General features: G+C 55.4%; 9 protein-coding genes across 16 annotated transcripts; 3 read left to right on the top strand and 6 right to left on the bottom strand.

Moving 5' to 3' along the window:
- The first annotated feature begins 3,376 nt into the window (after window positions 1–3,376).
- LOC119093669 (uncharacterized) lies at window positions 3,377–15,105 on the top strand. 4 transcript variants are annotated; one of them, XM_037216659.1, is made up of 11 exons: window positions 3,377–3,436; window positions 5,481–5,602; window positions 6,641–6,745; window positions 7,244–7,347; window positions 8,577–8,663; window positions 9,043–9,132; window positions 9,734–9,832; window positions 10,378–10,516; window positions 10,829–11,137; window positions 12,237–12,306; window positions 13,271–15,105. In XM_037216659.1, the coding sequence occupies exons 2-11, from the start codon at window positions 5,509–5,511 to the stop codon at window positions 14,880–14,882; spliced, it is 2,709 nt and encodes a 902-aa protein (XP_037072554.1). In that variant the 5' UTR covers window positions 3,377–3,436; window positions 5,481–5,508; the 3' UTR covers window positions 14,883–15,105. The 4 variants fall into 4 exon arrangements, with proteins under 4 accessions (XP_037072554.1, XP_037072553.1, XP_037072557.1 ...); XM_037216658.1 differs by lacking the exon at window positions 3,377–3,436 and adding an exon at window positions 3,632–3,680; XM_037216662.1 differs by lacking the exon at window positions 3,377–3,436 and adding an exon at window positions 3,697–3,766.
- Window positions 15,106–16,591: 1,486 nt separating this feature from the next.
- LOC119093667 (N-alpha-acetyltransferase 80) lies at window positions 16,592–25,300 on the top strand. Of its 5 annotated transcripts, none has more exons than XM_037216655.1 (6): window positions 16,592–16,645; window positions 18,406–18,659; window positions 19,097–19,236; window positions 19,895–19,970; window positions 20,901–21,018; window positions 21,948–25,300. In XM_037216655.1, exons 2-6 carry the CDS (start codon window positions 18,538–18,540, stop codon window positions 22,209–22,211), a joined length of 720 nt encoding a protein of 239 aa, XP_037072550.1. In that variant the 5' UTR covers window positions 16,592–16,645; window positions 18,406–18,537; the 3' UTR covers window positions 22,212–25,300. The 5 variants fall into 5 exon arrangements, with proteins under 5 accessions (XP_037072550.1, XP_037072549.1, XP_037072551.1 ...); XM_037216654.1 differs by having other exon boundaries at window positions 16,602–16,638; XM_037216656.1 differs by lacking the exon at window positions 16,592–16,645 and adding an exon at window positions 16,649–16,676.
- A 53-nt stretch (window positions 25,301–25,353) lies between these two features.
- On the bottom strand, window positions 25,354–47,523 carry LOC119094150 (lysosomal-trafficking regulator). Its single transcript, XM_037217226.1, has 28 exons — window positions 47,488–47,523; window positions 46,971–47,147; window positions 46,311–46,586; window positions 45,807–46,007; window positions 45,412–45,549; window positions 43,547–43,661; window positions 43,271–43,411; window positions 42,786–42,919; window positions 42,138–42,461; window positions 38,027–38,133; window positions 37,598–37,706; window positions 37,086–37,198; window positions 36,426–36,538; window positions 35,969–36,068; window positions 35,483–35,606; window positions 34,832–34,978; window positions 33,853–33,949; window positions 32,436–32,650; window positions 31,951–32,098; window positions 31,511–31,651; window positions 30,857–31,074; window positions 30,440–30,595; window positions 30,001–30,199; window positions 28,577–28,701; window positions 27,983–28,197; window positions 26,960–27,140; window positions 25,952–26,062; window positions 25,354–25,422 (listed from the first exon to the last, which is right to left on the bottom strand). Exons 2-28 carry the CDS (start codon window positions 47,103–47,105, stop codon window positions 25,354–25,356), a joined length of 4,152 nt encoding a protein of 1,383 aa, XP_037073121.1. The 5' UTR covers window positions 47,106–47,147; window positions 47,488–47,523.
- Window positions 47,524–47,534: 11 nt separating this feature from the next.
- Window positions 47,535–52,361, bottom strand: LOC119094149 (lysosomal-trafficking regulator). Its single transcript, XM_037217225.1, has 8 exons — window positions 52,272–52,361; window positions 51,693–51,866; window positions 50,355–50,509; window positions 49,369–49,513; window positions 48,524–48,696; window positions 48,109–48,312; window positions 47,702–47,737; window positions 47,535–47,544 (listed from the first exon to the last, which is right to left on the bottom strand). The coding sequence occupies exons 1-8, from the start codon at window positions 52,287–52,289 to the stop codon at window positions 47,535–47,537; spliced, it is 915 nt and encodes a 304-aa protein (XP_037073120.1). The 5' UTR covers window positions 52,290–52,361.
- Window positions 52,362–54,125: 1,764 nt separating this feature from the next.
- LOC119094148 (mucin-19) lies at window positions 54,126–64,559 on the bottom strand. Its single transcript, XM_037217224.1, has 14 exons — window positions 64,505–64,559; window positions 63,736–63,831; window positions 61,304–61,618; window positions 60,785–60,986; window positions 60,328–60,377; window positions 59,861–59,983; window positions 59,320–59,376; window positions 57,972–59,067; window positions 57,032–57,141; window positions 56,287–56,464; window positions 55,541–55,656; window positions 54,888–54,945; window positions 54,713–54,833; window positions 54,126–54,246 (listed from the first exon to the last, which is right to left on the bottom strand). Exons 2-14 carry the CDS (start codon window positions 63,751–63,753, stop codon window positions 54,126–54,128), a joined length of 2,565 nt encoding a protein of 854 aa, XP_037073119.1. The 5' UTR covers window positions 63,754–63,831; window positions 64,505–64,559.
- A 211-nt stretch (window positions 64,560–64,770) lies between these two features.
- Window positions 64,771–78,322, bottom strand: LOC119094147 (uncharacterized). The gene is made up of 8 exons (XM_037217223.1): window positions 78,090–78,322; window positions 77,466–77,534; window positions 69,097–69,185; window positions 68,024–68,198; window positions 66,379–66,628; window positions 65,729–65,892; window positions 65,172–65,350; window positions 64,771–64,774 (listed from the first exon to the last, which is right to left on the bottom strand). Exons 2-8 carry the CDS (start codon window positions 77,532–77,534, stop codon window positions 64,771–64,773), a joined length of 930 nt encoding a protein of 309 aa, XP_037073118.1. The 5' UTR covers window positions 78,090–78,322.
- Window positions 78,323–90,183: 11,861 nt separating this feature from the next.
- Window positions 90,184–91,582, bottom strand: LOC119093666 (failed axon connections homolog). Its single transcript, XM_037216652.1, has one exon. It carries the CDS (start codon window positions 91,487–91,489, stop codon window positions 90,527–90,529), a length of 963 nt encoding a protein of 320 aa, XP_037072547.1. The 5' UTR covers window positions 91,490–91,582; the 3' UTR covers window positions 90,184–90,526.
- LOC119094146 (transmembrane protein 33) lies at window positions 91,506–114,082 on the bottom strand. Its single transcript, XM_037217221.1, has 6 exons — window positions 113,953–114,082; window positions 109,651–109,848; window positions 96,758–97,007; window positions 96,273–96,406; window positions 93,349–93,499; window positions 91,506–91,562 (listed from the first exon to the last, which is right to left on the bottom strand). The coding sequence occupies exons 2-6, from the start codon at window positions 109,845–109,847 to the stop codon at window positions 91,506–91,508; spliced, it is 789 nt and encodes a 262-aa protein (XP_037073116.1). The 5' UTR covers window position 109,848; window positions 113,953–114,082.
- A 20,024-nt stretch (window positions 114,083–134,106) lies between these two features.
- On the top strand, window positions 134,107–138,142 carry LOC119094145 (uncharacterized). Its single transcript, XM_037217220.1, has 4 exons — window positions 134,107–134,195; window positions 135,980–137,155; window positions 137,291–137,648; window positions 138,092–138,142. Exons 2-4 carry the CDS (start codon window positions 136,056–136,058, stop codon window positions 138,140–138,142), a joined length of 1,509 nt encoding a protein of 502 aa, XP_037073115.1. The 5' UTR covers window positions 134,107–134,195; window positions 135,980–136,055.
- The last annotated feature ends 883 nt before the right edge of the window (window positions 138,143–139,025 follow it).

Below are 139,025 nucleotides of genomic sequence, written 5' to 3'. Positions count from 1 at the left end.
ATGAGACAACAAGAACGGCTTTTGGAAAAACTCATTTTACCTCTTTGTGTCAGGACAAAATAAAACCAGAAGGTGCAACAGATTGAGACTTGCTGCTTTCATCAGGAGCCATGTATTGATATCTGCAAGAGCACAAATCTTGCACCCACCAGACTAAGATGTCCAACAGCAAGCAGCCTGTGTTGCCACCTAGGTATATGATAAACCATGTATGGAAATGTGAAACATAAAGCGTGTGAATGTTGAATGGAATCGCCTTTGAACAAAACCGGGAAAGGAGAAAGGAGAACCAGAATCGCACCGGCCTGTAGATTAGCAAAGCTCTCACTTCCTATGCTCGCAGACCAACTCAAGTTTGGACATGACTAAACCTATCATTGACGACGAACCGCATTTATTCCCAAGGATGCAACGAACAATCAAAGAAAACTACAGGCCCAATCACCTACCACAGACGACCGCCTACTCACGCAGCACCATTGTGTGATTGCAATGCAAATAAGAGAATCACTCGCAATTCAGCGTTGGAAACGTCTCAACTATTCAGCGGCTTGTGCCCGCCTCCCAACTCAGGTTGGAGGTTGAACATAGCAATACTCTCCAATAAGTTTTAATGATTCTCCTCCTCGTGACCGATTTGTCAAGATCATAGATATTCTGCTCGCGCTCATGCCTTGAGCAGATTTGTAAAAATTTGGAAGGAAGCTGTTTAGAGATGGGCATCACGATTATGAAGACTGACTTATTTGTACTCATCTAGAACCGCCATATGGTTTAATTTTTGGCCACTTCCTGGTATTCGGAGTACAAAAATGTAATGGCAGCTGTGGAATTAAACCAACTTAAATTTGCTACTTAAGGGTATGAAATTAAAGCTGGCAACTCAGGCTCTACAAAAATGCCCTTTTAAGTCGAAAAACGTTGTTATAAATAGCCAAAAAACTGTTCGGAGACAGCCATCTCACTCCAGCAAAAACACCAGGACACCAGAGTAACATCAACCCATGGTTTTAGCCCGGCAAATCAAGGAGAAAGGTTTATTAGTACAAAAACACCTGTTAATCGCAACATAAATTGTCATATTTCGCAATGATATCGGTTAAAGCGCATCGAAATCCATAAATACCTTGCATTATCCGCCAGGGTCAGCGGAGTGACCGACTCCGATCCCTTTTGGCCGGCCTGTACGGGTCTGTCAGGCATTGTACTTGCGCTGGCTCGGTGAATCGGTTAAGAGTTAAGAGTAATCGGTAATCGGTACTGCCTGTCTCTATTGTTCCTATGGGACGCACAGAGCCTCGTGTGTTTACCGGGAGTTTGAAGGTGGAGGGCATGAATGTTTAGTTGTTTTTAAAGCCAGTTAGCTGGTGGAGCATGAGTAGCGTGACCGTGGTGGAGCGTGAGTAGCGTGATCGTGGTGGAGCATGAGTAGGAGGCCGTCTATGGCACGTTCATTTGCATTATTTGTGTACCATTTTTCTCTGGCTGTGCGTATCCTACCCACTTTCCATTTTGGAGGGTGTATAAGCCCGGTTTGTAGCCACCCGCCATTTTGGAGAGTGTATAAGCCCGATGGGTAGTTACTCCCTGTTCTGGACGGCGTATCCACAGAGCCTTTCATAAATTGCAAACCCATGTGTATGCACATGTGTTTCATAGTGAAGAGTATGAGACTGTGTTGTTTCAGTGGGTCATGTTTAATACTGATGTTTCCCTTCATTTAAGGTGTTTTTTACATGAATTGCTGCGCACGAAAAGTGGCATTTTTGTTGAGTACCACCCATTGTAGTGTTATCTCTCAAAGACAACCTAAATAAAACTCTAATGGCCCGCAGAACTTGGATAATTCTGTACTCCACTATAGAAAATTTGCACTCTGCTATCAGATTTTTTTTTGAATTTCCAACACTCCTCGTCGCACCCGCGCATCATGGTGCTGATGCGGGAGACCGGGACGCCTTGCTTGCTTGGTCAGATCCGGACATGGCATGTGACGCCCTGGTGGACCCAGGCACACAGCACCGGCGGAGGGGCAGACAAGAGAGTCGCCGCTGGATGGACAGCGTGGGCAACGGCTCACACTGTCGCCGCATAGAATGGGAAAATCTGTTTCTCTTCCCACCCTGCAATTCTAGGTGGGCCCTCGAGAGCGATCATATATTTGGCGTGCAATGTGCATCGTCATTGATCATTGTTAACAATAACTTAGGGGCTTGGAATGATCAGCAGCGCCATGCTGCAACAATCAGAAAAGGCCCAGATTCACTGTTATCTTAATGAACTTAGTCCTAAGATTTTGATTGAATTGATTAGTGTGATCAGAGTCCACGCTAAACACGGCTTGTTGCGTGAGTCATAACCACACCATCTGATTATGAGTTGCAATCCAGCGACATAATTTTGTGACGAAAGATCAATGCGTCGTAATGCTCAGCACGGTTCACCTGCCCTCTGACCTCATACGACCTTGCACGGCTGCTGCTACCGGTCGCAGACTATTTCAGCCAGAGGCAAGTAGCGAGCGCCAAGGCGACTCCACACCGAAGCCCTTTATGAAGGACGTGATCGTGATGCGATCGTAATGCGATGCGATGGTGGCAGGCCTTCGTCCACATTGGCAGCACCCCGCAGCCTGCTTTTTTGTCGTTTTGTTGTCTCATGTTAGCTGCCCGAAACATGTTTAGGGCAGGAGTTGCGTTCGAACTGAATCAGCACAGTGCTGGAGGCTAACCTCTTACTTCAACAACCTGTACACCGGTCAGGTTATGTTAGGGCCCAAATTTTGAACCGCGAAGCAATTTTTGTCGTACTCAATGCTGTTAAAATATTGTATATTTGCTCTGCTACGCATGGTTTTGTGCCTACCTTGTATACAACGCTTCCACCAGATGGGCGTGGTCGAGTCCCAGCTGGAGCCCAGCTCTTGCCCAGGCTTCACCAATGGCCTGATTTTTGCTGGACACGTGCCCAGCGGGTGCCCAGCTAGGCTGCAGGCAGACCGGATATGGCCAAGCCGCAGCCTATCATAAAATTTGCGAGGGCCATCTGGGACAGTGCTGGGCATCCTGCTACTGCCCATCCAGATTACCCATCTGGGGCCTCGCCGGGCCACGACAAAATGCTGGTTAGGAAGGGGGATGACCGAGCGTGACGTAAGTGTGACAAGGGAGGGAGGAAAGGCTCTGGCTACATCAAGCTAGGCCCAAGTGTGATTGCAAAGCATGCCAAAAATATTTTTCTGCCATCTAACCAGGTTAACAACCTGGTAACGCCGAGCCATATGCCTCAGTGACGTCAAGTCACGAGGTTTTCGAGAACTTGTTTTAGAGGTAACGATCGCAGAGCCTTGAACGTTACAGCAACAAACGGCCGACCTCAGGCACAGAAATTGAGATTAGATTAGGAGCATGAGCACCTCTGTTAAGTGCTTCACCTGGTAAGTGATGTTTCTTTCCGATATGTGTGGTTCATCACGCAAAACATTAATGGAAACTTGCCATAAACTTCCCATGCCTCTAACCGGCGAGTCGGCATTTAGAACTCAGAGTTTGCTGCGTTTCTGTGTTATTTTTTGCACACAATTATGGCGCAATTCGTGCATTGCAAATTGCGCGTAGGAACTACGAGGTACTGAAACGAGTGAAGGGGTTGTGGATGCGTTCCTGTGTAATGCCGTATTGGTATGACATGGCTGGAGAATTGCTGCTTACCCAGTTGTGTGCATTTGTGTCGATCTACGATTGTGGGGAAAGATTGATGTCAAATGGTTGGGAATGTTGCATCAAATTGTCCTGGAGTGGTGTCGCTTGCAGCAACAGTGCCTTGAATGGAAGATTTGCAAATTAGTGGGGTGACATTTGCACTGTTATGCATGTAAGAGCGGTTCATTCACCTAGCAATCAATGTCCATGCACCGATGTTAAACTAAAATTTTTGGTGTTTTGAATGCATTGGATCAATATATATTCTAGTTTTCTTATTCAGTTTCCAGCCTGCAAATTTCAATGACAAGACTGAAATGACTTAACCAACCATTACTTTACTCAACCAACCATAACCTTAAGATGGGGTTTTATTTGAAGTGCTCTTTTTCAATGTTAGTTAGATGTGGTGTGATTCACCATCCATAACAGACATCAAGACTCAAAAATGTGCATGCTGCTCTGAACATGCAAGGTTTGGTGGCTATGTCTGAGTAACAATTGTGTGGCATGCACATAAATCAGAGAGCCCATTGTTTAGAGTGCTTGCCACCAATTTCAGTGCATAGGTAGCCAATTTGTCAAGGAATCTTTGGATGCCTCTCTGATGTGGAATTTTATGGTATATCAAAGGTGGCTTCATAACAAATTCTGACATGTTTTTGAGCAAAAAATACATTACAATCAGCATAATTGGGCATGCTTTGAGTTTTGCATAGCATTGCTCCAAGTGCAGCACACCAGCTTGATATCAGTACTTTGTATAGCAGATGGCCTGTTTTGCAGGCTGGGTAGGTGTCAATGATGTTGCAAAGGGGGAGTTTTTGGGGTGATGCCCCCTTCTGAAAGTGGTGGTGACCACACTGGAGATGGAGGTCCTACAACTTTTTTTGCAGTTATATTTGCCTGTGGGCTTCTAAAGTATGAAAAACAAGCTGTGATACATGAGAAAATATGGAAGCTAACATGGCCTGTGGTCATGTAGGTGAAAAACAGGGCCCCTGTAGTGATAAAACAAAGGCCCATGGCTGAAGGAAAATGATGGGGATGAAGGAAAAGCTGCCTGCATGATGCATGGTGTTTGGTTGTCATTTATTCTCTCACTGTTGCATTTATCTTAATTTTACATTCTGGATGTAATAATGTGCATTGCACCAGCAATGTGAATCAATGAGGTAGATTGTTGGCATTGTGTATGGTGTTTTATGTTCATGTTACACATGTGACCAGTTCAAGCTTCTTTCCAATGTAGTGTGGAATTTTATTGGATGATATTAAATTTTTTACATGTTGATGATTTGATTATCTCCATTTGAGATGAGCATTATTCAATGCACTGCATTCTTGATGTACACATATATGTTTGTAACTGTAGGAAGGGTTACATTGGTTAACTTAAATGTTCTTTTGTAATCATGTTCTGGAATTTGGATCTGGTTTTCATAAACCTCAGTACCTGAAACCAAAATTCTGGCCATGTATGGAATGTTTTGGCAAGGGTAATCTTGTCATGATTTTTAATCTTGTTATCCTGTCATACCCTTATGTAATTAACAATATTGTGTAAGGATATGTTTACCCATGGTAGAGATGTACAGAGCTCTAATTGTGAATTGTGGAAGGTCAGGAGCATCAGGAGAATGGTGTGCCAAAGGGAATGTTTATGAGATTATGTGCCAAGGGAATTTTCACAAGATTGTGTGCCTAAAAGACAGTTTGTCCCTTAGAATGTCTGGTCTTATGGTTCATGCTGATTCTGTTTTCTCTTTTTGGTTCCAGCATGCTTCATCTTTGAAATATTGGAAGAATGATGGATGCTCCAAATCCATCACAGTCTGCAGCAGAGGGTAGTGAAACCATCAGAAAGTCATCAAGACTCAGTGTCAAGCCAAGAAGAAATGGTATGTCATTGGTATGACAATGGGTGCATAACATTCTAAGGCCATATTGGGATGCGTTTTGGATTTTTGTTTAGGAGCCCTGCACTGGTGGTAACAATTTTGCTCAGCTGTGGGATAAAGAGTGAAACATGTTGATTTTGAAACATGAAAAAACTCAAAAGCCATAACTTGTACAAATTATGAAGTGCAGTTTTACACCAAATGAGATACAGATTGTAGGTTTCATGTAAAATTATAGTTGTTAAAATTTCAGAGCCACTGTGACTTTTAACCTTTGAGCAGTGTTGCAAGGGTTCCAGAGAATGTTTTTGGCAGAATTTTTCTAAGTTTATTAAAGTCACTCGGAGGGTGGTTCTCCAACACTGATTGGAATGTAACTTTTTTGATATTCTTGATTTCTTCATCCCACTCACATATGGTATTAATGCATGCATTAGGTACCATTTTCTGTGGCTTTTGCTTGTTTTTGGAAAGGATTGTTGTTCTCATGAAGGTGTCAATTTCATGGGAGGTGCTTCAAGTCAGCAAATAAGTTCACTGTTGCATTGACAGTGAGTAGTTAGTGAAAGAGAACAGAAAGAGCTTTCACCATGCAAGGAGTTTTGAAAACAAGTTTCAAATGCTTTCCTAACTGTTGCAATACATCCTTCAAAACTTGCTACTTTGGCTCAAATTGGCTATGAGCTCTTGTTAAAGAAAATGTATTGAATCATTTTGAAGTGGGTGATAAATTACACACATATGGTCAAGCATGAACAACTCTTAAATATGAGTTCATGCATTTGATGTGCACAACTTGTTTTGTTGTGTGTCACAACTTTGTGTGGTGGGTGAGCAGGTCAATATCTGGCTATGTGAACCTAAGTGTATATATTTTAACTGACTGGTCCTTGTATGACTCTTATGCAACCATGACAATCTTGCATCAGCCCTTGGTATCACATTGTCATTGACTTTTTCTGTTTCATCTTTTTTACTGTATTTGTAACACATCTTTGGGAAATGGTTTGTTATAAGGCAGCTCTCTGCATGTTTCAGCTCGTCAGCTATGTAACCCAGTGATCCGATACAAGAAGGCTGACCTATTGAGCAAACCTGGAGGTCGGTCACGATCTGTAATGGCGTCCAAGTTATCGAAAGCAGGTAGATCTGGTGGTATGATAACTGTGGCCTTGGGCTGTGCATGGCATGCCAAACAGAAACCCAGTGAAATATGATAAGATCTGTAAATATATTAACACTGTCCCCAAAGGAATGCTAGGATGATTCACTAGCCTGACAGCTCAGATGTGCATGATATAAAATGCTGGCGTAAATAGCTGTGATGTTGGTATACATGTCCTTTTCAGGCTTGTATTAACATCATAGTGATTTGTTTACTAAACTGTTGATACCTGATTTAACTAGATCAGAATTTATTCCAGAATTGATGTGTATGTCCTTGAGTCAGCATCAGATATAACTCAGTTGCGCCATGCTGACTAGTGTGAGAGCTGGGAGTCACAATCAAATATGCCTGCTTTGTTTCTCATTGTGCAGGAGAAAGGCAAACGATTTGTTTACATTAAGTGCACTTGGTGCTTTTGGCCCGAACTGCAATCACATTTTCAGCCCTTAAACGTTATCCTGCTTCACTTTCAGGTGAAGCAAAGAAAGGTGTGAAGAAGCCAGCACCGCCCCACGTTCGGCAAGCTCAGACGAGAACAGTGTTGAATTCGGAAGGCGAAGTAGTGAAGCAGATCGTTGTAAGATCTTATTCAGCATGCATGGGGGTGTCTGTGGCGCTGTAGCTTTACTACGCGTCCAGGAGGAAGCAGAAGTACATTGTTTGCTTCCCTGTGGTGCCCACCCTTCCTGCCAGGATGAGGGGTGGGCAGCGCTATTGAGCATCAGCCATGAGTGCGTCGGGAAGCCCCAATGACGATGGCAGTATGCACGCGCCCTCTCACGGATGCTGGCGGAGGGCATCGCCACGAAGGCCATGCTGATCACAGATTTGTGTTAGGAATACGATGCCCCACTCCATGTTTGCAAACATCAAGTTTGGACCATTTCGACTCAACATCGATGATGGGGTCTAATGGTTTGGTCGTCGAAATGCTCGTTAACTACAATCGCATAAACGCATTTTCAGTTGCTGATATATCCTAATGATATGCTCTCGAAATGTGTCGCCCAGTGCTATAGGATTTTTGATGCAAACTGGCCACAGACGAGTTGGGAAAGCTAAAAGAAGACCGGGGTTGCGAGGTTCATCTTAAGAACAGCCGTGCCAGACAAGGTATCCCACAACGGACAAATGTGTACCCATTGCGGCTTCTTCTTTCAACATGCGAGGGGTGATTAATCTGTGGTTTCTAGATCTTGTAATTTTGTTGAACTGGAATCAGGGTCGTTTCAAAACTTTGCAACATGAATGGCATTGGGAACGAAACTGTTTGTTGGTGTGATACTGGGTTCCTGTCTATTTAAGCCGGTTACAACAGTACGAGCCGGTTTACAGTTTGATGGGGCGTGAACAATGCGAGGCGCCGATATACGTGCGCGCCATAGAACGACCAGGATCATTTTATTCCAAAATGATCATCCTTGTCTTCAGAAGCAAAGCAAAATTATCGTATCCACCTTGAGAAACGGAACGAATTTATCCCCCTCGTCTGTACGATGGAACCGATCAGCTATAGCAATTCCAGACTGGGACATCCCTAATAGCAAATGGATGAAGAAAGCTCAACTCCTTATGTCTGCTACAAATGAGTGCTCGTTTTGGACTCATTTCCTTTGCTGAAACCGTTTTAAGCGACAGTGATGACCAAAGATTGGTCTGTTGTAAGCTTTGAAAGTTTGCTTCCGGCAGTAGAATTCAACTTTGTGTTGAGAATGTACGACACCCAACAATTACAATAACCACGAAGTTTCTCAGTGGTGGCCAGCCTGTTCTTAGGTTTCTTATTCTTCATTTGTTATGTTTCAGGTTTATCTCTGCAAAGTCGAGGGGTGTAATTATTTCTCCAGGTCAGAGGAATTTGTGAAAAGCCACGAGAAGAAGCTGCACCCTCAAGTGAGTGTTCACTTATCTTGTCACCTGTCATAAGATAGATGTGTCATAGACCTTTCGGTGTTGTAATGGTTTTTGCACTTGATTTGACTGAATATTTCCACTGTGCAGCCATTGCGAGGTAATGCGTCATAAACAAACTGTTCGAGCTGTCCTTTCCTGTTCATGATTATTATGCTGTTCAAATAAGGTCTCCTATGTGTTAAAAAATTAATGGGATAGAATGTTGATTAAAGTGGACCAAATCGTCAGGAAACACACATTTGTGGGGAGGATAGATTATCGGGTTCCCTTCCCCCACCACCACCCTCAATCATGTAACGGAAGTGAACGCTACTACCTGGTGTGGCTGTAAGGTTTGATATTCTCCGTCTCTTTATAGAAAAGACGTTGCAAGGTGTGCCAGATATATTCGCACGATGAGAAGGCTCGGAAGGTTCATAGCAATAGCGTCCACCAGATGGAAACAACGGTGAGAATGAGGAAGTACACAATGAGTGCCACAAAAATGTAACAGCAGCAATAGTTTCTCGTTTGAGACGGTTAGTTTGTGATGCCTTTGAGTTAATTTGGAAACAGATGCGTTCCACTGAGCCCTTAGACTTGACTAGGCGGCGCAACTGAAGAATCAGCTAATGTAATCCATGTGCATGCCTTCGTGTGCACGTATTTGTGCACATGTCTGTTAGCCTCTTGATGTAAATATGGATCTTGATCTAGTTTCCAGCATTTAAATTTCTGTGGTAAAAACGGTTTGCCTTCATTATACCGGGGTAGGTACCGGTTACCGGACGATATCAAACGAATCTTCAAAATCACGGCACAGTCGTTGTCGTGTTGCAGTAGCGTACCTTAAAGATGGCTTGATATTTTGAAACTAGTATATCTGGGTTATTTAAGTTTGATTCTCTTGACCATAGAAGTAATCAGTGTTAATGCCTGTATCTGACGACAGGCCTGGAATCAGACATGTCGGTCTCGCACAATGACGTAAGCAGCTGCAGAGTTGCGGGTCACGAAGCGTGTGACCCTGCCGCCTATGAAACGGACGTTAACGCCGCCTTGCGTTGCAGGCGGTCAAGTGTCAGTCCTGTGAGTTCATCGCGCCAGACCAGAAGACGCTGGACGAGCACCGCGAACTCGAACATTACGAGGGCGCTCCCCGCAACGAGGTGGGCGTGCCGCACAGGGTGTGGACGTGGTACGGGACATTTCAGGGTGCACCGCGGAACAGGTCCGCTATGAGCAAGCGCGCGTCGGCCGTCGACCGGATGTGGACGCCCGCGGCCACGCTCGCACCACTGCACACTCATTGTTGTGGCCCCGCGAACTTGGTCGTGTTCTCGGTCGGCCCCCGTGCTGGCTGCAGTCGTGCTCCTGCGCTCGGCAGTGGCCGCAACCGTCCGCCTCGTCGGTTGCGTCCCGGTCCGCTCAGGCCGCGGCTGGCTGGCGGCGATGGTCGGTGACGTCATGTGGCCTTCGCCTCCGCTGTGCCACGTGTTCGGTGCCGGCCTTCGCATGAGGCGTCCATCTCCCTACGTCTCTGATGACTGTCAGTGGCTGCTGCCCCGGCCGCCCATGGCCCGAGGCCGCCCACCTTGCCGCGTATGGGTCAGCGGCGGCCGCCAGGGGGACCCCCCCCCCCCCCCCAGCCCTCGACGAGACATGCACTTTCCCGGCCCCGTTGACTGTGTGTCCTCCTCTTCCCGCTGGGCAGCACTGCCGTGAGATGGTGGACGGCGAGCAGTGCAAGGCGCGTTTTGGACGCGTGCGCGAGCTGCGTCAGCACCTGGCCGACGTGCACGGCCTGGCGGCGGCCCTGGACACCATCCGGGAGGAGTTCTCCACCAGGGAAGGTGCGTCCTGACAGGGGCCGCTGGGCGGAAGCCGAGCGATCCAGCGAACGTCTGCAGGCCACGCAGGGCGTCAGCGGCGTCGCGTATGACATTAGTATCGTTTTGAGTCTACCCCCGTAATGTCGTCTTCGAGGGTTGAAAATGATATGTTCGTGTGAGTGACAGGGCCGCCTAGCCAGTCACACTCGCGCTGCCGGCTGGTCCAGACGGCAGCGTTGCGCCGCGTCAGGCTCTGCGACCTGTTTCCGGTCTCCGGTGCCCACTGGAGGCCCTGGCCGGCTGCGGCCCCCTACTGACCGCATCCCACCGCAGAGTTCCTGCGCTGGAAGGCGAACTTCGAGCGGGAGACGGGCGCGGTGTACAAGATCGGCTACGGCCGGCGCCACGGCCTGCACCGCTACATGTGCTCGCGCTCCGGCCGCTACAAACCCGTGCCGGACGACCTGCGCCAGCGGCGCCGCAAGCAGTACGTCACCATCAAGATAGGCTTCAACTGCACCTCCACCATGGTCTGCAGCTTCCCTGAGGCGGGCGGCATCTCGGTGCTGGTGTACCCGTTCCATTACGGTCACACACTCGGCGACCTGCCGCTTCCCGGGATGAAGCCGGAGGGCGCGCCAGGTGAGTCGTGCAGCGTCCCCAGAGCCCCCGCCCCCGGTCGGTGATCGCGGAGCTCCCCTCACCTGTCGACCTCAGGTGAGAGGAGTGAGCCACTTTGTGTGGGTGATCCCAGCACCGCTCAGCACGCGGGCGGCTGTGTTTCGTATCTTCCGTGGGCGCTCTGGTTGATGTTAGAGCGGCGTGTGGCTGGGAGCGGACGGACAGCCGTCACTGTCTCGTATGGCTGGGGACGAACGGACAGCCGTCACTGGCTCGTATGGCTGGGAGCAAACTGACAGCCGTAACTGCCTCGTATGGCTGGGAGCAAACGGACAGCCGTCACTGCCTCGTATGGCTGGGAGCAAACGGACAGCCGTCACTGCCTCGTATGGCTGGGAGCAAACGGACAGCCGTCACTGCCTCGTATGGTTCAGGACGAACGGACAGCCGTCACTGCCTGGAAAGCGTGTATAAACGCGTGACACCATCTTAGCAACCAGGAATGTTACTGCGCTTCATACTGAGGTAAAGCATGTGCATGGAAGCTTAACAGTGCATTAGTTGGACATGGGCCGCGTCACATGGAGATGAAGGCAAAAGCATTGGTACTGGCTTCTGGGTACCATGTTCGGCACACCAAGTCATATATGACACTGCCCAGGTATATATGGTCATGAGTGCAGCAGATAAACATTCATACATTTGTGTATCGCACATAAACACATCTTCGTAAATGTTTCCTGCCTGACCAGTTCTTGGCATGCTCTGTAGGCGATTTTAGCTGGCAGTCATGAACTCCGAGAAGACATTTCATCCATTTGAGCAGCGTCAGCGCTGTGTCGGGGTGTATCATGGTGATGACGGTTTTACTGTATGCAGCTGAATAAATCAGGTGCATAGCTAAACCTTTGTTAAGTGTAGGCAAATCGCTTGGTACTCTAAATGGCCGTCATTTTTGGTATTGGCCCAGCCTTTATTTATTCTTGTTTCATATAGAACCGTTGTCAATGTCTGTGATGATGAGGAGACGTGATGTCTTCGATGTCTGTGATGGTGATGAGATGTGATGTCTTCGATGTCTGTGATGAGGCTGAGATGTGATGTCTTTGTCTATTTTCAGCCGACTGGATGCGAAGAGACACACGAAAAAGGCGCATGTTCAAAAAGACTCACGCTATCGAAGCAGACGGGTAATTATGCATCCTGATCCGTGGAGGATGTTCCACATTCGTGAATATTGGAGCAAGCATCAGATATCATGAATTATGGTCATTTATGGCTATTGGTATACTTTTAAGCGAAACGGACTGCTCTTGACCACACGATATCTCCACGTAGTGAATATGCTCCTAAATACGTCATTGTTTGATGGCATCATCATGCCTTGCTTAGCATTGATTGAGAGCTAATTGACGGCTATTATATCTGGAAATTATATTCGCGAACGCCAGATTTGAACGACTCGACAATTGCATTTTTAGGCTTGATCGTCACATGGCCAATGGAATGGCAGGACTTAACCATGGCGACGTTATCATGGCGTTGTGCATGCTCAAGTGACATTGAAATAATCTGCACGAAATACTTCACACATCTTTGCGGGCGCGTAGCTCAGAAACTAGAAGGGCTTAGGTCTTCAGAAGGACGGGGGCATGAACTGCACCGAATGATCTTCAAGATGACTATCTCAGTTGAAACCCCCACGCAGATGTGCAGCATCTCCTTTAGCATGTGTGGTCCGGTTGGAGCGCTTATACGCCATGTTCCAAACGCACATACTGCTACTTTTATGTATGAGTGTGGCCATATTGCAAACCTATGCACAAAGACATTGGCATTGCGCGCGTGCATACAATTTTGTTTTGCCATGGTGCCAACGCTCCCATGATTCTCCCGACAAACGGCACCAAACTATCTCTTCCTGAAGTTGTATGTTGCGATGTGGACGTGGTATTGCGTCACGTTCAGGATTTTCTTTCACGTTTATGCAAAATAACAGCTGATCACAATAAATGGCAGACGCGCTGGTGACGTACGCAAGCCAGGAGCTGTGCTCTCCCCGGCGAGCCCCATCGCCATCAGTGACCCGACATTAGTACAGAGCTGCGCGCCTGCGCTGCTGCCCGCCGGCTGAGTCTGCCCCCGTGCCCGCAGGAGCTCCGCGGCCACGGCCGGCGGCGACGTCTCCTCCCAGGCGCCTAGCTCCACGCTCGAGGGCCCGCAGTGGGAGGGCGACCAGCCCTCCTCACAGGAGGGCGGTCAGGAGGCCAGCGCGGCGGGCGACGAGGCGGGAGACGTCGCGGGTGATGAGGCGCCAGAGTCGTACTCCCTAGAGGATGGCGAGCCGGAGTCCGCTCCTGGCGACGGGGCGGCCTCTCCGGCTCCGCTGGAGTCCGAGTTCGAGTCCAAGCAGGCGGCTCGGCTGGCGAGCAAGCCGGCCCGCTTGCTGCGCCGTCTGAAGGAGCCAGACTCGCCGACGCTGTCCGAGCCGAAGCTGCCCAAGACGCCTCGGGCGGCCGCGCCACGCCGCAAGGATCTCATGTGGAACCAGATCGCGCCGAAGGGGCTCGTCAACGACGGCATGCCGACCCCCCAGCACGGCAAGGGTCTCGGCCGCTGGTACAAGAAGCTGCTGAAGCACACCAAGGTAGTGAAGCGACTGCAGGGCAAGCTGGCGCAGCAGGCGGCGGCGCTGGCGGTGGCGCGTCGCGAACACGAGCAGGCGGTGGGCGCCGAGGCGGCGGCCGAGGCCAGCCGCCGCCTCGTTATCTCGATCGACGAGGAGCAGGACGTGCTGCCGGTCAGCGAGCACCTGCCGCTGCTGGTGCTGCGCGCTGACCCGGGCGATGTAAACGCGGTGCCGGACGGCGTGTTCCCCGAGCTGCCAGTCATCACGGCGCCGCTTAATGTGCAGGAGGCCACCGACACCATCTTCGACTTGAAGCTCGAGGTGCTGTCGCTGCGCGCGCGTCTGGCGCGCCGCGCCGCCGTCGAGACGGCGCTGCGCGTGCAGATGGTGCAGCGCGACACGGCGCACGCGCTGTCCGAGAACGCGATGCTCGCCGACCTGGCGCAGACCAAGTCTGATGAAGCGGCGCGGGCCGGCGAGCTGCGCGCCGCGCTCCAGACAGTGTTCTCGCGCGCGCAGATAGCCGCCATTGAGAGGCCCGACCACCCGGTCCCGTGGGTCGAGGAGGACTACGAGAAGGCGGTGGAGTTGCGCTGGTTCTGCAGCCAGCGGGCCTACGACTACGTGCGCAACGGGCTGAACGTGCCGCTGCCGACGATGAACTCGATCCGCGCGCTGGTCAGCGACGGCTCGTACCCGGCCGTGGTGCAGCGCTTCCTGGATCTGGTGCGGAAGCGCGCCATGGAGGGCAGCACCGTCGGCGAGGATGAGGACGAGCCGGAGGACCTTCACGAGGAGGTGGTGAGCAGCGCTGCCGATTCCTCGCAGTCGGGCCACGCTGGCCAGCTGTTCCTCGTGGAGAACGCCGGCAGTCCGAAGCGCAAGGCGTCGCCACTCAAGGGTTCGCCCACGCGTCGCCTGAAGTTCCGCCGCGTGTCCGGCGAGGCGGACATGACGGTGACGGTGCGTTGGGACCAGAAAGCGGGCCCGGACTGGTGCCAGCCGGCCGGCGAGTACGGCAGTGCCGACGGCGAGGACGGCGTCATCTACCCGGCTAGCTTCGAGGAGACTGGCTCGCAAGAGGTCACGTTGAAGGACGATGGCATGAGGAAAATGAAAGTGAAGCGGAAGGTGTGACTTGGACTTGAAGCCGGAAGACGCATTGGAGGTGCGTGTTGTGTTCACAGTGCGTTTTCATCATCGTTCATAAGCTGCTTAGTATTGAAAGAGGCATCTGCACGAGCACGGTGAATCATTTGTACAGGTATGTCGAGGAAGGGTTGACTTCGGCTTCATCGCTGCTATTTGCCAGAATCTGTCCCATGTCTGTTGATGAAATATATCAAACACTGCATTCGTAGGGGGTCGGCTTGAGTTTCGTTCCCAAGCGAATGATACGATCCACTTGTTTTTCTCTGCGTTTGACGCGAAGTGGTCGATTTTCTTTGAGTGTGAAAACGCCAATAAAGGGCACACTAATTCATGCTTCCTTGCATTGCTCGAGTAACAAAACAGTTATATCAATCAGAATGGGACATTTGCAGTTGAGCAAAGTACCGAATGTCAGTGCTGACAAGGGTGCCAGATGCTGGTCAAATACGTGAAACGAGTTCTCAAGCCATGGAGCGTCATTCACTATCCACCGCCCACGTCTTTGTGGCCGCTCTGACCGCAGCGCTGGCGGCGACAGTGGCGTCGGTGCGCGTCACCTGCCGTCCCCAGGAGCCGCCGGTCCGTCCGCCTCTCCCCCCCCCCCCCCCCCGGCGTTCGTTTTCCATCGGTACCCGCACCGAGTCTCCGGGGGACCCAGACCCAGCGGCCGCGGCCCCGCGCGGGGGCGTCCGCGTGCGGCGGCCGGCCGCGACGCGAGGAACGTCGTACAAGCTCCAGAACTGGCGACCGGGCACCGACCGACGCCAGCGGCGACACAGGCTCACAGCTCGAACACGGGCCTCATATCCGCGCCTATCGCATACTAGTTTGTCTTTGGTGCGTCACAGGTGACCATTACAGTTCGCAGCATAACGAAGATCCCTTGCCGCCGCAACTACACGCAGTGCACTCATGGTATGCATCCGGATCTTCATCACCGCTCGCACATGGTCAAGAGATGTTGAGCGGGAGAAGCCGACGGACGAGAGCTCCACGATAATCCTCGCTGCTTCACGGTCCGTTACGCAGCTCAGTGCCCCGCCGAGGCCGGCAGATTCTGCTTGAGATAGCAGCCCTTGACTCAGCTCTATGTGACCGCCGACTCTGAGACCCGCGACGTGTCCCCTCACCTCGGCCGGCTCGAACCCCAAGTAACCTTTGGTCCAGGCGGAACCGACGCAGCTCCTGACGAGCTGGAACCCGAGAGTCGTGCAAGCGACGGCGCGACGCAACAGCCACATTTTCAGCTCTAGGGCGCAGACTTCAGCTGTGGCCAAGGCGGGCTGGGTGGTGCCATGAACAGCGCTAGCACGGCGAGGCATAGAGCTCAAGGCCGAATCCGCCTGTCCCTGCGGCAGAACCTCAAGAGGCGTGGGCGGTCTTCCACGGAAGATATACGCCAACGTCCCATATCGCAGTGTTCGATGAATGCGGGCATTCAACATCGACCCACCTAGAACAGGCACAGCATCTGGAGGCGCACCGGCTTGTGATGAGTTTCGGTATATTTCGGTTGCGTTTGTTGGGACGCAAACAAATGCGGATTATGGAATATAAACTTGAACTTCTTCGATCCTGTCAATGCGATGGTAAAAGTTCACTACCCTGTCAGATCCGGTAGCTCCGGAACGATACATTATCAGCGCATTTCTGACCATTTTCGAGCAGGAGAGCGAATTGGTATCAGGCCCGGTTCCCCGCGGTGCCCGCCCTTCCTGCCAGGGGACAGCCTTGTGCCAGGGTGAGGGGTAGGCGACGCTATGTAGCCTCAGCAGCTGAGTGCGTCGTAAAGCCCCAGTGACATGACACACGCATGGTATCAGGCAGGGCTTTACGTCTGTTCTAGGTCCTTGGTCTTTGCGTAGCGATTCTGGTGCGTGTCGTGGGGGTGTAGAGGAGTCTGTCAGCGTCTGTCAGCGTAAGCGTGTTAGCATTAGATGTTTGTGTCTGGTATTCATCTCCTGTATTTCTATGAACTCATTCCAAGTGCTCACAAGTGTTCCTGAATGGACAGATGGAGGATTGCCTGATCCGAGTTGGTTGCTCGCAGCCCTTGGCATTCTGTCTGAAAGTTTTTCGCATTCTGTATTGCAGAGATGCACAAATCAAAATAGCCTTGGCATACTCCAAGTGTAAATGTACCTCCCAAATATGTGGCTTGTAGACCACTTGCCATGGAGAGCTCTTCCACCAGGGGATCACTTATGCCTGGGTCACTGTCACTGTCCAGGTCTGTGACTATGTTGACACTAAAGTTGACACATTCCTGCAGTTATCTCAGCTGTATAACTTTGCAGCTTCCCTAAACATGGGTAGAGTATTTGTATGGGCCCACCAGTGTATCTGCCAGCATCTCCCTGGCCTTGTGGGGATTCTTCAAGTACTTCACCTTTTTTAGAAGAAGAAAAATCTCCACTGCAAGCACGTCATGTGCAGTGTGAAACGGGCACAATCAGCTTGAATTAGCAGAATTGCCGAACTTGGAAATCATACAACCCAAACAACTTTTCCTGGAATAATGCCTGTTGAACTGCCTAGACTGAAGTGGAACACCAGTGCAGTCCTCTTGGTGGAACACACTGGAAAATGTTTCATGTAATGCTGCCACCCCTGAGCACCCATGCACACTAGGATGCTTTGTTTTTTCCTCTGATCTTCTGTGTCTGGTTGGAATTTAAGGCCAGAGCTGGACCAAGGTGCATCTTAGCATACCCTCAGTGCTATCTAATGCAGCAAACTGGCTCTCAAGGCTGAATCAAAGCTTTTGTGTTGGCTGTAGTCAGCCCATTATTTCAGTATATGGCTGCTTGAGTGTCAGGGTGTCAACATTTTTACCAGATATGATATCCCTGTTTGTGGTGCACTGCCCATTGCTCCTCCTCTAGCCTAAAATTGGCCACTCAGCATCAAACTGAGCAGCGGTCAACCCGGCATCTCAGTGCTTGGGCTTGACGAATGGGCCCGGCAGGTTAGAAGTCTGGATTTGGTGTCGTTGGGTCTAAGGGGAGCATGCTAGCCAACAACATATTGTGTGCAAAGGCTGCCAGAGGGCCAGGATTTTGGTGGCATGAGTAAATTTACATCCCACACTGGATACATTTTGGAACACAAGGCCAACCCAGGCAGTTTTAGGTTTAGGAGAAGCTGGTATGGTTGAGAATATCCCAACTCCAGTGAGGCATTTGCAGGAAAGCTTTTAAGCACTTGGAAACAATTAGTCATGTGTGGGTCCCCATATTTAGTCATATATAGGGTCCCCCCTTATCAGCCATGCCTGGGTCCCAGTAAGTGGGTCAACAGTGTGCTCATTATTAAAGCAATGGTCTGGTGATTCTGCTACAATATGCAGAGGTGAGACATTAGCTGCACAAGCCATTCACATGTCTCGCTTTCTACAAGTGAGGTATGCATCAGGCAAGTCTGTTGGATTGTGTGGATCTGTGCTCTTTCTCATTTGTGCTGTTGTGGTAGGTGAGCTGCATCTTACTGTAATGTGCACTTGTTTCAGTTGAGGCATCAAAAAGTTGTTTGCTTATAAATGTGCGAGCGTAGATCCTCAGTATGCATTCATAAGTAAAATATATGACAAGGTAGAAGCTTTTGTTGATGCGTTTTACCCCGATGCAAGACAAATGAAGCAATGGGTTCTTCGGAAGATGAAAGAAAAGATTTTGCAATTTTTCCTGTGCATGAACGTGCAGATCTCATGGAGGGAATATGCAGCCTATTGAATGAAGAATGGCCCAGGAGTGTGACAGCTAGGTTTGTTGAAACCCACTTTTGTCCTTGGGTTGGGACTGATTGTCTGTTTCATCACAATAGCTTTGCTTCACCAAGCTACTGCTTTGAAATGTAAATGCTCCTTTGGTGTTTCTTTGGTGACTGGTGTATGTTATTCTTGCTTTGACTTTTATCTGTGTTGTTGTGAACAGTGATACAGTTGCACGACAAATTCTCAGAAGTGAAATCATTCTGAGCTCTGAGATGAGTAATGATTTGGGCAGGATGAAAAGACCAGGCAGCATCAGACAGCAGTACTCGAAGTAGCCTTGTGTTATGCATTCATTGATGCTTCATCCTGAATTGACAAATGGTGGATCGTTCGGCGCAACGTGGCGAACTGCCGTGCCTTTTTGTGTTTCTTGAGCTTTGTGCTGATGTTGCATCACTCTCCGCATATGGCATGTGTGGTGTTTCAGAATGCGAACGCTTCGTGCCTCCTGCTCGGAGTTTCCCACTTGTCTGGCGTTGGTCAAGCAATCGGAGCCTAGCACTGTGATTGGGCATGCCAAACTGTCTCGAGTACCAGACGAGGACGACGCTCTGTTTATTGAATCAGGTGATTGTTGCGGTGCAGAATATGCGTGCTATGGATGTGTTAACCATGTGAGCCTGACCACAATCAACAAAACATAAAAGAAAGAGCCCAGGCTCGAGACGCGGAGAAGAGCCCAAGTGGCTTTAGCCGAGGAAGTGCGTGTCTGTCACGAAGTTACTAACGAATATTCACTTGTTTTCACACATGCTCACTGCTAAATGTAGCAAAGCGAAGACCCGAGCCTGTCAGAGCATAGAACATATCACTGCGTGATGTTATAAACAAAAATACACTGAGAACGGGTCACGATGCGTAAACAAGCTGCGTGAATATGTAAGTGGATTGATGCGTGATGGGCTTCGCAAAAAGCAAAAAAAAAAAAGTTCATGTCGGCACTTAAAAATTGTATTTCAACTGTGTCCCGTTAACATTGTTGGCGAGGGCGGGATGGGACGTTCGTGGGTCACAAATGCTTTCAGGTCGTTTACGTTTGCGTTCCTTGTGGCCTGATGTAAAGCCAGCAGCGCCGCACATTTGTGTTCGGATTCGGCAACTGCGTGTTTGTTTGTGCATAATTAGTATGTCTCCGTCCCACTACGGTGTGGCCTGACTGCTGCACGATCGTCATTTGCTTACTATCGCGGCCTATACACCAATCATTGTCACTCGCTGTCCCCAGTGATTATATGTCCCAGAGTACGAGGTCAAGGACTTGGCAAACGTCTGATGCGCCTGGCAGAGGAATACGCAGCAAGGTGGGCACTCCAGGGCCGACCGCGCTGAGCGGGCTGGCTTTACGGACAAGCCCCTGGCCTCCTTGGCGCGTCTGGACTGCGTAACTAGCTGCGTGGCAAGGTTTGCCGGCGAAAGGTTTTGTAGTTGGTCAGCTGCAGGTAAACGTGATATTGGACCATTCATAAATCGACGGTACATTTGCTGAATAAATCAGCTATGCCACCGGTCACAAATGGAGCTTAATTCTGGATATCGCATGGCTGATCAGGGGAGTACGATAGAAGCAGGATAACGGCTAAGATTTCTGGAGTGTATGACACCTGACCAACCCATTTGGAAACTTGCCTGCATTGTGTCAGCCAGCAGTGCAGGAGGATTGTGTTACACATGGTTTTTCCAAGACATCAAAGCACATTTCAGCTGTGGATGCGATGAGGTAATCCAAAATTGCATTTCAACTGAGTATACGTTTCGTAATCTAGCATGTCAGGATCGGAAATGTCAGTGCCAGAAAACGGTTACCTTCTCTAGGTACATTTAGGACTGGTTTTACTGCGTATAGCAGCCAAACGCGTTCATTTTGGTGCTCGTAGTTACATTAAGCCGGGTTTGTTACCAGGTAGCTGCCGTGGTTTTGATACGTTTCCGTTCTCGTAGAGTTCTGTCGTGATCTGGCCGGAGAGTGCAGGTCGTGTGTACGGAGCCGATGTGATGTGTTGATGTTTGGCCTCCTTTTTCCTTATTTGTTGGCTGCACCAGGCCCATTTATCGACGACACCCCTTTTACATTTTTCTTCAGATCGCGTGATTGTTTGGTTCCTATGTCGACGGCATCATCTTCGCGGTCGCTGAGGTCACGATGCGTGCGAGTTGCATGGTGGGACCGCAGCAGTTCACTACCGCATCGGTCACGGGGCCACGCTGATGGCGGCCGTCGCGTGTCCCGGCAGCCGCGGGTGCCGCCAGCTGCTGCTCAGCACGCACGACAAGCAGACGTTCTACTCGCGGCTCGAATACATCCCTTGCCCGCCCGTTCAGACGTTCGGAGGTAGTCGCCGGCTGCTCCAGGTCAGCGGGGAGCGGGTCTCAAGGTCAGCAGGGAGCGGGTCTTCAGGTCGGCGGGAAGTGGGCCTCCAGGTCAGCGGGGAGCCGGTCTCCAGGTCAGCAGGGAGCGGATTTCCAGGCCAGCGGGGAGCGGGTCTCCACGTCAGCAGGGAGCGGGTTTCCAGGCCAGCGGGGAGCGGGTCTCCACGTCAGCGGGGAGCGGGTCTCCACGTCGGCAGGGGGCGAGTTTCCAGGCCAGCGGGGAGCGGGTCTTCAGGTCAGCGGGGAGCGGGTCTCCAGGTCAGCGGGGAGCGGGTCTCCAGGTCAGCGGGGAGAGGGTCTACAGGTCAGCGGGAGCGGGTCTCCAGGTCAGCGGGGAGAGGGACTCCAGGTCAGCGGGGAGCGGGTGTCCAGGTCAGCGGGGAGAGGGTCTCCAAGTATGTGCTGTTCGAAGCGTTGACAGCGTAATTTGGCATCACAAATGATTAAAATGAATGCTCTTATCATGTACCGACGGGGCTGCAGTGACACTACACGATGCTGTTATTAGACGTAACCAGTCCTGAGGTTTCACGTGTGTGTTTTTGAAATATGCCGCAAAGATGGGACACTCCTTTCAAAGGCGACTGAAGGGAGTGTCATGGGGAGTTTCATGGGGAGAGACGAGTTTCATACCATTGGTTCACGTGGTATGCCTCACGTATTCACGTCACCAATATCAATGGTACGAAATATGGCCTCACATGACATGGGGTGAAATGACGCTCGCTCTGCGCTCACTTATGGACGTGTGAGGACACCATTGAACGCAGCAGTCGTATCGTCCATAAGCCCGCTCATTATCGTCAGTCCAAGGACGCCCAGCGCATTGCAAGGACATTTTCTCCCATCCTAGAACCGGCCCTCCAGTGGGCACATGTTGGCAGTCACTCTGACCCACACACTGATTTCAGGCTACCGCCGGGATCTCGGACAGGGGACATCCGCCCGCCTCCGAGGGAGCCCCTGCCAAGCTCACACCCTCGCCAGCGGGCCCGCCGTGCGGCTACTCCCCGCCGCCCCCCAGTGGGGGTCCCGCGGAGCCGCCGCCGCTGCCCCCTCCTCCTCCACCGCCGCCGCCTCCGCCGGTGAACGGTGTCCTGCGGTCGGCGGCGCGGCCGGCGCTGCCGCCCAAGGTGTTCATGAAGAAGGTGCTCGTCGGTGGATCGGCCCGTTGAGAGGTCGTGCCGCGAGCTACTGCTCAACTTCGAGGCCACTACGCGCAGTGTTTGATCGATAGTCGAGGTCGATTTGTTGTAACTTACTCACGAATGAGCGCCATAACGTGTGTTCGCACATTTCGCGGGTGGAGATTTCTCCCCCGACCACGAGGGACAGGCCGTCCCCGGTTACGGCAGGATTAGCCGAAGCAACCTAGTCATGAACTTCCGAGCAAAAGGTGCTGTTTTCCAGACGTGCATGCGTCGCAGAAAGCTGAATCGTGAAAACCGGGATTATTACTGTTCGTTTGGTTTGTTTTTTGCCGCACGTTGCTCGGAAATGTCGGCTACAAAAGACAAACCTATTTGCTGTGGGCGGATGGAAGTATCGTGAGTTTTCTTTCAAACGTATCCCAAACCACCAAACCGTTGATTTCCGGATTAGAGAACGTGCTAAATGTAGCTAGTTTCATATCCCTGAGCTCAGCGTTCAATTAGCAATAAATCAGGGTATTATTATTGCTACTACAGTATTAGTAGTACTAAATCAGATTAATGCTTTTGCTATTCAACGGCTTATCTTCTCTCCGGCTTAGCCAGCGCCGCAGAAATCTGTTTCGCGCTTTGGTGGGGCGTGAACTGGGGTGGTATCCTGAGAGCCGTGTAGGCCCCCGTGCAGAGCAGCTTATGCTAACAGGCGCTGCCGAGCGCGTCTGAGGTGAGTGGGAGCGCTTCCCGAACTGTTACGCGTCTGCGGCGAGGGGAGCTCTTCCCGAACTGTTACGTGTCTGCGGTGAGGGGAAGCGCTTCCCGAACTGTTACGCCCGGAATTGTTACAAGTTGTTTACTCACCTGATGTGAAATGCGGCCTTGATATTGCCGTCGTGTGTTTCTAGTCTTCGGTCCGGCTGGTACTATCTGGTACGACAGTCAACCTGTTTTGTGTATACATTGGAAGGAAGCATTTTCTAGACTGTTACATCAGCATGTTTATAGTCTTCGACCTGGCTAGTGCTTATCAGCCACGTTGATCAGCGTGCTTTATGGTGACCGCAAATGCGTACTGTTGCTAACGTGTTTTGGACCGTTCCGAGTGATGACTTTATTAAAATCAGTTTGGAGCAACTTTTTGAGTACAAAATGATACGTAAAGCACGCAGGACGCCGGACTATCTGGCAGGTCGCCTCGCGAATCTTGTTATTGATATGTCAACCGTTTTGATGACTTCTTCGCCTTCGCCTGTCGTCCTTCCACAAATCTAACGGGACGGGCAACGTTGTCACATACATGATGCATCCGGCTGGATGCCCGTGATACATCCGGTTGAATACCCTTGGCGGGATGGTTGTGCAACCGTTAGGGTGAACCGGGCTTTCGAACAGAGCCGGAAGACGTTTGGGTGAACACTATATTGAACAGCCTCGCCGACGGACCTGCGCGTAACATGCATTGCAAATTGCACGCATAGCATGACACGTGCGCGAAAGCCAACCGAAAACGCCATCCCACCGGTCACCCGGAGGTTCCGTGACGTCAAGCAGCGAGTAAGGCCTACAAAATGTTGATATATGAACGCAAGCACTAAAAACACGAAGCATAGGCAATAGTAAAACAAATGTACAAAGTTCTCCCCGCGAGTCGAGCTCGTTCTTGCAGTCGTGCCAAGCGACCCGCACGGGCGAGGCCAAGCAGCGGACATCTGTGAGTCGGCGCACCATGGCATGACACTGGTCCTCACCGCTCCCAGCCGTCACAACCCTCCACGGGCTGCGTGGTACCGAGAGGAATATGGCTCGCCTCCTTTGCTGTGGCCTCACACGAACACCATGATATGAAATGTTTGTTCCCCCACACAGCTGGATTATTGCATGATGGATAACGTTCCGATGCGCACACCCCGAATAAATGAGCTACATCATGGTTAAAAAGACTGCGTAATCAGAGCAGTTGGAGCCGTGAGGCGTCTTGTGAACTCGAGAACGGCGAATATTCCAGTCGCATGTGTGACCAGATGATCAAAAGGATTTAACCCAATGCACGGACCCATCCTCAAGTAAATAAGTCATTTCCCAACATATTGCATTCTTTCTGCTGACCACGGCCCGATAAGCTCAGTACTTTGCACAACGAGCATTTTAAACGCTTCAGGAAGCTCTCCATATCGCAGCATAATGTGGTGCATACTTCTGTTTACCCCAGCGGGAACTTCGAGGGTCGGACAATCCAGTCCGCACACCTGGCGTCAAGCTCTCCGTCACACAAACGTACCAACTGCAGTCGGCTCCCCTCTGAGCTCCGGCAGCCCGAGCGGCGGCCGCGCGAGGCCAGAGTGGCAGCCGCGAGCCGCCGGCGGCCGGTCGTACCTCCCGCTGCGCGCGGGTAATGACCGGCCGCGCGCTCCCGCGCCGCACGCCTGGGTCGCTCCCGTGCGCAATTCAAGCTCGTAGGGCGGAGGGAGGACATCGAACATGCTCGGTGCGCTAGGCGAGTACAGAAAACCGGACGGCACATCCTTCCCAGGGTTGACTACCGGACCGTGTCATCAGAACAAGCAAGCAGCTAAAACGACGCCGCCGGCATTTCTGCGGCCCAACAACCCGAATGCACAGAGGAATGTACCGTATTCAGACCACAGCCACATATTACACCCACTCAGCATGTCCACGCCGGATGCACCAGCTACACAGGGCGTTACAGCACAGAGCGGTCGATCCGAGCGCAGGACTTGCTATTCGCCAGACTTTCGCCTCGCCCAGCCGGCGGGGCTACCCGAGCCGGCGGCCACCGCCGGAGGCTCGGCGAATGTTCCGTATGCCGCGCCGTTCACACCAGTTTTCAGAGGCATGTCTCCTCACGAAGAACGGCCAGCCTTCACTGCGAGATGTGATTTAGCGACAGGTTTTTTTTGGACGCCCTGGGGATGGCAGCTGGGCCATCGCTTTGGACAAACTCATACATAGCCAACCAGCGATTCGACAGGAAACCCTAAAAATCTGATCAAAACAGACCGCGCCCCGCGGGGACCCCAATACCACTCCCCTCTCCCACACGGACGGTCAGCTCCCGGCGGGGAGCGGGTCAGTCGTCCCCACCAGCGCGCCTCCCCTCCCCCCTGCGGCGTCGCCTCCCTCGGGCGCGGCGGCGCGTGGGTAGGGGCCCTCACTGCTCCGCGGCGCGGCAGCTCCAGGCGGGCAGGTGGCGCGGCCTCTCGGCAGCCAGGTCCAGCAGCTTGGTGGCACGCGCCGCCGGCTTGGCTCCGCCGCTGGTCCACAGCGCCAGCACCTGGCGGCCGCCGCCCGCGTGCAGCACGTGCAGCAGCCGGCCGCCGTGCGAGTAGCACAGGCTGCAGGTGACAGGTGACGATCAGCGGCGCCGGCCCGCGCGGCCCATCGCCGCATGGTGTGCGCACCATGGTCAGGCGCCGTCCTGCAGGCTGGCCCCGGCGTGCACAAAACACGCGGTGTACGGCCGCGTCGCAAAAAAGCTAGTCAAACGTTCGCATGAAGTATTAAGTTCTGCTCGGTTGGCAGGTTAGGCCGCCATGAAAGCACACCACACTTCGACGCGAAGACACCGCGACCAAGAGCACGCGTGATCCAACCCATCACCACAGACAGGGGACCTGTTGTTCCTCGGCGCGACAGCGACGAGCGACGGCGCCTCTTGGCGATCGGCAGCCGGGCGGCCTGAGGTGCACCGCTCACCTGGTGACGGGCAAGCCGGCGGCGGCCGGCGGCGGCTGCAGCGGCTCGCCCACCGGCCGCAGCAGCCACGTGTCCCACAGCGTGACGGTGCCGTCCTCGTGGCCGGCCGCCACCACGTTCACAGCGCGGCCCTCGGTCAGCGCAGACACTGTCACGCCCGTCACCTGAGGCAGCGGTCGACGTCACGCCCCTCCGCCGGAGACATAGCACCGTGCTCCGGCACGGCACGGGGCGGGGCAGCAGACAGAACACCGTGCTCCGGCACGGCACGGCACGGGGCTGGACCGGGCTTCCCGCGGCATACCGATTGCAAGGCTAACAATATGGGATTCTGCTTTCTGGAGAAGTGAAACGACTTCTGCGGGATACCGCGCAGATGTCCTCAGTCAGGAGAGACAACTGCTAAAACCATTAATCCGTCGGCATGATCATGCCATGGTCCAACACGAGCAAACAGGTTGTGGACACGACGCAAACAGAGGGAAACGGAACAGGCCTACTCTGGAGGTAAGAGCTTACGCAGTATTTCAGATGAAGGGGGCAGGACTAAAAATTCGCCATGGAAACCAGGTTCAGCGTGCTGCAGGAACACAATTTCTCGGGTGACGTGACGGGGAAGTCACATCACGGATGGAAAAGCATTGTTTGGACCGTCGTCACCGTCTGGTGCGTTAGTTGGCAAAACTACACACCACACGAAGACGATGGTCTGAAGAATTATTTCATCTGCGACACTAATATCTCGTCTCAATTTGTTCGTAAAACTGAAAGAGTCGCATGCTCTCGATATTATTTTTACGTACATACCTACAGTTTAAACTACCGACATGCAGTCATGTACAACTAATACAAAGCATGGAGCAGCACATGCCCCCAGGGGAGGAGGTTGCTACGTGCGTACGCCTCTGACTGACGACCCGCCGCAACATAATGGGGACAGACCAAAGACACAACATCCCAGCGGGCCGGCGTCTGACGGTACCGATCACCCGCCAAACCAGCACCGCTGACTGAGCCTCCCCGGAGGAGCGCCGGCCGGCCGGCCATGACCCCGTGCTCACCTTGACCGGGCAGCCGCGGTGGGCGGCGGTGCGTCCGTTGATGGTGATGAGTTCCAGCGTGCTGGCGGCGGCGGCCGGCCGGTCCCACTCGCCGTACGCCACCAGGATGTCGCCCGAGGTGGGGCTGGTGGCCAGCACGTGCACCGCGCCGGCCACGCACAGCCGCCGCACCAGCTCCAGGCTGCGACGGCCGACACGCGTCCGTCAGGAGGGCGGAGGACCACGTGACACACGGGAGGCGGCTGCGGTGGCGGCGGCAGCACCGGCAGGCAACGGTCGGTGCTGGAGGCATAACGGACCGTCGCGAGACCGCCGGACGCTCGTTAACAGCTCACAACTGACCATTGCGAGACCGCCGGACGCTCCGTGGGCCTAGCAAATCGATGGGCGCACCGGTCCCCCCCCCCACGTGGGCCAGTTAAAATATATGTAGCGCACGTGAGAAGCCTATCTTCGGGCAAAATAACGGACTTTTAGAAATCTTCGCCATTAACAAAAGTTTGAAAAAGCATACAAAGCTCGACACGGTGATTGCAAATGTCATGTAATAAGAGCGACACGCTCGGGGTGTTGTGCTGTATCGGACTTGCCAGTTGACGCAGCATCCTAATTTGAGTCAGTCAACCTTCCGCACCTGATTGCACTTTCGCATGTGAAGAGCACGGGTACACGCGCCTTCGTGAGATGACGGACGGGGCGAGAGAATATTCGGCGTGGCGTTGGCACAGGCTGAACCCCGCCAGGAGCTCCACGGAAAGTCCCATCACCAGCCTGGTCTGTCCACATCCCAGTGTCTTCCACTCCCACCAACGAATTGCGAGCCGGCGTGCGACGAATAAATGAAAACCCATTGACAGAGAAGTGGGCACTTAATGAGCACTGCAATCCACGCGCCCCTCTAACCATAAACACCACCCCATACCAACGAGACGTTCTCTCCCAGACCCTATCTGCGACATCCGCCGTGACCGCTGTCCACCGTCCACGTGCCGACGTGCCGACGTGTCCACGGTCTCCACTCACGTGTTGGTGTCCCAGATGGCCAGCTGGCCCAGCACGTCTGCCGCTACCATGACGGAGAAGTGCGGGTTGGGCTGCAGGGCGGCCAGCCGCGCTAGGCCAAGCCGTGCCAGGCGGCGGCCGCGTGCGCCCGCCGACGCCCGCGTTTCGTACACGTGTACGGCGCCCGAGCGTAGCGCCACCCACAGCCGGCCGGCGGCGAACGCGCACAGCTCCACCTGACGGCCGGCACGGACACCTTGACACAGCACTGCCCGTGACGGCAAGGGGAAGACGGAAACAGCTGGGAGAGCGTACCGGCTGCCCGGCTGGTGGGCCGGTGCTAACCGTCAGCCGCGGGATGTGTGAAAGACTGCGGGATATCCGTTGCACAAAACCCGCTCTGCTATTATTTGTCTTCACCTTCCCGCTCACCGCAAACCAGGCCGAGTATGACAAAGGCAGAGCAGCGCCACCTAACCCAGCCTGGTGCAAAAACATCTTAATACCGGCACAGTTCGTGAGCTATCTGAACGTTAAACCGATGTGTCGCGCCTTCAAACCCAGCCAGCGGACACCCGCGCAGGCGATGGCCGGGACTCCACCCATCAGCCTCACCTGGTCTCCGGGAGGCGGCGCCACAATCGGCTCCGTCAGCTGATCGCGGTGGCGGCGCACCAGCCCGTCCGCCTGACCCCAGTTGACCCAGCCGAGCTGGTCGGCCGCCGGCGCCGCGCCGAACACTGCAACACCACGGCCCTTCGTCACACGACTCACATAATGATCCCACACACGAGCTCCGCCCAGCCAGTGACCTCTGACTGACCGATCGACCCCTGACTCGGAAACGACGCGAGAAAACAGTCACCGATTGTTCGTTATCAGCTGCATCTGATACACCTACACACAGAGATCACAAACTTGTCACCGGAGATTTTTTCGCCGTCTGGTTCGGAACGCTTCTGCTTCGAGAGGTTTCCTGCCGCCTTGGAACGTGCCTGAGGCGGTGTGACGTCACAAAGCCACCAGCGGCCGGCCGGCACCGCGCGCGACAGCCTTTCACGCGGTCGAGAAGACTCCCATAGCCTCTAGACTATAGTTTCCGAGACCTTTTAGATTAAAGATCTGAAGCTTGCACAATGTTCTCAAAGAGTCATCGTACAATCATACATACGTTTGTGAAAATATAAGACGCCAGTCATGGGTGTTGATTGGTATTCCTTTGTGGGTACCCGGTCCCGCATAAACCACGCAGAGGACAATGTCAAACGGATACAAGTCTCATTTACTTTCTGGCTGTCAGAATAAAGTGGCTTACCCCGCTGAAAACGTACATTTGGAGGCTAGGACGTCGGATTATAAGGCTGCCCCCTGTCACATACAGAAATCGACGCCCTTGACTCGATTCGACACGAATCGCATCGACGCAGGCCGCCGCTAGGGGTTTTGTGGGTGGGTTCTGCGGGCTGGGAATTTCAGTCGGGCACCACTTTGCGGACCGCTCATAGCCATTTCCTTTCGTGATGTTTGCGGTTCTGACAACTGACTTGCCACCAAGGCGCCACAATTGATCAAATGACGTGACAGAATCAGAAAACGGTTCCAAAGGTCGCACTCTATTTGGGGACTTGCAAAGAAGCTTCAAAGACGAGCTTCATTAATTGCTCCACATCGGACCAGATGATTCCACGCGCCAGAACCACCCTCGACTGCAGCCCACTGTCAACAATCTGGCAAGCTTTCCTACAGGACACAAAACCTTCCAGTGAAAAAGGAAACTTGTCGAAACAAATACAACTTTTGAAGTTACCATTTTCGTCATCAGATAGGGTAGTAGTCACCAGAGCAGTGGTAGGTAACTCCCAACAGTCAGCGGCCCTGGCTGACTCGATGGCCGCACCAATCAAACAACACCAACGGTAACAGTCGCCAGGACATCTCTGACGTCCACACGTCTCGAGCCTCTCCCACACGACGCCGCTCCCAGGCCGGCCAGCGGCAGTGCGCGCCCAGCCGGCGGCCGGCGGCGGCGCGTCGCTCACCGTTGCGTCGCGTCTGGCGCCACTGTTGCGCGATGCAGGTGTGCGGCGGCACGGTCAGCACGGGCCCGGGCGGCGCCACCTCCAGCCGCCAGACGGCCGGCCCCAGCGGCCGCTGCCACACCACGCTGGGCGCCGCCAGCTCCGGCGAGCCGACGTACTCGCCCCAGCGAAGCCCGGTGACCGTCGGCAGAAGCGGCGGCTGCAGGTCCAGCTCGGGTCAGCGGCGGCGGGACACGAGCGGCGACACCGGCGGCGTGACACGAGCGGCGACACCGGCGGCGTGACACGAGCGGCGACACCGGCGGTGTGGCACGAGCGGCGGCGCCACTGCCGGACGGGACCGGCAGGTCACCTCTCACCCTGGCAGGTCAGGCGGGCACCGCGGGTACTCCTGGCAACACGGACGGTGCCGCAGAGCGGACCGCTGGCAGCCGCGTACCTGGACGGGCCGGCGCCCCTGGAGTCGGTCGGCGACGTGCGGGTGGGCAGAGCGGAACAGGCGACGCGGCATCTGGCCGTAGGTGCGCACCATCGTCAGACGCGCCTGGCGTGCCATCGCGTCCTCGTATCGGTCCACGTCGTAGCCCACGTACGTCTGTCGGCCGAAGACGTGGCGGCGTGAGGCGCGGCGGGCCCGGCCAGCCAAGGCGGGCGGAACGGCCACCATCGGAGGTCCGGTGGGCAGCGCGCCGGGACGAGGCGGCGCGCCATGGTGACGGCGCTGGCGTTACAACCCACGACCCAGCCTCACACTTCTGCGAGCTGCGCCGCCGGCGGCGCCTGGACAGGCCCGTAATCCGCCCAGCCCGCAGCCCGTCCCATCCGCCCACCGACACCGAGGCTGGCCGACACTCACAGCCGGGTGGAACACGTTGATGGCCTCCACGGCCGCTTGGCCGGTCTGCTTGAAGCCGAACACGAGGTCGAGCCAGTGCGGCAGGCCGTGGCGCACCGCCTCCGACTCGAGCGCCTGGCGCAGCACCAGCACGAACAGGCGCGCCGAGTGCTGGCACCAGGGCGGCAGCACCACCGAGTCCACCGGCTCGCCCGTCTGGCGGCGCCCGATGTGGAAACCTGCCGGTACCGGGGCAGGGCGTGGGCGCGTGCAGCCGGTGGCCGCCGCCGTCACGTAGCGGTAACAGCACAGAGCGTCTGGACGGTCAGTGCCCAGTGGTGGGAGCTCCGATCCACGCAAGGCCTCTAAGTGAGTCTGTTCCACGATCATCCCCGCACGCTGCGGGTAAAATCCAGCCGCATACCTGCCCGTATTCGCCGCGCCCTTCGGAGCACTGGTTAATGGAGCGGATGGCGACAATTCAAGGCGCGAGGGACCGGCGTCGTTCTGTCAGCAAAGCTCACACTTCAACAGGCAGCCAGGCACCGGCAGTTACCTTTCATGTGCCCATGCAACGCATCGCAGACACAGTGTGAGACATGGGGTCACTTGGGCTCCCACCACGGCAGCGTTTCGGGGCGGATCGAAGGGCGCCGCGCCACGCCGGTGACGCACCCTGACTGTTGGCGAAGAGCTCGTGCAGGAAGTAGAACTCGGGGATGAGCTCCTTGAAGTCGGTGTTGGACGCGGAGCTGGAGAGGTGCCACACCTGCTCCACCGAGTGGAACGTCCGGTCCGGCAGGTCAAAGTTGCCATCTGCCGCAACGGCGCGCGCGTGCCCTATGTCAGCATGCCGCCATCGCGCACGAAGCCATTCGATGACCGGCAGAACTTGGGGGCCCCCTGTATCGTGACACATGGCGCAATGAAGTCGAAGTAGAAGTGGACAAATCAACATGCAGCCGTCCACACAACCGTTTTTGTACCTGCGAATTGCTGGCACTTCCAACAGGCAAAACTTTATGGGAAAAGGTGGTTATTTCCAAGGAAAACATAACACGCATCGGGTTTAACGCATCGCGGACAGCGTCTTTAAGACGCGACCGGGCGCTCACCTTGGAACCTGAGGAAGAGTTTGGTGAAGGGTGGCAGACGCACTAGGAAGTGGAGCACTATGCCCGAGTTGGAGTAGTGGGTGCCGTAGTGGTACGGTCCGTCAATGCCCAGTTTCTCTGGCGAGCCGAACATCTCTGACTGCAGGTACTGGCGAGCAAGAGCGCAAGGTAAGCCGACGACTGGAGCGCCTCCCCCACCCCCACACACACGGTGCAATGATCAATCCATTGGGCTTTAAATCTCGGCAATGTCAATCGAGAAGCGCCAATCGACAGCAGCACGCGCCGACAACAATTACCCGCGACGCACGAGTCCGTTGTCATAAGTCATGTCCCCGTCATCAGGCACTGCTCCCAGCGGGCACTGCTGGCTATGAGCCAGCTCCCAGCTGCGCTGGCGGCTGGGAGTCCCAGCGGACACTGCTGGCTCCCGGCTGCGCTGGCGGCTGAGAGTCCCAGCAGGCACTGCTGGCCGGGCGGCTCACCTGGTACCGTTCGCGGTAGTAGGCCTCCCGCGTAGGGTCCTGCACGCCCATAGGTCGGCGCAGATCCCGGTAGACGGCCGGCTCCGCCAGATCCAGGCTGTCCGAACTGTAGTCGCGCACGACGAACGGGAACACCGGGTACTGCATCAGGTCGTTGAAGGTGCGTCCGGCCATCTTGTTCAACTGCATCAGGTATTCGAAGTTGGTGATGAGGCCTGTGACGCACAGAAGGCGGATCATGGCTCTCAAGCGTCGACTGCCAGGTGTCAGGTGTCAGGTGTCAGGTGCAGGTGTGGGTAGGGGCCAGAGCCGTCGATACAGTACGGCACGGTCAAGCACATCAAAAGAACGTGACGGTACGCTGTTGAAGAGCCCATCAACCCCCGTCCCCTCCCTCCTCCCCCAAGGCGGCCGGCCTTTCGCCGGGTGCTGCACTGTCCCAGCCCCCCCCCCCCCCCACACACACACACAACCACAGCCATACTTCGGGGCCCTACGTTATGCCGGCAGTGTCCATTCCGTGTCCGACGTCCATTCTGCCGACGGTCGACATAAGGTCAGAGCTTTGGTTTCTCTTCGGGATTTAGAGACACTAGGAAAATTTATTCTCAAATCTTACTGAGCGACAGAGATTTGTCTTGTTCCCAAATTCCTAAACAGTCAAGCTTGCGACACATACAACAAACCTGATTTCACTCAAGTTGTGATTCTTTATGATTGTTCGAGGTCACCAACTATCAACAGTCCTCAACGAAATCCATCTACTCAGTTATTACTGAGTATTGGTGTCACGTTTCTGAAGCTTCTGCCCGGGATTATTATTATTCATAAATTTGTAAATAAGGAGAATGTGGGATGCGTTTTGGTATAGAAATGGGTTGTACACGCATGGAAACTGTTGGGGTGTAGATGAGTGCTCTGTGGAGACTAGGTCATTTTGAGGATGTATGTCTGGTTGAGTTATGTGCAGATGACACAAGTCAAGAATTTCGGTTTGCTCTCAGCAGTGCTGAGAACAAAGGTGTGTCAGCGAACGCCCAGTCCGCACAATATGCAGTTTTGAAATTCATTCGCAAATGAAACTTTATTCTCATGGATGGAATATTTGTTCGAACTATCGTCCCCGTTTGTGTTAATACGGAAACAATAACACACAGACGAGGACGACAGTCCCAACAATTACTCCATACGTGGCAATACCTCGTCTCCATCCTTCCGTGAAATCACAACCCCATTCTCAATGTGCCTTCTTCACATGTGAATGCAGGTATGACGATACATGAATCCGCTGCCTCAACAGGTGGCCTCAAATGTGTGTGTTTATTCTGCGCCATCTCAGGTCTCGACACCGACACGCTTCTGTCGGGCAGCCAAGGCGAGCCCATGCCCGCCCGGCAGTGTGCTGGGGTGTGCCGACCTTCCCTCCAGCGTTGCGTGAGGTCGGCGAGCGCCTCGCCCTCCATCGGCTGCAGGCTGGGACAGCTGAACACCTCCGACAGGAACCGCTCGCGCACCTGACGGCACGCGGGAGCCAGACACTGTCAGGTCAGCCTGGCTGGAGCAGCTGAACACCTCCGACAGGAACCGCTCGCGCGCCTGACGGCACGCGGGAGCCAGACACTGTCAGGACAGCCGCCGCCACAGCACACGCAGACCAGACGGACAGCAAACGGAGGCGACGTGGACGGAAAACAGTCACCGGAAGAACCTCTCTCAGTTGTGGGCGCGACACACACCACTGCCTAAAACGTGCAGTGACTCGTGTGCCATCGCTTGCAAGCATAGCATATCATACGCATAAAGTAACGGGTGGAACAAAGGGACCATGGCTCGCATGTGAGGGAGCGGTACCGGATGGCGTCATGGCATGCCTTCAAAGCAGCCTCTGCCTGGACAGAAGAGCAATATCCAACGCTCTGGGCCGTATATGTCCTTACTAACACTAAGTCTGCTCACCGACCCCGCTGCAGCTGCAGTTTAACCCTTGCGCTAAATCCAATAAAATAGGAGGAAAACAGGCCGAACTATCACGCACAGTGACGCGCAGCTGATCGCGACGTAACAAATATTGTATAACGACTGTACATGTAAGTGCACTGCATGGTGGCCATGTGTACTATTCTCTCATATGCGACTCAGGGATTAAGAGCTGCTGTGATAGTGACTTAACCCCACAGTGCACAAAACAGATACACGCGCATGCGTGCATACATGTATACGAGCATACACACATACATACATGTATACATGTATGCATACACACATGCGTACATGCATCAATAGCAGACTTATCGGCAAGTACCAGCATCGGAGCAGCCACGGCTCGGCCGCACGCCAGCACACGCGGCCGCGCCGCGGAGCGAGCTGTCAGCGGCGGGTGGGCGGCGAGCACCCACCTCCTGCGAGGCGAACGTGATGAGGTGGGTGCTACCGGTCCGCATGAACAGCTCGACGGCACACTCGCGCAGCTCGTAGCGCCGCCGGTGCAGCTCGCACACGTCCTCGCACGGCCACCGCTGGTAGCCGGAGTCGGAGTCAACCACCTGGCGGCGGGAGCAGCGGTTGGTCCTCACGCTACCGCCGATGGCGGCCACACGGCCCGGCACTCATCGCACGACGGCAGAAAAGGCGACAGCGCTCCTGAAAATCGCCAGCTCCGTGCGGCAGCCATTGCATTATGTCCCGAGAGGCGTCGCTCCCCATCAGCACACGCGCGCATGACACCAGTCTGCTGCACTGCTCTGCAGTAGTCTGGCGGCGCCGGCTCGGCCGCGGCCGTCTGCGTCCTCCTCGGCGGCCGAGCCGGCCGAGGTCGAGACCCACCAGCCGAGCTGGCCGGGGTCGGGACCCACCAGCCGAGCTGGCCGGGGTCGGGACCCACCAGGCGAGCTGGCCGGGGTCGGGACCCACCAGCCGAGCTGGCCGGGGTCGGGACCCCAGCCGAGCTGGCCGAGGTCGGGACCCACCAGCCGAGCTGGCCGGGGTCGGGACCCACCAGCCGCGCCGACGGCTCCTCGGCGGCCGAATCGGCCGAGGTCGGGACCCACCAGCCGCGCCGACGGCTCCTTGGCGGCGCGTCGATCCACCACGAAGTAGAGGCTCGAGTCGCTGATGAGGATCTCGCCGGCCACGCCGCCGTCCAGCACGATCACCTCGCACGGGGTCATGTACCTGCGGCGGCAGCGGCGGCGGCGGCGGCGGCGAGGTTATGGACGTCTAATGGCGGAGCAGGTCGGGACGTGCGGGTCCGCAGCATACAATCGGGCAAGGCAACATGGCGGGACGGTTCGGCAGGGTCACAGCGTTTCAAATTCCTACAGGCTCCTACCGGACAAAAAGTAATAACTTGGGGGGGGGGGACGCAAGGACCCAACCTGATATCGCCCGTGAAAAGCCGTTGCGATGCCATGGCCATGACCTGACCTGACCTGACCTCAGCTGACATGATCTGACCCGTTCCCCACCTGTGCCCAATGACCTGAGCTGAGCTGACATGGTCTGACCCGTTCCCCTTCTGTACCCAGTGACCTGACCTGACGCGGTCCGTGTGCAGCTGCTCGATGTAGTGGGATGACACTTCGGCCGCGCTTCCCGACAGCAGGAACGACAGCGGCGCCGGCAGACGGTCGCTCTCTGTAACGGCGCGCCGCCGACCGGTCACGGTGGCCATCAGGCGTGCGCCGTCGCCTCGACGCGGCCCGCAGCCGGAAGCCACACACCCACAGCGATCGGGAGAATGTACGGTCCGAGTCACCGCGCCAGCTGCTCTGACGTATGCCAGCCCGGCGTCAGGTGCTTATAACGTGGAGAATGTTACACGTCATATCTACGTGCCATATGCCTGCACACATATGACGTCACGCATCGTCATACATATCTATATGGAAGATGCATATAATTCGGGAGCTGAAGGCCTAGCGCTGCGGTAAACGCAAGACGACCCGTATCGAACTGGGCCGGGCGCCGCTTCTACGAGAGCGGTGCTCTTACCCAGGCGGCGCGAGACGTCCGGCTTGAAGAAGCGGGATGCCAGGTTCAGCTTGGTCTTGCGGAGCCGGTTGCGCTGACGCAGGAACCCCTCGGTGGGGTCCAGCTCCCAGAAGCTGTGCAGAGGTCGCCACGCGGTCACACGACGAGCGGACGGGACGCACGGGGCTCGTAATGAGCCCAGGGATGTGCACACAGCCTACAAGTGCAAAATGCTGGCGGCATGTCTGGTCATGTATCTGCGTCAGCTAGGTCTATGCATGAATGAAACGTGACCATAAAAAATGGCAGGAAACTGCACATTGGTAAGCCCTGTAAGCCAGTTGGACACTGAATAATCATTCACGCGTCTGTAGCTCAGAACGGACACAGGCCAACGCCAACGATGTCGACAGGGAGAAAAGCGCTAAAGACAAGTCATACGCCGGTTCGCGGAAGAAAATGGCCACCCACAAGCGACGGCTCCACTGACGGTTTCACAGCGGTGCTGCCGGCCTGGCCGAAATCTGACAGAGCGGCGCCCCGCCCCCGCCCCGGCCCGGCCCGGCAGCCGGCGCCGGGGTAGCGCCACCGCTGACCTGTGCTCCGTCTCGGGCGGCGCCCCGCCCCCTCCCCGGCCCGCCCCTGCCCGGCAGCCGGCGCCGGGGTAGCGTTACCGCTGACCTGTGCTCCGCCTCGGGCGGCGCCCAGGGGGCTCCCTGGTCGGCCATCTGTCTGACCACCTGGCGCCAGGCGGCCTCCACGCGGGCCCTGGTCATGGCAGAGGCCTGCAGGATCTGGCGGAGGCGGGGCGGGTGTCACATATGCGGCTGCGATGCCGCACACCAGTCGGCGCCCCCTGCTGGCGCAGTATTCAGCCGCCGATGGTCAGCCTCGGCGGCGGCTGTGAAGCCAACGCTGAAGCTGACCACCGGTGTTGGAGCCAGCCTTCGCCAGCGGTGACGTCGCAAACTGACAACGCTTTACATGTGCCGTGCTAATAAAGACACAGGAGAGGTCATTGTCACGAGCCTTAAAGCAAGTTGGAGCGACTCCCCCCCCCCCCCACCCCCTCCCCCCGCCATTGCGGGGATCAGCACGGTTCGAGGCACAATGCTGTAGCGAGAGGGCTGAGTTTGGTCGCGGGACGGCCAGCCAGGCCCCAGTTCGGCCAGCGCCTGCCGTCAGCCGCCCACCTGCAGGTAGCCGCGGCGCGCCTCGTTCTGCCGCTCGCTGGTGACCTCGGTGGCTCGGTGGGCTGACTCGCACACCCGGTGGTAGTGCGTCTCGAAACACTGCGTCGCCCTGCAGGCGCAAAGACGGTGACGGCGCTCCGCCGGGCGGGTTCGCACGCCCCCGAAATCGGCCCCACGCCGCGGCGCGCAGCCATCACAAACGGCCAGTGTGTTCCACGACGACTCGACTGCCGCAAACATCTGCAAGGTACTCCAACAGGCATGACGTCACACTGACCGGCAGCACGTCAGAGACTGGCTAGGACCACCGCCATCAACGGCGTTAGTCACGTGCCGTACAGCCAGCCGGACAATGCTCTCCAGTCCCGTCCGCGAGCTCCTACACAGCGGCGCGCCGCCGCACGCGCGCCGCCGGCCCGCTCCACTGACTTTCGTTCGGCGGCGACGAGATTTTTGCGCCATTCCTTGTAGCGCGCGGCCCGGTCCTCGCGCCAGAGCCGGATGGTCTGGTCCACCACTGTCCAGCGGGCCCCCTTCTGCCAGCAGTGAGCGTCGCCTCAGGTCACGGCCCGCTCGGGCGCCACGTGACGACATGGCGGCGGAGCGACGCGTCCGCGGCGCGACGCCGGCCGCGCGTGGCGGGCGACGGCACCTGCGTCCAGCGTTCAGCCCTGTGCCGAAAATACTCCCGCGAACACCTGCGATTGACACACACGTCTTTCGAGCAGCAGCCGTCAAATTAGAGCCCACGCCGGACACTGCCAGAAGCCCCCAACGTAACGCGCTGGGGTAGAGAAGAAAGACAATAAAGAACATGAACGAGTGCTGGTAATGACCATGAAAGCATTCGGCCAAAATACCACGAGCTAAGACCCAAAAGGAGCAAAGTCCACACTACGTGAAAGTAACGCGAAACTATTTTTTATTGACGTGCCTGCACAGTCTGTGTCAGTACGGTCTGTACAGTCAGCTACATGTCGGCACAGCCAGCGATATGTCAGTATGGCCTGCACCGTCAGTCACATGTCAGGACGGTATGTACAATTAGCGATATGTCAGTACAATATGTGTACTCTGCAGTCTGTGTCAGTACGGTTTGTATAGTCAGCTGCATGTCGGTACGGTCTGTACAATTAGCGGCACGTCAGTGCAGTTTGCGTCACGACAGTCTGTACGGTACGTCAGCACGTCAGTCAGTACGGCCTGCCTGCAACGTCAGTACGGCCTGCATTGCGACAGCGACGCTATTTCAAGTGGCGCGGACGGCCAGAACACACTTGTTCACAAATTGTTTGGACGCGAGACACTGCCTGATGTGATCCAGGATGCGACAGAAGCTCGACAAGCCGAACAAAAATATATCAGCGGCTCGCCCTGTCAGCTGCTGTCGCAGCGGTGCTCGCTGGACCAAAGCCCGCCATACAGCTGGCAAAGGCCTTGGAGACAGGAACAGACGACGTTGTCATGACAACCAAGGTCAGTTACGGGGTAACATTTGTGTACTGTCGACTGGGAAGGCAGTAGCAAAAACACCAGTCTGGACATGAGTGCGGAGGTGCCGCCCACTCGCAGCGCTAGGACATCAGGCGGAGGTGGGAATGCACTGAAGTTAGTCAGCAGAAGTCGCGCATCACTTCACCCAGCAATGTGGCAGCGAGAGGCGGCGTGTGAGTTCCATCACTGATATCATCCATCGGGCCGCACACTAGGACCCGCTGTGTGTGAAAACGCTCCAGTAAGTGGCTGCTCCTTACTTCCCTTACATTCGACTATTTGTTACATAACGACTGAACTTCGCGCCCCGTACCCCTCCCCTTACAACCTTGGCTGCGGCCCCGGACCAGCGCCGCAGCTAGAACCAGAACCCCTCTGGTCTGTCAGAACTGGACAATGCAGATACCGGAGGCGTACAAACCCGACATTGCTGGTCCACTTCTCAGGTACATGTGCGTCGCATCCTTTGTCATCTTAAGGACTACATATCTGCCATTCAAGCCCCCTCGCTTCGGGCTAGCTGCAAACAGCTGAGACCCTTCCCAGCCCAACACTGACACTGGTTGGATGACATTTTTTAAATAGCATCATCAGAACTCTATGGATGAAACTTGCCTTTGACGTTGAAAGCTTACTATCAACTGTCGGACAACGTTCGGTGTACGACAAACTACGAACCGCTGCCCCAAGCTGCATGTGTGCATGAGTATGTGTAGACCTGCCTGTGTACATGAGTGCTGTACAAGGATGTTTGCATGTTTTGTGATGACTTGTGTTACTTATTTGTCACATTCAGTACAAATGTTAACAGTCATGTCCGAATACTAAGGCTTTGCTTGGAGAATTCCTCAATGATGAATGACACAAAAAGGTGGGCAGCAATTTTGGGCGAAAAAACATCTTTATCCATTGATAATGCCGTAACGTGAAGCTAGCGGCATAATGAGCATAGAGTTCGTATGCGGTGTTATCGAGATACTGGTTAAATGACGATACAGAGCACCCGTTCGTTGTCCTGCCCATGTTCGACATTTCAGGCAGTGCGTTTATTCCAGGTTTGCTAAACAACGTTGTTTAACAAGTATGTCTGGTATATTGAAGAGCGACAACTCGAAATAAGAGCTCCGAACTTATGATACCGAAAAAACAGGAATTGCTGGATTTCCCAGGTCCAATCAGGTGAAACGTTTGCCCTACTTTATTCTTCATTTACATGCTACAAGACGCTTAGGCATAATGGTTATATTGTCAACTAGAGCATGCATTTTACAATCACCTGAATGAAATGTTCACAACCACATGACGGGTCAACCAACACCTACGATTCGAGGCGATGGCGGAAGGTATAGGACATAATGCAATGCTGGACGTAATGACGTCGAAGTCAATTTTTACATGTCTAGTATAAAAAGGCCATTACCTCTCAACGGCATGGGAGTTTAAAGTAATTATATTTCGAGTTTCTGGAATGGCCTTTAATTATAAACATAAGTGTCCCTCAGCGCCTGTCGAGTAACCCAGCTGGCACATACTTTGGGTCTTCGATATCAGGTCAAGTCACAGAAGCATGACCTCACCACCAAAAGCCTCACGGCTATTTATGCTTCCCTACAAACGCATGCATTCGTATTCTCCTTTTTGCTTGACAATGTTGACGTAATCAATATCCACACGTTTGACTGCATGCCGCTCTGTGTCCGTCATATCAAACAAGTCAACACTAAGCTACACTACAGCTCACATCAGGTCAAAACATGTGTTGAGTCAACAGCACTCGTGCCACCCTTTGGGATAAGTCCGCGTAGCTCGTACATTTTCAAGCTACTGAAGCCCTAAGTTGAGAATAATCAACCTTCCTTATCCCAGGAGGAGCTGGTTAAGCGACGTCATTAAACAAACATTGGCTCTACCAAAATTTGACTTTCAAACACTGCTTTAGCTAAGAAATATTGACGTTTCGAAGACTTGCAGCACGGAGCCTCTCATTACGAGCGCGGCCAAAGACCAAGAGCCCTCGAAAAGTCCGCGAAAGGCCTGGCCCTTCATGTAGGGTTTCGACACGTTGCGTTTTTTTCCTTTTTTACCAATGTTTGCCTCAAAACTTCGTTTATCCAGAGCGGCCCGGTATATTGGCCATTTTAAAACTAAATCCTAACCCACAATGACGAGAAACTAGGTACTTAAAGTATTTCATGCTTATCTGAAACATAATTTGCATAGGTTCTCTGAAACGGTATAATACACAAATCCTGTGCGATGGGGTGACCCGACACCGGCCAGACGACACCTGGCCTCCACTCTCGACCTCAGCTAACATCATTGCCCAATTCTCAACCCCCAAAGCAGGGCACCTTACAGACGTCGAACCAAAAGCATTAATGCTGCCCTTGGGATTATTTATCCGTACAACTCGCAGATTTCTAAACAAACCACTCAAGGCAAGCCAGCTAATCTGAACTGATGTAAAATAACGTGTACCATTGTTGCGGGTGCTGATGAGCCAGGAATAAGGCATTGGCTGTCATAAAGCATTGGCGGTTGAGGTATTTTACTCAACTTGTGATGCCATTATTCCGTGACAGGCACTAGCCAACCGATTCCTGGCTGATACTGATCGGGGATCTAGATTTTGAAAATTTATCGGCAAATTATATTTTGAGAAAGCAAGAGCTCATTTTCTGCCGGCTCGGCGGTCGTGGCTGGCGCAATACCCCTGGCGGTACAGAGCTAAGCCCGCCCCACAAACTATAAGGCTGACACAAGCTGAATTCATGACTGCTAGGCACACGTATAAGCAATGATGCGCCCAAATGTAGTAGGGATGCAAAGCAATGGGTTCAAATCGGGCAGCACAGCAATGCTTGTAACGCAATGAGTTAGTATAATGCCCTGTCATATCGATTAGCCTGCCTTGCTTGAATCTTAGAGGAGACCGGGAAAGAGTACATTTTAGCGACAGAAAGCATCAGAGTACCATCTATAGGTTGCCGTAGTTCCCATGCGTACTAGGCCAGCTGCCGTAGCCGGCCGGTCGGCAGCGGCGTACCTGCGGCGGCGGCGGCGGCGGCGGTAGGCCGCTCCTCTCCAGCGCCTCGGCCACCACGCTGAGCGCCCCCTGTCGGCCCGACGTGGCCACCGAGCCGAGCCGGTCGGGCGTGCAGCCGCGTCGGTCCGACGGCGGGGTGTCCGCGGCAGAAGCGGGGGCGGCGGCGGGAGCGGCGGCGGGGCGCACATCGCCGCTGGATGCGTCCAAGTGGTCGCCCGGCAGCGAGTTGATGGAGCCGCTGTTGGAGCCGAGCGCCGAAGGCGGCTCCGAGCTCAGGTCGGACGAGTAGAGCAGCTCGTGGAAGAACAGGCTGAACTGGGACGCCTGAGGGAAGTGGGGGGGGGGGGGGGGGGGTAACCGGGTGGTTAGAGAAGAGCAAATGTTCCCAACCGTGAGTGAGAACAGACTGCACATACAACAATTCAAATAATCAGGACGTCCTTCCTCCTCGAGGAAGAACGCATATACCGACCCAAGTTCGCTGGACGCCCCAAAGTCGCACAGTAATTGTACGTCACTCGCATTTCATCAAGGGACATACGAGTCAGCCAAACCAAGACTAGTGTTTGCTGCAGCTGCGGATCGACACATCGCACACGACCCCGTCGTATTCAGACACCGGACCGCAGCACCGAGACCATGACGTACCTTGTTGCTAGCGCCGAGCAGCGCCGATTGCAGCACCGAGTCGACGTTCGTGTCCATCTGGGCCAGGAACACAGCCACGAACACGCGCACGTCCGACGGCCAGTCGGGAGAGCTCAGCGTCACCAGCAGCGTCCCTGCAACGCAGGCATGGCCGACTAAGCAGAAAGCAGAGCCGCGGTCGCCGCCGAACGCTCCATGTTGCGCTAGTAGGTCCCTGTTATCCGACTTGGCCTCATTCAGAGCCAAGGGCGCTCGAGGCCCGTCCGCGCGGTCTGCAGCCCGCCCACGTGCTGACTGTTCTCTCGGAGTTGTTGGCGGCAGCCCCCGGCGCCCTTCGCAAGTTGGCCCTGAGGCGGCCGTCGGCTTGGGCGCAGACGGCGTCGGCCATCGGCAGCAGCGTGCCAGCGACGCTCCAACAAAATCGCCCCGCTTGGGACACGCTGTGGGCGCGCCGGCGCGCACCAGCCCCGCGCGCGCCGCCTTACCGAGCGCCGTCTTGAGGCCGGGCCGCGGGTGTCGTGGGCCCTCTCCGCGCCCCTCCGCCGCCGGCGTCTGCATGCAGATGACCACCATGGGCAGCAGCCACTGCAGGAAGCGTACCGTATGCTCCGTAACGTTGGCCGGGTCTGCGGGGAGGAGACGCGGCGTCACGTGACGGCGGAGACGGACACGAGACGGGCGTGGCGGTTCGCGAGTCAGGGCCGTGTGGCCAACACCCGGCTCTGCTGGCCGCCGGGCCGGCCAGCGTCGGCGCCGCTCACCCAGGTAGGTAATGAGGTCGACGCCCAGCAGCAGGACGCGCCGGTGCCGCTCCCGCAGCTCCCAGTGCGACGGCGCGTGTGACGGCGTGTCACCGGCCGGCCGGCCCACCGCCTCCTGCCAGGGGTCAGAGGGGTCAGCCGTCGGTCCCGTCCGCACCGCGCAGCAGCCGCCTGTTCTGTACGCGTGCTGGCTGGCAGTGCACCAGCCAGGCTTTGTATGAGCTGTGGTCGCACGTATTGTCATACCTTTTAGTCAGAGTCTAAAAAGTTGCTGTATTCTTTGAACGGTCTTTAGAATAAGTTGGAGGTTCTTTGTCAAGAGAATGGTTTAAGCCTCCTACATGAGGTTAGCGCATCCGACATCCAATGCCAGTAAGTTGTGAGGACTTGACAGGCAAACCTCCTTGGCAGGGCCTAAAGCAGACACCTAATAATCTAAATAATAATCCTCTAAAGCTCCACACTGGCAGTCCCCCCCCGCCGCTCCACACTGGCAGTCCCCCCCCCCCGCCGCTCCACACTAGCAGCCCCCGCCACTCCACACTGGCAGCCCCCCCCCCCCGCCGCTCCACGCTAGCAGCCCCCCCCCCGCCGCTCCACACTGACAGTCCCCCCCGCCGCTCCACACTGGCAGTTCCCCCCCCCCGCCGCTCCACACTGGCAGTCCCCCGGCCGCTCCACACTAGCAGTCCCCCGGCCGCTCCACAACGGCAGTCCCCCCCCCCCGCCACTCCACACTGGCAGCCCCCCTCCCGCCGCTCCACACTGGCAGTCCCCCCGCCGCTCCACACTGGCAGTCCCCCCGCCGCTCCACACTAGCAGCCCCCCGCCGCCCCACACTAGCAGTCCCCCGCCGCTCCACACTAGCAGCCCCCCCCCCGCCGCTCCACACTGGCAGTCCCCCCCCACCGCTCCACACTGGCAGTCACCCCCCCACCGCTCCACACTGGCAGCCCCCCCACCGCTCCATGCTGGCAGTCCCCCCCCACCGCTCCACACTAGCAGCCCCCCCCCCCCCCCCGCCGCTCCACACTGGCAGTCCCCCCCCCCCACCGCTCCACACTGGCAGCCCCCCGCCGCTCCACACTGGCAGTCCCCCCGCCGATCCACACTAGCAGTCCCCCCCGCCGCTCCACACTGGCAGTCCCCCCCCGCCTGCTCCACACTAGCAGTCCCCCCCGCCGCTCCACACTGGCAGTCCTCCCCCCCGCCGCTCCACATTGGCAGTCCCTCCCCCCCCCCCCGCCGCTCCGCACTGGCGGCCCCCGCCCACCGCTCCACACTGGCAGTCCCCCCCCCCGCCGCTCCACACTGGCAGTCCCCCCCCCCACCGCTCCACACTGGCAGCCCCCCGCCGCTCCACGCTGGCAGTCCCCCCCCCGCCGCTCCACACTAGCAGCCCCCCCCCCCCCGCCGCTCCACACTGGCAGTCCCCCCCCCCACCGTTCCACACTGGCAGCCCCCCGCCGCTCCACACTGGCAGTCCCCCCACCGCTCCGCACTAGCAGTCCCCCCCCCGCCGCTCCACACTGGCAGTCCCCCCGCCGCTCCACACTAGCAGTCCCCCCCGCCGCTCCACACTGGCAGTCCCCCCCCCCGCCGCTCCACACTAGCAGTCCCCCCCGCCGCACGCTCCACACTGGCAGTCCTCCCCCCTGCCGTCCGTCCACATTGGCAGTCCCTCCCCCCCCCCCCGCGCCCTCCGCCTCCGCACTGGCGGCCCCCGCCCACACGCCTCCACACTGGCACGTCCTCCCCCGCCTGCTCCACCACTGGCGGCCCCCGCCCTGCCCCCAACCCCCCCCGCTCCCACACTGGCGGGCCCCCCGGCCCCGCTCCACACTGGCGGCCCCCGCCCGCCGCACCAGGACGGTGGAGAGCGCCGTCTCGATGACGTCAAACTGCAGCATGACGACGGTGACGGTGGGCGTAGAGCCTGCGCCGCACTGACGCATCTCCTCCTCGTACAGGTAGTTCAGCACGATCAGCAGGTCGTACAGTACCTGCGGCGGAGACCCGGCGGGTCAGGAGGGCGGTCACCGGCGCAGCCGACACTTGGTCTGATCTGATCTGATCTGATCTGATCTGATCTGACCTCATCTCATCTCATCTGCACATCCACCTGCAGATCGCCTATCGAAAGCTTCTGGTCGGCGGCGTTATTGCGTGGTGTTGCGCGGCGTATGATGGTTAACGGAACCACGCTGCCCAGCAGCCGTTCAGTCAGCGACCCCCACCCAACGAACATCCCGCCGGGCACCTGGAAGTGTTTCTGCTGGTTGGAGAGCACCAGCCGGCGGGTGAGTGACGTCATCAGCCGGGTAACGTCATCGTAGAGGATCTGCCGCTGGCTGGTGCCGAGGTCGGTTAGCTGGAGCGGCAGGTGGGCGAGCCGGAGCGTGGCGCCGCAAACAGACTCCACCAGGCCGTCATCCAACAGCGGGCCCACCCAGCGCTCCATCTGCCGGGCGGTACCGCAGGTCAGCCATGGCCGCCCGCCCGGACGGCGACCAGCGGTGCAGCGGTCACCGCTGAGGGCACCTGGTCTGCGGGCACCACCAGGGCGGCCGCCGCCTGCCACCGCGCCATCTGCTGGCTGCAAATGAATGGACGCGTCATTTATGACCGTCCGTTGTCGGGGCACTAATTGCCAGACAATTGCAAGAATCACAAATGATGTGCTCAACGTCCCAAAATCCTCACTCTTTCCGTTACCGGAGCCGTGGCCACCTGCCACCCCTCCCCTCCGCCAGCTGGCGCCCACCTTGGTGACGATGTGCGTCAGCGCGGTGATGATGTTGTGACAGAGGCTGATGTCGGCCGTGGCGGCCGGTAGCAGGGCCAGCAGCAGCGTCAGTGCGCCCGCCTCCTGCTCGGGCCTGGGCGCGCCGCCGCCAGACAGTAGCCGCCAGCTGGCCTCCAGCAGGGCGGCCGTGGCCGGGTGCGCGTGCAGCTGGTTGCCCAGCAGGTGGAAGCCGTTGTCGTGCGTGAAGCGCTGCAGCTCGGCGGTCGGCGCGCGCTGCCACCAGACGGTCAGCAGCTGTGGCCGGCGAGAGCGGCGTGAGTGACGCGGGTGCTGTTGCCGCGACGAACGCCGCGCCAACGGCCTCAGCGGGCGCGCGTCCAACATACCAGAGACGACTCGCAGCCATGAGAGCGACTGCTGGGCGCGTCGCGTCTCACAAACACAATGATATTATCAGACTCAGCTTTAAGAATTTTAGCAGACGACCCCCTGGCCCAAACCGCCATATCCTGAGTCACCCAAACCCTCGCTGGATGTCATTGGCGGCGATAACAAACATGAACAAGTCACACAACCCGCCTGCCCTCCCCCTACCCCGGCTGGCTCCACCTCTTCCCCACCCCGCGCCTGAGGGAGAGCGGGGCGCCTGTCCGAGCCGCGCGGCTCCTCCCGACCCACCTTCAGCACGGCGGTGCGCGCGGCCGGCTCGTCGTGGTTAGCAAGTACGCAGAGATGTTCGGAGCGCACCACGGCCCAGGCGGCCGGTACGTCGGTCTCGGGCAGCGCCGCCAGCGCCGCCGCCACCAGAGCCATCAGCCGGGCCGAGAACTGGCCGCACGAGACGCCGCTGTCCGCCTGCCGGCATGCCCACACCCAGCCGGGTCGGTGAGGGGGTGCCGCGGAGCGCAGGGCCGCCGGTGGCGCTCAGTACCCGGCCTGCCCCGCGGCCAGTGAAACCACAGCAGTCGGGCATCGTTGTTAGATGGGTTCGAAGAGGGCATGGAAGGGGCTCCACCATGTTTACGGGTATAAAATACAACCACGGGGGTTCAGCATGCTAGCACGCTACCCGTTGCCAGATCAGCACCCTCCACGCTTCAAACCGCCACCTCGCCACGCTACCGGCACGCCGGAATCGTTCCCACGCCACTGCAGGCCGTTATGGGCGGCGCAGCTTCGTCCTCGGCCGTCGCACCTGCGGCTCGGACGCCACCGACTGCTCTGACTCGGGCGTGCGCATCGTCAGGGCCAGCTGCAGCAGGGGTGAGCGGCAGCCGGCCGGCGCCGGCGGCGGCGAGGCCGGCGGCGAGGCGGCCGCCGCCGGCTCCGTACTCCCGTCCTGCGAGCTCCCGCTGGCCGAGCGGCGGCCGGAGGCGGCGACGGCGGCGGCAGCGGCTGCGCGCACCGGCTCCGGTGACACGGTGGAAGGCCGCGGCGGTGCGGGGCTGCAAGCACAGCCAGGTGCGTGGTGAGCGTCGCCGCCAGAGCCGACGCACAACGCCAGCGAGCGGTCGACCAACACCACCAGACGGTCAACACTGGTGGACGTCGTTTGAGAACTATAAAGAACGATTTCAGGGACGGCAAGATAAGCCACGTGGAGAACACAGTCATTTCTCTTGCGCTACGCCTCACCACCGCAACATACGCGTTAAGCAGAAACACAATGCCAGCCGAACATCCCGCATTCGACCAAAACACTAGCCCGAGACCAATGTCCGGCGACGCGGCGGCGTCACGGCCGGCGGCAGTGCTTCCCCTTCCCTTCCCTTTCCCGCGTCTGTTGCAGCGCGCGGCGCGCGGCGGACAGGGCTACCTCTGTGGTAGGCTGTCCAGGAACCGGCTGACCAGCTCCTGCTTGCCGTCGGCCAGATCGCCGGGCGAGGAGGGACGGGCGAGCGGGCGGCGCGCGGCCGCCGGCGGCCCCGTCGAGCCAGAGCCCACCGAAACACGGCTCGGCGCCGGCGCCCGCTCTCGCTTGTGGATCAGCGCCGAGTCCAGCAGGTAGTAGCACGAGGATCTGGTGGAGGGCAGGCGGCAGCTGCTCAGACCGAGCCCGTGCGGACGGTGCCGACGCTGTGCGAAGGATTCCTACCACGGCTCACACACCAGCTCCTATGGAACAGGACCTGAATCCCTCATCTGATAGCATACAACAGCAGCTCACCCACACCGCGTTTGATTGTTTAATGGCACATCAGACGCCGTAAGTGCCTCCACACGGCGCCCACCTGGTCTGACAGACGAACATGCAGCGGGTGGGGTGCAGCAGCAGCACGGTGCGCCACAGACTGGCCACCACGGCGACGTCTGGCGGCGAGCCGACGAAGCTCTGAATCAGCTGCAGCAGGCCGGCCACCATCGGCCCCGGCAGCGCGTCCCGCTCCTCGTCCGTGTAGTACGCCTGGCGGGCGGCCGAGAGCAGTGGCCGTTCAGGCGCCGCCCGGTACACACCGACCCCCCCCCCCCCCTCGGGCGCAGACGGAGGGAGTTCAGGCGCCCGACACTCTTGGTGGTCCACGCGTACGCAGAACGCTAGCAACATGACTCTAGTCGCGCTAGGTTACGATGTCTAGGTTGCGAGTTACTTCGTTCATGATGGCTTGAAAATTCGTGCACAAGTCGATTTTTGCCAGAACTACCTGATCAACACCCAGCAGCAAGCTTTAAACAAGTTGCAGCTGCGTTGCGCCAAAACGGCGGCACTAAGCAGCCTTAGAGCATGGTCAGTCATCATCTTAAGCCCGGCACTCTTACCTCGCTATCGATGCTGTCCCACCCCTATCGAAGTTCCAACAAGACACAGCTCCAGGGTGAGGTTTCGAGATTTACGTATGCCAGAGATTGCACCCACAACCTCGGCGAAGATAGCTGCCAACAAACCTCCCGTCGTACGCTATCGTTGGGTGGGATCACCACAGCCTCCCCCTCCCCTCGTGGCCCTCCGCCGCTCCGCCCGAGCGTCGGGCCTTCCCACCCTACCGTGCGTCCCGCGCCCTGTCCCGCGCTCACGCCACGCCCAGCGGCACACCGGCCGGCCCGGCCCGGCCCGGCCCGATCGCGTCCGAGGCCTCACCGTGACAAACTCCAGCAGCACGGGCAACAGGCGCTTCTCCCGCAGGGTGTGCATGTTGAAGGTGTAGTACCTCTGGCGCTCGCTCAGCACCGAGACCAGCAGGCGCACCGTCTCCGACAGAAGCCGGCAGGGATCGGTCGCCTCGCTGCCGAAGACCAGGCATACCGACATACAGTCGCGCAGGTCCTTGTCTGACTGACGAAAGATGCGCGTACCGTGCGCACTGCCACTTTACATACTCAGTGACCGGCCACTCAGTGACAGCTCGGCCAGCCACCGGTCGACCGACACTGGCCATCCACTAGCTATTAACAGCACGCCATGCCATTCCCAATCTATCTCCGGCAGCTCACCATCCCATCCCCAGCCACCCCCGACAGCTCACCATCCCATCCCCAGCCACCCCCGGCAGCTCATCATCCAATCCCCAGTCCATCCCTGGTAGCTCACCATCCCATATCCAGCCCATTCCTGGAACCTTGCCATCTCATCCCCAGCCCATCCCTGGAAGCTGCCTTTCCCCAAGGCCACTCCAGCCGCGGTCAGAGGTTTCCCCAGTCCCGTTCCCAGTGAGCCCGCCAATCATCCCCGGGCAGGCCAGCCCGGCGTGATCTCCCCCTGGAGGCCAGCCCCCCCCCCTCCCCTCCCTGTCTCAAGCGAGACTACCATCCGGTCCTGAACGGCGGCCACCTCAGACTCGTCGTCCGGAGCTGGGAGACCGCTTCTGTCCCGTCTGTCCACAGCGGCCACCCCAGGTAACCTCAGAATCGTCCTCAGGCAGACCGTTCCAGCCTCGCCCACGGAGCTCCCCAAAGGTCGCCCGGGTTGGCCCTAGGGAGGTCTCCCCGGCGTCACCCCGGTAGGGCCGACCCGGCCCTGTTCCTCAAAGATTGCCTCAGGCTGTGGCCGGCCAGCCGCGGCCCTCGTCCCCAGAGCACGTCCCAGCCCGGTCCCGGCGCCGCGACGGCAGTAGCGGCGGTACGCACCCGAGCTCCGGCTCCAGCCACACGCGCCAGTGTCGGAAGAGGCCGACCAGCAGGTGGGGGCTGCGCACCACCGGCTCGCGCAGACTGACGCCGGCCAGCGTGTCAGGCGGTCGCAGCAGCACCGTGGCGCCACCTATGCAGGCGCTCAGGTACGCCTGCGGGACGGAGGGCGGCCGGGTGAACAGACGGAACGTAGCCGGAGTGCCGACACACGGCAGGCGGAGGAGCCGGCTCGGCCGTGGGACGCCAAGCCAGAGCCTGGAGGCACCGCGACGACAAGGGAGGCGGCATGGCAGAACATAAAGCCAGGAGGGCGGGGCGGGGGAGGGGGGGGGGGGCAAGAGCCACGGGGCCGCGAGCGCCGGCGCCGGCTGTCTCACAAGAGGGGCAGCTAAAGGTGCGTCGCGAGGGTCATGCAGGGGTCGAGGTGGGTCGCGAGGGTCACGAAAAGGTAGAGGTGTGTCACAAGGGTCATGCAAAGGTCGAGGTGTGTCGTGAAGGTCACGGAGGGGTCGAAGCGTGTCGTGAGGGTCAGGCAGCGGTCGAGGTGGGTCGCGAGGGTCACGCAGAGGTTGAGATGTGTCACGAGGGTCATGCAGCGGTCGAGGGATGGTGAGGGTCACGCAGAGGTTGAGGTGTGTCGCGAGGGTTACGCAGAGGTTGAGGTGTGTCGCGAGGGTTACGCAGAGGTTTAGGTGTGTCGCGAGGGTCACGCAGAGGTTGAGGTGTGTCGCGAGGGTTACGCAGAGGTTGAGGTGTGTCGCGAGGGTCACGCAGAGGTTGGCGTGTGTCGCGAGGGTCATGCGCAGGTCGAGGGGTGACGAGGGTTACGCAGAGGTTGAGGTGTGTCGCGAGGGTCACGCAGAGGTTGACGTGTGTCGCGAGGGTCATGCGCAGGTCGAGGGGTGACGAGGATCACGTATAGGTCGGCTGACGTTGGGGGAAAGGCGACCCAGCGGCCAGCAGAGGCCAACTGAACGACCGTCCTGCTGTCAGCTGGCAGCCGATGAATACTGCATTCGACGTTAGACGAGTTTGGATCACATTGGGTATCACCTGCCAGAATCTACCTGCCAAGAAAGTACAAACGCCCTGAATGCATTCGCAGCAAATCATCGTTAAATAACCACCTGCCGGACACCGCAGGCTTCAGGATTGACTGAAACGCATGGCTTCGTCGCGGGCCATGTCAGTACATGATTACATTCCGGCAAATTGCATGCAATCGGATAAACTTTCGCATGTGGATGGCCGACCACCATGTGCTAAACACCGACCACCTAAACATGACGTAACGTAAACCTCCGGCCGGCAGACGGACGGCGGCGCCAGGCGTACCCGCAGCGTGTGGGCGCAGACGACAGCCTGCGGCGAGCCGAGCACTGCTGCCACCATGTGCGGCAGCAGCTCCTCGGCCTCGTCGCCGGTCCAGCGCCACTGGTGGGCGGCTGCCCGCAGCAGGACGTCGAGGGCGGTCGCCTGTGCCGGCCCGGTCGCCTCCAGCTCCACCACCTGGCGCACACGGGCTCAGGTCACGGGCGGGCCTGATCCGACGCGGGGCGGGTCACGACCCGATGCCATCTAACGAGGGCGCCGCCTCGCGATTCTTTAATGTCTCATCGAGGTCCAGGAGAAAAGCCAGCCTCCAGACATGTTACAGTGCACGAGTGGCCAGCGCACAGGTCAGACGGTCCGCTAACCCATCAGCAATGCCACAGGGAATAACTATCGAAACGGGCTGCTCCAACCGCACCTTACAGACGCATGCGTGGCAGGATCAGCTCTACTAAAACACCGGACACGTGAGCGGATCAGCACCGGGCAGCCAGCCAAAACACACGCTGACGCGGCGACCGACCGCAGCGGTGCCGTCGGCGCCGGCGGGCGGCGGGCGCGGACCAGCAGCGGCGCGCTCACCCTGGCGAACAGGTACATGAAGAACTTGAGTCCGCCCAGCTGCGTCACGGCCGTCAGCAGGCGCGGTGTGACGGCCGGCCGCGCCGCCCACCGCCAGCTGAGCGCCACCGACTCGGGCACGCCGCCGCCCTCTGGGTACGCCAGCGCCGCGCTCGGCTCGGCCGTGCTGAACGACAGGAGCACGGCCGACTGGCGCCGACGGCGGGCCCGGTCAGAGGGGGCCGGCACCGAGAGGCTCGCTCTGAACGGGTGCCACACCGGAGCAGCGTCCCGTGGGGAAGAATGCTGGGGAGGCCAGTGAGGGGGACCGAAGATGTTCCCGGTGGGGAGAAAGTGCTGGGGAGGCCAGTGAGGGGGTCCGGACCAGTACCCGGTGGGGGGAGAGAGCTGGGGAGGCCAGTGAGGGGGGACCGGAGCAGTACCCGGTGGGGAGAGAGAGCTGGGGAGGCCTGTGAGGGGGGACCGGAGCAGTACCCGGTGGGGGAAGAATGCTGGGGAGGCCAGTGTGGGGGGACCGGACCAGTACCCGGTGGGGGAGAGAGCTGGGGAGGCCTGTGAGGGGGGACCGGAGCAGTACCCGGTGGGGGAAGAATGCTGGGGAGGCCAGTGTGGGGGGACCGGACCAGTACCCGATGGGGGAGAGAGCTGGGGAGGCCAGTGAGGGGGACCGGAGCAGTACCCGGTGGGGGGAGAGAGCTGGGGAGGCCAGTGAGGGGGACCGGACCAGTACCCGGTGGGGGGAGAGAGCTGGGGAGGCCAGTGAGGGGGACCGGACCAGTACCCGGTGGGGGGAGAGAGCTGGGGGAGGCCTGTGAGGGGGACCGGACCAGACCCGGTGGGGGGAGAGAGCTGGGGAGGCCTGTGAGGGGGGACCGGAGCAGTACCCGATGGGGGGAGTGCTGGGGAGTCCCTGTGAGGGGGACCGGACCAGTACCCGGTGGGGGGAGAGAGCTGGGGAGGCCTGTGAGGGGGACCGGACCAGTACCCGGTGGGGGAGAGAGCTGGGGAGGCCTGTGAGGGGGGACCGGACCAGTACCCGGTGGGGGGAGAGAGCTGGGGAGGCCTGTGAGGGGGACCGGAGCAGTACCCGATGGGGGGAGTGCTGGGGAGTCCTGTGAGGGGGACCGGACCAGTACCCGGTGGGGGAGAGAGCTGGGGAGGCCTGTGAGGGGGACCGGACCAGTACCCGGTGGGGGGAGAGAGCTGGGGAGGCCTGTGAGGGGGACCGGAGGGTTGGGGGACTGCAATGCTCATCAACATTTCATAACACAACAATCGCAAGCTCTCCAGCATTGTTACGAATACAAAGAACGTGCGACAATGAACTGTGAGTACATATTACGTAGCAAGTTTGTTCCAAAAAGCTGTGGCAGAAAAAAACTTATATCACCGGCAGGCGCAGGTGCCCCCAGCACCAACAACACACATTAAAGAGTATGTTGTAGTGATACATGGACTTGCTAGTCACTTAAACCATAGACGAATCATAGCCGGACAGAAAATCAGAAATGTCAATGGGGGAGTGACGGGAAAAATTTACCCCTCGCACACGTGAACCGCTGAGCTCTGTCTAATGAAATGGCTGCAAGTTGTTCAGTGCATTAGCGAGGAACATTATTCACATAGATAAGACAGTAGTATTAGCCTTATTCTTCGGAGAAAGACAGCAGAGAGAAGATATAGTGGGGTTGATCTTTTGGCAACATGCCTTTAGTGAACACCCACTTCTATGTTTCGAAAAAGGCATGTTGCCGAAATATTAACCCCACTTTACCTCCATTCTCCTGGTTTTTCTCCGACGAATAAGGATAATACTACTGTCCTAACTACGTGAAATGGTTGCAAGCTTAACGTCTACTTTACCTCCAGTTTCTTGATCATGTCACTGAAGGAGGATGTTATTCTGGCGATGTTGACCTTCTTGAACACGGCAGACGTCAGGCTGTCGGAGATGCTGACTTGGAGGGGCGTGAACCTGCCGGAGAATCATACACATGCACATGGAGGCCGGCATACAACCGACATGCATGCAATTGGTAACTTGAAGAACCTACCATAATTTCTGACATGCTGGTTCATTAAGCGATGTTGAAGACAGTGTTTGGACTTATTCTGGGGAAATGAAGCAGACCACAACTGACCGGTAACTACTGGACAAGCGACTTCGGATCCGCTGCTGCATCTAGTAGCACGTGATTTATATTTATGTGGGCTGGATACTTATGATATCCGGTCCAAGTGGTTTCATAACCTCAAGCGGCAAACTGTTCCGTACACGACGTGGCCGCAAGCGCCACCTCTCGACCGTCTGGGTGCTGCCGACCCCGGCAGCAGCACTCCTCTGGCGCCGGTCCTCCCGTTCCCCACCACACGTCCAGGCGACAGCGCCCCACTCCCGCGCGCGCACCCCCTCCCCTCCCCCTGAGGCCCCGCCCACTCACGCGCAGGGCGTGAGGTCGGCGCAGTCGGGGCCGAGCAGGCGCAGGATGAAGGCCTGGTCCAGGTCCAGCACCGGCTCCGAGAACACCAGCACAGAGGCCAGCTCGCAGATGGCGCTGGTGTCTACGCCGCCGGCACCGGCGCCGTGACCCAGCAGCAGCACGGCCGGCCCCGAACACGTGGCCGAGCGCACGTCCAGGCTTTCGCTCACGCAGCCGTCCACGTGCACCGTCAGCTGTCGGCGCCGACAGAGGGCCGAAGCGGTCGAGGGTCAGAGGGTCAGACGAGCTCACGTGAGGTCGGGCCGGGGTCAGGTGGCGGCGAGACGCGCACAGGGCCGAGACGGCGCGCACTGCGCGGTGTTGAAAGAACGCAAAAACCCTATCTACCAATCAAGACGAAGCATTCGGTATCGGAAGCACTCTCCTGGCATGCTGCGGCCCGCCGACGGTGCGTCGGGCCCCGCAAATATCTCGCCCAGCCGACTTTCTTCTCACCCATTCACGACTTGTGATATATTGTTGGCTAACAACGAGGCAGCTGTGAGTCATCCCTTAGATTGATGTGCGCAAACGAAAAAGCACAATACAATTATGTCAACGAGCATCCGGACCCGTTCAACATTCAACACTTTCTTGATGATGGTTATTGGGGCTTCAGGGCGCGCCAACGGCCGAGATCATTTTCGCCCACTCGCCGCTTTCTTAAACCTGCACCCTTTGTCATCGAAACATCAGACTCAGTGCACGGCAAGCGTCCGCGTGCAAGCCCCGACGGCGGTGCCGGCGCCCGCCCGCCTCAGCCGACCGCCGCGGCGCCGGCCGCCGTACCGTCATGTCGGCGCCGCAGGGCACCAGGCGGAGCGCCACGTGCGTCCAGCGGCCCGGGGCCAGTCGAGCGGTCAGCCGCTGCTCGTCCAGCACGCGGCAGGTGAGCGGGGTGCTTTCTGTGCGCCGCACCAGCAGGCGACGCGCCGTCCGCTCCAGCCACAGCTCGGTCAGCTGGCCGGCCGCGCCCACCGACGCCAGGTGGCAGCACTCGCGCTCCGCCGGCGGGCTCTTGGCGTCGGCCGGTGCCGGCACCGGCGCCGGCCCCGGCTCCGGCCCGGCCGCTCGCGTCCGAAGCCAGAGTGACACCGCACAGCCGGCGAACGGGTCGACGGGCCGGCGCGCGCCGCCGAGCGGCACGGACGCCGCCGCCAGCGCCAGCGCTGAGCCCGAGCCCACGCCTGCGGCCGAGAGCGCCCGGGCGTCACGTAACGCCGGTCAACAGCAGACAACAGGCGCGGACACACGACCCTGAACGATTTCTATCTGCAGACTGCGGCGGGAAAGGTCCAAATTGGCAAACAGCTTCCGAGTGTTTCTCTCCAGTCGATCATTGTCCATTGTCATTGTCCCCAGTCGATCGCCCCAAAGTTTTATCATGGGAGCGGGCCACGCAAGGCGCGCTGTGCAAGGAAAGGCCGGCGCGTCTCACACTCGGCGTACCGCGACGTTCTTTGGGCGCGTGGACACCTGGACGAGCACGCCTGCTGACTCAGTAGGTGCCCCCACGGCCGGCCAGCGGCGCTCACGTTTGTCGTAGTGGAGTCGCTGCATCTTGAGCAGCTCGGTCCTGCCCTCTGTGTCGGACGTGTCCGCCGGGTCCGGCACCTCGGCCAGCTCGGTCGGCGGCCCAGCCGGGAACTGCAGCGCGTGGATCGGCGCCGGCGGCGACTCGAACAGGCGCGTCAGCGGCGACACCAGCGCCATCTGTGGCGCGGAGGCGAAACTTGAGGTTCATTCGACCTTTACTGAGCGGGCCGGTGCCCAACGTCGGATGTCAAAAACCACGTCCAGGAGACGTATGGTGTGGCGTGATCAACTATCACAACGATCCGTTCTCAAATGGACAGCAGTCGCCAAAGACATTGAACTGGCAGCCGGGGTCTAGTTCCCTATTCAGTTGGGGGCGGGGGGGGGGGGTTACGGCTCCCCTCCCCTGCTCAGCTTGGGCTCTACCCCGATCCCCAAGTTCAGGAAGAAAGTGGGCTAAATCCGTGGAAAATCCTTGGTTGTCGTATTTTCGTGGTAGGTTTCGTCATTTTGTATCGCTCAGCTCCCATCTGCCCCCCCCCCCCCCCCAACTTAATTGGCGAAACTGCGCACCTGCATCATACGTCATACGTGGAAAATAAAAATGAACAGATCACTACAGTACAGGGGAAACCCAAAGCAACACGAACACACGCACGAAACCAAAGCCCCAACACCGCCACTTCCTCACCACGGAACATCAGTCAGACGCGACACACCGCGGGAAAAGCGGGGCGTACTTACGACGGGCGGGTCGGGCGCGGTCAGGAAGCGGGCGTAGTCTCCCAGCACGTCAGCCGTGACCGAGCTGGCGTGGACGGCCCACGTCAGCTCTGCGCAGGCGCGCACCGCGGCTGAAACACGGCCGGCGCCGGGGGTAACGTCTGGTCGGCGCAGCGTTCTGACGCCGTGTCCGGGTGCAGTCGGGTCAAGCGAAGCCGGGCCGAGATAGCCCACCAAGGGCACGACTGAATCCACGCGTTCCAAATACAACTGGTACCACTACACGCTCCAAATACAACTGGTACCACCACCCGCTCCAGGCACATCCTGTGCCACCATGCGCTCCAGACATAACTGGTACCACTACGCGCTCCAGACATGACTGGTACCACCACGCGCTCCAGACATAACTGGTACCACCACGCGCTCCAAACAAAACTGGCATCAACACGTGCCCCAGACATAACTGGTACCACCACGCGCTCCAGACATAACTGGTACCACCACGTGCTCCAAACACAACTGGTACCACCGTGCGATCCAAACAAAACTGGCATCAACACGTGCTCCAGACACAACTGGTACCAGCACCGCTCGGCATGCCGTCGGAGGAGGGCCTGGGGGCGACTTAAGACAAAGCCCACCCGCCAGACACTCGGGGGCTAATACTGCATGCACTGAAGCGCAATCCAGCCAAGTGGGAGCCGGAAGGAAAGACTGTAGACGGCCGCTCACTGACATGTACACAGACACGCAGCGAAGTTCCAAACGCACGCTGGAAAAAGCGTGAATAGCCCATGAACCATCTGAGGGCCGTAAGCCGTGGGTTCCGCTAGTCGCCGTGAAAGGGGCGACTATGTTCAGCACGCCTGAACCGCGCCCCTCGCGTACAGCCTGTCCCCATGTTACAAGTGGGACTCCCCAGCTGCAGAGGGCACCCTCGCACTGTCCGTTGACTCACCGTCGGTGGCCGAGAGCCGGACGGTGAACAGCTCGGCCAGGCCATGCAGCAGGCGGCTCGGCAGCGCCATCTGCCGCAGCTGGGCGGCGTCGGTCTCGCTCTGGCCACAGACGGCCGCCAGCCGAGCGGCGGCGTGTTGCAGGCCGCCACAGAACTCCACCACCGCCGGCGGCGTCGTGTCCAGTGGCGGTGCCGCCTCCATGTCGGGTGGCCTGGCCACTACCGCCTCGGCTGGATGGACGGAGCCGGCGGCGGCGGCGGCGGCGGCGGCGGCGGCGGCGGCGGGCGGCTGGCAGCGATCCGGTTGGCCAGCACCGGCGGCCGCGGCCTGCGGACCGGCGTCCGGACTGGCTGGTGTAGTGGTGACGTTGCTCACGTCCTCGGCGATCGCCTGAGGTCGGGCAGAGCCGCCGCCTGGCGCGGTGTCCCCTGCCTCGTCCGTCACGGTCACGGCGCCGGCGGGCTCAGCCAAGACGGGCGGGACGACGTCCGGCTGTGCAGAACGGCCGGTCGGCGCGACGGCAGCACCGGCCGAATCTGCCGCTGCGACGGCAGCACCGGTCGACTCAGGCACCGCGACGGCAGCACAGGCCGACTCAGGCACCGCGACGGCAGCACCGGCCGACTCAACCGCTGCGACGGCAGCACCGGCCGACTCAGGCACCGCGACGGCAGCACCGGCCGACTCAGGCACCGCGACGGCAGCACCGACCGATTCAACCGCCGCCCCGCCGGGGAAGCCCGAGTCGCCGTCCTCCCGGTCGCCGCCAGACGTCTCCGACTCGGGCTGGGAGAGCACGGCCGGCGCGGACTCAGCCGCCTTCGGGACGGAGCCGCCGCTCGCCGAACGGCTCAGATCACAGTCGGCACCGGCCAGCCTGCAGTTGTCCACCAGCTCTTTGGCCTCAGCTGACGTGAGGGTGTTCTGGTGAGGAGCGCTCTGTTCTGCGATCTCCTTGAATTTGGCAGAGCCGAGCTCTCCTGGAGCTGGCGGTTGATTGAGGATGTCCTGATGATGAACTTCGACACTGACGTCAATTTGTCCATGGGCACGGGCTATCGAGCCTGCTGAGACGCACACCAGCTCTGAGGCAGCCTGCGATTGAACGGGGTGCTGACCCGCGACACCAGCTGACCATAGCGGAACTGGAGCCGCGACCCCGTCACCTGCGTCTCCCTGCGCATCATCTCGGCCTACGGGCGCAGCAGCGCCAGCGCCGCGTCCGCTCTCGTCCGCCACGCCCGCCTTCCGACCGCCTACTCCCACTCGAAGCGCGTCCGGCTGCAGCGTCCCAGCAGCGCCCGCCCCTGCTCCCGGCGGCGGCGGCGTGTCGCTCTCGACGCTCGCCGCCGGCGCCGTCTTGCGCGCCCAGACGGGCGTGCCGGGCGGCGGCGGCGCCGGCCTCTGGAACAGTGCACGAGGCGGGTCGGGCCCCGAGGCGCCCCATCGGCGCAGATGGCGCTGCCAGTCGTCCTGGCGCCGCCACTCCAGGTGTGGCCGGCAACCGGCCGCGTAGCTGCGGCACAGCATGTCGGCCAGCAGGCGCAGCAGCCAGGAGCGACGCAGCGTCCGGCGCCGACCGCCCTGCCCGGCAAACGGGGTGTCAGTCGCCCAGCCTAGAGGGAGAAGCCGACACAAACCGAAGCACGCGCCCCTGGTGGTAAACCCGCCTACACAACTCAAACACCGGTAGGCGTCGAGCCCGAGACTTCACGTGCCCGTCGATCTGGCAGTGGCAGCACTCAACACTCGCAGGAGAGCGGCGAGCACAGGGCGAGACCGAGACACGACGGCGCCAGCGAACTTTCGGCTCCAGCCCACAACCCGGCGCCGATTCGCCACCGCCTGTCGCACCGTTCCGCGGCTGCCGAGCGATGGCACGCGTTACCTGCAGCGGTGGCGGGGCGTCTTCGACGTCCACGTCAGCGTCATATCCGTCCGTGGAGCCCGGGCAGGGGTCCACCTCACTCTCTGATGACGCCACCGACCCCTCCACCAACGTCACTTCGGGCTGCGGCACGCGCAAGCGTCCGGATGTGATCACCAGCGCCCAGCCGCACTGAGATGAGGACACCAATGCAGAAATGGCCAAATATGAACAGGCTGGTCATAATGTATTACAACACAAAACGCGGCTACAGGACAGGACATCGATTCAACAAATGGGTACGTCTGGCCATTGTTTAATGCTCTCGTATAGCAGGCACGATGCACGTTCTTGTCATGATTTTATACGAAGCTCTTTGCAGGCCATTCCAGTCCAAGTCAAAGACAGTGCCCGACGACAATCAGAGCACCGCTCCAAGCGGCGCAGCTCAGCAGCCGTGACGCGCCTCAACAGACGCGTGTGCTCACCTGTTCGATAGTATCTGGGGTCGGCAGGCAGCTGTCGATGAGCAGGTCGGCTAGCGCGCGCAGTAGCGCGGCGGAGCGCGGCCGGAGGTGAGCTAGCGCCGCAGTCAGCCGCAGCTCCAGCTCCAGCTCGGCCGGCCGGCCGGCTCGCTCAGCCAGCAGCAGCGCGGTCGGCAGCAGGGCGGTCAGCAGCCGGCACGGCGGCTCGAGCGCTGCTCCGGCTGGAGGGAGTCCGGCACGACGCCGTCACACGGACACCACAGGCGCGCGCCATCCAGAGGCGCGCCACGCGGGCTGGCGCGTGGGCCGGGCACGGTCGCGGCGCACCTCGTGGACAGGGAGAACAGGAAAACAGGAGCGACAACATAAAAACAGCAGAACAGAAAAGCAAGACAAAAGCAAGCCCTGACACGATGCTATGTCAAGTACGGGAAAAGAAACAAGGTTTATCAGCACGCACCCGAGGCGACGGGGTGCGCCCGCTCCAGGGCGCCGGTGAACGCCAGCAGCCGCTCCAGGGCCGTGGCTAGGTCACGGCCCAGGTCCGGGTACTGAGCCAGCACGGCGCGGCCCAGCCGCTCCGAGCGACTCAGCGCGTCGCAGAAGGCGCGCCACATGTCGGCCAGCAGGGGCATCTCGGCCACCGGTGACGTCACCGCCGCCTGCCGGCCAGGCGGGGAAGCTGGTGAGGTTGGGCGCGCCGGGTTTGAGCGGCGGCTGGAAGCTTACACACGTCAAGAGGATAGCAATAATAATTCAGCAATCCTTAAAAGAACAGAGCTATCCAACAAAGCATATTCCTTATTGACGAAAAACCGTACCTAACACCAAAACAAACATTTTGGGCCGACGCTAGCGGGCATGCTCTAAAAGTATCGTATATAATATCGGTATTAAAGGTATCGCGCACAGCATTTGTACACATCCCCAGACTGCAGACAATGTTGGGCCAGAGCTGTCTCACCCGTGCTCCTCCCACCTCGACTGACGTCATCGCGGCGTCGGTGGAGCCCGCTAGCAGCCAGAGCGACAGCGCGCACGTGCGGGCCAGCAGGGTCTCCATCAGCATCGCCGTGCTGCCATCTGTCGAGTCCGGCTGCGAGCTATCGTCGGTCTCGGCGGCCGCCAGGCGCGCCAGCAGTGTGAGTGCCCGTCGCCGCAGCGCCGGCTGCGCGAGCAGCGCCGTCAACTGGCCAGGGCTCAGCTGACTGCGGACCAGCTCGGCGGCGTCCCGGCAGGAGGGCTCCTCCAGGGCCAGACAGCACGCCGACAGGCTCAGCGAGGCGAGACCCTCCTGTAAGCGCACAAGGGGCCATAGACAACGTTGTTTTCTGGAGGAGACCAGCAGGCAACAGACAGCATCTCCAGAAATGTCACGGCTGCATATGAGCACACTTGATATACCCAGTAAACAGGCATGGGTTCCAACTCGTCAACTAGGCCATGAATCGGCGAAACGGGACGGCGCTGATCCACCCGTGCGTTCACAAACCATTCCCCGCCGATACACAAACAATGCTCGCTCTCCCTCTCGTCGTTGTTGTTTTCAACAGCTGTCTTTCTGCAGCGTTAGCGCCAGACATGGCGGCACACAGCTGCCGTGGGCGCAGGGTGAGAACAGGGCGGCGCGCAGCTCTGAACGGGTTCGTGTTGCGTGCTCTCTGGCCGCGGCACCCGTCGTAATGACGCCACAGCTCGGCCACACGAACAGCACCCAGCGGTGGCCCAGTGCGGCCCCCCCGCCCGTCGTACTGACGTCACAGCTCGGCCACACGAGCAGCGCCCAGCGGTAGCCCAGTGCGGCCCCCCGCCCGTCGTTCTGACGCCACAGCTCGGCCACACGAACAGCACCCAGCAGTAGCCCAGTGCTGTCCTGCATTTCGGCGACGGAAAGGCCGCGGCGCGGCCTTTAATTTTTAATTTTTAATAATCCGCGTACCAACCACTTTCGTTCTTTGACGTAACAAAAAATAATCATTCAAAAATACCGCATCCGGTGTGCGACTATTTTCCCTCAAGCATTATTTCAAATTTCGACGGAAAGCTCCAAACTTGCGCGTGATCTGAGCAAGGCACAACGTTACTAAAGAGCTCGCTGACCATAGTGTTATTCGAACTTCATCAGACATACTCGGAATATCGCAATATTAAGACGGGCAAACAGCACAACTATCTCGAACTCTTCATGACGTCCCTTCTACCAATCCATACATATGGTAACTTCCAGCAACCAAGCAGCCGACCAACTATGTTCACCACTTCAATACCTGATCTACGGCCGTGCGAACATGCTGTAACACGCGCCCACACATTGACCACTGAGCGAAGTCCTCCTTATTGTGTGCTGTCAACCACTGATGACGCAAATACACCCGAAACTGACTAAACCCCATGCGAATGGAGTCTAAGCACAATAACCGACATTGCGCGCTTAAGTAAGAGTTTTATCCGGCGTATCTTTCTATGTCTTACAGCACGGCTATATAATTTCCAAACTGGGCGAGGGAAAACATTTCACACCACACAACACCGAGATGTTACCATCAATTCCACCCTCCGGGTCCAAAGTCAGTCTTTCCGCAGCACGTTTTCCAGCCAACTCATTCGGCATTAGGTTGGCGGCCTAAGGAGACCTCTCAATCCACAAATATCGCATGCGATGGAGCGAGACCACCAGACCAGAAAAGAATAAGCTTGACAGATCACGTTGCCATATCATTATATCTAAATAAACATAATATCTAAAACTCAGGGCCGAAAAGCAACTTCGGACAGTGACTGAATGTCATGACCTCAAAATGTCTCTTGGCTGTCAAGAGCCATGTCACTGTTCAGTGAAAAAAAACAGAGGGATGATGGGTCTATCAAGTCAGCCCACACCATCACACACTGCGGTGGACTACGCTTAGGTACAAGGTGCCCTGCGTTGTCTGGGTCATTTTTTACATTAACTGAACAAAAAATATGGTGTAATTCAAAACGATTCGTCATGCGGTACCGTTAGCTGCAAATGCCTAGCACAAGCCGCCCTGCGGCTGCGTAACAAATATCGTAGGCATGGATGACTGCTCCACATCTCCGCCGGCGCGAGGGACATCCATGTGCATCCAGCAAACGTCATGAACTGGTGCGGCTTCCGTCAGAGGCAAGGTCGCTGCTGGACGGCACTGAGTGGATACGGAAGCGGGAGAGACGGGACTGTCGGGTCCGTTATCGGCGCACGTGACCGCCACCATCCTGCGCTAGGACTGTCGCAACCCCCGGCAGAAAGCGGCCCAGTGGAAACCCTCAGCGTAGGGAATCGGGCCCAACCGCATTCAGCCACCCGTCCGGCCCATTCTGCCACTCTTAATTCCCTGGAACGGCACAGGAGGCAGCGCGCGGCGGCGGTTGAGCCCCACTCCAGCTTACCGATGTTGGGCTGACCATGTCGCTTGCGTCAGCGACGTATCCGGCCCAATGTCGCTCTCCGCAGTCAGCTGGCGTCACCGGCAGCTCGTCCGCGCTCTTCGGTCGACAGGCGATTCGATGTGTACAGAATGTCGGATGAAAGAGACGGAGAATGCGTTGATGAAATAGCGACTTTCATCAACATATAGTCAACGAACAGTGCGCATCACATGCTGGGAGATAGAAGTGTGAACAATGTGCATCACATGCCTCCCATCACATCACAGGCATCACACCACAGCCCAGCCCTCGCCGCTTTGGCCGCCGCCGCCGCCGCCGCCGCCGGCGCCTGTGAGCGGCAGCCGGCAGAACATCAAGCGGCGCTGACGCGTGGCTTGCTTCAGACAGGCCGACAAACATGCCCACAGAATGCCAGCTTGCGGCGGCCGTTTTCGATCTTTAAACACACACGACGGCCAGAGATAAGTGCCGCTGATACTCCACAGTCATACATTCGGTTAACGACTGACGACGAACCGATAATCGAAGCAGTACAAAAAAATGCAGCGACAGCATTAAAAGCTAGATGGGGCTCATATGGTAAATAAATATACCGTTTGCATACCACCCAGACGGTAAATAAACGGTACATTTTATCCCAGAAACACTTGATGTGTTTGCGCGCAGCTGTGTCGTCCTTTGTCGCCCTAGATAACGGGGGGAGGGGGCGAGGGGAACGGGGGGGGGGGGGCAGAGTTTAACTAGATGGGACTGAGAACCACCGGCTCACCTGGCCCTTCTGCGGCGACTGCGAGCCAGCCGCGCCCGGCGACAGCAGCGGCAGGAACAAGTCGCGCAGCAGCACCAGCCGAAGCCGGGGGTGCGCCGCGCGCAGAAGGCGCACCAGATGTTGCGCCAGCAGACGGTGGCGGCGCGGCGGCGCGGACGCCATCAGCAGCCTCCGGTAGAGGGCAGCGGCCGGACGCCAGCGACCACAGCTCGGCGGCTCCCAGCCGAGGTCGCAGAGCCGACAGTCGATCTCGGCGGGCAGGCCGCCTAGCTGGCCGATGGCCGTCACTACCAGCTGCAGCAGCTGCGAGCAGCTGGCCGACGAGTGGGCGCGCGTGACGGCGCGGCCGAGCAGCGGCAGCGCCACCGCCGGCGGCAGGCAGCAGCAGAAGCCGGCCAGCTCGGCGGCGCGGCAGAGGCGGCCGAGCAGCGGCTCGGGCGGCCCAGCCGCCGCTAGCCGCAGCAGCAGCTCCGCCAGGAATGCCGCCGGACAGCCGGCCGTGCCCTGCGGCGCGCTCGGCATGTGATGGGGTGACAGCCGGCCGCCGCCGCCGCAGCCGGCCGGGCCACGGCGCCGAGCGCCGGCCACCGCCGGCGGCGCGCGCAGCTCCTTGAGCGCGACCAGCGCGGCGGCCAGCGCGGCGACCAGGCCGCGGCACAGCTCCGGCTCGGCGTCCGCCGCCAGCACGTAGCGTTCCAGCATCTCGGTCAGTTCGGCCTCGTGCCAGCCGGCCAGCGCGGCGGCCCAGGCGGCCGGCGCACGGGTGCGCGCACTCTGGTACGCCACCACCCCCTGGCAGCGGACCAGCACGAGCAGCGTGGGGCCGCAGAGCGGCGCGCCACACGCCTGCGCCGCCACGAACTGCGTCACCGTCTCCGGCGCCACCGTGTCGGGTCGGGCCACCAGCATGGGGCCGGCAGCCGCCGCCGCCAGCAGGAGCGCGTGCGCGGGCAGCGCGTGCCCGTCGGCGCGGCGCCGGCCGGGTCGCGAGTCGGCCAGCCGCAGGCACGCGCGCAGGCAGAAGCCGCAGCGCGGGTCGGCCGCGCCGGGCGGCGCGCGCAGGCAGCAGCGCGTGAGCAGCGTCAGCAGGAGGCGCAGGGCCAGCCGGGCCGGCAGACGGCGGCGCGCCAGCTGCGGCCTGAACCGGTCAGCCCAGTCGGCCGGCCGGAGGGGGCGCGGCTCGGCCACCCAAGGCGGCCGCTCGTCGCCGCTCGCCGCGCCCGCCGTCGACAGGTAGTCCCAGCACTCGGCCTCGGGCCTGCGCGCCACGGTCAGTGGCGGCCGCAGGTAGCGCTCGCGCACCGCCTGCTCGTCGCGCTGGCGTCGGTCGCGCGCGCTCTCCGACTCATCGTCGCTGCTGGCGGCCGGCGAGGCTGGCAGCCGCGGCTCTGCGGCGCCGGCGAGCGTCAAGAGAGCGGATACGACGCACGGCAGCACGATCACGGCAGGGGCGACCCTGAATGCCTCGCTAAAGAGGGGAACAACACTCCGCCCCTGCCCATACCACACCAACTTTACATAGAAGACGCACACGTTTGAAGCCACCCGCCGTTCATTCATGCGTCGCTAAAGGCGTATTTCACACGTAGCCGTGTAGCCCATCCTTTATTCACCGTCTTTGCTACGCAAGAATCTGTGCGTCAGGTGCCAGATCATGCTCCGGCATACGTCATACGCCACCGAAGCCGCCATTAGACCACTCGCGCTACCGTGGCCGCGGGTGGCCAGACGATCCGCGACGACGCCGGCCTCCTGTCTGCCCCACCGGCCTGGGCTGTGTCGCCGGTCGGCCGCGGCGGTCGCCAGCAGCCGCCGCGGCACCAGTCGCCGGCCGCCTGCCCCGTCAGCCGGACCAGGCGCCGCTGAGTACTCACCGGGCGTCGGCCGCCTGCCCTCCAGCAGCTGGTGCGAGTGGGAGCAGGCGGGCGTTCCGTGCACGGCGGCTGTCTCCCAGTCTGCAGCCAGCGGGTACAGCTCCAGCTCCAGCTCCGGCTCCGGCTCCGGCTCCGGCTCCGGTTCCGGCTCCGAGGGCGGCTGTGCGGCGGCGTCCAGGCACGCCTGGCTGGCCAGGGGGCCCAGCAGCGAGCAGACCAGCTCCACCGTCTCGGGCGAAAGCGGCGACGCCTGCGCGACGGCAGCCAACGAATCACACCCGCTGGCCGCGATCGCGAATGCCGTGAATGAGTCCGCCGAGCTGCGCATCGTCGTCAATCTCAGTGCAACTGGCCGACGTCAGCTTGGTAACCAAATAGTACATTGGCACATAAGGCAGCAAAGACAGCGAGGTGCAAAAGACGTGTGTTGGTGTAGGGGAAGAGAAAGGCCTTGGCCAGCCCCAAGCACTGCAGGATAGCGACAATCCGAACACCTACCTCATCCGACGGTTCAGACAAGATCGCGACACGTCGACTCATCCCCACATTGTCCCTACTTCCCAGGGAAACGCATTCCGCGCGCTCCCCTTCCGCGCGCTGTGCAACGAAAACGAGCAAAACACGAGAAGAAAGTTAAGCGAACGCGCACATTCCAGTAAGCCCGGTGTATATCACAATTGAAAGGACACCTTTTCCAAGTTTAATTTTATCGGTCATACAGCGCAGTAAAAAGGAAAAAAGGAAACAAATATCACGTTACGTTCCAAACGAGGTAACACATTTACCTCTTCCATCTTCGCTTTATGCTCCGGGTGCATCATGGAAAACCCAGGGTCCCGAGAACAAAATCCCCACCGTGAATGCGGCTGACAAGTAATGGCTATTCCGAAACTGCAAAAGATACACAGAGTACAGAGACAAATGAACGCATTATCCCTCTGCACCAGACAAAAATTGACCCGGATCGCTTGCCTAGTCATCCTACCTTCCTGTCACACCACAAATATCAGCATTTCCCTCCCAAGCCACGAGTCGTACCGCTCGGAATACTTGTAACTGGTTGTAAAGGGACTGTAAAGCGTGCGCACGACCACCACTCGCCCATCGCACCGGCCTCAGGGTTGTAAAGGGTCTGTAAAGAGCGCGCACGATCACCACTCGCCCATCGCGCCGGCCTCAGGGTTGTAAAGGAACTGTAAAACGAGCAAGGCAGTTTGCAGTGCAAAGCAATAAAACAACAGCTAAAAAAAACACACACACACAAAGCCCCTCCACAAAACAGCTAGTGAATCAGGACAGAGTGCTCCAGCCGAGTGGTTAGCTCTGAGGTCGGCAGGCGGAAGGCGGTGGGCGGCAAACAGTGGGCGGCGGGCGGCAAACCATGGGCGTTGGGCGGCGGGCGGTGGGCGGCAAACAGTGGGCGGCGGGCGGCAAACCATGGGCGGTGGGCGGCAAACAGTGGGCGGTGGGCGGCAAACCATGGGCGGTGGCGGCAAGCGGTGGGCGGCGAACAGTGGGCGGCGGGCGGCAAACCATGGGCGGTAGGCGGCAAACCATGGGCGGTGGGCGGCAAACGGTGGGCGGCAAAAGATGGGCGGCAAACGGTGGGTGGTGGGCGACGGGCGGCGGGCGACGGCGGACATACCGAAGCGGGCAGGGCGCTGATCACATGCAGTATCATCCAGCCGCGGCCGTCAGTGATGTACTGCAGCACGGCGGCCAGCTCTGAGTCGGCTCGTTCGGCCGGCTGCACGCTGCACGACTCGTGCACATCCCGCTGGAACTGGTACACCAGCCCGGTGATCAGCCGGGAGACGCACCTGCAACACGTCAGAGCGCCGTGCACAACACGCCAGAGCGCACCTGCAACACGCCAGAGCGCCGTGCACGACACGCCAGAGCGCGCGCCGTGCAGCTGCAACAGGCTAGACGTGGCACACAGGCCGCCCGCAGTCAGCACCGTTTGGTGCTGCTGCCGTAGATATGCGCTCAAAATCTGCTGGCAACATCGCAAACCCGAACAGTCCGACTTCGACATTGTCAGTCTCAATATGTTTTATGAAACTGGTCAAAGGAAGTTATAAACAAACATAGATCACATGCTTTGATCCCCCATCCACGTGGTTAGTTAAACACCATGTGTAAGCTGGCTCTTTTAGCGCATGACCACACGTACATGCGCGATCGGACCCGGCAGTTAAGATCACGTGCTTTCAAGTGACGGACCATACATTCCTCGCATAAACAAAACGGGGCATGGTCCACCTCTAGCTATACGTTCACGGCACAGAGGCCGTGCTCAGTAAGAACACCACAGAAACAATAAATAATGAACAATGTGCGATAGCAGTTCCCAGTTCCCCACGCGTTCACAGAGCCATATACAGCAGTGATCGAAGGCCATGGCCATCGGCAGAGCGTGCGGGCCGACCCAGCGGATCGGACCGTCGCTTCCCCCGGCTTGCTGCCGGCGGGCCACGCGCCGCACACGGCCAAGGTCACCACTCGCGCTGTCCGCCCGGCGGCCGCGGCGCGTACTCTGTCCTCCCATTACTACGGCGGGCGTAGGCCCAGCGGTGCCATGGTGTCGTCGCGCGGCGACGCGCCACCAAAGCGGCAGTCGTACACTGCACGGCGCGGAGGCCCGCCGGGCCCACGAGCCGCCCCGCTCCGGCGGCGGCGGCGGCGGCGGCGGCGGCGGCGGCGGCGGTGCCTCACCTGCCCGGGATGACGGAGGCCAGTCGGTCGCCCTGCTGTTCGCGGTATAGTAGGTAGCAGAGCAGCGCGTCCAGCCACTGGCTGCCCTGCTGCGAAGACGGGACGCCGCGTCAGCACGGACGCACGCCCCGGCAGCGGTGGCGGCAGGACGCGACGCGATCCCCCCACCGCTTGCCAGTCGGCTGCACACAAACAGGGTCGCGACGGCGCACATTGGACGGACAGAGGGCACGTCGATGCTGTGACCGAGAGAAAGGGCCACGAATGTTCGGGATATAGATATTCTCTGTGTCGAGAGATATGGAAGACTGACACCAACGCATTGCAAAAATACAGCCCAGTTTCTAAGCCGTAGGTTTTAGATCACAGTGCTCATAAAAGTCCGTTTGTATGCCGTGTAGCGTCACCTTCGTATAAAATGCATTTTTCAACGCGTCCGCGCATTTATCAAGACTTCGTATATGCCATGGATGTCCGGCAAGACCAGTAACTGGTGCGATTACACTGCGTCGTGGTTGTTCAGACGAAGAGTCTGTTTTAATTTTAAGATGGTCACTGGACCGCGGTCTCCTCGCAGTTATCCCAAATAAGGGAAGCTCTACCTTAATTGCAGTACTACATTTTGACCACCAGTCTTCATGACACATATACAAGTAAATAAAGACTGCTTGGGGAGCGCCGGTGGTCGAAGCATAGCATTTCATTTAACGTAGATCCTTCCTTTTTGACTATGAGGAAACTACAATTAAATAATCACCAAAGACTCAATTATCATGTTACTCACAAGAGCAGTGAAACAACTAAGTCTATTTCACGTGCACCAATCTCAGCCCCGGCCCGTGAATGTCGGACGGGGACGATGCACATCTTAGCCCCGGTCCGTGAATGTCAGACGGGGATGATGCACATCTCAGCCCCGGTCTGTGAATGTCAGACGGGTATGACGCACAGCACTGACAGACTGCAGTTTGATCTGAGCCGACCACACGCGGCATGGCTGCACGCAGCATAGCGCCCAGAACCGCGTTGGCTGCCTTTGCACACAGCGCACGCGAGGCACGGGTGATCCACTGGTGGGACGGCTGCCGCTGAGGCCCAATACCGCATAATCGTGCCCCAATTTACTCCGAACTATCGCAGCTACAGAACACGTGGTTCGTTAGATAATATCATAAATGACCAACGGTTTATTTGGAGCTTGTCCTACTCCCGATAACTCTACGAGAAATTCCGGCTTATCTGATAAAAGGAATATCCCATTACGGTCGCCATTCACGACCACAGCGCCAGCTTGCCCAGTCCGCTGTGACCAGCGTATGCTATGCTCGCTGGTGTTTATTTGGACTTCGAATAAAACATCCTGCGGAGAACGAACACCGTTATGTTAAAGCAACGGTGTTCGTTAACGCAACGTTGCATCTCCACAATCATGGGGTTAGTCAGAAAAACTCAGCCGAAACGCCTCATAAAAAATGAAATTCGATGCGGATTGATAGGACATGGATAGCATGAACCACAACGAGCACAGTGGGCTACAGTTAGGTTAAGCCGGTCAGGTCACCGCATCCAAAGGATGGATGATGTTGCCGCCGGAGTCGTCGGTTGCCGCCGCAGTCAAAAGAATGAATGGATTTAAATTTGAGCTATACCGCGCAACTCCCGCCCCAAACGTGTACTTATTGTGGCTATAAACAGTATTGAACAACAGCTATACAACATCTGTTGTATACCTGTGCTGTAAACGACAGTACTGAAGCGTCAGAGAAAACCATGCTAATTGCTTTCATAAAAATGCTCCTGTGGTCGGTTTCGCGAGCACACGCTGGTTGCTAGCGGTGACCCTCAGCTGGGATTCCGTTCCTCATACCAAAGCTTGGTCATCACCTAATAGACACCGCAATACAGCAGGAAACCAATATGGAACCAGGTTATCACGGCCGTTGGTCACTCCATGAACCAGTGAGAATGAAGTCGCCATTTTGATACCAAGCGTCTCCAGAGTCTTTGGCGCATGTTTGATATGGGCAGCGGAGTCCCAACACACGTCTAGCAATAATAATACAGTCTAACCAGGGCCAAGCACTTACGTTCAAGGCTGAGGTTTCTTAAAAGAATAAAGGCCGAATAAGGCGCTGCGCAGTGAAGCCTGGGCATTTTCAGAGCCCAGGGTCATGCCGGCCGAAGGGCCACATTTTTTCTCCTGCACACTGTCATACCATCACGGAGAACTCGTCGCACACGTGTGATATCGCAATCAGTTTCAGGGCTCTAGCCTTCTTTCCCACTCACCTTTTCCCAACACACATACACTTCCTCACCCAGGGCAATGGAACACGTCAGGCCCCACACCCCAGACTCGAAGGGGAAAACTGAAATCCATCGACCACTTGGACTTCATGTGAACCTTTCTTTGCTACTGCTCTCTGCTCTCTCAGTTTATTCGGTTAAGATAACATAAGAAAGCTCATGGTATCGTTTACGACAGAATGTGTATATTTCGATTAAAAAATAATGAGGAAGGGGGAGAGGAACAAAGCAACGCAACTTCAACAGCAGTTCCAGAACTACTATAAACCAAAATCACATATGAGTGTAGTCACTTGTGTCTTACCATTTTGCCTGCTGCAAGCTTTGCGCATGATAACGTTACACCAGTTAGCACTGTGCAGTGCTACCATGTTCTCTGCGCCCACGGATCAATATGAGCCGCGGGTCATTGGCCCGCGCAGAAGACACAAGCACGTTATACCAATTAGCGCTGTGCGGTGCTACCATGTGCTCTGCACTCACGGGTCAAGACGAGTCACGGGTCATTAACCTGCACAGAAGACACAATTAGCGGTTAGCCCAGGCAAAAGATGGTCCCGTGTGAAGTTTTCTGTATATATATATATATATATATATATATATATATATATATATGCCCGAGCGAAACCAGTGCGGCACATACTTCTTCCTGCTTGCTTATATTTATATATGAACCCGGCGGCCAAGTTCCCAAATGTCGCTGAAATCTGGGGCGAAAATTGAATTACACAAATCCGAGGTCAATGCGGTAATTTGCCTGCACATCGTTTATCGGCCGGGGCTGTAATGCCATTAAAATGTGTGGTCCGGGTACTAAGACGCTGACAAAGTTATGTACACGCAGATAACAGCTGCTTGCTTCCATGAGTGGTCATTCGGTATTGTCCAACACGGACGACCGATGTCCAAAGACGGATTCAAATGTGCAGTGAAGCAATTTTCAGCGTGAGGAAACACAGAGAGCTTGTGACACTTGTCCCGTATTACCAAATTCAAGAAATTATCCCACCCGTCCTTTTTGCCAACGTCCGAAACAGTTACGCGCTAAATTCATGCACCGTAACTGGTCGTGCGTGCACTCCGCAAAAATAAGCACATAAAGACATCAGCGCACCATGGCCAACGCCCTGGCCAAACCATCGCAACATTGGATCCTGTTTCAGCGGTGAGCGGGCCGGCGCTAGCCGCAGACCGTCCGCACAGAAGCCCCGCCCTGCTCCCAGCCGCAGCCACAAACATCCGGTCACAAGGCCCGGGGACCCGAGGCGCCACACACGGGCAGCATGCCGCAGGCACCCAGGCGTCCCAACTACGTCAGAGACCCATAGCACCGTTACTGAGGCATAACGCATGACCAAGTTTGAAAAGCTCATGAAAAACGCCCATCTTTGATAAATTCATATGCGCAGTTGACGAAATATCTTTCCCACAAAACCTGCAGTAGCAAGTACGAATCCCGAAGAGTTATGTTTCTGAGTGATCGGCTTGTGGAGTGTGGGCCGCACTATTTTCGTGGATGTTGCGTGTTACATGCTTACGCCTGTGCACTTTACGCTTGATGTACTACTTTATGAATTACTTTATACATGTGTCACTTCATGGATTATTTCACACATGTTCTACTTGTTCTTCACACTACCTGCATGTGATAAATCCCATTCAGCACGAAATGTCGCAGCAAAGTTTGGCAAATGTAGAGAAGTTGCAAAGTAACAAAGCTTCACATCAACAAATGCAGTCCGAAACAGTGTTTACAAATTTCAGTTATACTTTTGTTCCAAGAACTGTCTACGCGCGACTTGGTAAAACATTTCGTCTGCGATCAAAATTATTTTCCCAGATCAAAAAGCACCGAGTCGAAATGCTCCGTCATGCGCACGAGCCAATGCAGAACGGATATTTCAGAGTTTGGTTTTAACAGCAAATGTGCATCTAAAACAACGGCCAAATGTCGTCACGTGGTAGGTGCAACGGGGAGCTCAGTAACCACGAAGCATGTGTTCCAGATTTTCATGTTGGTGACAACATTTAACAAATGGTGGGAGAATCGTTAAAGACGAGTGTCAATAGCAGACATGGGGACAAAGCCAGGTTTCTGGCTTCGAAGCTGAATCCGAAGCAGATCATAACATGAAGTCGAAGCAGAAGATGCAACCGGCGGTTTCCAGCATGGAAACTGCTAATCCTAAGTCGAAGCTAGTGACCTAGTATTCGTAAATTGTAAAGCCGAATGCACAGCCGATGGCTTCTGAATTTGTGCACGCCACGGTAAAGCCGAAGCCGGCGGCCTCGAACTGATGAACAGTGAAGTCAAAGACAGACGCATCAGTTCAACATCACGGGGCCGAGATCGAGGCCAAATCTAACGTGAAGCGTTGCTGCACGGAACCAACAACTTTTTCGCGTCTGCTAAACTGTATGGGGTCCAGGAATTGCCCTGAGAATTTTAAGAGTGGGACAAGATGCGAGCATCACGGACGAACGATTTTTCGCACTCTTGTCCTGGCCCCGTAAATCGGTATGTACAGAGCGTTTTGGAAAAAGAGCTATCCATCCGTCGTCAGGTTTTCGTTGGTCCTGAGAATGACCGGCTGGTTTTGTCTTTCAGCCACGTGTAGACAAGGAAGTCTTTCAGGGTTGTGTGGTGTATTGGGGTAACTGGACGGACACGACTGTTCTTTATGGTTAAGTCCCAACAGCAGTGAAAAAAGCGTGACGGACGAAACCGGCAGTTCAAGATCGCTTGGAGCTGAACCCGAGGCCATAATTAAAAACTTGTTCAAGTTGAAGCTTAAGCCAGCCTTTAAAACTCGCAGAAAGTCTAAGTAAAAGCCGAATTCAGCCGCTTTAAATGGTATGAAGTCCAAGCTGAAGACGAATCTGGCCATGGAAGATGGTTGTTAGCCGAATCCGAATTCGAAGCCACTTGAGAAAAGTTACGGCTTTGCCAAGCAGAAGCCGCGGCCAAAGCTCGTTTCTTCCTCATGCCCGGTCAGGAGCCAACAAAAACTCAGAGCACGTATGACGAGCCGCCGGAAGCTGAAGATGGGAGTCTGAATTGCCCGCAAAATTCTGCGACATGTGACAAACAATGCCAGCCATACCTCACTCCAGTGGCCGGAGCGTAACGTGAATTGCAACGAAGAACGTACCATTGTGCCAACGGCTGTTGGCGCAGGTGTGAGCAAACGCCCACAGAGGGGCTGATACGGACCATTATGGGGTTACCATTGGACCTCTGATCATGGTGCCACAGAATGTGGTGTTCATGCTTGCACGTTTGGTACAACAACATGGGAGGCGCTTCGCCTTCATGCTGGTTCCCACACATGACACAAGTTTATAACACCGGGTTTCAGGATTGAGAAGCGAAGGAAATGTACAAAGTGGCAAGGTCTCACCCCCACTTACGAATTTAAGGAATTCATAAAAGACTGCTCTCTAAAAGAAAATTTTACTTTTCGCTATCTAAAAACATAAATTTAAGAACTGATTTCAAATGAACTTAAAGTGAAGAATTGTCTTGAATTTGTGACATGCACAAATCCTTTTAGGTGTTTGAGTATGCCGCAAAGTGCTGAGATAAGGAATATGCGGTGTCAAGTTGGTACATAATTTTCGCACGACACGATGTCACGCTCTGATAGAGCAAAATGATGTGGGATGCGAAGCGCGCCACTGTCCGGACGCATGAAGCGGCCCCATGGGGACAGACCGCCACGTGAATGAGCGTTCACCGGCACTGGCGGATCTGCAGCTCTCACAGCTGAAGCTGCAGTCCCGCTGCTAACGTGAGGAACGCCGCTTCCGAAATAATCGCTTACAATCGTTTGCAAAAAAAAAAATATATTGACCACAAGAGTGTCGTGGTCAAAAGACAATCACAATAGGTTTCTTGTCAAGCTACGATATATGGCAGCGTGAGTACTAGGTGGAGTCCAGAGCAGAAATGTTACAAACAAACGGCGAAAACTGACAGCCCGCAGGTTGTCACTGCGTGTTGGCATCGTTACGCTATTTGTACCATACCATGGCACGGATTGAACTCGTGGCTCGGAAGTGAATCGTGATCTGATACCTGGGTCCTGGGTCGACTTAGGAGACTGGCAATGAAAGGGCTCGGAAGTGAATCGTGATCTGATACCTGGGTCGGGTCCTGGGTCAACTTAGGAGACTGGCAATGAAAGGGCTCGGAAGTGAATCGTGATCTGATACCTGGGTCCTGGGTCGACTTAGGAGACTGGCAATGAAAGGGCTCGGAAGTGAATCGTGATCTGATACCTGGGTCCTGGGTCGACTTAGGAGACTGGCAATGAAAGGGCTCGGAAGTGAATCGTGATCTGATACCTGGGTCCTGAGTCGACTTAGGAGACTGGCAATGAAAGGGCTCGGAAGTGAATCGTGATCTGATACCTGGGTCCTGGGTCGACTTAGGAGACTGGCAATGAAAGGGCTCGGAAGTGAATCGGTGATCTGATACCTGGGTCCTGGGTCGACTTAGGAGACTGGCAATGAAAGGGCTCGGAAGTGAATCGTGATCTGATACCTGGGTCCTGGGTCAACTTAGGAGACTGGCAATGAAAGGGCTCGGAAGTGAATCGTGATCTGATACCTGGGTCGGGTCCTGGGTCAACTTAGGAGACTGGCAATGAAAGGGCTCGGAAGTGAATCGTGATCTGATACCTGGGTCCTGGGTCGACTTAGGAGACTGGCAATGAAAGGGCTCGGAAGTGAATCGTGATCTGATACCTGGGTCCTGGGTCAACTTAGGAGACTGGCAATGAAAGGGCTCGGAAGTGAATCGTGATCTGATACCTGGGTCCTGGGTCAACTTAGGAGACTGGCAATGAAAGGGCTCGGAAGTGAATCGTGATCTGATACCTGGGTCCTGGGTCGACTTAGGAGACTGGCAATGAAAGCTGGTCTGAGCAGCAGTACTGTGACATGTATCAGACCTGGCTGCGTGACCCAGCATATGTGTGCATGCCCCAGCCACATGGCAGCACTCACATAACTGGGGTATGCATTTGAACTGCTGGCTGTCATATCTGATGATAGCTTTGCTAGTCAAGACAATCATGTGTAGAGGAAATGATGAAGACCCTGTTCCCACTTCCTGGTTATGCCACATTACACATCATGTCCAAAAAGGCAATATTTGTTTGGTCCCTTATTGAGCCACAGGTGCACAACAACCACAAGTGTATCATCCATCATGAAAAAACCAATGTCACACTTCAAAGTTTCAATACACAAAAAATGCTTCAGTGTGACTTGCAGCTAAACCTGAGTATAATGTAATGCTGTCTGCCCCCTCTCCCCTTCCCTCTTCTCATGCTCCTTACACCCTACAGAAGCCTTTCCCACAAATATCATGCCATTTGGATGTCAACACCTTATGGAATACACCAGAAACAAGTTGCTTACAGCATTTGCAGTTTGTTTCACCAGGACATGTAATTTTTAAAGTTGATGTTGAGAAGAATCCCAGCTATTAATCTTGATCAAACATGATAAATAATAAACATAGCAAGATCAATGTGATGAAAAGGGCCAAATGGGGCACATAAAAATACTTGAAATCACCAAGAGCTTTTAGCTTTCTGACAGGGCTCTCAGTTTCTGCTATGCATTTGCATTCTGCTCATCTCTGACATACTTTACTTATGTGAATAGTACATGCCATATAAAAGCTGATGGTGGGATGCTTCCCAAAAATCACAGGCTTGGTCCACAATTATGTGGATACTAATACTGAGCTCATTTGAAGCCTTTTGAGGAAGATGGACAAAAGGACTGGACAGCAGGGCAGTGCAGCAATTCTTAGTAAATATATCCAGATGGTAAAATACAGAGTAGAGCAGTATGCCTACCCTTGTCATTGTGTGTTTGATAATGACAAGCTATGTGAAATGGCTGTCTATAGCTCTGTTTTCTCTGGCTGCAAAAAAGCACATTAGGCTTTGATGCTTATGTGGGGTTGGGTGAGTCTTAACCATGTCTAGCATGCATGGGTTGATGCCATTCAAAGCCTTTCAGCAAACATTGGTATTGGTACTCACCCTGCTGAAGACATGGGCATTGCGGAAATGCTCCCAGAGGATCATAAACTCCAAATCTATTTCTGCCATCTGCAAACAAAGACAAAGGTCAGCACATACATTCCAAGTAGCAAATCTTTATCTGTGTCTGCAGCTAGGACAGGGCACCAGCCAGCTTGAATTCAATCAATGGTAAGCCTGCAAATTGCAGACTGCAGATGCAACACATTTCAGTGAGACCTCATTGTGGCAGCAGTGGCGCCCCAGGTAGGCCATGGTGAGTCAAGGTTTCAAGGGACGAGAATGTTGTGATAGAAATCACAAGAAAAAATAGCCCTAAAACACACCAACAGGGTAAATGCAAGAATGTTTTCAACTTTCATAACCAATCTTTAACATGTCCTTATCCTTCACAATTTATCATTCACACATCTGCCAGACTCAGGGCATCAATGTCAGCTAAGATTCCACTAAGGCATACAAATTTTGGTGGACTGGTCCCAAAATCCTCAAGCACCTGCCAACTGCAAGATGTTACAGAACAGACCAGTGGTAAGCCTCATTGTACACAGATAAAATGCATGCCACGATGCAACCTCCATGCAACACACATGCCAATTTGAAACATCAAAACTTCTCACTTACCCTTTCCTTGCAACTTCCACAAGATCAACGTGCCAGGTCGATTCGAACAGACACAGCCGCTAAGTCCGCGAAGGCATACGAGGATAGTCCGGTGATCTACATCACAGCCTCTAAGTGAAAAGCACACTCAATCACATGTTTCCTTGACCAGGTCTTTGCGGAGTGTATCCTGGCACGCAGCTGCCGCAACCCCGAGCTGCGTCTCTCGTCCCATCCACGGTTCTTCTGCCCCACCACCGAAAGGCATCCACATCAACACTGGCGCCTCAGGCGTTATTGCCTCTGTTACCACACGTCCGCGGAAATTGTCTCTGGAGCGCAAATATTGAATGTAAAACCTACCATATCATCGCGATCTTTTCCGCCCAGTGAAGGCAAATGTGATATCCCTTCATCTCCCGTGATGATTACGATTTTCACCATCAAGCCTTCTCAGACTTATCAGGATCGATCCGTGAACCACTCGGAATCGCAAGAAGGGGGGGGGGGGTCAACGTGATACCGTTAGGTTTGGGCTTCTCGGGAGGACGATCAGAGGTCCGACCCGAATGCCTGAAGCACCGGTTGGACATCGTGTTAGGGGACTGCTGCCCGTGTTACGTGGCGGTTTTCCACGTTATATCGTCGTCGTCATTTCCTTCAACTTGATTTTCTTTCGCGTAATTAGGAGAACTGGCTTCTCATTTTTTTTTTAGCAATATTGGCATGCTCAGTCGACGGAATTCTCACCAACACCAAACGCTAATCCCAAAGCCCAGCTTGCATAAAAGCAACAAGCGCCGTGACTGGCTCAATTATTTCGGTTAAGTTCTTACATGGTTTTTCAAGTTATGTACTCTCGCATGACGCTGTGTAATGCATAATGTTGTGAATACTATTCTAGAGGTAGTGGCTGTGCTCACCAACAACCAGCCTCACGAAAATAAAAAAATATTCGTAGGACTAATACGTCCAAGGGTAATAATCTGACTTACTTGGATTAATCATGCGCGTCATTGTTAATGACGGCTATTGACTAGACGGCCCACGGCATTGATCCGCAGGTAGTTACCAAGGAGACGTGTCATCGACGGCGGATAAAAGGACTTTGATATGTTTGTATTTGCTCTTACATACTGATTTGTTTAAAGTTGTTCCTACTATCACCGTTGACGAAACAGGTGGCTTTCAGCGACGCATGTCAAACCTCGCGCCACTCGCCGTCATCTGACCCTGAAGCAAAAAGGTTCACTAGTCTTCACTAGCGGCCACGCGGCGAGGCGGCGCCAGTTGCCGGTAGTTCCTCTCGCCACACCATCTATCTTCCCCGTTCAGGTGCCATCTACGGAGCACGCAAACGCATCCATTGTGCACGCAGCAAGGCGATTCTCGCCATAAGCCGGTTAACAGGGGGCGACTGTGAATGGTGGCGGGAGCGTTAGCCCACCAACTTTGCATAGGCTTTCATGAAACAAATGCTTTCGTCCTAATACGGGTAGCAAACGTCACTTAACTGGAACTCCGGAACTAGCGGGCATACATTCACACCGTCTTATGCATGCTTGCCACCGGTCATATTGAAGGGAGGCATATAGTGTGGTCACTACACACAGTCTGCAGCTTATGTGTAGCGACCAGACCTCCTCAATTGTGAGCAGAACCGTACAGCTACACACCACGCATATCTCGGGAGTTATCCCCAGTAAATTGCAGTCACCTGGTGCAAGGCTCACCGCAACATAACCAGGTAACCCCCACTCCCTCCCGTCACAGAAAAATGCCGGAATCCCCCATCGGCACGCCGGAATCCCGCATCGACACGCCGAAATCTCTCGTCAGCTCTTCATATTTTCTCAAGTCACGGAATCACGTATAGGCACGCCGGAATCCCCCACCGGCTCATATGAGTGAACCCCGCCTTCTGGAGACGCTGTAATAATTCTAACAACGGTACCCTCAGTAACCGAATTCGCTGCCACCGCCCATGGTCAGTTACTCATGATCATTTTAGCAGACCCCTTTCTGTGGGCGCGTGACAATCCACCAGGAGAGGATTGACCAGCTTTTCCGACAGCCCAATGCCGTTTTCTGACTTCACCGTCTGGGAGTCGCAAGAAGGCAGCTGAAAAGCGAGTCTCACATTCTCCGAGTCGCGAACCCATGAAAGGTACCCTACACATGCTACTGCTTCTCTCACTAGCGGCCAGCCACGTGCCAAAGTGCGTCCCACCTCACCCGTGAGTCGCGGAGAGACCGATCAATAGCCAACTTCCTAGTTTCTGTAGCGAGTGGGACCTTTCAACCCACAGCTAGACAGCTGCCTGCGTACCGCAAAGGACTTTCGCCACCGTTCCCCGCGAGGAGTCAAAACGCAAAGCATCTGTGATGCCTCTAGCTCGTGGTGACACAAATATTTCACTACACACATGGAAAACTCACAATCGGCCCAAGCTGAATGCAGTATACGAGCTATGTCAGATAATTGATTTGACGTATAAGTGGACCTGACTGCGGCGCGCCATATCCCCTGGCATAAAATTTATGCCGCATATTACTCATTGATCTGCTACTTTCCTACAGACTGTTCATTGAAACACATACAGAAATACCAGGCAGAAGTCGGCAAGCCATGTAACAACATATATTAGCGATAGATTGGTATATTAGACATGCTAATTACCGCGATATGACGCTAGCCAAAAAGAACGCACGACGTACATCAAACTAGAATTAAGGTGTGAGCCTCCAACGATTGGTGCTTGTGATACATTAGGTGTTTCGAACATTAGGTGTTATGGTACAATAGTGGTCACGAACATTAGGTGTTGCGATAATCCCCCTCGTGTGGAGCCCGTGGGCGCAGGCAGGGTGGCAGAGGGAAAACGTGTCATGGTCCCTTAGGTCTCCAGGGGTTGAAATGTAGCTCAAATGAAGGACTCGTGGGCCCTCAAGATGCGGCTGGAGGTCGTATTAACGAATCATGGCACTCCGCGGGACGGGCCTTTTGCAGGCCGGACCCTGAAATGTCACCTAAAGGGTCCCCTGCACCGATCGCATCCATGTGGACCGTGAAACAATTGGGGCCCGATGCTGGTCAGAGTCCAAGAATGCCAGACAGTCGGCCCAGTGTCAGCATGGCGGCCATTTTTCAAGCAGGGCAAGTTCTGGCCTCGCGAATGCCACTTAACCCGCGCCCGGCAGAAGGTCTGAGACAACCGCGCTCGGCTTGGGGGGGAAGTTGATGTTCCCCCCCCCCCCGGGATTTCCAACTTTCAAACGCCGTATGGGAGAAACAAAGTTACCGTTTTGAAGGTCTGGTCAAATCATGAAGAAAGCCAGACAATTTTTTTGCCCTGGGTCAAATGTGAGGTTACCAGTGGCCTCAATTCTGCCTGTGTTTTGAAGTCGATAAACTGCAGAAATCAGGCGTTGAACGGCCGCATGCAATATATCACCGGTGCCGTTAATTTCCAATGGTTTAGTGGGTTTTTTAAACCGACAGAACTCAGGAACTTTTTCAAGAATGCTTTATCTGGGTTCCACAGACATTAAGGACATCGCGAAGGTCGATTGTAGGTCGATATATTTGATCGAAATTTGAAGATTAAAAGTTTGATTGTAGATCGAGTGGTCAGCGATGTGTATTTACATGGCCAAGCCGTGTTTGTCTGGCAATGTCAGACATTTAGCCAGAAACGATTAGTGATGCAATTTATGTGACGCGATTTTTTAACATGCGCGCTCGCAAATCTTAGCAACAAAAACCTCGACACCTGGCGTTGCAGTCTCCATTGTCTGCGAAGCTTTAGTTCAGTGGCTATCTTTTCGCCGCGGTCCACTGAGAGACGAAAATGATGATGCTTCTGAAAGAATGATCTTAAAATACTTCAATCGATTAGTAATACAAGTTGTGTGACGTAATTTTGAGCACGCGCACCTGAAAATCTTGTAACAAAAGCCTCGATGCCAGGCGTTGCAGTCTCCGTAGGCCGCGCGGCGTCGGTCCAGCAGTTGATACTAAGCTGCGGCCTACGGGTGGCCAAAAATGCTGACGCCTTTGCAAGAAGTACCTTTGAACCCTTCAAGACATCAAATATAACATTTAGAAGGCAGTCTGGGCGTGTTCCACGTGTACGATTTTTAGACTGATGATCAGAACAGATTGGCCCTTAAAGCGCCGCGAAGGGGTACTGGGATCTGGTGGTGGGACTGGAAGAGTTAAGGTAGAATCCCTATTTTTCGTGTTTCTGAGGCTAGCAATTTGTCCAGAACACAAATTAACATGGTGCCCGCCGTCTGGTGGCACTTGCAGTGGCCAACGTCGTTCTGTTCCATGGAAGCCGCAACCCAGGCCATAGTTGTCCTTGCTCTCGAGGTTGCGGGCGGGCGTGTTCAAACCTTTCGATTGTAATTTTTTCACTAATCCATTCTAAAAAATGAACTTTTTCAGGTAAACATGGACTGACCTTGTACGTTTAAAAATTATTTCGACCCACGCTATTCAACAATAACAAGAACCCCACTCCACTCAACAATAATGAGACCTCCTATTTCTTTCCGCGCGAGGGGCCCCATGAGTAGAACACCAGGAGTACATAATCGCTTCCGTCCAAGGGCTGAAGAGTCACGCCGTCCATCGCGAAGTGTCTTCTGGCCGTCATTCTGGCGACACGGGGCGGTACCTCCTGGTCGATCCGGAGGCCATTAGAAGGGTATATCTTATCACATTGTTCCCCTCCCAGACACGGCAGACCTCCTGATCCGCGCAGTTGGCCCCGGACCAGCATAGGAACCCTCACTGGCGCAACAACATGCCTGATCGCTGCAGGTGGGGTCCAATAATTGTCACATAGACTGCAGTTTCACGTTTTTCTGTGTTCTTCAGAGATATTGAGGACTCCCTGAACGCAGATCGTAGATAAATGGGGTCCAAATTTGTATTAACATGGCTAGTCCATGTTCGTCTTAAGGTGCTTAAGATCAGAATTGATTACTGATAAAACTATGCGATATGATTTTGAACATGGTCGTTCGCAAGTCATAGCAACGACAGCCTCGAAGCCCGGCGTTGCAGTCTCCATAGGCCGCGCGGCGTTGGTCTGTGGTTGTGATACTAAGCGATGGCCAATAAGTAAACGAAAAAAGATGGCACGTATTGAGGATGATGGTTGGTGAACTAGGCAAATTGGTATGTATGTTTAATGCGTTGCAAAAGTAATCTGAACCCAACCTTAATCTGAAAAGTGTGTGGGGGGGGGGGGGGGGCAGGTAACACTGCTGACCCCCACCTTCCAAGGTGCGGGGGAGGCATTGCCTCCTGGCCCCACCTGTGATGGTGAGGCCAGGGGGCACTCGGAGGGCACCCATGATAGAATGTTCCACAAGGAGACACTGGAAACATCATGCTAGAGGGACCCATTACGAACTCCGCTCCGCTTCGGCCGGGGTCCAATAAGTCGAAATAAGGTCGTTTACCAATTAAAAGACCCCTGAGCTGCTAAGGCATTCAGTGATTACCTTGCGTCGAACTGGGGTGACCTGTTCCGGTTAGACCGCCTCCTGCGCCAAGAAGTGGGCCGCTGCATAACGTATCCCTTTTAGGGCCTCCAGGTTGTCCAATGGACTGTGGACCAATGAGAATGGTAGCGGGCAAGAACCTCGAGTTTGGACGGAAAGACCCTACAGTACCCGGACGAGAAAAATGGTAAGCCTAAAGAATGGTAAGGACTTCTTTGCGGGAAGAGAAGCTCAGGCAATAACTCAGCACTAACCGTTCAGTAAGGAGTTGGTGGCCAGTAGGGACAATCTGGTCGCTCAAGGACCCCTTTAGCTACTTAGGATCTGCTGGTCTATTTAAGCTCCTGCTGGCCATTATGGGGATCTCAAATCAAAGAGGGACGCCTTGGCTGCCCAGGGTCGCATTGATCGCTCCGGGATCTCTGTATGTGCAGGGCCCCTCTGGCTGTTCACGAGCTGTTTTAGCTGCTCAGAGCACTTCAACCCACTGAGGGACCATTAGCGATTGAGGAGTCCCTGGCCGGCGGCGCGTCCACTGCACCAACAGTTCAGGGCTTTACTTGCCTTTCAGGTCATTAAGAAGTCCCTGGCCGGCGGCGCGCCCGCTGCTCCTGCAGCTTAGGGCTTCACTCGCCTCTCAAGTCAGCGACCACCGCACCTACAGCTCAGGGCTTCGCTCGCCCCTCAGGTCATTAAGGAGTTCCTGACCGGTGGCGCGTCCACTGCACCTACAGCTCAGGGCTCCGCTCGTCCCTCAGGTCATTAACGGGTGGCTCTCATTGCAGAAGAGCCGAGCTGGCCACCTGAGTGCTCATCTGGCTAATCAGGGCCAATTCGTCCGAGCAGTGACCTGTTCGATCGTCAGAACCATTCAGATGTAATTTATGGCGCGCTGGACACTCGGAATTTTGCTTGCCGCACGGGGCCCTTTTGTTCGCTCAGAGGCCATTCCTACGCCCAGAAGCCCTTTCAATTGGTAGTGGGCCTCCGATCGCTCAGGTGCTGCCTGGACGCCCAGGGCTCTTAGCAAGCGTCCAAGGCCCAATGTCTTCTTCGTACCCCTCTGACCGCTTAAGGGTCTTTTAATTGTTCGGGACTCATCTGGCCACGTTTTGGTTTGGGGTTCAGGGCAGAATTTTTCAGGAGGCTTCTCGGACAAAATACGGCCTCCTAACAGGGGTCTTTCTGCACAGTGTCGCATTCAAGGAGAGGGGTACCAAAGTCATGTGTCCCTTATCTAACTATTGCATGTATAATATCGAAGCAAAAATGGCCATGAGTTAAAAATATAAAGAGTAGGGCCTCCTAAATTAAGGGGTCTCGCTAACCTAAAACGGGGCCTTCAGTTCCAGAAAAGAATCACTTTATGCATAAAAGCATCTTTATCCAGACAGAATGCTCTCCATGTATGATGGGGCCTCTAAACCTAGTTAAGCGGCCTCGCTGTCCCAAAACAGGTCATCCTGATCCAGAGCTGCGGTTAGCTGACGCATGAAATCTCTTGATGCATTTATCTCTTGTTGTAGAGATATAACTTCTGAGCATAAAGCACGCCTTCTAAACCAGAACAGGGGCTTCCTAGTTTGTAACAGGAGCCTCCCGAGCCAGCAAAGGGGCCTTCTTAACACAACACGGGCCTTTTTGTCTAGATCATTGGCTACCTTATTTACAGAGGTGACCTCAAGACCCAGAAAATATGCCTTTTGATGTAGAAAAGGACTTTCTGAGACCGATCTATTACTTTCTGACTCAGTTGTGCGGGCCGCTATGATCTGAATTTTAGGGCTCTACGTGTAGCTGCAATGCCTTTAATTAGGGGAAACGGGGCCTCCCAATCTGTTAAGGGGAACCTGTAGCGCAGGCAGGGGGAGGGTACAGGGGGCACGCCCCCCCCCCCTTAGGTTCCGTGGGGTCCGAAAGGTTCCTCGGGACCTACGCTTAAGGGCCTGAACGGCCAGCTAGAGGTCTCATCCAGGGAGCCCGGCTCGCAGGGCCTGGTACTCCAGCACCAGCCAGAGGGCCCTGCGCTCTGATCAGGGCACCACTGAGTCGATAAGGGCTTATATTTCGGTAAGACACCACCAGTAACGCACAGTCAGCTGCGTGACAGCATGTGCCTAGGAGCTCATTTCCCAAGCTAGGACAAAGCAGGGGCCAGCGATTTACATTGCTCGAGCCCAACAGCACCTAACGGGGGCCCTGTGTTGTCAAGGCACCCTGAGTCGGCTAGAGACAGTGATCGAGGAGGCCCGAAGAGTCTAGAGACCCCAACGCGTCCGTAGATCAAGGGCCAATTGGAGGGTCTAAACGCATGAAAGGCTGGTCGAAGTGTTATTCCGCTATAGGCCTGTACGTCGGTCAGGTACCACCGTATCACATAATCGTCTGCGTGTCGGTATGGACCTGGGGACCTGGTGTGAATGGTAGATGAGGAACAAAGAACGCAAGTTTTTAGCGATAAATGGAGCTTTTTAAGCAGAGCTGAGGAGTCTTCTTGTACTTAAACTTCAAGCTTCAACTGGTTCAACTTCAACTGGTCCAGATATGTTCTCTAATGAAAAAAACAGTGATTTTGCTGGCTTTGGCCTGGGAATAAAATGTGACAAATCTGGAACATGTTTCTCCAAATAATCTTCAGTCGTATTGAGGCACGGGTGGGGTAATGTGCCGTATGCAAGCGCACCATGCACGCTCCGGGTTGGGGGCTGGGGAGGGCGCTTTGCCCGTGAGGCGATCAGGTTTACCAAGCGAGAGGGACTAAACGGCCAACCAAACCTGTTGACAACTCCTCGCTTCGAGCCCACGGGACCGACTGACATGAAACCTTCACCAATCGATACGCCACAGTCGATATCCTGCTTTTCCAAAACATGGGGGCCTTGAGTCAGGTCAAATATCAACAACAAAAAAACGGCTAAAACCATTTCAAATTAGTCTGCAGACAACCACATACTCCGAGCCTATGGAACCAATCGGCACCAAAGTTTCGCCGATCGATGCTCCATAGCCGATATCCTGTCTTTTCCAGAACGTGGCGACCTTGACTCAGGTTACAGGTTATCAAAGACGGCCCAAGCCACTTCAAATTAATTTGCAAACAATCCCATGCCCCCAATCTACGCAACAGACACGCACCAAACCTTTACCAAACGATGTGCCATAGTCGATACCTCATCCACTCTAGAACAGAGTGACCTTGAATTGGGTCAAAGGTCACCAAAAATGGCTGAAAGCACCTGAAATTAGTTATCAGGCTCCAACATCCTATTCTTTCCAGAACATGATGACCTTGGGTCAGGCCAAATGTCACTGAAAAAACGAAAACCGGAAAACAGGTTTGCAGACAACCCCATACTCCGAGCCTATGGCGCCGATCAGCATGAAACCTTTACCAATCTATGCGCCATAGTCAAAATCCTGTTCGTTTCAAAACAAGGTGACCTTTGGTCAGGTCGAAGGTCACCAAAAAACAAAAAAGGTCACCATGTTATGGAAAGGGTAGTATGTTAACCATTGTGCATCGATTGGTGAAGATTTCATCCGATCGGTCACATAGGTTCGGAGCATGGGGTTGTTTGCAAACCTATTTTTCGGATTTTTGGTGTTTTCGGTGACCTATGACCTAACCAAAGATTGCCATGTTGTGGAAAGTTAACGTTAACGACCAAGCGACATTTAATTGGGAAACTGTCATGTTCATCGGTCTCATAGGATCAGAGCATGGTGCTGCCAACAGGTTTGGTCGGCCGTTTAGTCCCTCCCCACCAGACGAGAAATTGTGGCTTACCTTTATGTAGTAACCCTGCACAATCGTAGGCATGGTTAGAGCATTCAGTTGTTAATCTGGTTATATTTTCGAGGATGATAAGGCTTAGATCGCAATCGTCAGAGCTGCAGCTATACAACGGCAGCTATAACATTACGCTACAGCTGCCGTTAAATTCTACTGAAAAGAAGCTACTTACGATGGTGACGTGCGCACGATTTAGAGCAGGAAGAAACACGCAGGATTGAGACAGTCGTTGGAAACCAAGGGAGCCCATGCGCAAAACAGACGACCTCATCAGCTCATAGCAAATTTAGCCGATAATTTACTCCGAAGCATGATGTGTGCCCGTTCTTCGTCCTTTTTGTTTTGCATTCTTAGATTTTGGGTGGTCTTGAAAGCTAATGTGACCTTTCCTCTGGCTGACAGGCGTTGGCAAAGTTTTTAGGATTCGGGGCAAGCTGGCTCGCTGCCGACTGCAGGCAATTTACGGCTTAATTTTGGTTTGTCCTCGGATTTGAGCCCTGTGACATCGTTCTAAGTGTAAGATGAAAGGCAAATCTCCAAAATTTTGGAAGTACCTTCAAAAAACGTTGACCGCCTTTTTACAGCCCGTTTCATGCTTTGCGACCCCAACAAGCTTGGATCTGCGTTACTCTGAGGCGCCCCATTTGGTCGTTTGGGGATGAGGCTGAGTTGTCCCACTGCCCCCTCCTCCTTTCAAAGGCAGTGCTCTGGCTACTAGGGAGCTTACCGTGCTACATCCTTTCCTTACGTGTGTCACTGCTAGTAAGAGGCAATTTGTCGAAGGCGCCTCTTAGTCGAAAAGCTCACAACGTCGGGATAAAAACTCATCCATCTCAAACCCTGGCGAGCAAGCGGCGCAGTACGAGATGGGTGCTATTTTTGTCACCACCTTCAACCGTGTAACTGCCCCCGAAAAGGCTCCCAAACGTTTCAGCGTCAGCGGCCTGTTGACGTCGAATTCCGAAGTGTTTTTGACCACAACTTCATGGGATCGGCGATGACCCAGGAGTTGGCACCGGATGTGGAGTCGGGCAGGGACGGTGACAGCGTGCTCGGAACGCTACGGACGGCGGAGCAGAATATGGTGCAGAGTCGGAGCCGACTCCACCCGCACGGACAATGAGGTCTTAAACAATGGCCAGCTCTGAAAAAGCATAACGAGCCTTTGGCAGGTCCTAGAGGCGTTCAGAATCGTTCACAACCTGTCCCCGTTGCCAGGGACTCCAAAACGCAAGCGCACAAGGCCAAGGGAAAAGGGCGCTGTGGTATCCTCTTCGCCATACAAAAGGGTCGCTGCAGGTCAAAAAGCCAAGGCAAAAGGCTAGGGACAGGGGAGAGGGGCAAAAGTGGCGCAGAAGACTGCGACGCGGGAAAAAGGTAACGTGATGGTGGGAGAGAAGCAAGGCCACGTGCACACCAGGTGCCACGTTTGCCTGCGTCGCAAATCCTGGACTCAGTGCACGAAATACTTAAAATGAGCGTCTGGGCCATGCACGAATATCAACCAAAGACAGATGTCATGTGTGTGACATACGTCGGTAGTAGAGGGAAAGCTCAAGAGCCACGTGTGGGCACTGTTGTGCCAAAGTTTGTTTTTCTGGCTACGGAGTGCCAGTTTTTGCGTCCTGTGACCAGTAGCGACTTGAGTGACGTTTTGAACCTTGCTAAAGACTGCGACTTTACCTACGTCCTGAGCTTTGCGCTCCCTACATGGGCATACAAAACATCGCGAAAAAAATATTAGAGAGACCGAGGCATCAAAGTCCTTTGCGGTGTGTGGGGTGGACAGCATCAGGCAACAGGGAACGGCAAGGGAGCGGTGTTTTTTACCGGTGTATGTTATGTTTATTGGACATAAACAATTGGACGTACACATCCACTGATACTTCAGTTGGCCCGATTACGCACCTCAATCTAAAGGCATGTTTTAAACAAAACTAGGAGTCGTTTTGCCCCACCCTATCCTACTTGGGAAAGTGCTGAACATAGCCCCCACTTGCACTAAGCAATCTCTATCACTCTCTTACCATACATTTACACCACTACTGCTTTCTACATATCTACTTCCTGCTACTATTTACGGGGTGCCAAATATTCTGAATCTGATATTCTAAGCCAAAACATCTACGATGTTTCTTGTCCCATGCTAAAATTTCTGTTCTGCTCTGTTCTTCCATGTTTTCACTAGTTTTCCCACGGCCACGTCACCTCAGACGCCACCCATTGGCCAGGAGGCTGGAGCAAAACCAATCCCCAAGCAGATGCTGCCATGCAGCAGCATGATCACATTCAACTTCACGAAAGGCGGTTGAGGCAGTGCTTTCTTGTCCACTCCGTTCCTGCGGATACGACACAAACAGACCCTGCACAAGACAGGTGGTTGAGGCAGTGGTCTCTTGTCCACACGGCTCCTGCGCATACAGCACCTACAAGCTCTGTGCAAGGCAGTCCTTGACACTCGAGCAGTGACTTTTCTGGACCCTCGAAAACGTGGCTTAAAATGCCCTGAGCAGCGCAAAGGGCGACGACTGCATGCCACACCATAGCACAGTTGGCCGGACCGACGTCATGATGTCCCCGAGTGAGCGCGCATGCCATAGGGGTTTTGACCATGTCAGAATCATTGTCTAGCTGCAGCAGAAGTCATGGGCTGCCAGATGCACGGCACACACCGTGTAGTGTTGCAACCCGTAGAACGAAACAGACAGCTGCTGGAAGCACGAGACAGGCAGCGTGGTCGTTAGACTGTGGTAGCGTGCGTTCAGATGTGACGAAACGTTCGCCTCTGCACACTTAGTACAGAAGTTTGTTCATCCATCACGTGTATTCGAGTGTCAATAGTGCAAAAACAAACACCCCTTTCCAGGAACAACGTGACACCCCCTTGCACGTGCTGGCGCTGCCGACATCACCCAACAACCAGCACCCGTCTCGCCTTGCGACCGGTTAGTTTCAAATTTCGCATCAGCGTGTTGAACATATGCGGAGTACTTGTCCCAAGCCGGAGAACACGCATCACGCGCCGCGAAAAGCACAACTACTAAAAGAATAAGATGCAAGTGGCCGATTCCCAAGGCTGGATGACAACACAAGCTCTACAAGCAGCCGTAGGCAACACATCACTACACGGTCTACCGCGTCCGCTCGCCTACTTCTCGCACAGCTGGTCCCAGTCGGACCAGAACTTCGCCTTCATCCGGTCGAAGTACTGGACGAGGTTGTCATGCTTCTGACGCACCTGCAGCTCCACCTCGGGCGCCGTGGCGCACAGCGCCTGCGTCAGACTGGCGAAAGCTGCCGCGTCGTACGCGGTCGCCTCGGAGCCCAGCAGGAACGGCTTCTTGCCCAGGATGTCTGCCAGCGCCTGCAGGTCGCGGTAGAGGAAGAACAGCACCTCCTGCTCAGTGAAGCGGCCCACGCCCTTTATGTACATGGCCTTCTTCATGGAGGCAGAGAAAAAGATGCGATATACGGTCACCATGCGCTTCATCTTCTCCGGTACGATCGTGCGCACGTACTCCATGCGGTCGATGATGTACCGCTTCATGGCCATACAGCCCATGGCGTGCTCATCCAGCATGACCTGCACCAGGCGACCTGTGGCGTGCTGCTCGGGCGAAAGCTTGGCGGTCGCCACCAACGGCCGGTTGAAGTGTTTCTCCAGGTAGTCGAGAATCAGCTCAGAGTCCTGCACTTCCTCCCCGTTGATGGTGATCCAGGGCGACTTGTTCTTGGAGCCCATCGGCTCCTCCGTGTCGATGACGTACGCGATGCCAGCCATGCGGCAGTACGTCTCGATCTTGAGCGCGAACGGCGACATGTTGGGACAGGAGGTGGCGCGCGGGAACGTGTGCAGCACCACCACGTCCTTGCCCTCCTGTTGCCACCGCTGGCGCCGCTGTTGCCGCTTGTACCGGCTGTACAGCTTGAGGCCGAGCCCGACGGCGACGGCGCCGGCCGCCAGCTGCACCAGCCGGCGACCGGTCGGTCCGTCGAGCGCCTCCCAGCACGAGCGGCGCAACCCGCCGTGGCACGGCGGCCCGCCTTGGAACGACGGCCCGCCGCGGAACGGCGGTCCGAAGTTGCCAGCGCTCGACGGTGGTCCGTGCATCGCGTCCGTCAACGGGTTACTCACAGCTGAACTCCTGCAGCGCCGCGCCCGCGCCGACCACACCCGAGAGCGCCTACACACACACCGACGACCGCCCAGACGCCGCCAACTGCCGCCGCGGTCGATCGCCGTGACCTTGAACTGCAGCCGCGCAGAAGCGCAGCCAGACGCGGAGCTCGGGCGGCAAACAGATGGCGCCGCGCGGTGGAGCCGCTCGGACGACGCCGCCGCCACTGTGTGATCCCCGTGATGTAAGGAGCCGGCCTGAAAGCGCGCGGTCATCCTACCTTGCGACAGTGCACCGCGCCCAGGGCGGCGCATCACAGGCTCCCCTCCCCTCCCGGAGCCGGCGCGGCTCCAGCCCACCTTGCGACAGTGCACCGCGCCCCGGGCGGCGCATCACGGGCCCCCCATCCCCTCCTCAAGTCAGCGCGGCTCCAGTCTTCAGAGGCGTGGCAGAGGCGCACCGTTGTTCCCGCACGCACGGATTCTGGCTCCGGGCCAAGGCGTGGGAAGGGCTGGAATGGCGGTCATTATGGCCAAGACGCGGCAGTCGCGTGATAGCTGACCATTGGCGCAGTCCGAGTCTTGGTAGGGTAGGGGCACCGGGCTAGACAAGGTGTTTCTACCCGTGCAAGGCTCGACACCTCAAAAAAGGCAGGGGGTGTAGTTCTGGAAAGGGGCTGTTTTTTCACTTAGCGAGGTAGTAACCAGAACATGCGACTTTGCCTGTTTGTAATTTAATGACGGTGGCTGGGCGCCCGCTAACCAGGGACGTTACTTCGTACACGTTCGGGGGCCTCAGCCCCCTCCCCACACCCCCAATGTTCATCTGGGCCTCCCCCATGATCATCTGAGCCCCTTCCATACATATTAGCCAAAAAGGATTATTGCACCAGACATGCATAAACACCCTGAAATAACATTAACAAGAAACATCGCACAAAAACACATTAACAATAAACACCGAAAAATACATTAACAGTGGCAAGCTAAATACAAACTAGATGCACTCTAATTCATAGCATCCTGCTCATGTGATAGCATCAAAATAACATCTCGTATTCTGTTGGCGCCTAAATATGTTTAAATCCCGCTAACTCACTCATGTTAAGCCGGTTTCCAAATGTTTGACAACTTTTTGACTTCACACCTGGAATGGGATTAACAGCAATTGGCTGCAATATGGACAGCCTTCGAGAAGCACGGGTTGGCCCAGAGAAGCGTACCCCATGTTTCGCTCAACAGTGGCACACGTGTGAGTCGCAAAATGGTGGAGCTGGTGGTATTCGCCAAGCAATCCGATAAGATAACACTACCAACAGTGGATTAGTAATGACTCATTAGTGATTCCACACCGGTCAAATCGTGACAAGATGCTCCCGCTGAGGCACTGGCGGCCCGTCGTATCGGTCGAATCGTCGTCCCATGGTCGCATCACCTCTTCGAATTTTCGACATCTTCTCCTTCAACAGTGCAAAACGTCTGAGTCTCAAGTATATTGAAAATATCTATCTTTGAAACAAGAGTCGTCAAGGCAAACAACCCGATTTGAAAACACTGATCACCGACGACGGCAAAAATAAAGGATAGGGCACTAGGTGGGCACCGCGCGTTAAAGTTTTACACCAACGAATTTCTTATCACAGCCACACGCGCGCTCGACCCCAACCCACCCAAGCTCTGGCCGTCAGACAGCGTCCGGCCGGCCAGCCTCGTCGAGACCTCCGGACGCCTGAGCGGCGCCCCAGCGTCGGCGACCGCGGGCGGCGGCCGGCGCGAGGCTACCCGGCCGGCGGCGCCATGCTGGGACGCAGCGCCGACACCAGCGCCACGCCGCGGCGGACGACGGCGGCCACCGGCGCCGGACAGGTGGTGCTGTCGGCGGTCGCCTCTGCCGCCCGTCGCGCCGCCGAGAAGAGCGCGCGCGTGTGCGGGTTGCGCCGGGACGAGAAGCGCAGCGTCAGGAACCGATAGTAGACGAAGGGCACCGGCACCCAGCTGCGCCCGCTGCACGATTACACAGCCGTCAGCTCACTGGCGGCGGCGAGGCAACGACGGCACGCGGCAAACGACCGACAGGAGGACAGTATCAGTGACGTCTGAATGACCGCAAAAGCACAATCTGTGTGCCTTCAGGAACCTGAATGCCTCCGGCGCACTTAATTAGCACATTCGCTATGCTTTAATGCTCAGTTGTAGTTATGTCGCGACACGCATATGTACAACAGAAGAATAATTTGCAAGGTGAAGGATCAGCGGGCTGCAAATATTCGTGGGGGCTATTAAGAAGGCGTGGGAGCGTCCAAAACGTGTGATCCATATCTTGTCTCAAATTGCATCCTTCGCTCATCTTACGAATACGTTAATCTTAAACTTCTCCGAAATATGGCGGAGGTCATCGCCGCTTGCAACCCCCCCCCCTCCCCGCGGGCTGCCACGCTTACGGTTGCCAATGCGCATCTTGTTTGGTGGTGTCAGACACGTTTGGAGCACACGCAAGCGGGTACTTGAAATGCATTGGAAGGCTCTCCTTCATGCGTCTTTGCAGTTGGAGGTTCCCTGACGTAGTAATCGGGCGCACGGGTGCATATGTTTGTATACACCATGCAGAGGGTTTCACGTTGGCATGTGGTGTTTATCGAGATTTGGCATCGGTCCTTAAAAAGCCCCCCAAAAAGGCGGGCCCATGGTTTGCGGTTGAGCGCGTGTGGCCGGCTCTGCTTTTTCAGATAAACGGTCTGTTCTCTCCTCTGTCCAGCAACGTGCTCTGACCTCGCTACCACGGCCGGGCGGCGTGATCTGACCTCGCTTCCACAGCCGGGCGGCGTGATCTGACGTTGCTACCACGGCTGGGCGGCGTGATCTGACGTTGCTACCACGGCCGGGCGGCGTGATCTGGCGTTGCTACCACGGTCGGGCGGCGTGATCTGACCTCGCTACCACGGCCGGTCGGCGTGATCTGGCGTTGCTACCACAGTCGGGCGGCGTGATCTGACATTGCTACCACGGCCGGGCGGCGTGATCTGACGTCGCTACCACGGCCGGGCGGCGTGAGCTGACGTTGCTACCACGGCCGGGCGGCGTGATCTGACGTTGCTACCACGGCCGGGCGGCGTGATCTGACGTCGCTACCACGGCCGGGCGGCGTGATCTGACGTTGCTGCCACGGCCGGGCGGCGTGATCTGACGTCGCTACCACGGCCGGGCGGCGTGATCTGACGTTGCTGCCACGGCCGGGCGGCGTGATCTGACGTCGCTACCACGGCCGGGCGGCGTGATCTGACGTCGCTACCACGGCCGGGCGGCGTGATCTGACGTCGCTACCACGGCCGGACGACGACATCTGGGTGCGGTTTCTCCCCGTGATGTGAGTTTGGAAAGTGGTTAATTTCACGTTTGGTAATTTCAACGGTTTGGGTGCCTAAGAATGAAGTCGTTATGTTATTTATTTTAAGATGAAAATTATTTATATAGTAAAAGCACACCGTTTTTTACTTCTGTTGATAAAAACGCTACATATATGATGAACCAACCAATTTACGAACTTATATATTGCGCTGCCAGTACCCCAGTGTACCTCTGTCGCGAGATAAGCCTACACACCCATGGCGTATGGCATGCATGACATATAAGTATGTCAATGAATCAGCGATGTCTATTTGCACCAAAATATGAGTGCACCGCACGAATTGGCGTCTGCTGCCCTTCATGCAGAGCCTCAGAGATTATCCCATCCTTTTTGTACTTCTCGCTTGTTACATCAGACGCGTACAGTTTGATAACTACGGCCAGTTGTCTCGAAATCCTTCTGAATACCTCAGAATTTCTATTTGAAGCAGCCGGCCCTGCGGAAGAAATCTTATTTGAATTTATGCTCACCACTATGAAGGAAATACATTACATTTGCGCTGGTTTTTCCTACTTGCATGTTCTGTAATATTTGCAACACATTAAGGTGTCAAAAGGTTTGCGTAATAAAAGCTGCGAAAGCTTGAAACAATACGTTTAGTGAAAAAGATACGCGAACAGGAAGCTTTTATCTCGCGACTTCAACGAAACTTAGTGCCATTTCTTCCTTCTGGCGTTTACCGCAGAGGCTCTTCTCGAGGCGCATTTTGGCTATGGAAATGGAAGTATCACATGATCCATGTGATACTACTGTGGAAGTATCATGTGATCCACTGGTTCAAACTTCAATCAACCAACTTCTCGGTAGCAGGCCGTTGCCCGCCGAGGCAACCACAAGTTGTTTTTTTTTATTTGCACCAGTAGAGATGCGCACGGTTGTTGTCACGATTGCTAGCGCAGTTTACGTAAACTGGACTCGAAGATAGTTGAAATTGAGATCCACACTTTGTCCTGACGTTGCTGAAGCGGTACTGCCCATTGCTATGATTACACGTAAATAGTCCTGGGGTTTCACCGAGAATTCTTTTTCTAAAAAAACCTTGGCTACTCCGTTACCTCCACCAGGCCGATTAAGAAAAAACTCTGACCAGCCACACTTGCATATGAATGGTAAGCAAAGCCGCAGAACTTCCTAGCGCTCCGGAGATTGGTGTAGGCCGGCAAACTAAAAACCAGTGACGGCGACGGAGCTTGTTTCCACAGCGAATGCCATTGGTATCACTCATCCAGCTTTTTACAACGAAGACGGCTGCACCCTACCCACGAACAGCATGGTTCACGTCCCGCGGCACAAACCGGGGACATTACGATACTAAGACTTAGGGCATGCCGCTGCCTCGCCTCAAGCACCGGGTGGCATAGCTACACTCACGCGAACAACAGAGTGATGCAGTAGGGTAGCAGAATGATCTCGGTGAGCGCTACGACCGTGAGGATCGCGTGCGACCGCTGCTCCACCTGTGAGAGCAGGAAGCGCGCCGGGCCGCCACGGCCGGGTCCCAGCGTCTGGCGGCGGGGCGGAGCACAAGTCAAGATGATCAGGTCAGGCCGGTCGGGCGGGACTACCGCAGTGTTGACTTGGACGCGGTTAGACAGTCATCACGACTGACGACGAGATTGGCCGAGATTGGTCGAGATTGACAGCGAGATTGGCCGAGATTGGCCGAGACTTTGGCCGACTGTGCCGTTGAGAACCGAACGGCCAATTCAAGCAACTCAGGACACCGGAGGGAAGAAGAGCCACCATATGCCGTAACAATGACGCAAGCCGACACAGAGTCCCCACACCCCAATGCCAGTTACCCGGGTCGCGGCTGGTCCCTGAATCGGAAGCGCCCCCTCCCCCGAACCTCTCACGTCCAGCAGCTGCAGCAGGTAGGTGTGCGAGTGCAGGAAGCCGAGCAGCGTGGTGGGCACGAGCACGGGCCCCAGCGGCGGCGGGTACAGGAACAGCAGAGCGTACAGCATGTAATGGGTGGCGTCCTCCAGCAGAACGGCAGCGGCGAACTCGCGGCTGAGCCGCGCCGGCGGCAGGCGCAGGCGCAGGCGCAGCGCCGACGTCAGCAGTGCGCCGGCCAGCGCGCCCACGTACGCCGCGCGCGCCGGTCTGCCGCGCAGGGTGCCCGGTCATGCGCCGCCCGGTCAGGCGAGACGCATCGGTGCCGACGCCATGACGTCACCGATCACGGGATGTTGCGGCTCGTGTCAACATCGGTGGCATGCGGTGGTGGTCCGAACAGAGCCAGAACAGTTCGAATGACAAATGAAGTCGAACGGCTCGACACGACCTGTTTGACATCACCGGTTCGACACGAACGGTTCAACACGACCGGCCCGACATCACCGGTTCGACACGAACGGTTCAACACGACCGGCCCGACATCACCGGTTCGACACGAACGGTTCAACACGGCCGGCCCGACATCACCGGTTCGACACGAACGGTTCAACACGACCGGCCCGACATCACCGGTTCGACACGAACGATTCAACACGACCGGCCCGACATCACCGGCTCGACACGAACGGTTCAACACGACCGGCCCGACATCACCGGTTCGACACGAACGGTTCAACACGACCGGCCCGACATCACCGGTTCGACACAAACAGTTCAACACGACCGGCCCGACATCACCGGTTCGACACGAACGGTTCAACACGGCCGATTCGACACAAAAGGTTCGAAAAGACCGAGTCGACACGACCGGTTCAACACGGAGCGTTCGACACGGACGGCTCGACACCAGTGGTGCTCTGATCGGGCTACCGGGGCGTTATCAGAGACATGGGATTCTGATAAGGAGGCCTGGACACTCGTGGTGTTGCCTGCCACTGGCTCCAATACGAAGATCCGGCTGATGGCTGAGTCGCGCGTTATTGGCTGCCACATCATTACGCGCATCCCTGCGATGCCGCACACAAACGTTAAACTACAAACAGTTAAGTACAACGCGCCGGAAGCTAACGGACAGACGCGCTGGGAGCCGTGCCCCCTCCCCCCCCCCCCTCGCAGCAGCCGATGTCTGCACACGACAGCGAGAGCGCCTGGATTAGCAGCCAGGCCCTGGGTTCTCAGCCGCCTAGGAACGCGCGACGGCTCACCCGACCGGCCGTCTCTGCACACCCAGCAAAAATGGCGTGCAGGTATCTGCCGGGCCCGGCCATGCGCGCCGTGTCATCGTCACGACGCCACACCAGAGACGAGACGGTCGGGGAGAACGGACCGGCCAGTCGCCGGCAGGTCGGAGTCAGGGACGAACCGACCGCAGCTCGCAGCCGTCAGGAACAAACCGACCGCAGCAGCCAGCAGCCGCCATGAAGCCCGCTACCCGGACGGTGAGACGTGGACGCACGGCTGCGTGACCTCAGCGAAGCTGGCCTCTTGGGGTCGGGGCATCGGGCATATTGACGACCGCTCTGGACTCTCTAATGAGCCTTGGGTACATCTTTTGGGGAACAGGACCTCGAGGGTCATGACATTTTACCCGATCTTATTCGTTTGGTGGTCTGCCTCATCGCTTGTTTCACACGATGTTTTACGCTTGAGTACCCGGCCAGGATATATGTTTGGCTTCTCTTGAGCGCCAGATGCCAAGCCGTGATCAGTGGCGCCTCCGGGCCTGTTTATCACTCCACAAGCCAACCGCTGAGTCTAAGGAGCGTCTATAATAACTATAGCGAGTGAAGGGTCTGTCGTGATCACAATAATAGGCCCATCCACGGGTGGATCCAGAGGGGGAGAGCTACGGGGCCATGACCCCTTTGGGGCCCATGACCCCGAAGGGGCTCATTGGCTCCAAGGGGGCCCATAGCCGGCCGAAAAGGTGCATTTTTTGGGCAACCAAAAAAAACAAACGTCTATGGATTTCCAGGCGACCGAGGATAGTTGCAAGCGAAGGTGAGGGACCCACGTGAAGTAGAAAAATGCAATGATTGAAAAAGTTCTGAATTTGGAATGTAAGCCTCATTAAATTGTCTAGCGACCTTATGCTGTTTCCGGGGGGCCCATGTGCTCACTTGCAGGGTCATTTCGATCGTTAAGGAGGCCTCTACGTTGCCCTTGATTTCTTTGCATTTTCTCAGAGGGCCCTGCGCTGTTGCTGGGCCCTTCCTGATAGCGTGCCAGAGCACTCTTGTCAATTACGGGCTTTTCCACCGATTCTTTCCAATCGTCAGAAAGGCTCCATACGCTTTTGGGGCCCGATATGTCAGGGTACACTCAGCTGCTCAAGAGCCTTTCATATTAGTCTTGGGTTCTTTCTGCTTGCTCGAAGTGCCTTGTGCTGTTGCTGGGGCTCATACATGCTAAGGTACCGAGAAGCCCGATGCTCAGGCCCCTCTTCTTTGATCGAGGGCCCTTTCCGTTTGATCTCATTTGCGGAGGACTCTTCACGTCTATCGGGTTTTTTTTGTTAACCTGCCCGGACACTTTTGATTAAGAGTGCACGAGCAGACTAGCAGAAAGAGCCTCGATAGGATTGAAAAATCCTTCGCAAATGAGATCAGAGGCAAAAGCCCTCGATTAAAGAAGAGGGCACCTGGGCATCGAGTATCTCGGTGCATTACCTTATATGCGCCCCAGCAACAGCACAAAGCCTCTAAGCAAGTCGAAAGAATCCGAGACTAATATGAAGGGCCCCTGAGTAACTGAGTACACGCTAGCACATGGGGTCAAAATGTGGGGCAAGCGCGTATAGTCTCTCGGGCAAATGGGAAGAATCTGGGAGGGCTTCTGCTCGATCAAGAGTATCCAAGCAAGGTATCAGATAGCACTCCAACAGCAGTGTCGGGGCCTACGAGAAAATACAAAGAGATCATGGTGACGTGGAAGTCTCGTTAGTGGCCGGATTGAACCGGCAAGTGGATACATAGGGCCCCGGCGACAGCGAAACGCCTCTGGACAACGCAATGAACCCCACAATTTTCCCCAATCACTGTTCTCTCAATCGGCCAAAAAAATGACGTCCGCTCACGGGCACAGGCTTTACTTTCGCTTGCAACTCTTCTTGGTTGTCTGGAGTCCCAAAGACGTCCAATTTTGTTACGGTTTGTATGAGAGAACTGCGTCCCTTCGATCGGTTATGGGCCACCTCGAAGCCTCGGTTATGGACTCCCTAGGGTCACAAAGGGGGCATGGTCCCGTGCCCCCCCCCCCCCTCATTCTGAGTCCGTCACTGGCCCGAACAGCTTAATAGATGGGGCCCTGACAGAATATTGGGCCATACATTCACATAAGATGTACCCAAGACACAATATGGAGGGCCCCGGAATGATCCATCGTGCCTGAGTAGGTTAGCAGATGGGGCCCCCAACAAGAGCGCAGGCCCTCCATTCAAAGGAGAAATACTCACGACATAATGTACAGGGCCCCTGAACGACCGAGTTCGCCAGAGCAGCAGCCAGATAAGGCCCTGGCAACAGCGTAGGGTCCTCCATTAAAACAGAAAGTACCAAAGACTCAATGTGCAGGGGCCTCAAACGATCGAGCGTGCCCGGGTAGGTTATCAGACAAGACCCCGACAAGAGCGTAGGGCCCATGCAAGAAGCATCCAAGACCTAGTGTGGAGTGCCCCCGAACAATCGGTGTATTCGAGCAAGTTAACAGATGGGACCACAACAAGATTGCAGGGCTCTCCATTCAAATACGAAGTACCCAAGACCCAATGTAGAGGGCCCCCGAGCGACCAAGTGTGCCTGAGTAGGTTATCAGATAAGAATACAACAAGATTGTAGGGCTATCTATTCAAACACGAAGTACCTAGGACCTAATGCAGAAGGCCCCGAACGATCCAGTGTGCCCGAGTAGGCTACCAGATACGACCACAACAGGATCGCAGGGCTCTCCATTAAAATACGAAGCACCCAGAACCCAGTAAAAAGTAAGCCGAGCTCGACGTGAATAGCCCCTGAGCGATCAAGAATACCCCGGCAAGTTGATACATAAGAACCCTGGCTATGCCGTAAAGAACCTTTCAGGCAAATGGGAAGTGCCCGTGGAAGGCCCCTGATTTACAGGAGTGCCCGACACGCTAACAAGAAGAGGCCCAGCGACAGCGCAGGGTTCTACGGGCAAATGCAAAGAAATTAAGGACAAAAAAGTTAAAAAAGGTAAAAGGCTTCTTAACGATCGGATTGACTCTGCAGCTGGAAACATTGGGTCCCCGGAAGCAGCATAGGGCCCTGGACAGCGGAATGAGCCTTAAAATCTCCCAATTACAGCCCTTCTCAATCACTGAAGAATTATTGTCAACTCGTGGGCCGCTCACTTCCGATTGCTCTGCAACTGTTCTTGCCACTGATCTTGGTTGCCTGGAAGCTCAAAGACGCCCAACTGTGTTGCGTTCGGTGCTGAAAAACTACTTCCGTTCGGCCGGCTATAGGGTCACTTCGGAGCCAACGAGCCTCGTTGGGGCCCAAGGGGGGAATGGCCCAGTACTCTCTCCTGGATCTGTCCCTGCCAGCCCTCACGCCTAAATGACATGTCTACGCTTATGACCAAAGTCATTTGTGAGGACAGGGCATGTAGAGGCCCTGAATAACATCGAAATCTGAAGTGTTGCGGGCACACCCACACAACATGCTGTACCGCTTTCAAAATATCTTTCGTGTACCCAGAGCAGAAAATATCCGTGTTGGCAGGTCGCGAGACACATTTGCCAAAACTCAGTAGGCGTGTCTTTTATTAAAACCTTACGGCTCACCGAAGCAGTGTGAAAGCCGGTTTTGAAGGGCACATGATGATCTGCTGAGATAATCAGATGTGGACGAAATGCGCAGAAAAAGTACATTCGAAGTGGAGAACCCGTTCCCAAACCTTCATAGCGTTCATTTAAAGCCTGCTGAACCCTTACGGATTCTCAAGATTTCATGAATGCAGAAGAAAAAAAGATATGGCAGCTATAGAACATAAAACGTAATATCGCTGGTAGCGTGAGAGCCTGACAGCATCCGTCACCGTGTCGTTCTTAGGCAGTGCGGTGGACCTCGTCTGGGAGCTGCGGTACTCGGCAGATGTGTCTGCTGCTCCTGCTGGCCGGGCTCGTCCGCGGCCAAGCCGAGCCGCTGACCCGACCGGCCGGCACGCCCCGACGCGATCTGAGCCCCCTGCTGCCCCGGGCCGGTGCCCAGTCGCGCGGCCCCAGCGCGCCGCTGGCGGCAGCCGCAGCCTGCGTGCCGTTCGCCTCCATGGCGGGCGCCGCCGCCCGCGCCCTCGCCGGCGGTGGGCCCACCCTCCGGGCCCTCGCCGGCGGTGGGCCCACCCTCTGCACCTTCGCCGACGGCTCCATCGGTGTTGGCATCGCTGAAGCGGTCAGAGCCGGCGAGCCGGCGCCGGCGGTCGCGCTGTCGCCCCTGGCCGAGACGCCGGCGCTGGCGCCGCTGGCGCTGCCGGCCAGCGCCGCCTCGGCGCTGGCGCCGGCGGTGCGCCAGCTGGACGCGCTCGTGCGGATGGAGCTGCAGCTGAGTGACGGCGCGCCGGTGGCGCCCGGCTCGGCCGAGCACGTGCAGGCGCTGCACTACCTGTCGGACGACGACACCCAACGGTCTGGCCGGCTGGCACTGCGCCACCTCATGGTCACGCGCCAGGCGTTGAACAGCTCGACGGCAGCGCCGCGTCGCCGGCCCGTGCAGCGCCGCGTGCCCGGCTGCGACCCGGAGGCGAACGTCGTCTGCGACAGGCAGACGCGCTTTCGCACCGCCGACGGCGCGTGCAACAACCTGAAGGTGAGTGCGAGGTCCCACGCAGCGTTGTACCGTTATGTGAGGACCGTGGGATGAGAACTGATCCGGGCGGCCTCGAATTCTAGTCATTGCGCCACGCTCATCTCCGTCGACCGTATCTGGGAATCTTGGCACGACACCGCCCCCCCCCCCCCCCCCGCCCTGCGCCTGCGAACTTGTGACAGGTCTGGTGAGCCATCTGCCGACCGTGCCTGACTGATACCGCCGGTGGCCGCTGCAGGTTCCGTGGCGGGGCCGCGGCCGCTCCGGCCTGCGTCGACTGCTGGCCAGCACGCACGAGGACGGCGTGTTTAGCCCGCGCGAGCGCGCCGGCGACGGCTCCCGCCTGCGCTCGGCGCGCGCCATTTCGGCGCGCCTGCTGCCAGTCGTCGACGTGGAGGAGGCGCGGCTAGCGCTCAGCTTCGCCGTGTTTGGCGAAGTTTCTGTCGCACGACCTGCAGCAGACGGCCGTGTTCCGGCTGGACGGGCACACGCCGCTCGACTGCTGCGCCGGCGGCGGCGCGCTGCACCCGCACTGCCTGCCGATCGCCGTGGCCGCCGACGACCCGACGTACGGCGCGGCCGGCCGCCGCTGCCTCAGCCTGGCACGCTCGCTGCCGGCCGCCGAGCCGCACTGCCTGCCGCGGCCAGCGGCGCCGCTCTCGCTCGTCTCCGGCTACCTGGACGGCTCGGCGGTGTACGGCGCCGCCGCGGCCGATACGCGCCGTCTGCGCGAGCTCAGCGGCGGCAGGCTGCGCCACAACGGCGGCCTGCTGCCGCCGCGCGCCGCCGGCCGCGAGCCTGGCGAGCGGCGCCGGCGCAGCCCAGCCGGCGCGCCGGCTGCCGTCTCCAACGTGCACTTCAGCCGTCAGGGCCCGTCCGGGCCGGCGCCGTCGCCGTTCAGGGCGAGCGGACGATGGGTTTCCGAGCAGGGTCCTTTCCCCTCCGCGGAGCGACGGCACCGCGTTTCGTTTTAACGTAAATAAACGCGGGCAAGACAACGGCTCATCTGCACAGAGGAGTGGGTTTACGAGTCGTGGATTTGAGAACGACTTTGCCCCACGCAGGCAAGACAACTTGTTCAGTGACCACAGATTTGAGAACGATCTACCTCCACATCTTCAAGAGAACGAGTTCGCTTTGAATGATCGCATATCAGAAAATGACTTCTTTGCTCGAGGGCAAGGAAAACGCTTTTACGGACAGTAGATTTGGGAAACGGTTTTCCTGCACATTTTCTAAGTGAATACGTTTGATGACCGTGGCTTTGATCGCACTTTTGAAAACAATTTCTCAGTTCGAGGGCAAGAAGGCGCAACCACCGATCGCAGAATTGAGGACGATTTCCCCACACGGGAACAAGCGAACAACTTCCAGCGTCGCCGCCCCCCTGTCGCCTCTCAGAGGACCCCAGCATCTCAAATCAGCCGCACCTTGAGCTCCAACGCGCTGCCCTTCCAGCGCCTGCGGTCCTCCGGTACGCCGTCCCGCCAATTAACGCCGCCGCGCGCGGGCGCGACTTCGAGTGCGAGCACTCGGCCTCGTGCCGCCGACGCGACCGCGGCCCGGTCCGACGCCGCTTCGCCGACGCCCGAGCCGACCGACCAGTCATGCGACGCCGGCTGCCGCGGCTGCACGTGCTTCGACGCCGGCAGCCGGCGCGCCAACGAGCAACCGCCAGTGGCACTGCTGCACACGCTCTGGCTGCGCGAGCACAACCGCGTGGCGGCGGCGCTGACGGCGCGGCACCCGGGCTGGAACGACGAGCGCCTCTTCCAGGAGGCGCGCCGCGTCGTGGTCGGCGAGCTGCAGCATATCACCTACAGCGAGTTCGTGCCGCTGGCACTCGGCTTCAAGTACAGCCAGGAGCACGGGCTGCTGCCGCGCGACGCCGGCCACTCGGGCCTGTACAGCGACCAGCTGGACGCCAGCGTGTCCGTCGAGTTCGCCACCGCCGCCTTCCGCTTCGGCCACAGCAAGGTGCAGGACATGATGCGGCTGGTGCAGCGCTCCGGCGCGAAGGAGACAGTCGACCTGGTGGCCAGCCAGTTCGACCCGGCCCTACTCACGCAGCGCGAGCAGTTTGTGCGGTTGGCGCGCGGCTTGATCGACCAGCCGGCAGAACGGACAGATTCCAGCTTCGACGAGGGTGTGCACGGCCGCCTGTTTGGCGCGCTCGACCTGCCGGCCCTCAGTGTGCAGCGTGGCCGCGACCACGCGTTGCCCGGCTACGCCTCCGTGGCTACGCTGTGTCAGGGCCGGGCGGTGGCGGAGTGGGCCGACCTGGAGTCGCTGATGGAGCCGTACGCCGTGGATGGCCTTCGCGCCGTTTACAACAGCCTGCAGGACGTCGACCTTTACGTGGGCGGGCTGCTGGAGCGGCAGGCCGACGGTGCACAGGTCGGCCCCACCTTCCAGTGCATCATCGGCGACGCCTTCTTCCGCCTGCGCTACGGCGACCGCTTCTTCTACGACAACGCCGGTCAGGCGGGTAGCTTCAGCGCGCCGCAGCTGCAGGAGCTGCGCAAGGCGAGCATGGCGCGCCTCCTCTGCGACAACGTGGGCGGCGACTTTGACGGTGTGCAGCCGATGGCCATGCTACGGCCTGACGAGGAGAACCCGATCGTGGCCTGCGGCTCCGAGGCCGTGCCACGACCAGACCTCTCCGTGTTCTGAGTGCTGCCGGCACACGTCGCACGGGAACATCACGGCGGCGTGCTCTCTCTCTCTCTGTCTTCCCGCACACGCCGGTGACTTCAGTGCTGGCCCTTGCTTGTGATGGCCCCTGCTTACTTAGAGGTTCAAACGCTGTGCATGTTAATACCGGCGAATCAAGGAAACTTTGCTCCAACACACTGCAGCGTCGAAAGCTTCACAGGGCGTGTCGGCGTGGGGACGTTGCTTGTTTTTCGAGCTAGTCGTTATCACAATCTAGGAGCGACAGAAACACCAATCCGCAGCTTGCTTTGCATTTAGACCGGTTGAAGGTATTGCATTGTCATCGCATGTGCATACAGGGTCTTGGCCCTGTACGTACAGGCACAATGACGTCGTGCGTTTGGACTGAATTAAACGCTTGCCTGCAACCTTGCAGCCCATGTTTTTAACTTTGATTACTGGACAAGTACGTCCAACTACAAGACATCAACAAACGAAACAGCAAAACAACCGTACAAGAAGCATTGTGCGTGCAAAATATTGCATGCACATTGAGGTGTGTCATCGAGGGGTGAATCTTTTGGAATCAATTGAGGCAAAGTTTTTCCTTGGCACACGCGTTGATGTTAAACTTTCAGGTCTGTGACACCGCGCCGATGTTGATATTCGTGAGGCGAAATCAATTTTTCTTTGACAGGCCCAGAAAACCGCATTCGATACTAGCGCCACCTATTTTACGTACTGGATTTATCCTACAACAAGCCTCAAAGCTACCACTTTCCACACGACTGGTACTTGGCAAATTAAGAATGAAATAATATTATGAACAGCACCAGCAAAACATTGCCAAACAGCTTTTCAGCTAACAATTTGGTAAAGAACAATAATTTTTGATAAAACCAAAAGCTGTGCGGCTATGAGAATGCCCAAGCGGACCGGGTTATGCTCAAGTTTGTTATTGCTAACGCATCATTGTGATGTCGATCTGCAATTTGTGCTTGTTGCGCGGAGATATGGGCTTATTAGTTTAGTTTTGCCGGTACTGCAACATTTCTTTCGAACAAATACTTGCATGAGCATGCCGAAGGCTACAATGGTCGCGCACAAAACATCTTATGACAGACCACCCGGCTCTACTGTCCCGCCACCAGCTGCCGACTACGAGAAAGCCTTGGGCTACATCAAGTAACTGAGCGAATCGAAGAGGAATCTCACTAATACCACCTTCAAGACCGCGACGGTAGAAATCAGAGTACCGTGGACCACCGAAACGATCCCCACTCATGATCTAAAATACTGGACGAAATTGGTCGAGAGGGATTGATATCATCCCAGCAGAGCTATCAGCAAGAAATCAAAGAAAAAAGAGAGTGACACAGCAACGCCGCCACCGCGAAATTCAACAAAGTTCTTGATGTCCGCGAAATGCCAGTGCAAGCCTCAGTGCAGCTTTCCATGCCCAGTTGCCTGCACAGTGCATCAGGAGTAGGTTGCCATGAAGGACGAGTGCAGGCACCAGAATCTTACCCTAGGGTCATATGATCGGGATACGAGTGTGACTACGGAGGCTCGCATGGTGCCGAGGATGACCAGACAACTCCAGGGGCGTCGCGGCTCGGCCGCCAGTGAGGCGGTGTATGCTGCTGAACCTGAGTCGCCTTCCCCGCCGACTGCTGAGCCCGCTCCGCCTGCTAAGCCAGCGCTGGCTGCTAGTGCTGACCCCGAGCCTGCTCCGGGACCAAGTGGTCTCACCGCTGGAGTCAGCTGAGAGCACGGATTCATGTATTCATTCGCGGTTCCGTACAAGATGGTGGTGGAAGATGGTGACGACGCCGTTTGTTCGTTCCGGTTGAGACCACTGCCACTGTAGATTATAACGTCAACGATCTGACTACCACCGCTCTGGCGGTTGACAGCTACAGTGGCCCGAAACGGGTCGCTGCTGCTATCATCGCCTTTCAACAAGACAGCAGAGATGGACTGACTACTCGAAATCAAATGTCGTAGATCCTAAGGAGATCTGCTGCGCAGGAGACAGAGGGAGAAAAGAGGCGGCTCGCCAAAACGCTGGAATAATCCACGAGTCAGGTTTGACCACCCTCTACTCCGACGGTCCGCGAAGGCAGGAGCTACATGAATCACACGGACCAGACGAATGCCATCGAAAAACAGGTGGTTGTCATCACTGAGCCAGTCAGCCGCTAGATGACTCATTTTGCGTCCGAGTTCGGCCGCGCCCTGCACTTGTTCAACGAGCTGCACTCCGTGACCCCGCAGTGCGACGGTCACATCAATGTGCTCCGCTGCGATGGCACCGCCATCAACACCAAAACAACAGGCGACGTGTTCCGGTTGTTTGGACTGGCCATCGAGTCACCCGTACACTGGTTCATCTGCCAGCTGCGTAGCAATGAGCTGCGCCTCCTCCATCTGCTGCTGAGCTTGGACGGCACGACCACGGGATGAATTTTTTTCTGTACCCATCAACAAGATATGTGCCGGAGACGCTTGGGAGAGGGACGTTGTGGCACTCAATCCCAGGTCGGGGCGCGTGCCAAACCTGCCGGTCGACCTGATTCAGCAGCTGAGCACCAACCAGCAGCTGCTGTACCTTCTGGCCTCCGTCATTCGAAAACGCTTTGTCCGAAACGTGGCAGCCCAGCGGCGAATCGGACCATCGAACCATCTCAGGTAAATGTAAGTACGCACTATCTTCGAGTTTATAGCAATGAGTGTTTTAAGTCCAAGTATCAATCGATATTTCGTGTGCTCACTGTTGAGCATTTACTTATTATTAATCATACCGTGTGCCGTAGTATGCCGCATCATTGGCTGGCTGGTTCATGCTGACTAGCATATTTGTTGATATGTATTCCGTCACATTTGAGGAATCTGAATAGCACCATAATTACATACCCTAAGAGGCGCAATAATTTGTGTATGATCTAATGCTCAGTCCGTAGCGAATTGCTCTAATATATTCGCTTTTGTTTTCAAATGGTTGACACTGGCCGCTGGTCTGCTCCTAGCTCACAGCTCTACCGAGACTTCTAGCAGCGCTCTCAAGAACCTCGTCCAGCGCGTGGTCAGCCACTATGTGTCGGTATGGTCCGCCATCGGGCAAAAAAGCGGCTGTGGCTTTGGCTTACGCAACTTGTTCCGGAGCATCGCGCAGCTCCGCGACCTGACGCAGCACACATATGTCACGGCGCTGCCAGTTCTCAAGCGTAACGTTTGCTAGGGTCTGTCCGGAACAGCTGCTGCTGGACATGGTGTGAGAGGAAAACCGCATGTTCGCGAACAGGCGATTCCGATCGTCGCGCCGCTCGTGAACAGCAAATCGAGGGCCTTCTTCAGCCCAGGGTCTTCGTCATCTCAGCGGTAAACTTTGGGGCCGTGATGTACACCGAACTGATTCCCTGGCACGTACCAGTCACACAGCCCGCACTGCGAAACCTCAGCGACTGCGTGCTGCGGAACAAAGTGCAGGCACCGCTGGCCATCTTGCCCTATCTGGCTCACACTAGGAGTGCGACGCAGCGCCGCACTGCCGAGGACGTCTGGGGCTGGAGCTGGAGCTTCGGCAATATGTGGAGCCCAGCTGCGAAGGTATTTCTGCTACTGTGTGATCTCTGCCAACACGCGTTTTAGGTTTCCAGTCTGTGAGCAGTCGCTGTTTGGGCCGGTGCATCGATTACACAGGCTCGGCAAGGAGCAAGATGTGCATGGGGTCACCCTACCGCCCCCCCCCCCTCCCCCCGCCCCCCTCTACGTACGTGGTACATGCTGCAAAACTTACCGTATGTATTAAGTTGTACACCAGACAATATATTCTGAGTCACATCCTAAACGTAGTTCTGTTTGCATCACGTGAGTTGTCTTAGAGAAGTGAGAGCTTAAAGCAATACTAACCAGCATATTCGTACGAGTTCATACTCAACAGCACATAAAGTTTCTGCCAAAAGGCGATCAATGGGGCAATGTCTGATCCACATATTAGACTTAAGACCGGGACATTCCGGTACGACGGCTTAAGGAGCGCTCAGTAGTATCGTTTCTTTACGCAAGGTATTTTGTGTCGCTTGCCGCCCATGGCTTGACGTTACCTGCGGCGGCGGACGACGCCCAGCATTGGGTGACTGCAACGCCGGATGTCGGTTTACGTCGATATTTCGATCGACTCGCACCTCACTAATTTAGGTTTTGGGAAAAGCGTTTGCTATTCCGTGTACTTGCGGATTCCAGCGCCAAAGTATTTCATTGTCTCACTTGGTTTTGTTTCTGATGGCACGCCCTAATGCACATGGTTCAACCCCCTTCCCCCAACCAACGGGTCTTGGCAAGAGCGGACGAAAGTGTCGTTGGCTTACATGAAGGCGGGTAGTGCATATGCTAGTGCAGCAATGATCTGGAGTGTCCTGGAGCAGCACATGACAAACTCCGTCTTGTTTTGCGCCACGTGCTGTTTCAGTGCCGCCAGGCCGGTGCTCGAGGCGGGTGGCGCGCCTCCGCTGTCCACGAACTCGAAATCATCGGGCGGTGGTTCCTGTTCGTCCGCTGACGCCATGCTGAAATAAATAGTACATTTGCGTGGTGATGTCTGCATCACGCGTGACGCGGTGTCAAGCGTAGTGACAGGCGTGCTCGGCAGAACATGCTTCAGATGCCCGGAAACTAGACATTACAAATGTGAACAGACTGCCACCTGGGAGTGGCAGGTGGCAGTCTGTCTGGGGACACGGTTAGTTTACGAACGCGCCGGTGCCGGTGGCGGATCCTCCGTCCGCAGTCAAATCATGAATGCCTTCGAATTCTGACAATGGGCCGGAGTTCAAGCCTGGCTTTGGTGGGTTTTTCCTGGGCCTGCTCGGCCAGGTCGTCGTGTAGCGGGATTAACCATGCACCGACCAGTATCCGTGGTGCTGGATTCGCGTACGTCGCTTTGGGTTCATGACTTTTAGCACGCGCGCAGGTGTTCCGTTGAATACAAAGCGCTCGGGTGGGGGGGGGGGGGGGGACGGGTAGTTTAACCCTCTGAGGTATTACAAATTAAGAGAGCTAGATAGCAGATTCATGAAGCAGGTGGCCCTCTTCGAAAGCTCGTCTGTGTGAATATATAATATGATCCTTAGGGTGTGACATTCGGGTCAGACAAATATCGGCACATGGAACATAAGAAACCAGAAAATGTAGATAAGACCAAAAATATGGTCAAATTCAATACATGTTGTCAAATAATGTCAAATATTGTCGAATATATATATATATATATATATATATATATATATATATATATATATATATATATAGGTCACACAAGGCTATTCTCGAGATCGGTGTCCAAAGTGCTTTCAAACGTCTTCACTCAAACCGCTTTGACCTGGACGCTGCTCCTATAATCCAGTTCAATTCTCTAACGGTCTAAAACAGTCTCAAAACTCCGATGTTGCACCAGTTTGGAAGTTTTCCCTAGAAATGCCTTCGCTGACAACAAGGTCTGACTGCGAACAGCTACAGACCAGCAACCGGGTAAGGCGTATCTAATTTTTCACGCCAAAACATCGGTTATTGGTGACCTGCATCGACCCAAAGTTTGGCGAAGCTATGTTGCATCGATCGAAAGCTTTTCTGGTAAAAACCTTCGCAAGCGAGCGGGGGTGGCGAGGGGATCACCCGAGCGCATGTTGAGGATCCTCAGGCCCGGTGATCCCCCGAAGGCACTGTGTCGCTCCAGGCCGCCAGAGCAGCCCTTTGTTCACCGAGCGTGAGGATTCGGAATAGCATGCACGTGTGCTTCTCCACGGGATACATGGGTTGTTCTCAGAAAGACAAGCACGCCTCCTTTGTTTAACAACGATCCCTGTCTCAGTAAACCACAACCCTGCGTGAAAGGGCTTCATTATAAAACCTTTGCAGGTAATGCCGAACTCTGCTGCAGATTGTTATTGTCCTATTTTTTCAGGACAGGCCCCAGACGGGCGCGCGTAATCAGTGCTTTCCCGACCAAACAATAACTTTTTAAACTACCTCGATGGATGGAGTGACTCACAATGTTCATACGATAAGACTGACTGCGCACTACTCTCGATGGATGGAGTGACTTCCTCGATGGATGGGGTGACTCACATCGTCCATATGATAAAACTGAGCACTTCTTTCGATGGATGGAGTGACTATCTTGAAGGATGGAGAGACTCACATCGTCCATATGATAACACTGACTGCGCACTACTCTCGATGGATGGAGTGACTACCTCGATGGATGGAGTGACTCACATCATCCATATAACACTGACTGCGCACTACTCTCGATGGATGGAGTGACTCACATCGTCCATATGATAACACTGACCGCGCACTGACTCGCAGACAGCATGTGACAGCTATGAAGTGCTCAGGTTCATCCCCGTGATAGTTTGTCTGTCTCCAACAAGTAGGGGAGTCCTATGGAGCTCACGAAGCATGGCGTCGCATGGCGCTATACACATTCTTCGGTACAAAAAATGTATTGTCCAGCTTGAGTGCACAGGGGATTCAACTTCTCCTGCACCGCTGATCCCTCGCCCAGTTCGGCGCCCGCCTCGCGACGGTGGCCCTCCGTGCAGCGCGTGATCGGACTCTCTCCATGTGGTTTTCAATCATCTTGCCGAACGTGCCAGACTTTGGGTTAATCTTGACGAACGTACCCGATTTCATACTTCCCGCGCTATCCGATCCTTGCGCAGTCCGGACAGGGCATAGCCGCCAGTAGAAGTCAATGAAGTACTTCGATGGCTTGACCTCTACTGCTGTTATGGAAGTTCAGCTGTTATTTACCTAGTTTCCCTCTAAGTTGTGATAGGGGGGGGGGGGCTGTTGTCCCAGCTTTCGGAATAAAATGGGTCAAAATGAAACAAGTGCTTCCTGTGGATTTCGGTGTATGTCCAACCCTTGTTCCGCATTTTAACCCGTCTCCCCCCCCCCCCTCTCCACACCTCCCCCCACACTTCTTGTGATAAAGTATAGTCTACAGAATTAACCTCAAAATAGCATTACAAGATGGGGGGGGGGGGAGGCAGAGTGCGCGCTGAGTAGACATGCTTTGCATGGTCTCCGAATAACACACAGCCTTTTACCCTGGACTAGTACAAAAACACTTAAACATAAACAGCGGAGCACGATGTTCAAATATCACTATGAACATTATCCGAAGGATCGATCGAAAAGATATCCGCAGAAGCGTCGGTGAAACGATGAAAACCGATTGCGTGAAGTACCAAACACGTTTAAATTTCGATCAAGCTCTGGGGGCATGGACTTTTGTCTCTCCCCAGTAGACGTGCTTTATTCCAACAAATTAACCTGCTCTGGTTATGAGCCCCCCCCCCCCCCTTTCACTGTCGAGCGGCTACGCCTCCCTGGAATCAAGCACTGGCGGCGCCTCTGCAAGCGCTCCCAGGTGTTCAATGGCGACTGACCAGTCATGGAGCAAGAGCGCAGAACCAGGAGGGGGAGGAAACAGTGGGGGTAGTTCGCCCCCATCCCCTCCCCAACTTGAATGGTGGGGGTCGGCGCCTTTCCCAACTTGGAGGGTCTGTGGAGGGCTCATTCTGGCATGTTAAGGCCCATTCTGAACTGTAACGGGATTATGAAACCTTGTAAAAGTCCATTCTGACCTGTCGAGAGCTCATTCTGGCCTAATAAGTGTCAATTCTGACCAAGAGTGCAATTTTGGGCCCATTTCGGCCCGAAGAGGCCCATTCTGATTTGTAGACGGACCATTATTGACTGCAGAGGATAATTATGGCCTGTGGAAGGCCCATTCTGGCCTACGGAGGGCCCAGTCTGGCTTGTACAGGACCCATTATACCCTGTAGATGATCAGCATGGACTGTAGATGATCAATTTTAACCTGCAGGGCCATTCTGGCCTGTAAGGGGCCCACTCTGGCCTGGTGCACGCGTATTACCGACTGCGGGGGGTTATTCTGGTGGGGGAGGCATTCCGACCAGAAAAGGGTCCATTATGGGCCGCGGAGAGCTCATTCTGCCTTGTAAGGAGCTATTCTGACCTGAAGGGGGCCGTTCTGACTAAAAGAGAGGCCTCTTTTGAATGTATGGGTTCATTGTGGCCAGTAGGGGGTCATACTGACCTGTAGAGAGCCCATTCTAGCCCGTGGAGGGCTCATTCTGGCTTGCAGAGGGCCCATTCTGACACGTGCAGGGCATATCATGGACTATGAGGGCCCCGCTCTGGCCTGCAGAGGGACTGGTTCAGGCCTGTAGATGACTCATTGTTGCCTTTACAGAGCTAATTCTGGCCTACCGAGGGCCTTTTCTGACGCATACAGATACCATTCTGATCTGTAGTGCCTAGTAACCCCAGCTAACCTGTAGATGGCTCATTATTGACTGTATTGGCCCATGCTTATGTGAAGAGGGTCCATTAACTACTTGAATCGCCTATTCTGACTTGTAGAACGCCAACTATTAACTGTAATGCTCCCGTGCCGGACTGCAGATGGCGAATTCTGGCCTGTTTGAGCCCATTCTGACCTGTATAGGACCCATTCTGGCTTGTATGGGCTTTTTTTGATAAGAAAGTGGGTCAATTTGGCCTTTTGAAGTTCGTCCCACAACTTGACCATAATTCCCGCGCCCTTGCATCCTACTTTCGATGCCCCAGTGGCTTACCTGTTCAAAAGGAGCGACTATGTTGTTGACAATTTGGGTATATTTACGTAATGTTAACAGCTAATTTTGTTAATGATTTTCCGGACATTTAAAGACATCTGTACGCGCAAAGACAAGTCGAAAGTTGAGGGTAAACAACTACGCTTTGTCGACAAAACCAACGATTCAGTCAGCTGTTAGTTATCTCAGCAGAAAATAAGAAAAAAAAACATTTGCTTTTCCTACCTATGTTGTACAAACTAGTAAACAAAGCAAGGTTTCTTTTCAATTCAAAAATTTTGACAGCAAAGCAAAAACCTAAAGGTTGCAAGGTGCCAGTCAAGTCCCAATGATATTGTTAAAATGCAAGTGATGAGTAACAAAATGACTTTTTCGTAAACCGTGCCTGGATGGCCGATTAGACACTCTTCACTCTGGCTGGGGGTCAATTTGACCCCCTGAGATCCCAGGAACTAAGAGGACTAGAGACACTAAATCTGCAGTGTGATGGCCTGTACCAGAACTCACTCAGATCAACGTTTCAGGTTCCTAGGCCAGGACATTTGGGTCAAACATGGTCAAATAAGGTCAATCTCCACGTTGGTCTCCACAGTGCCCCAGAACCTAGATGCCTGTTCTAAGCGAAGAATCACATGATCATTTAAGGTCAGTGACCTTGACCTTTCGAAGGTCATGGTGATCAAAACCATACAAGACTGCTTTGAGTTTTGCATCTGAATGAGCGATAAATATTACGCTTGGCAGTATGTTTCTAAAAACGAAATGTTGAAAGTGCCCCGGGCAGTTAGATACAGGGCAACAAAACAGGTTGGCTTTGACCTTGGTCTGACCTTTTAAAATGACCTTAAGTCAATGGAATTTGTTCATTTAACTGTTGCGTTGCCTAAACATGCATCTGACAGATGTGTCGCCTGGTCTTACACTCCGTTGTTGCATCAGATTGAACGATTCCCTAGAAATTGACTTCGCAATATTCATGGCCTGATTTTGACACGCCGTAGGTCAGCGACCTTACAATGTATATCCAATGTTTTATATCAAACGATCCACTATTCAATCGTCCATAGCAATCAAGAACTTGGCGCGGCTGCGCCGCACCGTTCGGGAGCCATTCTGGAAAAAACCTTTCGGTGGTCAATTTGACCCCTACCCGAACGCGTGTTAGGTCGAAATGACCACAGTGCCGGATCACATTCGTTACTTCAAAATTTGCTGGCTATATCACTCTTCACCCTCCTCATTTGCTCGCTACTTAGGAACATTTGTAATAGTTCATAAAGATAACCTTCCTAAGCTTTGTGCTGGTGTAAGCGTATCTAGAATGGCAGACCACAAAATTTCATTGTTAGGCAGCGGCGTAGTCAGAGCTTTGGCAAGGGAGGCGCAGGGTTGATAGAGTGCCCCCTGATGGTAAAAGGGCCTTTAAAAAATCGCCGCATGTGATCCATTTGTTATTGAGGACATGTTTTCTTTTATTTATATATGCCTATGCACACACACACACACACACACCACACACACACACACACACACACACACACACACACACACACACACACACACACACACACACACACACACACACACACACACACACACACACACACACACACACACACACACACACACACACACACACACACACACACACACACACACACACACACACACACACACACACACACACACACACACACACACACACACACACACACACACACACACACACACACACACAACACACACACACACACACACACACACACACACACACACACACACACACACACACACACACACACACACACACACACACACACACACACACACACACACACACACACACACACACACACACACACACACACACACACACACACACACACACACACACACACACACACACACACACACACACACACACACACACACACACACACACACACATATATATATATATATATATATATATATATATATATATATATATATATATATATATATAGGCATATGCATAAATCATACATTTCTCACATAGGCGGATCCTGGGGGGGGCACGGGGTCATGGCCCCCCAAAACACTCCCAGAACTTCATAAAATTTTCGTCTACTTACCGCCTGTTTTAGCTTTAACTGTTTTAACTGCTTTGTTTTTACTTCTGTTTAAGATTCAAAAGCATTTGGGTGCTTGAATGGTGTCCCTACTAGGTACTCCCGAGAGGCACCATGCACTGGACCTCGGATCCCACACCAGCCAGCTGGCGACGAACGGTCGCCCCCCCCCCCCAAAAAAAAACTCCAGGCTAGATCCGCCCCTGATTACTCACCTCTAATTGAAAAATAGGCCAGGCGCTACCTCGAGACCGATTCAGCCTAAGTTTAAGTGAATAAATTGAGCACGCCACGCGATAAATGACTGTATGAAATAAATCACCGGCGCTCTTCATTTTGCAATCGCCCAATGGATTTTCAAACCGATAAAATTCAGAAACTTCGTTAAAATCTTTATCTGGGTTGTACGGGGATAGCAAGGTTTCCGCGAAAGTGGACTGGAGATCCAAAATGGGTAGACAATTTGTATCAACAAGCCAAGCCATGTTTGTCTGGATATGTTCAACATCCAGTCAGAATTGATAAGTGGTATAAATCATGTGACGTAGCTTTGAGCATGCACTTTCGCACATTCCAGTAACAAAAACTCGGCGTCAGGCGTTGCAATCTCTTTATGCCGCGCATCGTCGGCTTCGCTGCTAACACTACGCCAACGGGCGGACGAAAAAAGGGATGCATCTGAAAGAAGTACCTTTGAACGCTTTTTGACACCAAATTGTACATTAAGAGACGTATCTGAGAATATTTCATGTGTGTGGCTTTAAGATTTATGGCAGTAACGTATTGGCCTTTGTAGCACCTCGAAGTGGTGCAGAAATCTGGTGGTGGAACGGGAAAAATAAAGGTAAAATATTTATTTTCCGCGTTGCTGTAATTGTAAGTCCGTCTAGAGGACAACCTTCAAGTCATAGGCGGATCCTGGGGGGAGGGGCGCACCGGGCCATGGCCCCCCAAAACCTCTGAGAGTATGTTTTGCCCCCTCCCCAAACATTCCCAGAATTTTTTTAAAAGTTTCGTCTACTTACCGTCTGTTTTAACTTTAACTGTTCTGTTTTATCTTAACTTCTGTTTAAGGTTCAAAAGCATTTCGGCGTTTCTTCGGTCTTGAATGTGTCCCTACTAGGTATTCGCGAGAGCCACCATGCACTGGACCTCGGATCCCACACCAGTCAGTTGGCGGCGAACGGTTGTCCCCCCCCCCCCACAAAACTCCAGGCTAGATCCGCCCCTGCTTCAAGTCATGAAAAGATCCGTCCGGTGTAATCTTTGAACCGTACGAAGTGATTTTGAAAGACACCAAAACACATTATTTCACGATGGTCTTCGTTGCGCGCTCGGCGCCCACCCCCTGGCGTTACTTGCAGTGCCCAACGCTGTTCGGTTTTACGAAAACTGCCACTCCAGCTATCCCTGGCATTGTTCCCCGAGATTACGAACGTTTCATCGGGGCTTTATGCGCATTCAGCTGCTGGGGCCATATGGCGCCGCCAGCCTCCCATCCTGGCGGGAGCGGCGGGCACCGCGGGAAATCAAGCCCCGTACGTGCGGTTTCTCAGACCAGTGGCGACGTACCTGGGGGGGGGGGGGGGGGGAGGGCAGCGGGGTAAACTACCTCCCCGTCTTTTGAGGTGGGGGTAGAAGCATCTTTTTGCCCCCCATAATTTCAGATGGCTCAGACAGGGCCCTCGGGTATGCAGTAGTACTTGCTTATTTTGTTACCAAAGCAAGCGTAGAGGGCCCGTCCCGAAAAGGCCATCTTAATCTCAGAAGGGAGTTGCTTCGTGTCCGCGAAGAGCCCATCTTATGCAGGAAACGGCTTATTTCAAGACGGGAAAACACACATGCCACTTCCAGGCACGGTGGGGCTCCTTTCTGATCAGGAAAGGACTCATCGTAAGCTCAACAAGGACCTGTCTCAGATCAGGAAAAGGGCCCACCGTAGGCTCAGAGGCGGCCCTCTCAAGTCTAAAAAGGGTCCATCATAAGCTCAGAAATGACTCGTCTCAAGTCATGCAGGGACCCTGTATAGGCTGAGAAACGGAGAACTTTGGGCTCAGAAAAGACCTATTTTACTTTTTGGATCTGGGGAGGCCCATCTCTGGCGTGGGATGCGCCCATCACAGGCTCAGGAAGCCAGTGACGTCGCATCCGCGAGGCAAATTGGCCTGCATGTATGAGGTAAGGGCAAAATCATTTTTTCCCGGATTTCAGGCTGCCTAAATGGGGCCCACGGTGGATTTGTGGAAGAAAGCAGTTTATTGTGTTTAATCAAAGTAAGCTTAGAGAGCCCACCTCAGGGTCGGAAAGGGTAAATTTCAAGAGCGGAAACCCCTATAATAGTTTCAGGCACGGGAAGGGCCATTTTCCGGTCTAAAAAGGGTCCATTGTAAACTCAAAAGAGCCCGGCTCTGGTCAGGACAGGCCCATCGTTAACTCGGAGGGGTCCGTCTCAGGCCTGGGTGGTGTCCATCATGAGCACAAAAGGCCCTGTTAGGTCTGGAAAGGGCCCATCGTAGGTTCAAATAGGGCCCTTCTTAAATTATAAAATGGCACACTGACTGAAAAAGTAGGAATCGCAGGTTCGGAAAGGAAAATTCAAACACTTAGGCCTGAAAAGAGCCCATCACAGATCCACAAACTTCACCTTATATCAGCAGAGAGGCCAAAGTTTCGGTAAAAAGGGGTAGGGGCGGCATACAGCTTGAGAAAGGGCTCCCAGTGAAAAGGCGCCCCAAAAAATCACCAGACTTGGCCCATTTTATTTCGAATGATCCTAGATTTCTTCATTTGTCATTGGCATGCCAGCGAATGTGTTCGCTGGGGATCCAGCGGATTTAACACTAAGGAGACTCCTTTTTTTTCGCGGACAGGGAACCCCGTAAGTAAAGCACTAGGGAGTCGCATTGCCTCTCCCGGTTAGGGGCTTAATGTGATTTCCTTTCCAAACTGCCACCCGGGGTACTTGCCGGCTACTATTCTGGGGACACGGTGGCCGGAGCCTCCCGGTCGATCAGATGGGCCGAAGAGGGATGTGTCATGCATGGCTTCCCTCTCTCCCGCCCCCAAACGCGGAGGGCTCTCAGACCGGAGCAGTTGATCCTGCTCGACGCGGGGATCCTCATTGACGCCAAAAGATCGCTTATCGACGCAGGGGATCTAATAATTGGCAGATGACTCCAGTTCGGTTTATCGGGCCACTGACCGAAATGGGGTGGAGTTCGATACCACGTTCGTTACCGGGCACATGTCTGACATGTGGCTATCTCACTGTTCCATTTTGAGCCCCTTCATTGTCATTCATCTTATCTCCTTTCGTCATCAGCGGGCCCGGTCAGTTTAAGAGGCTCTCTGACATTCGGGGTCACGTTCCTGTCCCTATTCAGAAAACGGAACTATGGCCGACTCGGATCCCTTGTTAGGCGTACTGTGACCACCTGACCAACACAGTGGTCCCCATGGTCTCAGGGACTCCGACCAATGCAAAGGGTCCTCTGAACGACAATTGCAGACCCCAGGATAATCTCGGCTTTTGGAATGGGTCCTACGTCGTCACGGGGCAGACTGCTCAAATTTGTGACTGCGGATTGATTGGCAGACCCGCATTGCCCTCAGGGGCCCCAATCGGCGCAAGGGTCCCTCTGATGGACATTTGTGGACCGAGGTCCTTTGATACATCCTTTAGGCCAACTCTTCGGGCCTCCAAGTCGGGCCGTGAAACGTGGGTCCCGAAGAGCCCTAAGGGCCCATCTGGACTAATAGCGCAGGCATGGGGGCACAGGGGGCACAAGCCCCTTCCCCTTTAGGTTCCGAGAGGTCCTTCCGGCCACTCGGGACCTACGATTGAGAGCTCGATTTGAGCACACGAATGGCCCGAAAGGCCGACCGAGACCCGTATTCAGGGGCCCCGGCCCTCAGGGCCTGACACTCCAATGCTAACCAGAGAGCCCTGCGCGCTGAACAGGGGCCACTGAGTCAGTAAGGGCTTATATGTTTGTCAGCCACTTCCAACAACGCACAGCCGGGTCTGTTGCGACATGGGCCCAAGGGCCCGTTTCCTAAGCAGGGAAAAGGCTGGAGTCAGAGATTCACATTGGCCAGCGCCTCACAGCGCTCGACGGGGCCCTGAGCTGGCAACAGGCCCCAAGTCGGCAAGAGGCAGTGTTGTAGGAGGCCCAAAGAGCCTGGAGGGTCTACCGGGTCCCAAGGATCAAAGGTCTCATTAGAGGGTCCAAGGGCACGAAGAGCCGGTCGGAGTCTTATTTAACGACCCCAGCCTGCGGAGACGGGCCCTCAAATAACAGTCAGGAGTTCTTTTGCGCCGATCAAGGACACCCCGAGCCGATAGGCCAGGTACCACCAGTACCACACAGTCTGTTCCGCATCGGTATGGGTCAAGAGCCCACTTCCCAACCAGCTACAGAGCCGGGGACAGTGACCTACACTGGTCAGGGCCTCTGCATCTGCCAGGACCTCTGTATCTGTTGGGCTAACAGAGTCCAGCAGAGGGTCATGTGCTTGCAAGAGGCCCGGAGCCGACCAAGGACAGTGTTCGTTGAGGCACAAAGAGGGACATGGGCGGCCTGACAGAACGGACTATCAAAGGCCCAGCTGGAGGGCGTAGGGGCCCAAAGGATTAGCCGTACGTCACATCAAGAATCACAGCCCGTAGTTCCGTGATTCTAGTTATCAGTCAGAGGTCCTCTTGCACCGTATAGGGATTGCCCGCCCAAATGCGGGTGTCAAATCGTCAAAAACCAGGAACACCGAACATTTGGCTCTCTGTCAGTCTGAACTCTGGGAACCCATTTCCCCAGCAGGAGCAAGACCGAAAGCCGCAATTTGCATTGGTCTCTTCGGGGTCCCTGAAACAGTGGTTTTGTTGGTCAAAGCCCAAAAGTGCATAACATGGCTTCATGTCTCGGCTAGTGCCCCCTAGTTGGTCACGTGCTTTGTTTGAGGAGGTCCGAGGAGGAGTCGAAGGGACGCTCGGGACCAAAGATCACGACCCCGATTTGATTTACGCCCGGTTCCTCACCCGTGGTGCCGTGAACTGAAATGCTAGTTAGGAGCCTTCTATTAGGGCTATCTTGTAAGGGGTCTCTATCCCTATTAAAGATGGCTTCCACACGGAGCCAAACAGTCGGCCTGATCTCCGTCCGAGCCCCAGAGCCCCATTTCCCAAGCGGAAACGGGGCCGGGGACCGCGATGTGCAATGTTTGGGGTCCTTGACGCAATGACGGGCCCCTAGGCCGGTCAGGATCACAGTACCTAACAGAGGTCATGTGCCAGAAAGTGGCCCCGAGTCGGCGAGGAGCGGTGCTTGCGGTGGCCGGAGAGGGGCCAAAGGATCCCTTCAGGCCGAGGATCAAGGGCCGATTGGAAGGCTTAACGGCCCAAAAGGGCTGGCTGCACGTCACATTAAGGAGCCCCGCCCGTAGAGCCGCGATCTCAAATATCAGTTAGAGGACCTCTTGAACTGATTGGGGGACCCCCGAGACAGAGCATTCCTCTGTTTCGGTTAGAGGTCACCTACCCGGAACTCCGTGTCGGTCTGAGCTCCGGAGGCCCGTTTCCCAGCCAGAGACGTGGGCGGGCCTGCGATTGGTCGGGCCCTTGGAACAATGCGGGGCCCCTGTGTCTTTAAAGGGCCCACAGTATGAAACAGGATATTCTGTGCCATCAAGGGGCCTCGAGTCGGTCATGGGAAGATTTGGTTAACAGGGACGGAAACGGGATTCCGAATGGCAGAGGGCCTCTTGCGTTGGTCGTGGTCCGCAGACAATAAAAGGAAGCATGAGAGCTTATGATAATTGTTCACATCGAGGCAATGGCAGGGTGTTGTGCCAGTCAGGGACCCCAGTGCCGAACGGTGGGCCCTCCAACCAGCATGGGCCCGTTCAGCCGATGCGGCATCTATGTACCAGTTACTTGACCACCTGCGACGATCAGAGATGTTGTTGCGTCAATGAGGGTTCCTGCATCGATCTGGGGTCAACTGCGATCTTCTTGGGTCAGAAGAATTCACGCGTTAGGGAGGGAACCAATGCGATATGGTGTATGCCACTAAGGGCTTTTGGATTGGGCAGGGGATCCCGCCCGTGTCGCCAGGATGTCAGCCGGAAGACAAACCGCGGTGGGACGGAATGGTTCTTTAGCCCTTGACCAGAAACAATCGTGTGCTCTTTTGTGTTTTTCTCAGCTGGGCACCTTTTTCCGAAGACGTGAGAGATCGCATCAGTGTTGTATCGAGTGGGCCGAAATGAGTTCAAAAACGAATGAAGCCGTTCCACGTCTGGCTGAAAAGGTTTAAATATTTTGCAGCATCTAGCCAGTGAAACAACTTGTCAAAAGGTTTGAGCCTGCTCGCCCGCAATCTCAGAAGCAAAGATAGCGATGGCCTGGCTTGCAGTTTCCGTAAGACCGGACGGCAATGGCTACTGCAAATAATTTAGGCGGCGGGTGCCGTGCGCGCGAGATGTGACCGTCGCGGAATGCTTCCTAATGTCTGTTTAAAAAAAAATACTTTCCACTGTTTAGAGGTTAGATTGTGTGTATCTTTTTTGCAACTTTTCACTTGATGTTTGGACAGATTAACAGCCACAGCAACACGAAAAATAAAGAAATTCTACCTTTACTCTTCCAATTCTATGACCAGATTCGAATACCGCTTCGTGGTGCTGGAAAGGCCAAGGCGTACAATTCATCAACCTGAAATCGCAGAAGTGAAATATACGCCCGGATACCTCCTTAATGTGCGCCTTGATGTTCTAAAGCGTTCAAAGGCACTGTTCTTAAATGCCTCATCATTTTCGTCCGCCCGTTGGCCACGGTTTTGTGTTAGTCACGGGGCCGACGTTGCGCGGCCTAGGGAGACTGCAGCGCCTGGCATCGAGGTTTTTGTTGCTAGTTTGCGAACGGTTTGCATGGTCAAAACTGCGTTGTGTAATTTGCATCACTTATTAGTTCCAGCTGAATACTGAACGTTTTCAGACCAACATGGCTTGGCCGTGGTAATGGACATCGCTCCCCTTTCAACCTACAACTGCGGGCCCTTAATATCTCTGTTCAACCCAGACAACAATCCTTACAGAGCGTCCGAGTTCTATTGGTTTAGTAGGAGTCCTCTGGACCATTGTGAAGTGAAGAGCTTCGGCGATTTGTTTCATGCAGTCCTTTAAGCCATTATTTCTTCAGTTGATTAACTATAAAATTCAGGTAGAACTGATCTCGCGATAGCTTTTGGCTTCCATTTCAGCTGTAGAGCGTAAAAATAAAAATGTGAGAAAAGCCTACCCGCATTAACAAATGGTCCATAGTCTGCTCTTTTTTTTGGGGGGGGGGGGCTTTTAATATAATGCGGCCCTTTGTCGACCCTGTGAGCCTCCCTTGCCAAGGCCCTGACTGCGCGCCTGGTCTGAACCAAAGGGACGACACGTGTGACTCCGGTACCCCCGGTCTTCACTCCGCCTTCATTTTATGATGGACCCGTCTTAAGTCTGAGAAGAGTCCATTTCCAGATAAGAAACCCCCATGTAAGTTAAGACCTGGAAAAGATCCACCTCAAGTCAGGCAAGGACCATTGTAGACTCAGAAAGGGCCCGAACTCGATTTTACGGCCGAAGAAATAGCCTCTCCGCAATATAGGGGCCATTCGCTTGGGGGCCCTTCGTTAAGTCTTTGCCCCCCCCCCCCATCCTTCATTCGGATACGCCGCCCCTATCTCAGTTGTCCAGTGGTTAACGCAGGCGCATTGACCACCACGCTAACATAGGATGGTCTTGTGAAACTATTTTTGACCCAGCCTCATTCAACACTAATGAGACCCTTTTTCCTTGCCGGTAAAGGGGCCCTTGAGTACAACACTACGGAATATATTGTTGTTCCCGGTCAACGGCTCAATTGTTATTCTGTCCCACAGCGGTGTGTTTTCTGGCCGTTATTCTGGCGACACGGGGCGACATCCCCTGGCCGATCCGGAGACCCTTAGAGGGATGCATCATATCACAATGGTCCGCTCCCTGACGGGGGAGAGCTTCTGACCCGCGCAGTTGATTCCGGATCGACGCATGAACCGCCAATTGCGCAACAATATCCCCACTCGCTAAAGGTGGTCAATTAATTGCCGCATAGATTACAGTTGGGCTTGACGTGCCCATGCTGGAATGGGGTTGGATGGCCCACAGTTCAGTACTGGGGGCCCTGAATGGCACAGCACTTCTACTACCGCAATGTGTGCACCCATGAGTTCTTACGGCTTCTTCATCTGTCAAGAGTGCGCCGACCAACGCTAGAGGCCCTCTGCCATTCGGGCTCCAGTCCGCGTCCCTGTTGAACAAATCTTCCCCTGACCGATTCGAGGCCCCTTGTTGACACAGAATGCCCTGTTAGGCACTGTCGGCCCCTGAACGACACAGGAGCCCGACCAATGTAAATCGCGGGCCTAGCCTTGTCCATGCTTGGGAAGTGGGCCCCCAGAGCTCAGACCAACACGGAGCCGACTGTTCGTTGTTCGTGGTCTCTGGCCGAAATAGAGGAATGCTTTGTTCAGAGTTCTTGGCGGTGCAAGAGACCATCTCACTTACATTTGAGATCACGGCCCTATGGGCGGGAGGTCATTAATGTAACCTATAGTAACCAGCCCTTCGCACCCTACAGCCATCCCATCGGGCCCTTGATCGATGGTCTTGAGACCCTTCGGCCCCTCTTCGGGCCCCCTCAAACACCGCTCCCACTCGGGGTCATTTGACGCCACAGGACCCCTGTTAAGCACTGTGGTCCCTGACCGGCACAGGAGCTCCCCATTGTGTCAGTGACCCCGAAAAATGCAAATCAAAGACCCCGGCCTCTCCTCTGCTAGGGTTCAGGTCACGACTGTACGGGCCGCGATTCCTTATATGAGCTGCAGCCAGTCTTTCGGGCCCTGAGATATACAAGGCCTCCGACCAGCGCAATTCACTGGCCCCAGATTTAAAGCCAGTTAGAGCGTGGGTCCTCCGGCCCATGCCGGCACGGAGCCTTTTACGTGGTACAGTGGTACCTGGCCAACATACAAGCCTATATCGACTCAGGTGGTCCCCGATTGGCATAAATGGCCCTCTGACCCTTATTTGGGTGTCCGCTCTACGCTGGTTGGGGTTCCTAAATAAGACTCCGACCAGTCCTTTACGCGCTTAGATCCTCTAATCGAGCCGTTGATTGTCGGAACCCGTGGGCCCTCTAGACTCTTCAAGGGTCCTCGATCACTGCCTCTGGCCGGCTCAGGGTGCCTTGACAACACAGGATCCCTGTTAGACGCTGTGGGGCCCCGAACAATGTAAATCGCTGGCTCCGGCTTTGTCCCTGTTTGGGAAATGGTCTGCTGGACCCATGGACCCATGCTGCCATGGAGCCGACTGTGCCTTATTGGTGGTGTCTGGGCGAAATATAGGCCTTTACTGACTCAGCGGGTCCCTGACTAGCACGCAGGGTCCTCTAGCTGGCATTAGAGTGCCCAGCCCTGCCCCTGAACAACACACACACAACGACACACAACGGGCCCACAGTTCATCTTGTGAAACTGCGCCCTTGTATGCCTTGAAGTGGAGAAAGTGCTCTGAACAACACAAATTCTCTATTTAGTAATTATGCTCCTAAATATCTCATTGCTTGATTGCATCATCGTACCCTGTACAACAATTACTAAGAGCAAGTTGAAGGCCGTTATATGTTATTGTGCTCACGAGCGTCAGATATGAACGACTCGACAAGTCTCTTGTTATTGGCCTGGATCGCCTTATGGCCAATGAAATGACAGAATTTGAATGGTGTTATTATGATGTCATGGATGCCTAGATGACCTTGCCATAGCCTGCGCGAGATAGTCTTCCCATCTTCGCGGGCGTTGAGCTCAAAATTAAAGCGGTGGGCATGGCTGTGAACTGCACCGAGTGATCTTTAAGGTGGCTCTTTGAGTTCAAACCCTCATGCAAACGCAAAGCACTAGCTTTAACAGGCGCCGTCGAGCGCTGCTCCTGACACGAGCTAGAGGCAGACAAAGCTGTCCACCCATCTTCTCCCCCATCCAGGAAAGCCAATCGTCATAAGCCCTCAATTGTCATTAACTGTGCAGAGCACATGGTCCGGGGATGTTATCTGAAATGTCGTACGGGGGTGGGCATAGGTAAAGTAGCTAAGGGGTCGCCCATATATTACGTCACGCATGGAGGGGGAGGAGAGGCCTCATGGAACGTAACCGAAGCGTCATAAGGGGGAAGGGTGCGGTGGTGGTGCGGTGCGGTGATGGCGTAGCGATGTGCCTCGGTGTGGTTACATGTTATGCTTAAGGTTGTTTCAGCATGTTTTAAAGCATTTAAGTGGGATGCCGTTAGTTTTCCATGACTTTCAACAAAAAACATTTCGTTTCACAACTCTAGACAAAAGAAAAGCTAGACGGACGTTGCCTTTTTAAAGATTACGCCTAATACAGCGTCACTAGTAGCAGGGGAAGGGGACGTCCTAGCGTAACTAGTGCGAAACCAGGCTGTGGTGTTTATGGAGCTGGATCAGCTCGCGTATGGTCTGGTTCGGTGCGAACCATAAAACGCGTGGTAGCGGTCGGTGGGGAAACTGTTTACTTCTTCAAGGTCAAACAAGGTTCTATTTCATATGGTAGCCCGGGAGGGTATGATAATACAGGGGGAATGTGAATGATTTTCATTTCGACGATACATAGACACTACATCCCTCCCCTTCTTCAGATGATTGCTTACACATAGTCCTTCATCCACGCGGGCTGGCGCCGCGCGCGGTGACGCATGGTCGGGGAACACACTGGCGCCGGGGACGGTGTCGCGGCGTGGGAGGACGCAGTAGCGGCGCGGAGAGTAGGGGTGTGGCGCCACATGGACTCGAGGATGTCATCTATCGCCTGTTCTTCGTCCTCTTCATCGGAGCGATCAGCGTCCTGTCCATGGAGGTGCGGGCACGCTTTGAATGGCGACGCGTTTCTCGTCACCTGGTGACATCCACGTGATGCGGTGACCATGGTGCCTTGGATTCCGGTCACTTCGTACGGCGCTGGGCAGAACCGAGGTGTCAGCTTTCCCTTCTCGAATTCGGGGATCAGACCTTGGTCTCCGATTTGAAGATTCGTTGTCTTGGCTCCATGGTCAGCTTGTTCTTTCATCTTCTTCTTCGCGGCTGTGTCCGTCTCGCGCAGTTTTCCATCCTCCGGATGTGTCGTCATCGGAGACGGCAGCATGATCTTCACTATGCGACCGTACAGTAGTTCGGCCGGGCTCTTCTGAGTAGTGGTGTGCAGTGTCGATCGGTAGTTTCGGAGAAACTTGTTCATTTCCTGCTTGATCGGGCGTTGCTCGACGACAGCAGTTTTCACAGCTTTTGATAGTGTTCTCAAGAAACGTTCTGCTTCTCCGTTACCTCTTGGTCACAACGGGGTGATCCTGCGGTGCTTGAAGTCGATGCAGTTCGCGAACTGGGCGAACTCCTGTCCTGAATACCTGTCCATTGGACGGAGGTCCGTTGTCTCTTCTCATGACATCGGGAATCCCGACCATCGAGAAGATGTCGTCCAGGATGGGATGATGGTACGAGCAGAGGTTGATTTTGTCGTACGGACAACCGGGAATCTCGAGTAGTCGTCCATTACAAAAATATATTTGTCCGATGGAAAATGTCCACAGAAATCAACACACAGCTCCTTCCATGGTCCAGTTGGGAGCGGCATCTGAAGAGGTTCGTTCCTTCTGTCGAACTGGTTCGGTAACAGGTTCGATGATGTCCTGTTCCTGGAGCGAGTGGAGTTCCTTCTCCAGCGCCTTCCGTGTGTGAAATGGTACGCGCCTGCGCGGTTGAGCGATGGGTTTTACCGCTGGGTCAACATGGAGTTCCACTTGATGGTCTTTGAGTTTGCCGATTCCTTCGGTGATGGGGTGGGTTTCCAGCAGGTCTTCGATCAGCGTTCTGCCTGGAGGATTGCTTGTCACCTCTTGAATGACTTCCAGCAGGTTGAGGTCCTTCGCCGTTTGGAAGGTGAGGAGCGATCCGTGTGCTCCTTCCACGACCAAGAAGCTGGCCGTGACGGTGCGGTTTCCGTACGTTACTGGGGCCGTGAATACCCCTGTTACCGGCAGAGGGTCGGTGGCTCCGTGGGCGAATAACCTTGTCTCGGTGGAAGCGAGCTGCGGTGGTGGGCGCAGTTGTCGGAACGTGATTCTGTCGATCAGGTTTTTGTTGGCCCCTGTGTTGATAATGACACCGACTGATGTGCCTGCGACTTGTACGGTTGTGCGGGGCCGTGTTTGACGCGTAGCCAGAGCGTAAATGTACTCATCATCACTAGATGACTCCGTCTGTTCAGTGACCTGGCGCACCGAAGACTTCGTCTTCACGGGATTGTGATTGAACTTCGAGGTTTGGTTGGTCTGTGGCATGTGAGATCTGGCGGCTCCTGAGCAGCACATGCGGATGAAATGATTCACTTTGCCACACTGGTAGCATGTCTTTCCGTGTGCCGGACACTTGGTGGGACCACCGTCATGCGGGTAGGTTCCTCCGCACAGCCCACATGTGGTCGACGGCTGCGGCGTCGATTTGGATTTGTGTCGATTGGTAGGCGTTTGATGGTGCGGCGGACGGAACGTTTGGACACGGTTGACTGCTATATCGGCACCACACTCGATATTTGCGGCCTGTGCCTCCAAGTTTCCAACGCTCTTCCCATGGTCAGCAGCTCGGTGAGGGCCATTGTTTCGTGCAGTGCGCGACGCCTGAGACTGGTGGATTTGCAGGCTTGAGTAATACGGGTCTTAATTTCGCGATCTACATCGGTAAACTCACAGTACTTCACGAGCATTCGCAGACGGGTTGCGAACTGATCCAGAGTCTCTCCATCCCCCTGGTGCGCAGATTGGAACGTACACACTTCAAACTGGAGGTTTCTCTTCGGGCTGAATTGTGACGTAAAAAAGCCTTTCGCGCTCCCATATGAATCCGTCCCGTCTTCGTCGGCCGTCGTCGGCAGCGCGTCAAGTATGTCGTGCACGGCTTTTCCTGCGTAATGCAGTAACAGAGCCTTCCTTCCGTTAAAACCAGTGATATTTGCTGCGATCAGATAGTTATCAAAGCGGGATAAACATTTGGTCCGTCGCGGACCCACGGGTTGTTCGTTGGGGTCGAACGGCGGTAAAACGGGCGGCGATATGGCGGTCGCCATCTTGGCTCGCCCCGATATGCAGATAAATCGCCGTATAGGTTAGGTACAGGATGGTGGGGTATGGTAAACTTTCCGGCGAATCCGAAAAATACCTCGTCGCCAAATGTGGCGTCTATGGAGCTGGATCAGCTCGCGCATGGTCTGGTTCGGTGCGAATAACAGCACGCGTGGTAACGGTCGGCGGGGAAACTGTTTATTTCTTCAAGGTCAAACAGGGGTTCATTTCATATGGTAGCCCGGGAGGGTATGATAATACAGGGGAATGTGAATGATTTTCATTTCGACGATACATAGACACTACACAGAAGAGGGGCGAAAAAGAGCAAACAGAAAATACGTAACGTAATTTATGGATGGTCACAAAGCTCACCACCAAGGTCCCCGGCGGAAGCTATCTATGGGTGGAGAATCTCATCCCCGAATGTTTAAAAACAGACAAACACAATTTGCGAGCAAACGATCAATGGCCAACGGCGCAAACAACGAAGCATGCATAATGCAGCGTGCCTCATCATGATGTGATTGGCCAGGTGTCGAGTCATACATCAGGTTGAGTGTTTGTAAATGAATGATCAAATGCAGGATGAATTGGGCAAATCGATAACACTGATTTTCAGGCAAACCTGATTCTCGTGAACAGCAAAAGTTGTCTAGGTCCCCAAATAAGCCTATGAATTCCGATATATTTCTACTAATTGCCATCTCGTCGTGTTTCTATGCGAACAGTTGCATTTGGATAGTTATTTTCAAGCTTTTGTTCCCGTTTCAGTAATGCGTAAATGTGCAAGGAGAGTGAAACCGTGCGCGTTTGACATAATTGATTCACTAGCAAACAACGCACGAACATCGGGTCTGTGTGCCGTTTATATATATATATATATATATATATATATATATATATATATATATATCCATCACTGGGTATCGCACTGTACGTCATTTACTTTCATGGAAAACCTATTTCGTCGGTAGTGTGCCAGCACTTTGCGCGTGCATTCCTTGCTTGCAAACACACCTGCAATGATGCGGATTAAATTTATAAATTTTTGGAAACTACCAATGGAGTCACAACTCCACTAGAAGCCTGATAAGGATAAACGCGACACAGTTCCAAAATCGTTATGGGAGTTAAACCATGCACAGACACCTAACAATCGGGTTTGTCGGTCAGCAGGCCTTTGGTCGGTGTTTGGTGCGGCCATCGCATGACATATGAATGTAAGTGAGGCGGGCACGCCACTCTTGTAAAAAAAATGTAATGCTGACGTCGTGTTGGGAGTTTTTCACCTGTATGCCGCACCTGAGAAGAAGAAGCCCTCAGCGGTGATTGGTGAGGCATCTCGACATGGAGGAACGTGGCACCTGTCGCACGCCAACTACCCGTTACCTCGGTTACCTGCGTCTCCAGACGTTGACTGTACAGTGCATAGCCGGGCGACACTATGCCTGAGTGCACTGTGCAACGCCCGAGGGTGCGGTGATGACCGGATGACCGCCGACCGGGAGGGAAGGCGGAGCGGGGCACTGAGCGCGGACGGTCCTGCGCGTGTGGTCAACTCGGTTGGCGCTGGCCGCTCACACCGAGGTGCAGCTAAGTGGTACGAGTATCAGTGACCGATACATTCAATCTGTAAATGTTTTGGTAATCATATGTTCAGACGTAGTTTGGCTCATCCTGCTCGCCTGGTCGATTTAACCAAGCCGGCAAAATCCTATGCTTCATCAGGATACCTTCGATGTCAAATTCAGCTTCATCTCGTTCCCCGCTGAAGATCTCTTTAGGTCCCAGCAGGTTAGCGTATAGCGCACTGGCCCGACCAGAGTGCAGGGCCCTCCAAGCAACTGGAGATAACCGAGGACCAGTGTACATGAGTGAATGCCCCTTTGCGATCAAGAGTATCCCGGCAGGTTAGCAGAAAAGGCTCCGACAAGAATGAAGGGTCCTCCGCAAAGGAGACGAAAGGGAAAGAGCCATATATCAATATAGACGGCCTCTGCGCATCGAGCACCTCAGTGTATTATCTCATATGGGTCCCAGCATAGGGTCCTCCAAGCAAGCAGAAAGAACCCCAGACTAATATGAACCGCCCGGAGGAACCGAGTGTACCCTGTACATTCGCCCCGGCAATAACGTATAGAGCCTTTTGAGCAAATGGGATGAATCCATGGAGGGCCCCTGACCGATCAACAGAGTCCAAGCTTGTTAGCAGATAGTGCCGCAACAGCGGTGTATGGCTCTCCTAAATAATGCAAAAAATTAGCCCGGCAAGTGGACCTTTTTGGTTGCTCTGGACGGTGTGACGGGCCTCAAAAATGTCCTGTAATCATCAACATCTCAATCAGACAAGAATTATGTTTGTCTGCTCACGGGCTCTTCATTTTGCCTGCGACTATTCGAGGCTATCTGGAGACCCAAATACGTTCAATTTTAACGTGTGTTGTGCCAGGATAATGCGTCCGTTCGGCCTGTTACAGGCTTCTTCGGGGCATAGGGGCTGTCCCTACGCCTGCCTCCCCCCCCCCCCCCTGGATCCTCCGCTGGCCCGAACAGCTGTCCAGATCGGGCCCCCCACAAAGAGCGTAGAGCCCTCCAAGCAAGCTAGAAGTACCCAAGACGCAACGTGGAAGGCCCCCGAACGGTCAGGTGAACAGATGGGCTCCAGAGAAGACCGTAGGGCCCTCCATTCAAATAGGAAGTAGCTAAGACCCAGTGTGGAAGACCTGAAAGATCGAGTGCTCCCGAGCAGGTCAACACATGAGATCCCACAACAAGAGCGTAGGGCGCTCCATTCAAATGGGAAGTAGCTAAGACCCAATGTGGAAGACCTGAAAGATCGAGTGCTCCCGAGCAGGTCAACACATGAGATCCCACAACAAGAGCGTAGGGCCGTCCATTCAAATAAGAAGTAGCGAAGACCCAATGTGGAAGGCCTGAAAGATCAAGAGCTCCCGAGCAGGTCAACACATGAGATCCCACAATATGAGCGCAGGGCCCTCCATTCAAATAGGAAGTACCCAGTACCCAAAAGTGGAGGGTCTCGAACGATCGAGTGTGCACACGCAGGTTAAGAGATAGGCCCTCGAAAAGAGCATAGGCCGCTCCGCAGGCGTCAGAGGATTGCAAGGCGTTAGGCCGGTATGGAGGGCCGACGAGCCTAACGCGAGTGTGTCAGTAAGTTAACCGAGACCATCACAAAAGGACCCTGAGGAACTGAGAACATACCGGCAGGTTAACATGTGGGACCCCCGTTCATAACGTGCAGAGTCTTCCGAACGAATGGGAAGAATCCGTAGAGGACCCTTGGCCCCACTCTCCTGGCCTTTCTCCAAGAGTGCCTCAGCATGCTAACAAAAAGGGTCCCGGCAATAGTGCGGAGCCTCCTACCAAATGTAAAAAGCAAGGGCAGCGTAGAAGACTTCTTGTCAATCGTATTGACTCTGCAAGTGAACATAGAGCGCCCGCGGGAGAAGCGTTGGGCCTCTGGACAGAGAAATGAGCCTTAAGGTCTCTCATGCACCACACTCAATCAGTGAATACATATTTTTGTCGTGGACCTTTCGCTGTCGCTCGTGACTGTCCTTGGTCACTCGGAAGCACAAATATGTCAAATTCTGTTGCGTTTTGTGTTAGACTGCATCTGTTCGGCCGACCATGGGACCCTTCGGGAGGGGCATGACTCCGTTTCCCCCCAACTCCCACTCTGGATTTGCCATTATTGCCGCTAATAACCCATTTACTGTCAAGCCATGGGATGAAAGCTATTTTTTCGTTATAGGTACATCGGGGTGGCATACATCGTTGGGTAAAAGCCAGCACAGCTGGATGATTTCTGACCATCGAAAAGCATGAGTGTACAATTTGAGGTGTATCGCCAATTGATGTCGTTGTATGGCTGTAGTGTAATCTCACTCAGATTTATATGGATAAAAGGATTTATGTCACATACTGCAGTTGCAATCATTATGCACTGTTCGGCGAAAGCTGCGAATTTCTTATGTTATCACTGGGTATGAGAGGGCAAGTAAACCAATCGTTGGTCAGTTAGTACGTCTCAAAATAATTCATATGCATGACGTAGCCCCAAACCTGACAATTTTAGTGGTTTGCATTCCAAGCCTGTCTACATTATCAAGAACATGACCTTTGCGTTCTCTAGTGGAATTGGAATGAAACATTTAGGAAGTAGGTACAGTTTTAGTTGTTTCTATGTTCTTGACTTGAACAAATTAACGTTACGTTGCGAAACCGCGGGCCGGGAGTTTCAGCGTCTATACGCTGTAGTGCTTGCGAGTACGTTAGGTGGGTGGATGCACTTATCTCCAACTTGTTTGTGGAAGGGGGAGGGGGATGCGGCGAGGGATAGATAAGAATGGAATTGAACTGCCATGAAAAAATTGAGTCACCACTAGAAATGAGAGGGGAAGAAATTTAAATGAGGTGGGAATGGCGGGAAGCACTCAACTTACGGGTGGGATAGATAGTGGTGATACCAGAGCAGGAGCCATACTTCCAAATATCACTTCGTAGGTAGTGTACTAGTGTGTCATGGTCGGCGGTGTGCTATAGTTAGTGTGTGGTCTGAAGAAATTGAAAGGTAAAGGGAAAATGGACGTTGCGATAAAATTCTCCCGTCAGCCCATACATTGAACCCCCGTCAGCATGCATGCCGTCACGCATTCCAGCTAACAATTCATGCTGACGACAGGGCGAATGAGGCCACATGCGCACACCGGGAGTTCCCGCCCGATGGTGGCGCCTGCAGTGGCCGTTCCGCGAACTAACAGCCAGCCCGCGCCCATCTGCTTGCGCGCCGGACGGTGCCGGCTGATTGGCCCAAGGTCGGGGGCCCAACGGAGCGGATCCCGACGCCCGTGCGGTTATCAGCCTCCCTAGACACCCCTCCCAAGTGGCGGCGAGGTGAGAGGGACGGGGTCATCAGAGCAGAGCTCTGCTGCTGTAAAGTTGGGCCTTTCTACCGTGTCGCTTGCGACGATCCCGTCTCGGCAATTTCAGTAAATCCATCCAGTCGGTGATCGCGCCTTCTCACGTTCAGCGTTATAGAACTGCACAGTTCGTCCAACGATGGAACCACCGCCCCCAGTGACATTGATTTCCCGCGGTTTTTGTTTTACAGCAAGGAGCACTGTTGCGATCGTGGTAGCAGGGGCTTTTTACAGCTTATGCTACATTGCGGTTAGCTCCCATAATTCGAGCGATTCTCTCTGCTAGCAGCAGTCGTCACGCACTGCACAGAGGCAACTCTTATGACCGTGACTTCCAGTAGCGAATATCACAACGCGGGTAACTACCGTAACTCTAGTGGCCTTGGTGTTCCGCACCAGAAGTGGCACATTTCGTATAGCAATTCCAATCCATTACGACGGAATTCCTCGATCACCCCTGCTCATCAGCAGTTGATGTCATGCTGTGCGAATAGCTGTGGTATCTTTGGAAAATCGGCTTGCATTATCTCATGGCAGATGACACTCGGAGCGAAGATAGTAGGTGGCAAGAGAACTCGACAATCACAATGTGGCATCAGTTATTGCGATTCCAACAACCCTCACTCCTAGCATGAGACGTCGCGCATTGGCACCAGCTGCCAAGGCTGTAGGGGCTTTGGCTTTCAGCGACAGACGTTATCTACGGTGTGCAGGTGTCTATCGATGATGGCTGCCGTAGGCGCGCCCTTCAAACCCAATAACTATCGATGATGGCTAGAGTGTACCTGGCTGTCAGCATCTGGTCTCACTCAGCGCGAGAATTTGCCGTGACTAGTGACCCCCGCCTCCACAGTCCGACGCCGCTGATTGCGGGCGACTTTCATGGCTCTACCGGTTTTGTCGTGCGGCGGCAGGCGCCGTATAGCACGTGCAGCTGTTGTCACTAACGATAGCGATGCTCAGAGCCCCGCCCTTCGTAAACGAATGGAAGCCAATTCCGTACTTTCGAGGTAAGCCCATTCCTTACCTATGACGTCATGTCCCAACCTCCTTCCCTACTCGGCCGATAGGCGAAGCAAGTGCGCTTGTTTACAAGTAAGTCGTTGGCGCTGACACAGCGGCGCATAGCAACGGTCGATGCCCTGTTGGCGATCTCCTATGTCCGGCAAACAGGTCATCTCGATCTCATGTGAAAAGCGTGATTGATTACACTGTTTTTAGCTGCAGATCACTTGCTACCAGCTGTTATCTGAATAATATTCAAGTGCGTGGTTCTTGCGCGTTATGTCTCCATGGGGTTGGATCAGCTGATTCTACTCGCGCCTTTATTTTGAACTAAAGGCGTTCTTCATTGGCCTGTATGCATGGCGTCACCGCAGTGGGCCAAGCTCGGGTCGTGAGTCAATAAGAGCTGGGGGTAGGAGAGGAAGTCCCACGTGGTGGGTGCGTGTTATTTGCTTTCATTTGTCGTGACTTTCAGCAGCAATTGTCTCACATTGCGGGCAGTTGCCATGTCATTGCATGACTCATTCCTTACTTTGCGCTGGGAAACACTGAAGGACTACTTACGTTGGTTTCGAGCACCACGTGCCGCTTAATCGAGATAGTTTTCGTGACTCTGGTGGCTTCGACTTTTAGCAGCGGGTGTCCCAAAGTTCGAGCATCTCCCGAGATTCTAGTGCTCTTAATCCAGCAGCAAATGACACGGTGGTGGAATTTTTCGCTACCCGTTACTTCACTGTCTTTCAGTTTCAGCAGCACCGCGGAAGCATTCTGGTTAGCGACATTCACGCCTCGCCGGCCCCACGCCAACTGCAATCCAACGAGAGGAAAGATGTCGGAGGAAGACCAGCAGAAGGATAGGATGCCGACGGAAGACATGCAGGAGGATGCAATGTCGGAGGAGGATCAGCAGAATAGGATGGCGTCGGTAGCTGAGGTAATGTTCAGCTCATTGCTGGGCAAAGATCAGTGGCAGATGTCTGAGGGTGGCCCGTTCATGGAGATGATGTCAGAAGATGATGAGTCGGACGACACGGCGTCGGTGGCGGATGTCGACGACACGGCGTCGGAGGTGGTCCGGCGGGATGGCCCGACTCCTGAAGAAGAGGACATTCTGGGCGGAATCACCGCGGAGGTAGACACCTGGCTTGGAGCTTCTCCCGCCCAGAGGAGCTCCGGAACCTTAACGTCGATCCTCTGCACCATGGTGTTCCTCATCCACAGGGATGATACCGCCATGCAGGGGAACGTGGCTCGATTCGAGAAAAGTGTGGCTCGCAAGTTCAGCGCAGATAAAAAGGGCGCTCTGCCATTGCCACTGCCCGTGCCGCCGAGCCAGGCGGACTGCGCATGTGCAGATCTGCGCACATTGGCCGTGGAGTGGATCTACCTGTCTGGCAGCGTTCGCGAGGGCAGCGACGTCGTGTACATCTCCAGCAAGGTTTCTGATATGGACCTCATGTTCCAGCTGGGACCTATTACGGTACTGCCGCAGACCGGACCAACCGGCATGGTGCCAGACCAGCCTGGTAACGGTGTGTCAGACCAGCCTGGTAACGGTGTCTCAGACCAGCCTGGTAACGGTGTCTCGGACCAGCCTGGTAGCGGTGTCTCAGGTCAAGCCGGTGACGGAGTCCCGCACCACTACTGTAGCGATGTCGCGGGTCACGCTGGTGATGAGAGTTCACAGACGGGCGTGGAAGTCTGTGAGGAGCCCACTGCACATCCGGGGTTCGTGCTGCTGCGTCACCAGCGCCGACCCGACTGCCGCCATGCCGGCCGCTTGCTGCTCTCCGGCCAGCGCGTGGTGCGCCTGGTGGACGGCTTCAGCTCGGCGCTGACCCCCGACTCGGCGCCGTCACATTCGGGCCCGGCCGTGTCCACGACCATCGCCGACTTGCTGCAGGTGCGCAGCGACTTTGACCTGGTGCCGTGCGTGCGCTATCCGAACTGGCAGTGCGATGAGTATCGCGCTAGGCGGCGGCCGTCGGGACAGCCGAGCGCCGCGCTGGTGGCATGCCTCTGCCGCGCGCCCGCCTTCCTCGTGCCGGTCGGCTTCCCCGGCAGCACGGGCGCGCAGCACGAGTGGCGGCTCTCTTTCTCACGTCATGAGTACATGGCGTACCGCGCCATGAGCCAGACGCAGCGCACATGCCTATCCGTGCTCAAATTCTGCAAGGCTTTGCTCGGCGAGGCGGTCACCGGGCTGAAAGGCTACTACATGAAAACAGCTTTGTTTTGGCTGTGGGAGACGTTGCCGGCGGCGCGCTGGTCGCCGCACTCGCCACTCGAACCGCTGCTGGCCGTCCTGGACTACCTCGAGCGACGACTGCAGGTCGGCTCGCTGCCCTGCTACTTCCTGCCCGAGATCAACCTATGGGCCTCCCTCAGCGTGGCCGAGCTCCGCCAGTTGGCGGCGGCGCTGGCAGGGATGCGCGCCGGCCTGACCTCCGCGCTGCTGACACTGCTGACCGACTGGGCGGACGCCAAACTGCCCGACATGACCGAGGAGAATGAGGTACTGCTGTTCATCCGCGGCGCACTCCTCGTTCGCTTGCGCCACCTATTCCGGCGGCTGTTGGAGAGCCGCGGTCTGGAGGTGGAGCTGGTGCCACGGGATGACCTGCCGGACGAGCCAGGTTCGGTCAGGCGTCACCCCATCCTGAACGGACGGCGCATACTGGACACTTACCTCGGAGACTGGGATGTTTGGTATCCCCTGGATGACGCCAGGGGGGACAGCTGGTTGGAGGAATAGTGGACGTGAAGCGCTGTGAAACATGATGCTGGGGTGGAAGGAGCAGTGCTGTAGAGCCAGGCGCGGTGACGGCATGGCAGCATTCCCGGTCACAGCCGACCGGTTGTTAGGAGCAGAAGCACATTCAGGACACGCTGTGCCTGTACTCGCGTTCACTGTAGCTCCCAGCGCAATATAGCTTCGTTTTAGCTGTGCGGATAACTGATTTATACGACCAGGGATTGGCAACCAATTCAAATACAGTATCTACGTAACAACAGGCCATTCGCCGGGCTTTGAAGTCATTAAGGCTCCTGAACCCAATATATGATATCGACTTCAAACCCTTATCGATTCATCGTTGTATATGACGTTACCCAACTAAGGTGACCAGATATTTTCGGTTGTCATTGTCCATTTTAGACGCAGTTTCATCACTGTGGTCCACTTTATTTCATTCATAGAAGAGCGCACACATCACTTGGCATCCAAATTGTATTACATGCCGCAAGTTCCCAGAAAAACGTACGGATTTCGTCTTTGAATAGCGGCTCTGGTACAAAACTAAACAAGACCCACGTGACTTTTGTGTAAGCCATCTTACTGTCTGAGTTTTTTCAGCATTTCTCGAAAAAAGCTGTGCTGACAAACAAGAAATGTTACTTCAAGACAAATTCAAGTAGCAAAGCTCACAGTAAGTTTGAACGACAGTTCAAAACATAAAAAGCGCCACCAAGACCCGCGGTTCTGTGCCACGTGCGGGGCTTATCGCAAAGGATGGTCTTAAAGGGAGGACGCCACCTGTTTGCGGGGGTGGATCCAGAGGGGGATGGGGCCACCCCCCCCCCCCCCCTTGCGCCCCGACGGGGCTCATAGCCGGCCGTACAGGTGCAGTTTTTTAAAACACAAAACGCAACAAAATCGGACATCTTTGGACTTGCAGGCGACCAAGAAAAGTTGCGAACGAAAGTAAACAGTCCACGAGTGGACAAAAACAAAACTTCCATGATTGAACAACTATTCGATAACTTTAAACTTCATTTTGCTGTCCAGGGGGCTTATGCC

The sequence above is a fragment of the Pollicipes pollicipes genome, unplaced genomic scaffold (genome assembly GCF_011947565.3).
Source record: "Pollicipes pollicipes isolate AB1234 unplaced genomic scaffold, Ppol_2.1 Scaffold_4002;HRSCAF=4701_pilon_pilon_pilon, whole genome shotgun sequence".
NCBI classification, from domain to species: Eukaryota; Metazoa; Arthropoda; class Thecostraca; order Pollicipedomorpha; family Pollicipedidae; genus Pollicipes; species Pollicipes pollicipes.
Note: the sequence above shows the minus strand (reverse complement) of the source record. Positions and strands in the feature narration are given on the sequence as shown.

Excerpts from the sequence above, each read along its gene's own strand:
- LOC119093669 (XM_037216659.1), top strand. The coding sequence starts at position 5,509 with ATGATGGATGCTCCAAATCCATCACAGTCTGCAGCAGAGGGTAGTGAA. Across the intron at positions 9,133-9,733 it reads TCCACCAGATGGAAACAACG|GCGGTCAAGTGTCAGTCCTG; the intron begins GTGAGAATGAGG and ends CTTGCGTTGCAG. Across the intron at positions 9,833-10,377 it reads AGGGCGCTCCCCGCAACGAG|CACTGCCGTGAGATGGTGGA; the intron begins GTGGGCGTGCCG and ends CCCGCTGGGCAG.
- LOC119093667 (XM_037216655.1), top strand. The coding sequence starts at position 18,538 with ATGGGTTCTTCGGAAGATGAAAGAAAAGATTTTGCAATTTTTCCTGTG. Across the intron at positions 19,971-20,900 it reads GCAGAGGAATACGCAGCAAG|CCGCGGGTGCCGCCAGCTGC; the intron begins GTGGGCACTCCA and ends GTGTCCCGGCAG. Across the intron at positions 21,019-21,947 it reads GTAGTCGCCGGCTGCTCCAG|GCTACCGCCGGGATCTCGGA; the intron begins GTCAGCGGGGAG and ends CACTGATTTCAG.
- LOC119093666 (XM_037216652.1), bottom strand. The coding sequence starts at position 91,489 with ATGCACGGACCACCGTCGAGCGCTGGCAACTTCGGACCGCCGTTCCGC.
- LOC119094149 (XM_037217225.1), bottom strand. Across the intron at positions 49,514-50,354 it reads TGGCTGGAGCCGGAGCTCGG|CGAGGCGACCGATCCCTGCC; the intron begins GTGCGTACCGCC and ends GGTCTTCGGCAG. Across the intron at positions 47,738-48,108 it reads CTGGACAGCCTACCACAGAG|CCCCGCACCGCCGCGGCCTT; the intron begins GTAGCCCTGTCC and ends CTGTGCTTGCAG.
- LOC119094146 (XM_037217221.1), bottom strand. The coding sequence starts at position 109,847 with ATGGCGTCAGCGGACGAACAGGAACCACCGCCCGATGATTTCGAGTTC. Across the intron at positions 97,008-109,650 it reads TATGCACTACCCGCCTTCAT|ACCGGCGCGCGCGGCGTACG; the intron begins GTAAGCCAACGA and ends CCTGCGCGGCAG. Across the intron at positions 91,563-93,348 it reads GCACCACCTGTCCGGCGCCG|GCGCTCTCGGGTGTGGTCGG; the intron begins GTGGCCGCCGTC and ends GTGTGTGTGTAG.
- LOC119094145 (XM_037217220.1), top strand. The coding sequence starts at position 136,056 with ATGTCGGAGGAAGACCAGCAGAAGGATAGGATGCCGACGGAAGACATG. Across the intron at positions 137,156-137,290 it reads AGCGACTTTGACCTGGTGCC|CACGGGCGCGCAGCACGAGT; the intron begins GTGCGTGCGCTA and ends CTTCCCCGGCAG. Across the intron at positions 137,649-138,091 it reads GCCAGTTGGCGGCGGCGCTG|GAGCAGAAGCACATTCAGGA; the intron begins GCAGGGATGCGC and ends ACCGGTTGTTAG.
- LOC119094147 (XM_037217223.1), bottom strand. The coding sequence starts at position 77,534 with ATGGCAGAAATAGATTTGGAGTTTATGATCCTCTGGGAGCATTTCCGC. Across the intron at positions 66,629-68,023 it reads TCAGCGCCCTGCCCGCTTCG|GCGTCGCCGCTTTCGCCCGA; the intron begins GTATGTCCGCCG and ends GCCGTCGCGCAG. Across the intron at positions 65,893-66,378 it reads GGGCAGGCGGCCGACGCCCG|AGCCGCGGCTGCCAGCCTCG; the intron begins GTGAGTACTCAG and ends CCGGCGCCGCAG.
- LOC119094150 (XM_037217226.1), bottom strand. The coding sequence starts at position 47,105 with ATGGCTCTGGTGGCGGCGGCGCTGGCGGCGCTGCCCGAGACCGACGTA. Across the intron at positions 46,008-46,310 it reads TGACGCACATCGTCACCAAG|ATGGAGCGCTGGGTGGGCCC; the intron begins GTGGGCGCCAGC and ends ACCGCCCGGCAG. Across the intron at positions 37,707-38,026 it reads CTCGTCGCCGCCGAACGAAA|GGCGACGCAGTGTTTCGAGA; the intron begins GTCAGTGGAGCG and ends TTGCGCCTGCAG.
- LOC119094148 (XM_037217224.1), bottom strand. Across the intron at positions 60,378-60,784 it reads GGCGCACCCCGTCGCCTCGG|CCGACCTGCTCATCGACAGC; the intron begins GTGCGTGCTGAT and ends TGCGCGCGCTAG. Across the intron at positions 57,142-57,971 it reads CCGGCTCTCGGCCACCGACG|CCGCGGTGCGCGCCTGCGCA; the intron begins GTGAGTCAACGG and ends GCCGTGTTTCAG.